This window comes from Choloepus didactylus, chromosome 23 (genome assembly GCF_015220235.1).
Source record: "Choloepus didactylus isolate mChoDid1 chromosome 23, mChoDid1.pri, whole genome shotgun sequence".
Classification (NCBI taxonomy): Eukaryota; Metazoa; Chordata; class Mammalia; order Pilosa; family Megalonychidae; genus Choloepus; species Choloepus didactylus.
The window spans coordinates 2453245-2597423 of record NC_051329.1 but is presented as its reverse complement, the minus strand read 5'-3'; the positions used below and the strand labels follow the sequence as shown (position 1 = coordinate 2597423).

The 144179-nt window shown below is 45.7% G+C and overlaps 1 protein-coding gene across 1 annotated transcript; it reads left to right on the top strand.

Moving 5' to 3' along the window:
* The first annotated feature begins 59279 nt into the window (after window positions 1–59279).
* On the top strand, window positions 59280–142791 carry PIWIL1 (piwi like RNA-mediated gene silencing 1). Its single transcript, XM_037817071.1, has 22 exons — window positions 59280–59297; window positions 71249–71330; window positions 117157–117241; window positions 117592–117703; window positions 119290–119415; window positions 119909–120123; window positions 120493–120614; window positions 121673–121753; window positions 122417–122614; window positions 123040–123151; window positions 126782–126908; window positions 127001–127118; window positions 127850–127964; window positions 129151–129338; window positions 129724–129796; window positions 132988–133188; window positions 133305–133408; window positions 135582–135652; window positions 135812–135965; window positions 139449–139574; window positions 141606–141753; window positions 141901–142791. The coding sequence occupies exons 3-22, from the start codon at window positions 117164–117166 to the stop codon at window positions 142015–142017; spliced, it is 2586 nt and encodes an 861-aa protein (XP_037672999.1). The 5' UTR covers window positions 59280–59297; window positions 71249–71330; window positions 117157–117163; the 3' UTR covers window positions 142018–142791.
* Window positions 142792–144179: the final 1388 nt, after the last annotated feature.

Sequence of the window (144179 nt, the reverse complement as noted above, 5' to 3'; positions counted from 1 at the left end):
TTTCCCTCTATGGTTTTTTCTTACTCACCTTATCTGTTGAAATGGTTCTCAAACCTACAAGCCCCTACAAACAATAACAATAATCCAGTTTAATGAATCCTAGCATGAAGAAAAAGGAACTGGTATATCACTGACACTTAAGAATGAGCCTGTAAGATGGTTTCCATGCTGTTTGCAGACCAGCATCACTGGAGAGATTTTTAAATGTGTCCCCCCCAACCCCCCAACACCCACGGCCTCACCCGGTTCCTGTGCACACACGAGGGAGTGAAGGAGGCCGTGGCCTGAGGGGTGCTGATCGGCTGACTGTAAAGTGGGGTGCGTGGCTCGGACCCTCCACGTGGATCCTAGGTCATCCCAGCATCCTTCAATGGGGAAGAGGGGGATGTGACCCCAGAAAGCTCAGCGGGACGCACTGCGACAAGGGCCTGCCCCGTCTTGCTGGCCGTGCGGACGGCAGGAGGGGGCCACTGTCCCAGGAATTCCGCCAGATAACAGGTTCCCTCCTGGAGCCGCGGAGAGGAGCCCCCCTGCCCCGGCCCCTGGGCTGGGCCTCTGAGCTCAGGAACAGTCGTGTGGCTTTGAGCCGCTGGATTGTGGTCCTGTGTGATGGCAGCCGTTGGAAGGTTATACGCGGCCAATGCCTGTCCCCCGTAGCAGTTAAATCTGAAGCTGTGGGGGTGAGGCCCCAGGTGGTGCTGACCCTCAGCCACAGAGCTCAGCTCTCAGGGGCTCCGGGAGGCAGGGCAGGGGCAGGGGCCGAGCGTGCTGCAGGCCCTTGTTTAATATTTACCGAACACATTGTTCCAGTTTGCTAAAGCTGCTGAAATGCAATGTACCAGAAATGGTTGCCTCTTTCAACAGGGATTTATTAGGTTGCAGATTTACAGTTCTAAGGCCATGGAAATGTCCAAATTAAGGCATCAGGAAGAGAAAGATGCCTTCTCAGAGAAAGGGCCTCTGGCATCCGGGGCTCCTCTGTCACGTGGGAAGGTACATGGTGACATCCGCTGGGCCTTCTCTCCTGGTTCTGCTTCAGTGGCTTTCTCCAAAAGTCTCTGGGTGTTTCTCTCTCTGGGCTTTTACTGTCTTTTATTCTCTCTACAAAGGACTCCAGTAAAGGATTAAAACCCACCTGAAATGGGCTGGGTCCAATCTCAATTGAAACCTAACCAAAAGATCCCACCCACGACACCTCTGCCCCCCAGGGATGGATTAACAGAACGTGGCCTTTTCTGGGGTACAGGCAGCTCCAACCCAGCACGCACCCACTCACTGCAGAAGCTGCCGGCTCTGTGGACGTGTCCCTGAGGGTGGGGGCACAGCCCCTGACTCCCGCCGGCTCTGGGCTCCAGCGGCCCCGTCCACCTGGCCCTGGTACCCACGGGCGAGGGCTGTGCTGTCTCCAGTTGGCCGCCTCCACCCGCAGAAACCAGCCCCTCATTTGCAAAATGACGGACGGGAATAAACTCACGCAACGCACCATCACTGACCTCTGCCCAGGGCCGGCATGGGGCAGGTGGGCGTGATGCACAAGCCACAGTCCCTGCGACGGGGGCAGTGGCCTGAAGGTTGGTGCTGAGAACTGGGGGTCACCGCATCACCCACAGGCTCAGAAATGTGCTGGGAGGAAACTAGCCCAGGGCGGATCCGGGGCTGGTGAGGGGCTGCCCTCTCGGCTCAGCTAAAAATTAGTGTTAGGCGAAGTGGACCCCAGGGCCTTTCCTTGAATGGTGATAAAACTTACTTAGGCCCAAGGGACATGGCTGACGTGTGTGTGGACAGCCTGGGTAGACCCGACCCCAGGGTTGGCTTCTAGGGGGGTCCACAGGGCCCGACGCTCCCACCCCTGCGTCTGTCCCTGAGCTTGACGCCCAGGAGGGAAGAAAAGAGCCTTTTTCCTGGTAGTCCAGAAAGTCCTGGCAGCTCATCGGCTCCAAGGGGTCCCTTGACAGCCACGGACCCTCCTTCTGTCCTGGAGCTGGTTACGGTGAGGTGGTCCCCCCTTCCGGAAAGGGGACGTGGGTGCAGTGAGACCCCTCAGCAGGGTCAACATACCCTTGGTTTCACAGGCTCATGGGATTATTCTTAAACCAGAGTGAAGCTCTAAGCCACTCTGTGACCTAAAGAGCAAATTGTAAGTGCATAATCAGGGCAAATAATTTACCTCACTTAAGCATCTCGGGAAGAGCGCCGTTAAGAGAAGCTTCTGAATTAAATTTCGGGGTCGCCAGGGACTGTCAGCCCTTCTTCCTTTGGGGGCTTCTCCTCGGCCTCCCCTTTGCTGAGTCTGAAATGCCGGTGGTGCAGGCCGGCTCCTGGCCGCCTACGGGCAGTGCCACCCACCTGCCAGTTCACCGCCTTCCCGCTCCTGGACGTGCGTTCCGCCCTGAGCAGACCCTCCAGCTGCCGGGTCGGTGATGCGGGGAAGCTTTCCACAGGGGTGTACCGGTGGCTGGTGGGAGCCATGCGTGGGCCTTCCTGTCGGCGACGACCCCGACAAGCTGGTGAAAGCGTGTAAATCACATTGTTGGTACTTCCGGAAGGGAGTCCCTTCTTTCAGGCGTGTGAAGTAAGTTAAGCTCTTGAAAGCACTGAGGACAGGGTCTGGCCCTTAGTGAATGCCCGACGCATGTTTGACAAATCTAAGTCTCACGATGCTCCCTGCTCCTCCCACTGCGGACGGGGCTTCCTGGAGGCGGAGGACCAGATGGGGTGCAGACTGCAGCCCCTGCTAGGACGCGCCTGGGGATGACATCCTGGGGGCTGGGGGAGTCAGGAGTGGGTACAGCAGGGGGTGAAGATCCCAGGCCGGATCCCAGTCTTGGCCGACCCCACGAGCAGCCCTGCAGCTAGCGTTGCCCGAGTCAGGCTGAACCAGCAGGGCCTTTCGCTCCAGCAGAGGCCAGTCGCTGGGTTCCGGGGTCCTGGGTATCCCACCTGTCAGGGAGCCGTCTCCTGGGGTGAGTGGCTCTGAGAGGCTGCGAATACCTGGAGGGACCCTGAGGGGCTCTGGGCAGTGTGCTCCCATGTCCCTCTCAATAGCCTACAGTCTTTGCCTCTTGGGCTTTTGGGAAGGAGAACAGCGGAGGATGGCAGGGTTTTGGAGGTGGGCATGTCGTGGCTGCTTGACACGGGCCTCGCTGGCGTCCACGTCTCCTCCTCCTCAGTTTGCTTTGGGCAAGTAGAAGGCAGCCGTGGGGACCGTGCATCCGTGCGCTTGGCAGGTCCATCGCGGATGGCACCAGCCCCCAGCTCCCGCCCGGCAGCTCCTTTACCCCCCAGCCCACTGGGACCGGCTCAGAGACGCACTGGAACCCAACCTGACTCAAGCAGATTCGGTGCGGGACAGGGGAAGAAGCTGAACCCCACCTCCAAGGCTGGAAGCTTCTGGAAGGCATCGGGACCCCTGAGAGGAAGGCACGATGGAGGCATACGATGGAGGGAGGGGCAGGGGGAGGAGAATGTGTGTGAGTGAGTGTATTTGTGTGTGTTCTGCGATGTGTTTCATGCCCCTGAATCCAGCTGAGCTGGAAACTAAACGACTGCTGGGCATTTCAGTCGTGTGAACCGGCAGCCAGCAGCCCTGCCCACCTCTCGTTCTCTCCCATAAACCTACTCCAGCTGTATTTTCCATCGTTGCACCAATGAGCAGCCTGACCATTGCAGAGCTTATTTCAGGACACGCTGCTACCGTGCAGATGGGGAAGCTGAGGCCCAGGGGCTCCCGTGGCTAAGTTCTTGTCCCTTGTTGCTTGTTAAATGAGGGTCTCCTGCAAGGAGAACAGCTGTTCACGCGCCTGACGGGCCTTCCTGGGAGAAGAGAGCCTCCTCCTGGCTTTTCTTTTCTCCTCATGAGGTAGGAGACGGGCAGGTGTTAGGGTCCCTCCTTCCCACGGAGAAAACCAAGGGAAAACACCAGGACTCAGGAAACTGTGCTCTCTACAAAAGGCTGGCCAAAATTCACATCCAGCTCTCCTATTAGAACAGTTTCCCAGGTTGATAGATGCAAAATGCAGTTTGTGATTCCTTCTACATGAGTACATAGGGTAAAAAGCAAAAAACTCCTCATCACATCTCGCCAAGACACCTGTCACTGCTGTGGATTCTTTTATGTCCTCACACACTGTACACTCTATAGACTTAAAAAATTGTCACATAATGTGCATGTTGTTCTGCAACTTGCTTTTTAAAAAATTAACTATACCCTGGGAATATTTTCCGTGTATGCACAAGCGACCTCATTCTTTTAAATTGATCCACGTTCCTTTCATTTGACATATATTTAGGTTGTTTTCATTATTGCCTGTCATATCGTCTTACAGGTAGTGCTACAGTAAACATCCTCATGCACAGCAGATGGCAAATCTGGAGGGTACGGTCCCTCTGAAAAGGAAGAGACGTAGGGGAGAGGCTCTTAGACTCCAGTCTCCGCATCGCCCCAGGTCAGCGCCTCCCCCCAGGCCGGTGGCCACGGAGCGTCCTCCTGGTGACACGGAGCTGTCCTCTTGCATTTTATGTCTGGGTAAACCTTGATAAACCTGACAAGCTAAGAAATTCTTCATTAGGATATTGATTGAGTGTACCCGCAATTTAGTAATGTATACCTTCATAATGTCAAGTCTTCTTTTATGCCTTTCAAGATAGTTTTGTAGTTTCCTTCATGAAAAATGTGCAAATAATAATTTTGTTTGTTTTTTTGCTACCTTTAATATTTTTTTCTTATCACATTAAGTGGACTCTCTGGAACAATGTTGACGAACATTGTTCCAGCAGGTAACCCACTCTCGCTGCTCTCTTTCCACTGCCTTTAGGTTTTACCCGATCATCTAATGTTTGTGGGTTTCTGCTATATGGTTTTTATCACGTTAAGAAGATTTTCCTCCATTACTGACTGTGGTGACTTGGAGCTGTGCACCCCAGAAAAACTTGTTCTTAAACCTCATCCATCCCTGTGGGCGTGAACCCATTGTAGGGAGAACCTGCCGGTGAGGTGACGTCAGATCAGGTGCGGCCCGGCTGACTCAGGGTGGGTCTTAATCCTGTTGCTGGAGACCTTACAGGGAGAGCCACAGAGAGGGAAAAAGCCACAAGGAGCAGCCGGAGGCCGAACGTCAACGGAGCATGGAAGGGAAGGGGGAGGCCAGGAGAGGCTGCCGTGTGCGTCACCCCGTGACGGCAAAGCCGAGGGCCACGGATCGCCGGCAGCCACCCTACAAGGCTGCAGTCTCCTGGGGGAAGCATCGCCTCGATGACCTCTTGAGTTTTGACTTCTCCTACCCTATGAGCCAATAAATTCACTTTGCTTAAGCCAACCCATTATATGGCATTTGCTTTAGCCATGAGGAAACTAAATCACAAACAAGCAAGGGACAATAGTAATATTTGTCACTTTTCCTCAGTATTTTTTGACATCTGATAATGGATCTTGGTTTCCAGCCTTTAAGCTACCGGTCCTCGTCCTCCAATAATCCGCGCGTGCTCGTACCACCCTCCCCCATCACGGTGGGCTGGCCTGGTCACCGTGGGACAGTGCGGGGCGGCCTCCAACCTCGGCAGCTTCCTCCTGGGTCCCCTGCTCTGGGGACGGCCGGCTGCTCTGCTCTCAGGACACTCAGAGCCCTCTGGAGAGGTTGGGGTGCAGGGGGCGAAGGCCTTCTGCCAACGGCCATCGTGAGGCGGCCGGTCCCTGCCGCCGTCTTGACTGCAACTTCCAAGACACCCGAGCGAGCGCCACCTCGTGAAACTGCTCCGAGTTTCCTAATCCACACAAACCGTGAGAAAATAAACGTGTTCTGTTTTAAGCTGCTGAGTTTTGGGATCATTTGTTACGCAATGGTAGATAACCAATGTACCTACTAATTACTAATTAGAAAGATGATTTAATCATTGTATATTATTCTTTAATACACTGATGGATTCTATTTTTTTTTTTTTACTTTTTATTTTGAAATAAATTTAAACTTACAGGACAGTTGCAAAAATAATACAAACCCCATACACAGAACTCCAGCACACCCCAACCCCCTTCCACCAATTCCCAGATCTACCAACTTTAATATTTTGTCTCTTTACCATTTCTTTCTTTTCCTCCCTCCCTCCCTGTCTGTCATCCATCATCTATTGCTCTGTCTTATGAACACATGAGAGCAAATTGCACACATCCTTGAACAAACACTATAATTCACATATACATTTCCTATGAACAAGAATATTCATTTATGTAATCACATTAAGTATAGTTTAGAAGTTGACATTGATATAAAGCTTACATTCTGTATTTCATTTTTAATTATTTCCCAATTGTGTCCTTTTGAGCCGTTTCTCCTCTATTCTTAGATCTCATCTGGGATCATCTATGGCATTTAATTGTCATTATGTATTTAGACTGTCTTTTTTTTCAATTGTGGAAACATATATGCAGCATAAATCTTCCCATTCCAACGGCTCCCTAGCCTTCCATTAGTGGGATTAATCACATTCACAATGTTGCAATGCTAACACTTCCCATCATCCATTACTAGAAATTTCCCCTCACCCCAAACAGAAACCCTACACTCATTTCTTATTAACTCCCCCTTGCCCCTTCCCCTACTTCTCATAACCCATACTCTATTTTTCATCTTTATGATCATGTTCTCTGATACTTTCTTTGTGTTTACTTAACCTCTTAAGTCTATAACAATCTTGTTTTTCTTTGATACCAACTTAACTTCAATAGGACACGTAGACTATGTTCCTATACTCCTCCATTCCCCCACCTTTATGTAGTTCTTGTCAAAAATTACACATTTTACATTGAGTCCGAAACCACTGATTTATCATTACACTTTATGTATTTTAGATCCTGTAGGAAGTGAATAGTGGAGTTACAAATAAAAAATACAGTAGTATTGGTGTTTACATTTACCATGTGATATTTACTGGAAATCTTTATTTCTTCATGTGGTTTCAGTCAATTGTTTAGTGTCCCTTCCTTTCAGCCTGCTCAACTCCCTTCAGCATTTCTTATAGGACTGATCTACTGGTGATGAAGACCCTCAGCTTTTGATTATCCGGGAATGTTTTTGTCTCCCCCTCATTTTTAACCTCTAGGTGTTTGTGAATTTTCCAAGTGTCTGATGGTTATTGACTTCTAATTGTATTCCATTGTGGTCAGAGAATGTGTTTTGACTAATTTCAATTTTTTGTAAATTTATTGAGCATATGGTCTATTCTGGAGAAAGTTCCGTGATGACTAGAGAAGAATGTGTATCCTGGCGATTTGGGATGTCATGTTCTGTATATGTCTGTTAAATCTAATTCATTTATCAGATTGTTTAGGTTTTCAGTTTCCTTATTGGTCTTCTGTCTGGTTGATCTATCTATAGGACAGAGTGATGTGTTGAAGTCTCCCACAATTATTGGAGGAACAGCCATTGCTTCCTTTAGTTTTGCCACTGTTTGTCACGTGTATTTTGTGTCACCATGATTGGGTGCACAAACAATTATGATTGTTATTTCTTCTTGTTGAATTGCTCCTTTAATTAGTATGTAGTGGCCTTCTTTGTCTCTCATAACATCCTTGCATTTAAAGTCTTTTATCTGAGATTAATATTGCTACTCCTGCTTTCTTTTGGCTATAGCTTGCATGAAATATTTTTTCTATCCTTTCACTTTCAATTTCTTTGTGTCTCTGTGTCTACGATGAGTCTCTTGCATGCAGCATATTGACAGTTCATATTTTTTGATCCATTCTGCCAATCTATATCTTTTAATTTGGGAGTTGAATCCATTTACATTCAACGTTATTACTGTGAAGGCATTTCTTGAATGAGCCATCCTATCCTTTGGTTTATGTTTGGCAGATATATTTTTCCCTTCTCTCTCTTACTGTTCTTTAATGAACCGATATTGAATCTCTTTAGTACTGAACCTTTCTCTATAACTCTCTCTCCTTTCTTTGTTTCTCTGTTGGTAGGGCTCCCTTTAGTATCTGAATTAGGGCAAGTCTTTTATTAGCAAAATCTCTCAGCATTTGTTTTTCTGTGAAAAATTTAAGCTCTCCCTCAAACATGAAGGAGAGTTTTGCTGGATAAAGTATTCTTGGTTGGAAATTTTTCTCTCTAAGAATTTTAAATATGTCATGCTACTGCCTTCTCACCTCCATGGTGGCTGCTGAGTAGTCACTACTTAGTCTTATGCTTTTTCTTTTGTAAGTGGTGAATTGTTTCTCTTTTGCTGCTTTCAGAACTTGCTCCTTCTCTTCTCCATTTGACAATCTGACCAGAATATGTCTCAGAGTGGGTTTATTTGTATTTATTCTATTTGGAGTTCGCTGGGCATTTATGCTTTGTTTATTTATATTGTGTAGAAGGTTTGGGAAGTTTTCCCCAACAATTCCTTTGAATACTCTTTCTAGACCTTTACCCTTCTCTTCCCCTTCTGGGACACCAATGAGTCTTATATTTGGACGTTTTATTTTATCTATCTTATCCCTGACGTCCATTTCGATTTTTTTGATTTTTCCCCATTCTTTCTTTTGTTCTTTCATTTTCCATTCTGTGGCCCTCGAGGTTGCTGACTCATTGTTCAGCTTACTCTAGTCTTGTACTGTGAGTATCCAGAATCTTTTTAATTTGGTCAACAGTTTCTTTTATCTCCATAAGATCATCTATTTTTTTGTTTACTCTTGCAATTTCTTCTTTATGCTCTTCTAGGGTCTTCTTCATGTCCTTTATATCCTGTGCCATGATCTTCTTCATGACCTTTATATCCTGTGCCATGCTCTCATTGTTTGACTTTAGTTCTTTGATTAATTGCTCCAAGTACTGTGTCTCTTCTGATTTTTTGATTTGGGTGTTTGGGTCTGGGTTATCCATATTGTCTGTTTTTCTCATATGCTTTAAAATTTTCTGTTGTTTTTGGCCTTTTGGCATTTGCTTTACTTGATCAGGTTCTTTTAGGATATGAAGGATTATTCAAACACTAATTTCTAATTTGTCAGATCTACAGCTTGGTGGCGTACACTTTCTCTAACTAACCAGCAGATGGCATCCATGAGTCACCTATTCCCCTCAAGTCAGTTTTCCCCAACTTTGTCTTTGTGGCGTGTGGGAGTCTGATTCTTGTGGGGTCCAGTTGGTGCACTAAGTTTGGGTGTGTTGTTGATGCCGTCTGCCCTGAATGTGGGGCGTGTGTCTGAGAGGTTAGGAAGGGAGGGCAGCTTTAATAATCAAACTTCCCAGGTGTTCCCAGAGATTTAAGGCTGTTGCAAGAGCCTAAACCTTCATTTCAGTCTCACCACAGATTGTCTCTGCCGCTGACCCACAAATCCTTGGTATTGGCGTAGGGTCCCTGGGATTTCCAAGTGGGTCCCTCTTCCAAGCTGTGCTCTTCCAGGGCCTCTGCTGAGGGAAGGTTGTGCTACGTCACTAGTGTGTGCCATCCCTCAAGGGAGGTTCTGGGCTGCCGGGCTGTGTAGGGGCGTTCCCAGCCTGATGAAAGGATGGCTGAATGGGGTGTGTTAATTTCCCCCTTTTCGCACAGCTCCGCCTTCCCAGCTCTGGGACAATTAGCTGTGGGTGCACGAAAGGCTATTGTCCACACCAGATACTGTGGCATGTGCCGTGGTGCTGGAAACACTTCCGTCATACTGAGTTTCTTGGCACGGCTCTGGGCTGTGGCTCCGGTGCCCGGCAGAAGCATTCACAGTGCGCCGGGAAGATGACTGCAAGGGGCGTGGTTATTTTCCCCTTTTGGCTAACCTCTGCCTTCCTCGCTCCGAGACAATTAGCAGTGGGTGCACGAAAGGCTGTCTTCCATGCCAGATATTGAGGCATTCGCACAGCTTGTTCCTGCCGCGCTTCACTATGAGATATCTGCAGCCACTTTCGTCTTTTTTTAAAAAAGTACTAGTCCACCTCCAAATGCCAACCCACGGTTTCCCCACACTGCAGCATGGCTGCCGGATATTCAGCAGACCTAACTCGTTTCAGAACACAGACTCCCGGTTTCACCAAGTGCACGGTCCCTGTGGGTTTAGCAGACCTTGTCCAGCTGGTGCTTCGCTGGAACTGGTGTTCTGGGTCACTTTCTGGGTTTTACCTAGTATTTTTCACCGAGGTGTTTTTCTTGCCCTGTCTCTTCTAGCCACCATCTTAGGTTCTCCCCTCTCCTTCACTACAAACACTTTTCTCTGGAGAGTTTGCTAGTGTTTGTGGAGTTTGGTTAAAAGCTAAGTAGACCAATGGGGAGGGCCAAGTTTGAATTCCCTTAAATTAAACATATTTATTCTGTAAGGCTCAAGTTTTTGAACTATGAGAGTAGAAAAATATGCCTCCACTTTATTTGCTTCCTGAGAAAGTTGTCTGAAGTCCCAAGCATCTAAAAATCTACGATGTGGACATAAATGCAGCCACACAGTCTGAGACTTGTAGGGAGCCCACAGACGAAGAGCTGCTTATTTTTTTCAGATTAGCAAAATATTAAGGGGCATCTTTTCTGATACATATTTTAAGGATTGGTACTTGGATATCAACAAATATCGCAGACCACTTTTCATGGGCACGGGCCTTGTTTGGTGTTATTCGTCAATTTCCACCTTTGGTAGAGGAAAACAATGCTAGGAGTTAGGGTCTGTAAGGATTTAAGCAAGGGGAGAAGAGAATGGTTTGGGACACATACTTCATTTTTAAATATCTAATTTAACCCTCACTACAAGACTAAGATGCCCACATGATTGTTTACATATTGCAAATGTGGAAATTGAGTGTTCAGCTGTCTACTTTCAGAACACAGGGTCTCTCCCTGACCACCGTCCTCCTGCCGTCGTCTGAGTTTGGGGGGCACCGAGGGTCTCCCAGAAGGAGAGTGTTCCAGTTTGCTAATGGGGCCAGTATGCAAAATACCAGTAATGGATTGGCTTTTATAAAGGGGTTTTATTTGGTTACAAATTTAAATTCTACAGCCATAAATATCCAAACCAAGGCATAAACATGAGTATACCTTCACTGGAGGATGGCCAATGGCATCTGGAAAGCCTCTCTTAGCTGGGAAGGCTCGTGGCTGGCATCTGCTTGCTCCCAGGTTGCGTTTCAAAATGGTGTTCTCCCAGGACATTTCTCTCTAAGCATCTGGAGGTGTTCTCTTAGTTTCTCCCAGGCACACTCTGGGCTAGCAAAAGTCTGCTTCCAACAGCTGTTGCCAAAATGTCTCTCTTAGCTGCTCCCACAAGATTGCATTAAAGAACATGGCATTTTGGGGACATAATACATCCAAACCGGCACGAAGGGCCTTACAGGTCAGTCTGCACGGAAGAAGGGATGGGGGTTTTCTTGAAGTTGTGTCGGTAAAGCAGGTTGCTTATGAGGGGGAAAGCTGGAGATTGAGAGGAGCTAGAGCTTCTTAACACAGGACTCCAATCCCTGCATTTTAATTGATATGGGAGGAAGGAAAATCAAGCCTAGGCTCTCCTTTAGGGAAGGTCACCGGTGCCACCTCATTTTCCAATTCCAGGAGCTCTATCGAGGCTACTGTTTTCTGTGTTATTTTCTTCCTTAGCCTACTGCAAGTTGGTGCATGAAACCACAGTGAAGTCTTTGAATTATCTGAACAACATTTTTTTCTAACTTAATATCTCCCTAAATTAAAATGAAGGCTCACAGGGGCTCCCCATCTGGATGTCCCATGGGCAGCCCAGCTCAGCCAGCCTGAATCCGAGCCCCTCTCCCTCCTGTATTCTCATCCGGGGGCCCCTCCAGCCCCCGAGCACCTGGACTAGAGCCTCAGAAGCCTTGAGTCCCCCTTTTCATTCTCCCCCATGGAAATCGCAAACCCCCATCACAGACGGGGTTAGCAGCCCCTTCATGGACACATGTGAATAATTGTGAACTGGGGCTGCCCTGCATGTGTGTCTATTTCCCCAATCAGACTGTGAGCGAGCGAGGCAGAGGGCACGGTTTGGTTCATCTTGAAATCCATAATCCCGAGCAGCGCCTGACATAAGATGCAATAAACATTTGTTGGCTTCCTGTTGTTGAATGACTTGTAGGTGCAAAATGTGTGATGCAGTTTTGGTGGATGGGCCGAAGCGGACAGAGAGGGGTAGTAGGTTCTGAAAACAGCTGTAAACTCCGTGCGGGGGTCCAGTGGAAATGAGAGTGGGTGCCGGCCCCTGCCCTCCCAGGCTTGGAGCCACCTCGCCCCCAAGAAGACGAGTAATGAGGAGTTGCCTGGATGCCCCAAGGTGTCAGCCGGGGCCTGGCGGGGCGGCCTGTGTGGGCCAGGTGGCCACGGAGGGCCTCTCTGAGAAGAGCCAGCGGAAGCAGCCTCGAGAAGATCCAGGGAAGGGCCTTCCCGAGGCAGGGAAGGGACAGGGACGGCCGGTGCCCGCAGCCCCGTGTGGGAGGGAGAGCGCCGGGAGCTGGGGGTGACCTAAACGGGCGGGTCCCGCGGGACCTGGGAGGCACTAGCAAGATCTGGGATTATATCTTGGACCCGTGAGAAAGCAGGGAAGGATTTTAAACAGCCGTTTGGGGAACAGCTTGGGAAACAGGGACACCCTTGGGGAGGCAGTTAACTCGGGTCTGGGAGACGATGGTGGCTCGGAAGAGAGTGGGGGTCGGAAAGGGCAGGGGGCAGGAGAGGTGTGGGTCTGGTACGTGTTAGGTTTAGGGGGGCGAGCAGGAAACAGAGGGACACACAGATGCTTCCTGCTCCTGAAGTCAGCAGGTGAGAGCAGACAGTGCCCTCAGGTTAAGACAAGGAGGGGAGAGAAATGTCCGTAGAGGAGGGGAGAGGGGAGACACTGACGATGCATCTGGCCTTCCAGAGGGTGCTGGGGACCAGTCTGGGGAGAGGTGAGGGGGTGAGGGCTTGGGTCGTATCAGGGACTGCGGATGAGTATGTCACCCCAAAATTCAGTGGTTTAAAACAACCACCACTTTATTATCCCTCAGTTTTGGGGGTCAGGAATTAGCTTGGTGTCACCCGGAGCCACACATGGTGCTCAGCTGGAACCATTCACTGCGGCGGTGCCACAGGGACCCCTGGGGTCTCAGGCCCAGTGGCCTTGGACATGGGCTGGCGTCCAGGATGCCCAAACCAAAGAAAAGTCATGACCTGCCTGGGACATCCCAGAACCTCACCATGTAGCCGCGTTCTGCTGGCCCAGCAAGTCACTGAAGCCAGCAGAGGTTTGCAGGAGAATCAGTGTCCCCCTGCCAAAGGGTGGAGTAGGAGGACTGGGCGGCCATCTCCACTGTCCTTGGGTTGGTGGGATTTGTCTTGTGCAGGTCCAGACGACGAAGTCCACACACCTGGCTCAGTGACGTGGTGGCCTCTAGGGTAGCTTCTTCCTGGGGCTCCCCAACAAGGTAAGGGAGCAGTGGGGGCTTACCCACCGGGAAGAGGCAGCAGTAGCTGGCTCGGGGGCTCTAACAACAGCCGTAGGGCTTAACTCAAGCACTTTGGGGAAAATTAGTCAAAAAAGCAATAGCTTTTAGCCTTACTGAAAGAACAGTTAGGGTCTTGTGATGCTTTTGTGTGAGGAATTGAGTCACCTGCATCTCCTTGGGGCAATTGTTTCCAAATGTCACTAATTCGGCTGCCACCGTCACAGTTTTGCTTTACCTGTGTGCACTTGTACCATTACTAACCCAATATTTATATCAACTCTGTCTGTAACATAAGCAGCTACTTTAGCCTTCAGGGAGTAATACCCTGGGTTTATGTGCTAATTCCATTTCACATCCCCAGGGCCCAGAATGGTGCCTGGCATACAGTAGTTGCTAAATACATGTTGAATGAATGACCACCTCCTAAAGTAAGATCATATGGCACCAAAGAGAGCTACAAGTTCCATGTTCCATTATTAGAAAGACACTGCGCAGAGCCTTAGCTCCGTAATCGGTTGTAGAGGGTATTCATCAACTCAAGGACTTTGCTGGCATTTTCCAAACGGAGGCCCCAGCGTGCACGACCCAGGCCTGAGAGTGCCCAAGTCTGTCCCTGTTTGCTCGGTGGGACACTGTTAGCCGTGGTCAGGGAGTAGAGGCTCCCCCTGGAGTTCAGTGGGGATGTGCCCGCGGCCCACCCCTCGTCCCTGGCTGAGCAGGACACCCTCTGGTTGCTAAAGAGAGCCGAGGGCCGTCAGAACGGGGATGCCCGGCGTGTGGCAACCCACTGGCCCTGTGGCTGCTGGAGGGGGATGCACGCGGTAAGCAGATTCCATGGGCGTAGTTTGCACACACCACTGATCCTCGTTATTTGCGATTCTGCATTTGGGAATTCACCTACCCACTAAAATTTATTTGTAGTCCCCAAATTAATGCTCTTGGTGTGTTCATGGTCATTTGTGGACCTGCAGAGGGGGGTGAAAAATTCAAGATGCCTAATGTGCACCCTCCAAAGTGAGATCAAACAGGCAGCCGTCTTGATTTATCGTTTCTGCTGTGATAGGTACCGCAGAGTCGTTGGCTTAGAAGTCAGGAGTGTATCAGCTCACAGCGTGGGGGCTGCAAGTTTGAAACCCAGGTGTCCACAGGCCGTGCTGTCCCGGGGTCTGCAGCGTCTGGGCTGGCTGCTAGCACCAGCCTCTGCCTCTGTCTTCTGCGGCTTCTGTGTCTGCATCCAGATTTCCTTTCCCTCTAAGGACCCCACCACAGAGGACAAAGGCCAGCCCTGATTCACTGGCCCATCCCAACGGGACCCTCGAAGATCCTATTGGCAAATGAGTCTGCACATACAGGATGGGGGTTATGGCTTGAACACGTCTTGTGGGGGGCAGTCCATCCCCAACAGTGATGCCCTGCCTTCTCGTGTCAGCTCATGCTGTCAACTCTGTGCTTTCCCTGGTCTGGGGGATGACACCTTTTTTGGGAGGGGGGCACTCCACTGTTTAGAATGGCCCCCGAGTGCACTGCTGAAGTGCTGTCCAGTGTTCCTATGTGTACAAAGGCTGTGATGGGCCTTACGGAGAAAACGCGTTAGGTGCGCGAGTCCAGGTGTGATGCGTGGCACTGTCGGCCGTGAAATCAGCGTAATGAGTCAACAGTCTATACTGAATCAGAGGTCTTCAGACAGAAACAATGTAAAACAAAGTTAGGCACCAATCGGTCAAGGGAGAATTGTGATCAGAGGCTTGCGGGAAGCTCACCCTGTATTTCCTGGGAGCGAAGGTTCAGTTTTCAGCAGCTCAGAGCCCTGGAGACCCTGTAGAACCCAACAGCTGCGAATGGTGAGCATCAGTGTGTTCAGTGCACCGCCAGCCCCCAGCGGACCGACCGCGCCGTCCACAGCCAGGACACGCAGAGGCAAACGACCAGTCACCACATGTGGCCCCCCGGCTTCCTGCCACATTTGAAGTAACATTCCCCCCCCTTCCCACAGCCTTCAGGTTCTGCAGTCTCAGGCCTGGGAGGCTGGGGTGACCTGCCTCACTGGGCCTGAGGGCTTCCTGGAAGGCTGGACTTGTGGTGCTGACCCCTGGACCGTCAGACGGGGTGAGACGGCCACCCCACCCGGAACTGCCTCCCCTCCTCACCTCCTGCTCACCTCGCCCAGGCACTTTGGCCCTTGTCATGGGTCTAGTTCAGTCTGGCCTCGACCTTTGCCCTTGCCCTTTGCCCTTTGTCTGGAATGTTCTTGCTCCAGGTTCTCATGTGGCTGCAGGACCTGCCACCCAGGACCCGGTTCAAATGTCTTCTCCTCCTAGGAGGTGACCCTGGCACCTCCATCCGGAAGCAGCCCCACTCCCAGCCCCTCCCCACCTGCTCTGCATCATCGTCATCCTAGTCGCCATCTCTACTGGGAATGCCTTTATCTGGGCCTGTGTTTATTTGCTTCTTTACTGCCTGTCTTCCTCTAGGATGCGCTCTTCGAAGATTCATTCAGTGAATGAGTGGATCAGAAAATTTTGGCTGGGATTGAGGGGGGAGAGAAGGGGACTGAGGAAGAAATAATTAAATAACCCCCAGACACACACACACAAACTTTCATTTTGTGTGCCCACACAGCACAGACACAAGTGTCACTACGTAAATTCAAGCTGGGGATGGGCCCAGGGGAGGGCGGGAACTGCACCGTGTCCATCCCGGGCTGCTCCTTGCAGTCTCCTCACTGCAGGCTCTCATTCCCCAGTGTGCCAGTTTGAAGGTATTATGTCCCCCAAACGCCATTAACTTTGATGTAACCTTGTGTGGGCAGATGTGTCAGTGTTGATTAGATTGTAATTCTTAGAGTGTTTCCATGGAGATGCACCCCACCCAACTGTGGTTGATGACTCTGATTGGATAATTTCCATGGAGGTGTTGGCCCACCCATTGGGTGGGTCTGCATTAAGTTACTGGAGCACTGTATAAGCTCAGACAGAAGGAGCGAGCTTGCTACAGCCAAGAGAGAAACTTTGAAGAAAGCACAGAAGCTACAGATGAGAGACAGTTTGAAGATGGCCGTTGAAAGCAGACTCGTGCTCTAGAGAAGCTAAGAGAGGACAAATACCCCAAGAGCAACTGAGAGTGACATTTTGAAGAGGAGCTGTGGCCTAGAGAGGAATGTCCTGGGAGAAAGCCATTTTGAAACCAGAACTTGGAGCAAACACCAGCCACGTGCCTTCCCAGCTAACAGAGGTTTTCCAGACACCATTGGCCATCCTCCAGTGAAGGTACCTGATTGCTGATGTGTTACCTTGGACACTTTATGGCCTTGAGACTGTAACTTTGTAAGCAAATAGACCCCCTTTATAAAAGCCAACCCATTTCCGGTGTTTTGCATTCCAGCAGCATTAGCAAACTAGAACACCAAGGTTCAAACTTCTCCCTGGTTTTTAGCACCATTACGTCTTCATTTCAGAGATTGGCTTTTTGAGATTATGTCCACCAACTGGACTTTTCACCACTACCCCCTCTCTTTTTTATTTACTACCTCCTGCTGGCAAGCAGATCTCTTTCTAATCCCTCCATGCCCTGCAGATTCTCCCCATTTTCTTGTGATTTCCTCCTCTCCTCCCCAAACAATGGGGGCTTGATGTCGCTACTGCATGGCTCTCAGACAAAAAGCGATTTTGCTTAGGTTTTTAAAATCCTTCCACTCCTTTAAAAATTTTTTTTTTTACACCCACAAGTTGCCCCATGTTGTTTGTCTTCTTGCTTAGCAACAAGGTAAGAGAACCGAGGTCAAGATGATGCCAGATGCAGTGGGTACAAGAAACACAGGGAAGAACCTGGCAGCTCGGAGGTGGATCCTCCAAAAGGATGTTCCAGGGACAGTTGCCCCTAGAGCCGTGGCCGGGTGAGACCTCCTCCCAGATCCTCGTCTCCACCCCCATCCCATCAAGTCCCATAAAAAAAAATCAAACCGGAAAGTAAAATCTCCCCCTGGTTTTCAAAAGCAAAACTTTAACGAATGGTCCTTGATCCACAAATGTAATTAGCATTAGAATTGGAGATGGAACGGATATTTGTCTAAAAGCATTAATCTAAAGCTTGGCCCACTTTGATTTTTTTTTTTTTTTCCCTGATCAGTGCTCTAATTCTAACAGTGCCTGTGGCAGAATCAGAAATCAGAGGGAAAGAGTAAGCGGGTCTTCATGCAGCAAGAATGCACGTCAGTGTTACATTTAGAGTATTTTCAAAATCAAGCCGGATGGAGTGACCTGAGGAAACAAGTTTGTTTTGCTTATTATACACCCAAACTTGCTACCAAGACATAAATGACCGAGGACTTTAACTGGCCTTGGCTTATCTTTATGTTTTCTTGCTTTTGCTCAGTGAGGTCCCCAGAATAAAAAAGGGCAGGATGCTAAGAACATACGCTTCAAGCAGCTACCCATTGGCAGTCAAACCATTTGCCCAGACGTTTCTTTCCCTGGAATTTTAGAAGCTGTTTGATTTTTCATGTAGAGCTTATAGGCACTTACTTTACAGCCAGAGTTGTAAAGTTCAAATGAGCATCTTTGGCATAAAAGATCCTTAATATTATTTCAATTGAAGGAACACGGAATTTAAAATTATACTCTTCTACTTACCTGCTCTGCAAAGCAGCCAACGACCCAGTTTCTTATCTCCCCAACAGGAAAACCAAAGGTTTTCTTCTCTGATTCGGAAGTTCTACTTTGTCTTGTCAATGTATTTAATGCCACTGAAGTACCCGCTTAACACAAAATTTCCCATTTTAACCGTTTTTATCTAGAGCGTACCACAATTTTTAAAAATGTCCTGCCTTGTAAACATAACCACCTGGATTCTGTAGACAAAATGCAGAGGCTTTGCCTCCATTGGAGAAGCCAGAAAGCCCCCAAATGTAGGCACTTGGTGACCCCAATACCCTCTGCTCGTCTCGGGTAAGGGACCCCTCCTGAGTGTTGAATTGTGCGAATCGGTGCAGCGTGCGCACAGCTTTGTTTCCTTCTGCGCCTTGCTGGTGTCCCCCATCATCTGCTGTCGTTGTCCCCTTCCCTCCTTTGCCCTTTCCAGGGAGGGAAATAAGCTCCGCAGAGCCAGGCAGTGCACGGGGCTGGGGTTCCTTCCTCTCTCAGTGGGGATGTGGGGCACCCCGATCTGCGGGGCCCTTCCTTCCCCTCAAGGAGGAAAACTAAAACAAACTGAGGCGCAGCCCTGGGTGGGGCCCGCGGCACAGAGCGCAGGGTGGGTGGTGCCCGGCAAGGGTGGGCCGGGGGCTTTCTCAGGGACGGCTGCAGCGGTTCCTAAATGGCGGGTGGTTTTTTTTTGTTGTTGTTTTTTAATCTTAATATGAGGAAGAATTAAAACAAAACCTTTCTTAATCTTCTGAAAGGAAAAACAAAGTTGCCTGATAAGGAACTCGTGGTGGGTGGGTTGAGAACTTTTTATTTGCTATTAGACTGTTCTTCAGGAAAGTCAGTGCTGATGAAATTTTTTATTAAAAAAAAAAAAAAGTAGACCCGGAAGCTGGCAGACCTTCTGCAAGTCCTGTTGCCCATCCTCCAATTTGGCTGCATCTGTCATATTAGTCCCCAATTCAGCCGTGAACACGAGCAAACACTGTGCCTGGCAGATGCTTACTTACTTCTCTCCCCAAACTGCTGTCCTTCCCGGGGAAGCAGGGAGACCAGTGAGGACCCGTACAGGAGAGCGTCAGGGCGCTGTGCTGGGGCGGGCAGGGGGCTCGGGCAGGTGTGCGTGTGTGAGTGCGTGTGCATGTGTGTGACTGCGGATGTGAGTGTATGTGTACACGTGTGCATGCGCGCATGTGTGTACGTGCAGGTATGCATGCCTCTCTCCCATCCCCAATCGTTTCCACTAACTCCCTTGTGAACTAACACTCTTGACTAGGCATCGGCTGGCTTTGGAGGTGCCAACACCCTTGCGAGCCCACAACGTCCTGTCACAGTGCACATCTGCAGCACAGGGCAAATGCCCTTTTTATTTTATTCGTTAGCTGGTGACTGCACAGTCCGTGGATGGGGTCTGTCCGCTATGGGGATCCTGTGTGTCTGTCTGTGGGCCGGCACAGCAGCTGGGGAATGCGATGGCAGCCACTGGACAAGAACTGAGAACGTGGCAGGTATTGGTGCCAACTCCATGTGTGTTCACGCCTATGAGACATTTTCCAGAGAAAATGTTTTAATCACACATGCTTGCTAAAGGGATGTCCAGTCACTGCCTCGCGGAGAAAGCAAACGCAGACAACTCGCGTGGGAAGCGAAGGCTGTCAAGGTTCAGAGGTGGACAGACTGACGTCCATGTGGAAAGGCAGAAGGACGTTCCCCGACGAGGGGCTGCCTGTGTTGAGTGAGGCCCCCTGGAGTTGTGCCTTCCCAACTGTGGACGTTTTGTCCAGGGAAGTGACTTTGTCGTAATCGCATGCAGAGGCGGGTGTGGGGTCTTCCGGAAGTGGGGTTCCTATAGAAGGAGTGATGGAGAACAAAGAACAGGGGCTTGCAAGGCAGGGCCTGTGAACAGACGGGCAGAGCGCACGCCCTGACCCCACCCCGCGGCCCACGTGCGCGGCCGCCCTCCCTCGCCAGCCACGTGTCCCACCGCAGACGGTGTCTCCGCATCATCCGCATCCCGCGAGACTGGTAGCCTGGGCTCAAAATGAGTTGGGTACCAAGGGAAAAGGCTCTATATTGTCAGGAAGAAATGCTTGGTAGAGCTTTGATTTTTTTTTCTCTTTCAAAAAAGCAGTAGCTACTTTCAAAGTCAGGAGAGGCCTTTTTTTTTTTTTCCAACACAAAGGAAGAAATAGCAACAGCAGGGTGTTGCCTTCCTCTTTCTGTGCCCTTTAAAAATCCAGCTTCAGGATACGCTATTAATTTTCTCCTTTTTCTTCTGGCACCATTTGAAAAATACCCAAAACGCTGCAAATCTTGGGGTGAATTATTTTTAAGCTCACTTTCTATTTTGGATGCGGGATGGGTAGAAAGGCCTTCGCCTACTGCCCCCCACATCCCCTCGGCTCCCCTCCCCGCTCCTCCCCAGGAGCACCCGGTGGCACCTGCCGGGGTCCCGCTGAGGCCCCCACCCAGCAGAGGAGAGCTGGGGGGCCTGTATCCTGGCCCTGCTGCCTCCTGCAGCCCGGGCCGCGGTGACGGGCGGCGGCTCAGAGCCCCGGCTCCCTGCACCCACCCTCGCCTGGGTGCCACCTGCGGCCACACGCTTCACCTGTGCCCCTGCCGTCTCCGCAGCTTCTCCCTTCAAAGGACTCTCTTCCCGTGGAAAATGCTTTATTGAGAAGACGCGGTCGCAGCCACACAATTATTTCAGAAACTCCGTGTTGTGTTTTAAGGGAGGGCGAAAAGTCTGCAGGGATTTCAAGATTAAGATCTAAACCCCAAAGCTTAGAAACAGGAAGGTCGGACGAACAAGAGTCCTGAGCAGGAAGACTGTCTGCGCCTGGAAATACGGTAAAGAATGAGCTGCAGTTGGACTACTCACCTCGCCGGCTGCAAATAAAGGTGACGATATCACAGCTCTGATGGAGCCGTGTGTTTCTTTGTTTTGGTGGGGGGCTGGGGGTTGTTGAATTACACCGATGACTATTCTGCAGCTTGCGGAGCCTCAGACAGCAGCGACTTTGGAATGTCTGCCAACCCCACAGCCGCCCTGCCCTCGGCTGAGGATGGTACGAAGGTGCCCCAGGTCAGCCTGGTAAGGGGGGACCCAGAAGACAGAAGCCCCGAGAGCAGATGGGAGCTCAGAGCCCAGGCGGTGAGCGGTGCAGAAGTCGAGGAAGGAAATCAGTGCAAAACATCGCACACCTGGGCACAGGGCAACGCCACGGAGGGTTTGCCAGCTGTATACAGAGGCACACACAGTGTGCTCCCCAAAAGAAAAATCAGCATCCTCAGAGCACTGTTTCCTCCTTCCTCTCAGCTCTGCATCCATTTCTACAAAAACAGTATTAAAACAACCTCTGAATGAGACCAGGCTGTTTGTGGAAGGTTCCAAGTTGGCCCTGACCGTTGCATGAGCACATGAACAAATCCATCTTCGTCAATTAGACGCCTGCTAGGCAGGCATTTGAGTTTCCAGTTTTTAAATTTCCGTCTATGCAATGGAGGATGCTAAAATGTGTGAGGCTCGGCACTTTAATAAAATTGTTTAGTCTTTCACAGAAGGGTCCCCTAGATATTTCCTGAATGTAAGTTTTCACAAAACATTGCATTGGCAGTGAAGTGGGCGATCCTTTATGACTTTTGTTGCAATGCTCATTCTCAGTTGGTGGGAAGGGAAGGTACTTTGATGAGTTTGTGGTGAGAATAGGGCAGCCCAGGGCCCCCAGCTATGTTGAACTCACTCCTGTTTGCATTTGCTGCTCCCCCTGACCTACAGATGGTCAGGAACCTCTCGGAGGGCTTCACATTTAACTCCCCTGAGGAAGATGTGGATTCTCCCCAGTGTAGCCTGGCCCCATTGGCACCACCGCGGGCCCCCGAGTGCTGATTCCTGGTCAGACGGCTGCATGCAAGGCGTGCGAGGAGAATCTGGGCCTTGGGCCTCACAAGCCATCTTGACCACACATCCCTCTCCAGGTTCCACAGGGGTCACCCGGCCCCGTGTCCGAGCACGGCAGCCCCTGATGTGCACGGTCCTGTTCCGTGGGGAGGCAGCCTCGGGGCCAGGCCCGCTCACCCGCCTCCACGGGTTCATCTCCCAGTCTTTCCCCCACATCCCCCAATCTGTCTTCTGCCCCACCAACGTTGTCATTGCACGAGCATCATTATCGTATTTCCAAGTCCACGGGTCACTTTCAATCTCATTTCTAGATTGTCAGGGATTTCACACCATGGGCCACTCCCTCTGTCTCTTCTAGAGCCTTCCTTGTACCACTCCTCCATGGTTTTCCTTCTAGACGGTTCTCATTCTCTTCCATTGGCTTCTTACTGTCCGAACATCTGAACTCTAAATCCTGGAGCCCTCCAGCCTCATCCTATTCCTTTCTCTCCCTCAGCCATGCTATTCCCGAGGGATGTTGCCCGGTCCCTGGCTCAAATCAGGCCCAGATGTTGACAAATCCAGTCATGCCTCCAGCCAGATCTCGCATCAAGCGTCTCCATCCAATGGCCTGTTTGGCCTGGACACATGGACGTCTCCAGGCATCTCAGATGGACTGGGTCCCAGTGGAATCCTAGATGTTCCCTGTTCTTCCTCGCATCACCCCTATTTTAGTAAAGGGCCTCCGAGCTGATGGTTTTCAAGACTTTCCTGAGAGCCCCTTTACACTCTACCTGCAGCCATAGCCTTGCTCTGTCGTCCTGGACACGCCGGACCCCACAACCATCACAAAGCCGCCAGCGTCTCGCTCCGAGGAGAGGAAGTGTGTGCTAGCTGACATCCTTTCTCCCGGCCTAGACTCATCTCATCCGTTCAACACACGATGGCCGGAGGGGACTTCTGTTGTAAAATTCAGACATGCTGATAGGTTTTTGAAAATCCAAAAATCACAGAGTGATATTAAATGAAAACCAAAAATTTCCCATCAGCGTTCCTCTACTTTCCATCCAAAGCCCTAGAACCACTTCCCAGACATAGACATTTTAATAACGTTGACGTTTAGTTATTTTGGCAGTTCATGCTGTTTTCTGAATAACGTATACCGATACCACTGAGGTTCCCGGTCAAGAAATAGACTGTGCTCTGACTGTCTCCACTAGAGGAAAGAGTTTAGCCTGCTTAAAACCTGCCATCTCCCCACTCTTATCCCACGTTTGTTAGTTGTGCTATTGGTTTTCATTCTTCTGTGCTGTCCTTATGACGTTAAATAATTAAAGAACATCCTGTAGCATCTATTTCTTGGTTTATCAGCTTTAGATAGTAAATCTCTCTCCACAGTAGTTAATCTGGGGCAATTCCACCCCCCACCTGCCGCATGGTATGTGGTGTCCTCACCAATCACGTCGTACCACTGCTCTTTCATGATCAAGGCTGTCACCTTTATGTTTGCTTCTGTAGCTGTTTCCCTCGCCTTATCTAGAAGGTAATTCTACAAATGGAGGGTTAATAAAGAGCATCAACAGTGTGATGCTTATGTAACGTTCTTCACTGTAGAACCAAGGCCGTGACTGAACCCACAGAGAAGGAGCTTTGAGTGGTGCCGCCTCATCGTGCCACATAGAGAAAAAAGCTCCAAGGGTCCAGTTCATATTTTCCATCTCTTGACCTTTTTGCCCTATATTCTTGGAATTTTCATGATATTATGTTCCAGATTTACTGTTTAAATTTTTACTTCAGCAATTCTTAAATTTTCTAATTCTTTCTTTTTCATAACAACATCCCCAAACGCTTTCCACTGAATCTTTCTTTCTCTAGATAGTAACTACTCATCCTCTAAGTCTCCCCTAAATATCACTTCTTCCGAACAGCCTTCCTTCATCCTCCAATCAATGTGAACCCATGGGATGTTTTTCTTTATAGATACAGATATGGAAATATATATTTCCTAGCTCTGACTACCGGAAAGGCCCAGAAAAAACAACCAAACTAATAGAAATAGAAACTTGTTTCTACCAGTTTGAATACTGAACCTAGAATTCAGATTGTTTTGTTGAAATACCATTTTTACCTACAAGGATACAAGGAACAAACAAAACAACCAACCAAACAGAACTCTCTAAGAGAAATGGTTGATGGCTGATTCCAGGTCTGGAGTGATACAGGTGCAGAATGAGCCTGGGATGTCTGCCGTATGAGAGAACAAAGAAGTTATCGAAGACTTCTCCATCTGGTAATAAAAACTCAAAAGTCAACTTGAGGAGGCTCCCACTGAACAAGAATGCGCAAATTTGAGCATCCGTAAGACCAACAACTGCAGTGGATTAAAACAATTAAAGATGCTTAAATTCACGAGTTCATAATGATGCTATGAAATAGAGTTGGTTACCTTGGAAAGATGAGCTAACTCATTATTGTGGAAGCTGGTAGCCAGAGAGAAAGAACTGTACTGCATGAGTTGTCCTACCTGTACTTTAGTGTATGAACAGTATCACTGGGTTGTCAACAATGGGTGAGGGGAACTGCCTCTTTATGAAATTATTTCTGCTAGTAAACAAAGGCCAACTGATAGAATGTCATCACTTTGCTACTCCTAATAAATTAGTTGGTCCAGGCATTGAGGATCCGTGTGTGCTAACATCACACACAAAAGAGGACGACTGATTGTTACATGTTTGGATAAACAACACACCATCTATGAAATAGTCTCATGGAATTAACAAGCTGAATCTGAATCTGATTACTTCTATATGGCCAACTGCCAATGTACAGGAAATACGAAGGACAGAGGAACGCATTAAATGAAATCACAGGGAGGGATGCTATCAGGAAAATCCCCACCATGGGAACCTAACGTGGCACACAACCCAGTTTCTTTAAGACATAAATTACATAGAAATGAAAAAAAGGATAAAGGAGGACTCCATTGATTAGGAGACTTAGAAGAGATGTAAAAATGGACAAAGCCAAATGACAGCTTAGGGATGTGTACTTGGATGAAAGAACTATGGAGGAAAGCAAGGAAGTGATAAAATCAGGGTGGCAGGGACCTGCAGAGCCCAGGGGAGGTTTGAGGCCGGGACAGTGGCTGAGTGTGGGGCAGAGCCTCCCGGAGGGACCAACAGGGTCTGATCTTGACCTGATGATGGCGTAAGGCTGTTGGTTATAATATTTCATAAGACTATACATTCTCCTTATGCAATTTTCTGCCTCTGTACTATATTTCACAATAAAAATGTCTAAAAGTACACACAAAAAAGAAAAAAAAAATCCACATAACAAGGAAACACATTCAAATCTATTCCACAAACTTTATAGCTGCACTTTAGAAAAACCCTGTGATTCCCTATTATGTATCATTAGATGATGCCCTTGAAATGTGTTTAAAAATAGATGGTTTTGGAGGTGGGGCAAGATGGCGGCATAAAGAGGAGTGGAAGCTAAGTAGTCCCCCTGGAACAACTACAAAAAAACAGAAACAACTAGTAAATAATCCAGAATAACTGCGGGGGGACAAACGAGACCATCCACTCATCATACACCAACCTGAATTGGGAGGAATGCCCGAGAACACAGCATAAAATCTGTAAGTAAAACCTGTGGATCCAAGTCACGAGACCCCCTCCCCCATAGCCCGAGCTGCAAAGCCTCCTGGTGCCAGAGAGAAGCTCTCTCCCAGCAAGCGAATACAGCTCAGCTGAGCTCCAACTGGGGTTTTAAGTAGCGAGTGTGAACTGCTCACTACAGGTATGCAGCCCCAAAAAACAGACAGAGGCTTTGGGTGACGACTGACCTTGGAGAGCCGGAGGGTCGCCTTGGACTGGGTCTGAAGGGGACTATCTGTTTCTTTTTCGGCTCAGTGGAGAAAGCCCCAGTCATTTCCAGTTTCCAGGGCTGTGACTCCGGGAAGGGTGGAGACAGCACAAGCAGAGAGCGAGACCACTGAAATGCTAATGACCTCCACCTGAGGGGTCTGTCTTCTCTAGGAGGAAAGGGGTGGGGCCCTTTCCATTCAGAACCAGACCCCAGAGCCTGGGGGAACACGGCCATACCTCCTCACACCAGTCAAGAATTATAGGCTAACAGGCGTCACCTGCTGGGCAGAAAAGCACAGGGACCCAAGGCATCAAAGGGTGGAGCAATTTTCTAAGACACACCCGCAGGGAAACCAGATACTGAATATTTCTTCCCTCTGGGACCTGAGCCTGTTCTGGTCTGGGAAAACCTGATTTGGATAACCAAGGAAACCATGCCGAGACAACAGAAAATTACAACCTACACTAAGAAAAACAAAGTTATGGCCCAGTCAAAGGAACAAACGTACACTTCAACTGAGATACAGGAATTTAAACAACTAATGCTAAATCAATTCAAAAAGTTTAGAGAAGATATTGCAAAAGAGATAGAGGCTGTAAAGGAATCACTGGGCATATATACGGCAGAAATCAAAAGTTCAAAAAAACAACTAGTAGAATCTATGGAAATGAAAGGCACAACACGAGATGAAAGACAATGGAAACATACAACAGCAGATCTCAAGAGGCAGAAGAAAACAGTCAGAAACTGGAGAACAAAACACCTGAAAGCCTACACACAAAGGAGCAGATGGAGAAAAGAATGAAAAAATACGAGCAACATCTCCGGGAATTCAAGGATGAAACAAAGTACAATAATGTATGTATCATTGGTATCCCAGAAGGAGAAGAGAAGGGAAAGGGGGCAGAAGCAATAATAGATGAAATAATTAATGAAAATTTCCCATCTCTTATGAAAGACATAAAATTACAGATCTAAGAAGCGCAGCGTACTCCAAACAGAACAGATCTGAATAGGCCTACGCCAAGACACTTAATAATCAGATTATCAAATGTCAAAGACAAAGAGAGAATCCTGAAAGCAGCAAGAGAAAAGCGATCCATTACATACAAAGGAAGCTTGATAAGACTATGTGTGGATCTCTCAGCAGAAACCATGAGGCAAGAAGGAAGTGGTGTGATATATTTAAGATACTGAAAGAGAAAAACCACCAACCAAGAATCCTATATCCAGCAAAGCTGTCCTTCAAATATGAGGGAGAGCTCAAAATATTTTCTGACAAACAGACAATGAGAGACTTTGTGAACAAGACACCTGCCCTACAGGAAATACTAAAGGGAGCACTACAGGGTGATAGAAGACAGGAGTGTGTGGTTTGGAACACAATTTTGGGAGACGGTAGCACAACAATGTAAGTACACTGAACAAAGATAACTATGAATATGGATGAGAGAGGAAGGTGGGGAGCATGTGAGACACCACAAGAAAGGAGGAAAGATAAAGACTGGGACTGTGTAACTTGGTGAAATCTAGAGTATTCAACAATTGTCATAAAATGTACAAATATGTTGTTTTACGAGGGAGAACAAGCAAATGTCAACCTTGCAAGGTGTTAAAAATGGGGAGGCATTGGGGGAGGGATGCAATCGGCATAAACTAGAGACTGTAACTAATAGAATCATTGTATCATGCTTCCTTTAATGTAACAAAGGTGATATACCAAGGTGAATGCAGATAAGAGGAGGGGATAGGGGAGGCATGTTAGACACTTGACATTGGTGGTATTGTCTGATTCTTTATTCTACTTTGATTTAAGGTTCTTTTTCCTTTTGCTGCTTCCTAGCTGTCATTTTTTTTTTCCTCTTTCTTTTGCCTCTCTATCTTCTTTGCCTCTCCCTCCTGCCTTGTGGAAGAAATGTAGATGCCCTTATATAGATAGTGGTGAAGGTGGTGAACACATAAATGTATGACCATGAAGAGAACCATCGATTATTTACTTGGGATGGAATGTATGGTGAGTGAACAAAACCATATTAAAAAAAAAAATGGGTTGATGACAAAACCTTGAGGCCAATATCCTGAGTGAAATAAGCCAGACACATAAGGACAATTATGGCAGGTTCTCACTGATAGGAATTACTTATAATATGTAAACTCATAGACGTGAAATATAAGGTACCAAGATATAGGACGAGGTTTAAGAATGGGGAGTGGTTGCTTAGTATGAGCAGAATGTTCAACTAGGATGAACTTAAATGTTTGGAAATGAACAGGAGTGTTGGTAGCAAGATGTGAGAATGAATAACAGTGCTGAATGGTGTGTGAATGAGGTGGAAAGGGGAAGCTCAGAGTCATATATGTTACCAGAAGGAAAGTGGGAGGTCAAAAGATGGGAATGTATAAAACTGAATCCTATGGTGGGCAATGTCCATGATCAACTGTACAAATACTAGAAATCGCTTCCATGAACCAGAACAAATGTATGACAATACAATTAGAAGTTAATAATAGAGGGGCATATAGGGAAGAACTATATACCTATTACAAACTATATACTACAGTTAGTAGTATTTCAACATTTTTTCATAAACAGTAATAAATGTACTGTATCAATACTATGAGTCAACAATTGAGGGGGGTTGGTTAGGGATGGGGAGGATTAGAGTTTCCTTTTCTTTTTTTCTTTTTTCATCTTTCACTTTATTTCTTGTCTGGAGTAATGAGAGTTTCCTTTTCTTTTTTTCTTTTTTCATCTTTCACTTTATTTCTTATCTGGAGTAATGAACAAAAATTAAGTGTGATGGATGCACAGCTGTATGAGGGTACCCAGGGGCAAGTGATTGTACACTTTGGATCTTTAGATAATTGTATGGTATCTGAACAATCTCAATAAAAATGAAAAAAAAAAAAAAGAAAGAAAGAAAAAAAATTTTAATAAAAAGAATATAAGTGAAATGTGGAACTGCTTCAAAATGACTGATATCAGGATAACTGGAGTCCCTGAGGGAGAGCTCTGAGAGACACAGTGTAGCAGAAAATATTTGAAGAAATAATGGCTAAAAACATTTCAGATTTGATGAAAACTATAAACCCACAGATCCAAGAAGCTCAACAAATACCAAGGACAAGAAACATGAAAACCACACCAAGGGATATCATAATCTAACTGGTCAAAATCAATGATAAAGAGAAAACCTTAAGAGCAGCCAGGGGAAAGAAAAAGACATGCACTACAGAGAAGCAAAGGATTTCTCATCAAAAACAATGTAAGTGAGAAAATAGTGGGAAAACATCTTTAAAATGCTAAAAATAGGGTGATGAAGTATATTGGTAATGGATGGTGATGGTGAGGGATGGAAGGTTATGTTGGTTTTAAGTCATTACCTTGACAGGATCTTATGCAACAGATGGTCATTAAGACTATGGAACAATAAGGAAAAAAAGTATATGATATAATTGTAAGTGGAAATAGCAGGGCATAAAAGTGAACAAACACTGTCATAACCACCAGGCAACAATAATGTGCATAGGTATAGGGTGCATTTTTTTGTTTTGTTTTGATATTGGGTTTTGGGTAATCTTTTCCTCTCACATTTGGTTTTTTTTTTGCAACATGACTGTATTGTCTTTGAAACATACAAAATACTAAAAATGATAAATGTCACTGATAATTTCTTATTAATAAGTGAGCTCTGGTTAGAAAAGATTTAGGAAATGGAAACTCTACCTGCACTGTCCACTACACTAGCCACATGTGGCTCTTTAAATTCTAATTAACTAAAATAAAATAAAATTAGTAATTCAGTTCCTAAAAAAAAAAAAAAAAAAAAAATAGATGGTTTTGCAAGTGATGATGATGAAAAGAGGAAATCTGACCTAAGTGATGTAAAATGAATAAAGCTTCAAAAGTTTGAGGTGGTTGAAAGCAGGGAGAGTTCTGAGTGTGAGTATGTGTGAGTGTGTGTGTAATCATTTTGGCTAAAGCCCACAGTAGGAGGGAGCAATTAGCTGCTGTGTTACATGTATTTCTAGTCTCAAGACTATTTATTTATTGAAGATGTTTTGTCTTGATCTGAAGTTTTATCACATGAACATATTTGATAAGCCTTGTTTCTGATGTACAGGGCAAGAGCTGTTAATATCAATAACCAATGTAAAATTCAAGCAGCTTTGTTTACTCAAGGAAGAACCTTTACTTAAATCAGTATGTAAGCAGCTTCGGGAATAGAAGTATAAATAGAAACACGATCTGTAGATGTGAATGAATAAAAGGAATAAATGATGTGAATATAAATTGGGGCATTTCCGGGACTAGTTATGGGATCTTGGGCAAGGTGTTCACCACCCTAGAAATAAAATGGGAATATATTTTGAGGGTTAAAGGAGATGATGCATTTGGAAGTGCTCGGTACCTATTGTTTTGAACATTCTCCCGTTATTCTGATGCATGTTTCTGAGCTTGCGGGCAAATAAGTTACCATCTGGAAGACAGGCTTGGTGATGAATGGTTGGTGGACTGAACCAAAACTTTGGAGATGGGGAGGGTGATGCAGACTCGAGAGGTAAAGGAGACGAGTCGTGGCGTCCAGTGAGATGGGGACGGAAGGCGGAAGGGAGCCCTTGGTGCTGAGTGACAGGAGGCCAGGTGTGCTCATGGAGGATGGTGGACGCAGCCTTGGGCTTGTGCCCGTGAGGTGCCTACAGGAGCACCTGTCCAGGGAGCACCTGGGCAACGGGCCTCGGCCCGAGAGAAGTTCTAGGCAAGTGAGGGGCTGGGAGCCCAGCGTGGGGTGGAAGCCGGGGCATGGCGGAAGGCAGGGGACTCTGCAGAGGGCAGCAGGGCAGCCACCAGGACTCAGGACAAGGGGTGACAGAGGATAATCTGGAAATGGAGGAGAGGAGGCATTTAGGGAGATGGTGCCCACAGAGGGCAGAGTCGGGTGGGGTGAGGACTGAGGGTGCACGTGGCGTTTGGTGACGGGGAGGTCGGTGGTGACCTGGAGCAGATCAGCGTCGTTGGGGAGCGGGGGAGGTGGCGCCTGGCTCGGGGGGTTGCGGAGGGAAAGGAGCGGCTCTCATGCTGCGGGAGATGTACCCCATGGGAGGGAGCCGCCCAGGGTCGGGGCACAGGGGGCCTGTCTGGTGCTGAGCCGAAGCACGCGCTAGAGTGAGAAGGGCGAGGAGAGGATAACTTAGGGGAAGGAGAGGGGTTCGGTTTTCTCCAAAGAAGAGAGGGGGTGCCACCATAGGTGTGTGCACAGCCAGAGGGCGGGAGCTGGTGCATTTGGGCTTGTTCGCCACCATCCTTGTAACGGAGAAGCACAAACAAAGAATCTGCAGGGTGGGGAATTTGTGCAAATCAGAAGCAGACACTCAGCAAAATGCAGAGACATCTTGTCTGATGAGGCCGTCTTTCCAGTGAGCTGTACGTGCTCTTCCTTAGAAATGGGGGCAGATATTATGACCACCAGACCCCCTTTCACCTCCAGATTCAGGAAAATGCCTCGTAAATGCTGTTTGGAGAAAAGAGGCTTAAAAAAAGTGGGCTGCCACCGTGGGAGCCTAATGCCCCGGGGGTGCGTGGTGCTTTATGGACGTGGCTAAACATTCCACTCCTGAAAATATGCCAACATGAAACTCAGGAAAAGGTTTTAAGAGTGTTTGTTGACAGAGCTGATTGTTAGACACTTTAATTTGGAAAATATTTTGGGGTAGGGATTTCCTTTCGGGTCCCCTAAGAGGTAATAGAGACAGATCTGGAACATCTTCCCCCGTGTTCTGGAACAAGGCCGGAACGTCATCACTAATTGGATTGTGGTTGGGTTAACAAAGAATGCGCTGCAACTCTCTCCACCCCCACCCCTCTCCCTGTCTCCATCCCTTTCTTCCTTTCCCTTTGTCTGTGTGTTTCATTCTCCCTTCTCCTCTCTCTTTGAAAAAGCATACGGCCTAACTTTATTATTCATTAAATGTTTTGCTTCATGTGTTAATGTTGCTCATAAAATGTTTTTAGGTTTCTAAAATAAGAGGGACACACATACCTCCGCCTCCACCTCGTTCCAGTTGGGTCCTGTCTGCTGTGATTTTCTGTCTTTTAACGCTGTGCATCTTTTCTGTTATGATGTCTAGAAAAGGGTCTCTGTGCTGAATCCCAGCCCGAGTTCAACTCAGCCTGCAGATTTCAGAGTTTAGCAGCTTCTAAGGAAGCATGAAAAAGACTCGGTGGTCATATGAAAAGAAGGGAGGGTGAGAAGCGAGTAAGCCGAGTAGGAGAAAGGGGCCCCCGCCCCGCAGAGAGGAGAGAGGTAGGCAGGAGAAGATGGGGCACTCAGCGGTTTCAGGGGCAGGAGGGTCTCTGGTTTTCACTCTACCCCTGGAAACGCTGTTAGGTCCAAAGCCCTGAGACGAACACCTGTTACCGCCTGAGAAAATCCAAACGGCACATGGAGGTGCTCGTAGAACTACAGTAATGAAAGAGATGTTTTTCAGTTCAGAGCACGAAAAGGAAATGTGCCACCCAGACAGTAACACCCACCTCCTCCACTGTCTCTTTAACCATAATCAGCCTCTAGGAAGAAGGCAAAACCAGGAGTCTCCAGTTTGCAAACCTCACTCGTACCAAAACTAAAGGACGGTTAGGAACTTGAGATTCTCCCAGTCTGTGCCTATGGGGTGGCCATATTTTATATTTCATTTGCACTGCATTTTCTTCTCCCTACACATCACTTTCCAAAAGATGATGTAGGGGAACGTGGGAGTGAGATCTCAAAAATCCAGGGGCTCTTCTTCACAGACAGGGAGGGTGCAAAGGAAATTTACACCATCCTCCTTGGCTTTGTCCCACCCCGGATGGTTATAAAGTTCTCAGGTCCATATTTCCAGAAGGGTCTCCACCTGGTTCTTGGTGGCTGTGGCCCCACTGTGAGTAGAGCTCTTCAGAGTGTGCGTTCGGTTAAGATGGGCTCTAGCCCAGATGTCTGGAGTCCTTGGTAAGCGAGTGAAGGTCAGATGGAGGGGGAGCCACGGGGAGCAGCAGAAGCCGAGGCCAACAGAACCCGGAGGAGGAAGGAGAGGACATCCCCCTGCGATGGAAAAGCCAAGGACCCCAAAGATGGCTGGTGGCCAGAAGGAAGCGAGCCTTCTTAAATTCCAGTTGTCAAGCTGCCCCATTGCATGGTATTTGTTTTAGCAGCCGGGAAACTGAGAGTCAGGTAAACAGATTCTTCCTCTCCCACTTGTTTCTGGCAGGAGCTGGAGCCCGAGTGCCCTGTGAAGGGCTTGGTGGTCTCGGCCTGGCTCACCAGTGAACCTCCCCGTTAACACAGGGCAGAAATGGAAGGACCCGACTGCCTGGGAGAAAAGCCCCTCCCGGCCCTCGAGGTTGGGGTGCAAAGATCAGAGCCTGCAGCCACTCAGGGGAGCTCAAGATGGGGCCCAGGGGTTAGGGGGAGCAATGAGCCACTGTTCCCAGAAAATGCATTCTGCCCTCTTTGCAGGTGACCCCTGCCAGCCAGGAGTGACGCAATAGCCTTGCTGCCTTTTTTCAATCCGCAAATGATCTACAGCTTCACCCTTTCCACGAGCTATGGCGGGCGTTGCGTTTGGAGCCGTCTCCCTAGGCTTTGGCTTGTATGAACTCCTTTCTCCCTTTTCTTGAAAAATATTTCCATTCACAGCTCCTAAATCATTTCAAAAGATCTGCCTCACGTCCTTATTAGTCAGCGGTACAGGGGACGATGGTATTAATAGTACCTTTTATGTAGTGTTGCAGTTATTTGACAGAGCAGGGTCCTGTATGGCGTCGCTGTGGCATCTCACACCATATCAACTGCCAAGACGATTTGTTCCTGGAGGTCAGGGGACTTGCCTGAAGTCACAGGAGGCAGAAATAGACACCAAATCCAGGCTGCCAGACCTCTGGTCAGCCAAGCACACTGTGAGGCTACTGCTCCATTTAAATAGGGGCATGTTCGGTTACAGATTTTAAATACCCAACGGCAACGCCTTAAACCACTAGAGCAATGGTTCTCCATGATGGGGAGGGAGGTGTCCACACCCAGGGGACATTTGGCAGTGTTGGGAGACAGTTTCGTTTCTCCAGGTTGGGGGTGTTACTGGTGCCTAGTGGGGGGCATTCAAGGATGAGGCTAAACATCTGACAATGCACAGGACTGCTCCCCATGAGAATTATGTGGCCCAAAATTTCAACTCCGCTAAGGTTGAGAAATGAAATAGGGATTTATTTTACCATATAGCAAAGAGTCCACAGATAGAAGGTTCCTTCGCTTTATCTGTATCCAGCATCTCCTCTCATTCACTTGGCTTTTCCCTCATGGTGACAAGATGACTGCTGCAGCTCCAGCCACTGTGTGCGTGTTCATGGTCAAAAAGTGGAGGAAGTGCAGAAGGCCACACTATCTGATCCATCCCTCTTTTCCCCAGCATCTCTTCATCCCCACCGCAGGAACATATTGGTCAGAAAAGTGTCACAAGTCCACCCTGCTGCAGGGAAGTTTAGGAAACTGAGTTTTTAATGTGTCAGCCTTCATGTAGGGGAAAATCAGAGAGAAGGAGGCTATGAAAAACTATTGAGTGTGCCATAGTGACTATGTCAATAGGTCTTCTAAATGACATGTCCTGTGTTTACAGTAAGTTGATCTTCTTACCATGAGCAAATATGATTTTCATAATAATTTTTAAATTGTGAAGTCACCTTGATGTAATGACACTATTACCTGCAGTAACAGTACAGGAAGGACAGCCCCTTTTCAGATCGAATCTAAGGGAGTTGGTTTGTATAGTATTTCTCTCCCAAAGTATTTCCATGAAAATGTAGAGATCAGACAGAACGGGATGATTTAAAGTATAAAGTGAAGGTCACCCCTTCCCAAGTCTCACATATGCCTTTATTTCTATGCCCCATGGGTCACTCCTCTGAACAGATTGCTTTATATCCTTCTAGAAATTTCCTATGCATATATGAGAATGCATACAATATATATGCTCTCTTCAAAAACACAAAACAGAATCATATTTCATTACATCTCATTGTGACTTGCTTTTACTTTAATAATCTATCTTCACTGTCTAACAACTTCATTTTTCTGAACATTATTCTATGGTGTGGATGTGCAGGGGCTACTTGTTATCAAGCATTAACTGGCACTGCAGATTAAAAAATCTATTTATGAACCCACTTAGAACTAAACCCAAAATGTTACAGTTAATAGAGAAAAAACAAAGTTTGAAAATGAAACCAAGCTTTATGAATAAAATAAGCTTATATTCTACTCTAACAAAATGCCAGCATTGCGTAAGTGTGATTGTGAATGAGCGCTTCGAGGAAGCAAAACTGAATCAAGTGTTGGTTGTTTTAGGCAGAAGTTTCCTGACAGAGTTATATGTTAGCAGGATATCCCATGCTCAACTTGAAGTCTGAGATTGACATCAGGGTCTTTAAAAGGAGCGTGTTTGCAACAATATTTTGGGTCTCGTGCCTCTTTCCAAGGGTTTCTCAGAATCCTTTGATATTGAAATCGTTCTCTTTGGATTTCTTATCCTTCCATCACCCTCTCCCTTCTGTCTTTTTACCTGTGAGCTATTGCACGTCCACCAGTGACTTTCTTGCAGAGACCCTCGCTATGCATCAATCTTTCACATCACTTACTCTGACTTCATGAAACCCTGCGTTTTTTGCATGTTTTTTAAATTTCACTTTGTAATTAATTTGCACGGCATTTGCATTGCATTATAGACTTGGAAACTAAGTGGACTTGATATCAAATGAATGTGACCTGGTACCACGCAGGGTGGGATGTCTCACAGGTATTCACTTTATAAGGGGTTAATTGATTAGTGAGTATTTTCCTCTTAGGATCATGTTTGCTTCCTGAACTAGTCTCTCAACTCTGGGGACTCAGTTATTCAGAAAGTAAGAACTTGGTATATTTATTTATTCCCTCAGTCCTGTACTAATGGATATCAGGATACTTAGTTATTAGAATATTTAGGATGGGATATTTGCACCAACAAATAAGTACTTTTGCATATCTCTGTAAATTCATTCAACTTTATCCAAAGGCTGCATCCTCACTGGAAATGCTAGGAAATACTTGTGTTTAAAATTTTGGTGGGTATCATCAGATTACCCTCAGACAGGCTGTACCAGGTCAGTGAGCTCCCGACTGTGTGATGGAGCATACTCCCCACACCATGACCTGCTTGGAGAGCTACCCAGCTTTGTAAGTTTTGCAAAAGTCAGAGGTTAAGAAAACGGTATTGCATTGTTTCGAACTTCTTGCATTTTAAAACTTTCAATAATTTCAAGTGGTGACTTTTGACTGGAATTCAGGAGAAAAATTAAATAATAAATTGTTTTATTTCCATAAGATCATCTATTTTTTTTATTTACTCTTGCAACTTCTTCTTTTTGCTCTTCTAGGGTCTTCTTCATGGCCTTTATATCCTGTGCCATGCTCTCATTGTTCATCTTTAGTTCTTTCATTAATTGCTCCGAGTGCTGTGTTTCCTCTGATCTTTTGATTTGGATGTTTGGGTTTGGGTTCTCCATATCGTCTGGTTTTATCATATGCTTTAAGATTTTCTGTTGTTTTTGACTTCTTGGCATTTGCTTTACTTGATAGGGTTCTTTCAGGATATGAAAAACACAAGTCTCTAATTTGTCAGATCTACAGCTTGGTGGTGTACACTGTCTCTAACTAACCAGCAGATGGCGTCCAAGAGTCACCTATTCCCCTCAAGTCAGTTCTCCCCAACTTTGTCTTTGTGGTGTGTGGGGGTCTGATTCTTGTGGGGTTCAATTGGTGCACTAAGTTTGGGTGTGTTGTTGGTACTGTCTGTCCTGAATGTGGGGCGTGTGTCTGGGTGGTTAGGGAGGCAGGGCAGCTTTAATAATCAAACCTCCCAGGTGTTCCCAGAGATTTAAGGCTATTGCTAGAGTCTAAACTTTCATTTCAGTCTCGCCACAGATCGTCTCTGCCGCTGACCCGCAAGTCCTTGGTATTGGTGTAGGGTCCCTGGGATTTCCGAGTGGGTCCCCCTTCCCAGCCGTGCTCTTCCAGGACTCTGCTGAGGGAAGGCTGTGCCACTTACAAGTGTGCACCGGCCCTCCAGGGAAGCCCTGGGCCGCCGGGCCATGCAGGGGTGCTCCCAGCCCGCTGCAAAGATGGCTGAATGGGACGTGCTACTCTCCCCCTCCTTGCACAGCTCCGCCTTCCCAGCTCCGGGACAATTAGCTGTGGGTGCACTAAAGGCCACTGTCCATGGCCGATATTGTGGTGTGTGCGTGTGTTGCGGGAAACACTCCCCGTCACACTGGGACCCTTGGTGCAGCTCTGGGCTGTGGCTCCAGCCCTGGGCAGGAGCGTCCCCAGCCCGCCAGGAAGATGGCTGCAAAGGGTGCAGTTTCTTTCTCATTTTGGCCCCCCTCTGCCCTCCTGGCTCTGAGACAATTAGCAGCGGGTGCGGAAGGGTTATCTTCCACACCGGATATTGAGGCGTTCGCAAGGCCCGCTCCTGCTGCGCTTCACTGTGCGGTTCTCGCCGCCGTATCTGCAGCCGCTTTTGGGTTTTTTTAAAAAGAACTAGTCTGTCTCCAAACGCCAACCCACAGTTTCCCCACACTGCAATGTGGCCGCCAGACTTTCAGCCGGCTCACTCACTCGTTTCCGAATGCAGACTCCCGGTTTCACCAAGTGCACGGCCCCTGTGGATTTAGCAGACCTTGTCCGGCTGGTGCATTGCTGGAACTGGTGTTCTGGGTCACTTTCTGGCTTTTATCTAGTATGTTTCACGGAGGTGTTTTTTTTGCCCTGTCTCACCTAGCCACAATCTTAGGTTCTCCAATAAATTGTTTTAAATGATAAAGCTTTACCTACCTCTGTGCCCATATACTCTGACTTTTCCCCTCTAACTGGGCTGGAATGGTCCACCCAGCTCTGTGGCCCACGCGTAGGTCCTAACTCTCTTGCCTCAGGACCCCCTCCCGCCTGTCTTGTCTCTCTCCCATGTCATCCTTCTTTCCCTTGATTCTCAATCTCTCCCACCATCGCTCAGACATGCACTATTTCTCCCACCTCCAAACAATAATAACTAAGTGACCTCCTGGGACCCCATTCTCCCAGCTGCCACCCCCTCCTCTTTCCCTTTCCAGCAAGTCTCCTACTGAGCATTGGCCACACTGTCGCTCATTTCCTGCTTTTATTCACTCTTGACCCTGTTCTAGTCAGCCTCTTTCCCTCTCCTCCCCCCGCCAAAACTGCTCTTCTCCAGGTCTTCAGTGCTCTGCACGATGCTAAATCCAGTGGTCAATTCTCAGTTTCCACTATCTTTGACCTTTCAGCAGTTTGTGGCCCAGCTCGGCACCTCCTTCTCCCTAAACGGGCCTTCCCCTGGCTCCTCGGAGCCCACACCCCCTTGCTTTTCCTCCTGCTTCATCTTCATCAGCTTCTCTTTTCCACTGCACTTGGTGAGGTGCCACGGCCCTGACTGCCGAGCCCTGGAGGACCCCCAGCTGTACCCCGTCTTCTCACTTCCACCTCCACTCACTCTCGGGTGGTCCCAGGCATCCCTGTGGCCTTCGTTCCCATCTCCCGGTTCGTGGTCCCCGGGGTGTCATCAGCCTCACCCCAGCCTGAACCCCAGACCGGTGCTCCCCCCAGGTGTGCAACAGGCACTTCAGAATGTCTTAAATCAGGCTCCTGATAGCTCCACCCCCCCCCCAAAACCTGCACCTCTTGAGGACCCCACATCCCCGTAAATGGCAGCTCCACCCTTCCAGCTGCTCAGGCTGAGTAAGTCCCAAGGAAAATTCTCACCTGTTCCTCCCATCTGTCAGCAAATCATGTCGGCAAGAGATTAGATGAACATGACAGAATGGCGACATCCTAAAATTGTAGTGCTTAATAAAGGAAATAAGAAATGTAGCAATATGTAGAACACAGTAACATTTGTATAATTTAAAAATACATGAATACAAATCAGTGGTCAGTTGCAAACATGTAGCAAATAAGAATTCACCTGAACTGCTTAGCAGCTGCCTGGGACAGGGGGCACAATGTGTGGGGAATGGGATAAAAGAGAATATATAAATAGAAATGAGAAATGGGCTTATATGACAAAAGGGGCTTTGCAAATGTAATTAGGGATCTTGAGATGGGAGATTATCCTGAATTATCTAGGGAGTCCCTAAATGTAACCACAGGTGTCTTTATAAGAGGGAGGTGGAGGGAGATATGTCTGCAGGGGAAGAAAAGGCAACATGATGTGGCCGCAAGCCAAGATCCTCGGCTGCCTCTAGAAGACGGAAGAGGCAGGGAAACAAATTCTCCCCTAGAACTTCTGGAAGGAGGGCTTCCAACGCCTGGATGCCAGCCCAGTGAAACCCATTTTGGACTTCTGGCCTATGGAACTGTAACAGAATGCGTGTGTGATCCAAGCTGCTACATTTGTGGCAATGTGTTAGCAGCAGGCCCGGGAAGCTGGGAGGGTGCTGGAGGGTGCCTCTGCTCTGGGATGACTGAGTGGGTCCCCGCAGAGGTTACCAGTAGCTGATGGAATTGAAATGACACAACCTCCAACGCGGCTGCACCCCACTGCCACCCCCAGGTCCATATCCCTTGGTCCCTTACCCAACTGCTCCCCTTGCCTTGCCCAGGCTCACCCCCTCATTCCAAGCCCCCCACTGCAGCCGAGTGATCCTCCAAAAGCCCAAGTCACCTCCTGCCCCTCCTCAGCTCTACCTTTGCTCATGGTCCCTGCGGGGTTCTCCGAGGCCCCTCGTGCTCTGGCCTCCCCTTCCTCCCAGTGTCTTCTGCTCCTCTCCTCTGTGCCCTGCACCCCAGGCCAACGTTCCAGGCTCACCCAGCCTCGGGGCCTTGGGGCTGGTGTTCCCTCAGCCCAGATGCTCTTCCCTCAGATACCAGCTGGCTCGTTCCCTTCCCTCCTTGAGCTCCCTGCTCACAGCCACCTTCCCCGTGGGGCTCCTTCTGGAATCACTCTTCACAATTCCAGCCCCAACCCCAGCTCTCCTTGGCTTCTTTCCCTGCCCCAGTGTGTCCATTACACTTACTACCATCGAACACACTGAATATGTGAATTATTCACCTCATTTAACACCTGTCCCTCCCACCCACCACTGGAAGGCCAGCTCCTTGCAGGCAGGGATTTTTGTCCTTTTTCTCGGCTGTACCTTAGTGCCTCAGTGCCCCTTGCACATAGTGGGCGCATGATCAATATCTGTTGCATGGAGACTGAACGAATAAAATTGTAATTTATAAATTGGGTCTATAAACACAGAATGGCCATGGTGATAGATTAGAAGGTTCTCTTTTTAGGATAAAAAGAAGAAAGAGATGACGCACTCACTGGACTTTTGTGAGCTCAGCACCAGGCCGTGCTGCAAAACCAAATGAAGAAGTGTCCTTATTCCTTTACGTCTTTTAATGTGTCGTCAAGTAAAGTGTTATTTAGGGAAGCTGGAAAATTCAAACACTTTGATCGTGATCCAATCATTGATTTTCCAAAGAGAACTTTGGGTGGGATTTTGACTGTGTTTGATGTACCTGATTAGAAAGCAGAGCCCGCCCCTGCCCCGACCTAAGTTTCTGTTTTAAAAGCCCGACTCTCTACGTGGCTGCTCACAGAGGGGTCTCCGCAGACTTCAGTGGCTCATCCGAGGGGCAGGTTTGGGTCACTTGGAAGGAATTTTGGAGGCACATGGATTCAACACCACTGGGTTCAAACGTGTGCTAACACCACAGCCCCTCAGACACACACACACCCCTTTACATCTCCAAAGGCAGCACGAGCCGCCCTGTTTGCAGTGCTTACTCCTGCTTGTTGGCCAAACTAACTTGAGAAGCAGCCCTTTCCAGTCTCGGGAGTCAGGGTGTTCTCTTCCATCGTGGCTTACGTGTGTTTCTCATCGGGAACTGGCGCTGCCCGTGCATAAAGGCTCCTCCCCTTTCCACACACAGGGCTGCTTCCCTCGAGCTATTTCCCGATCCTGGGTTCAGTGGCCAAGTTACCCACCGAGCGTCCCGACACGCACCCACACAGCGGGGTCCTCCCCGAGCACAGCTGAATATTCCAAGATGACCCCAATCGCTGCCCCAAGCAGGGCGGATTCTGCTCATAAATGATCACAGCAGCTGTTCTCCTTCGTGGCAGCCCGTGGCACACGGGGTCCCGATCGGTCCCCCCATGCTGGGAGGTGGAGGTCCTTCCTGTTTCCCAGGCCAGGAATCTGAGGTCAGAAGAGTGAGGCGAGTTCCTGGAGGCCCCTCCACTCTTCAGGGGGGAGACTGTGAAGTGACCGGGGCCTGCCCTGCATTCTCGCTCTGACCCACGCTCCATGGCAGTGCCCGTGGGGGCTCTTCCACCCACACTGCGTAGGCGCGTCCTCCCAGACGCTCTGTGCTGGGTTTTTGTCGTTGTCCCCATTTTATAAATCAGGGGAGGGGAAGGGGCTGGACATCCACAAGGTCACATGGCCTCAGGAGCAGAGAGGACTGAAACCAAGGCATTCTGAGTCACGTCTAAGAGCCTCAGGTGCAGCTGGGCCAGGCTGACCCCTTCCTACCCCAGGCCACAGGACACAGGGCAGCGGTCAGCGGAAGAGAACCTTCAGGACGGGCCACGGAGAATCCGGTTGCTCGCTCTCGTACATGATCAGACACCCTCATTTTGACTTCTGCCGTCCACATAAATCCCTGTCCAGGCAGTGATGCCCTCCAATTCAGACGCAGACAGGTAGATGTTCCCAAGTTATGGAATTCTTTGGAATGCTCTCATTCCACAAGAAAAATCTGCCCCACCGTCCAATCTCTAGTCACACAGAGTAATTCCTGCACAGCCAGAATTTGAGTGTATCTCTTATCTTTAAAGACAAAGCCAGCAGGGACCCTCTAGCAGGAGCCACAGCTGTTTGCTTTGAGGAGCGAGGGGAAGTGCAAGCTGGAGCCCCTGAGCTTTCCCAGCACCACCCGCGTCCATTCCAGGATTATCTTCTCACTCCCAGACGTGGATTTAGATTTGCTGCCTCTTTGAACAGCCTCACTGCCCCCTTCAAGAGAATATTGCTGAATCATCTTTTTTCAAGCACACAACCCTCCAAAATTGAATTCTGTTTTAGGGTTCCATAAGTACTAAGCAAATGATATTGATAGCAGTGATGATGAATATAGCCAACGGGATGGAACATTTATAGTCTAGCACACATCATTCTAAGTGCTTTACACAGTATTTAATTTAAATTTCAAACAACCCCTATAAGCCAATTACAATTATTCCTAGCTATGGATGAAGAAATTAAAGCCTAGAGAGCAGAAGTAACATGCACAAGGTCATACAGCTAAAATGTGATGGGACCAAGCATGTTTTATATTAATGCACAGCCGTGTTTAAAAGAAACTGGCAAAATCACCGTTTAGCAAATATTATCATAGTAATTGCTTCAGGCAAAAATCATCAATGGAGGCTAAATTTACAGGGTGAACTTTTGATGAGAAACAAGGGAGGATATTTAGTTTCAAATTTTCTCACCAATAGATACATGTTATTTAAGAAGGGAAAAGTAATAACTTCACAGCAGAGTTCCATTAGTCATTCAACCAATATTTACCACCTGCCTCAGAGTACACAAAGTTGAATAACATGTATCCTTAACCCCCAAAATTCAGAGTAGCTGTCAGTCATCTCTGCATCTCCTCTGGTGTAGAGGATGTTTGAGGTCAAGCCAACTGTGCTCACCTGTTGAAAGGAGAGGGTGGGGGTGAAGGGTGGAGACAGTTGCTGCAGGATGAGGCTGCAAGATCATTGCGCTTGGCTGCGTCTGCCCCAACTGGACACCAGTGTCGCCTGGAGAGAAACCCAGGGACGTCGCATTCAGGCCAAGCCCTTTTCTGCAAAGAACCGAGCAGGATTCCTGCCTTGAGCCGACAGTTGTCCTTCCACAGGAGGACTTATTCATCACCATGACCTCTGTACTCTCCCCTCTAAGAAATGTAAAGACTTTGATGGCAGACTGTACGTTATTTCTCCCTGTCTTAAAAACACCCTGCACAGTATATGGCAGGCTATTGAGACTTGGTGAAGGTTTTTTGAATGAGCTAATTAATCAGCTTCTGAATAACAGCTCCGGTTGTGGTAGTAATGCAATTATCAGATATCGTTTAGGATAAGGAAATGATATAGAAATCAAACTGAGTGGCCAAATAAGATTTTGGGTTCTATTATTTAGAAAGTTACGAGGCAATCTTGCATGTGACTGTAAGTACAGCTTTCCTAAATAAGATGCTAGCATATTTGGTCCAGCAGCACATGGGAAGGGTAATGCCTCATGTCAAAGCTGAATTCATCCCAGAATTCTCTAAAATGATCAAAGAAGTAAAGAGTAGAAAACTATAAAGGAATAGAAAGTCTTAAAAAAGTATAGATTTGCAAAATAAGCAAATTAACATTCTAAGGTGAAAAGCATAGTGTTTAAAATAAAAGTCTCACTGGATGGAAGGAGGACACAGCAGACCCAGATGAAGAAAGAATCACTGAAGTGGAAGATAAAGCTGAGGACGTCACCCACAATGCACCACACAGACGTAAAGGTGTGGAGGATGTACAAGAGACTTCAAATCATCGCCCCTGATGTTTACATCTGGATTAGGGCTATGGTCAGATGTGAATTTCCCTTCAGTTCTTGTGGTCCAGTCACACTAGTGTCCTGCCTGCCCTTTGGCTCCTGCTAAGCTCTTTGCAGCCTCAGGGGGTTCCATGAGCTGGTTGTGCTGCCTGCACTCCCCTGTCCTCCTAGGAACGTTTTCGTTTTCCAACTGCCAGTTTCCAACTGTCAGCTCCTTCATTCAACAAACATCCACTGTGTTTCCTCTGGCCCAGGGCTGGGGGTGCGTGACAGTTCCCACAGGCAAAGCTCCTAATCTCATGGGCTTACATTCAAGGTTTTAGGGGGTGGGAAACATGATAAACAGGACTTAAATTAAGAAAGAGATTTTAATTTGTGGAGAGTGCTATGAAGCAAATAAAACAGGACCTTGCAGGGAGGCCCCTTGGCTGTCCCATCCAAAGTGCCCCCCCAACATGCCAGCCAATGTTTTATTCCTACTGGGAGCCGGGATGCCCTGCCCAGTTGTGGCTTTATTCCCAGCTCTGGGAACACAGAATTTGTTGAATGAAAGAAGTCTCAAGTGAATAAATCAATGTCAGTAGATCTCAGATGCAAACGCTGGCCTCACCTGGCATCTCTTTACTGAACCCCTTCCCACCTCCCTGCCCCACCAATCACCATTGCCAGTGCTGGGCTGCCAAATGTTTAACAACCAGCTCTCTAAGGGAAAACAAAACCAAACGTGCAAGAAATTCGACCCATAATGTTTGCCAGTTTCCCTGGTGTCAGCACTCCCACCACGGCCGATTTCAAGCTGCCCGTGTGATGCCTGGAAAGGCTGTTCTGCAGCCGCCGTGGCAGGTGCACTGGACGCACACAGAGAAGCAAGACTCGACTCACCCGAGAGCAGAGGAGGTGGTGAAACGAGGCAAACTAGTTAGGAAGTGATACATTGCAAGTATTTATTACCTTTGTTTTTAATAGGACTTATTGAATTGTAAATATATTCTGTTTAACTTGTAATCATGGCTATGTTTAGTAGCCGGCCCACAACATTCCTGAAAATGTCGCAGCCATCTCTCACAGGCTGGCAGGAACTGGCTCCAGCGCAGCTAATGCTGAGAATAGCCAGAAGTTACTGTGGGACGTTAACTCCCACGTGCCTCGGAAGTTCCTCCGCTGTTGGCACATGAAGGCCAAAGACCAAAAGACACGTTTGAGTACCGAGGAGGGCGTGTGACTCGATCGCACCTATGGAACGCGACTGGCAGCCCTCGTTCTGTGAGCTGGGACCACGGCCTCACGGGGTGGCATCAGCGGGCTGGGCACTCGGGAACCCCAGCTCATTTGCTAATTCAGCTAATAGGGATGCAAACTGATCTAAACGGAGGCCCGGGAAGGGACTCTTCCATCTTCCTCTGGGGGGATGAGTGAGAAAGACGACTTGGGGATTATAATTGCTTAATATGGGCTGTGATGTAAAAATCGAATCCCTTCTCCTCTTCAGCTGTAAAGTTCTACAGACAGAGAAATTATGCTTCATGCCAGTACGTTGAAGGTAAAAAGAAAATTCTGTTCTCCCTTTGGGAGAAGAGAAAGGACATCTCTTTAGAGCTGTCAGAATTCACAGGCCGTAATAAATTATTCCCTTTCATTACTGATCTATTAAGCAGGCTGCTTTCTATAATGGCAGAAGATTTCTGTTTAATTTTCATAGTTTTAGACCACTGTGATTCCTGATCTGAAATCAACTTGAGTTATCGGAAGAAGGGAGTGCATTTAACGTCACTCAATGGGGTCTGTCTTCACTAAATCTTCCAGGTGCAAGATTTCAGCCTCCGTGTAACATGCGTGTGCTGGGCTGGGAACAAAACAGCGGCCCGACTCTTGGGACACACTTCTCAGGCGTGCACAGCCCAAGACTGTGGGTATCAGAAATGACCCTGCATTCCTCAAAAAGTTACAGGTCTTCAAGTGCCTGGCAGGCAAATCAGCTATAAAATGCTATAAAATACTAAAAGTGGGTCTTGAAAAGCCAAGACAAAGAATCATAGGACTCAAAGAATTCTCTACCACGTATTATCTCTGGAATTAGACTTTTTATTTTTTTTTTTTAATGGCAAACAATTTGATCAAAACATCCAAATCACTGATATAGCTAGAATTTGGGAGAATTTGGGATGTTTCAGAAAACTTTCAATTATATATATAATTAGATGAACAATATTTGTACCAGGGAAAAAGAAAAACAGCTGTACTCGGTTGCCTTTTTGCATATCCCCCTGCTAGGAAATGGTCTTAAATTGAGCTACAGGTTGTGTTCCTTTCAGTCACAGATTTAGAAATTCTACGTGTGTTTACCATTCTCTACTGTGGGTTGATGAGACACACTTCTCAGCCCCCAGTGAGGTTTCAAAATATTCTGAAAAATACCTGGCTACCAAAGGTGCAATGAAATATGAGATGCTCATGTCAGATTCTGGGAAAGTGCTGAGTAGCAGAAGGATCCATCCCACCCGGAAAACTCAGGCTGGGCCTTGCCGATGAGCTGGCTCTGGAGCTGAGCCTTCACGGGTTTTATGGAATTTATCTGAAATGGAAATTATGAATAAACACAGTGGATTTTAATCTTTAATAATGAGATATATCTATATCTTTAGATAATCTTTAATCTTTATATAATGAGATATATCTCCGTCTTGTTGAGCACAGACATTGAACAATTAGGTGCCACCTTATCTTAGGTAATACAAATTTCTAGATTATCTTCCAGGAGCTCATTTTGTAATCGGACCCCTAGATTTGCAGAAACAGGAAGGGAGTGAACTGAATGTGTGATTCTATCCAAGGGAATGAAGTTGGGATTTGGAGCATGTTCGTCACACCTAGCATCTCTCCACATGAATGTCTTCCTCCCCGGAGAGAGCTGGGTCGTCGTTGAGTTCCTTCCTGGCATCTTTGTGGGGTTCTGCTGTGGGAGTATATTTATACCTGGTGTATTTCATGGCCAGGGCCACCATGAACACGACACCGTCCTTCTCCATGGACAGAGGGACTTCGCCTTCTCACCACTGGGGCGCTGGCTCCAAGTGGGCCCCACGGATAAGCCCTGAGGGTCAGGCCCAGAGCCTGGCAGTTGGATAAAGACAAGTGCCTCAAGGAAAATAAAATGTGGGTAAAGGGCTAGAGCAGAGTGTCAGCACGGGCAGGCGGGGTGAGGAGGAGACTTCAGCTGGGGGTGTCCCCATGACCCGGAGGAGCCTGTGGGTTGGGGGGAGGCAGGAACCAGCCTGGTGGGGGGACACAGGAGGCCTGTGAAGCGACCGAGGGGCCAGCAGGGTCTCACAGGCCCAGGTAGGGGTGCATTTTCTTCTAAGAGAATCAGGAGCCCCTGAGGGTTCTAAGTGGAGAATGGTGTGATCTAATTTTAGAAAGACCCTGCTGGCTGCAGAGGCGAGAGGGCCGGGAGGACAAGAGGGGAAGCAAGAAAATCCTGAGACTGTCCTCCAGGCGAGAGAGACGTGGCCTGGGCTTGGGGGCGTGAGTAGAAGTGGGCATCTTCCGTGCGTGGTTAAGGTTGAAACAGCGGGTCTTGCAGATGGACTGAAAATGGGGGAGCACGAGTTGGCGTCAGGAATGACCCTGCATTCCTCAAAAAGTTACACGTGAAACCACCATGTGACCTGCAGTCCCACCCCTGGGTATATGGAGGTCTCCAGCAGATACCTGGACACCAGTGTTCCCAGTGGCATTACCCACAATTGCCCAGAGTGGAAGCAACCGAACATCCATCAGCAGATAAATGGATGAACAAAGTGGGGTGTCTGCATACAATGGGATATCATTCTGCCATAGGAAGGGGTGACATTCTGACAGATGCTACAACATGATGAACCTTGAAAACATGTGGACTGAAAGACACCAGACCCAAAAGGACAAATATTGCATGATTCCTCTTATAAGGAATACCTAGAAGGAGCAAATTCTTAGGGACAGAAAGTAGACTAGAGGTCACCAGTGGATGCGGGGAGGGAGAATGGGGAGACATTGCTTAATGGGACCGAGTGTTTATGTTGGGTGATGAAAAAATTTGGAAATAGTGTGATGGTTGCATTACTATGAGGCTAATTAATGCCACTGAATCCGTACACTTAAAATGGTGAAAACAGCACATCTTTAAAACATACATTTTACCACAATTAAAAGGAGCAAACGAGAATGCTGCCCAGGTTTTGGCATGTATAATCGGGGGTGGACTTGGCCTTGAGCCTGGCTGTGGAAGACCCGGAGGAGAGCAAGCAGGTGGGGCATGGAGGAAACCACCTCCTGCCCCGTCCCCTGGGCCAGGGGTGCGCCATGTCCCCCGGGGTCAGCCCATGGCCAGCCTCCGAACGAGGCACCAGGAAACCCAACACCGAGCATCAAGGTAAAACACAAAAAACTTCCTGCCGAGGTATCCGGTCCATTTCCGAGGAGATGGGGTTTGCTTGGCCAGCTCCGGTCCTCCGCAGCGGACACCCACCTGGCGCTCACCTGGCCGTCCCTCCCGCGAGGACACCTGGGTGTCTGCACGTGGAGGGCTGGCTCCCTCTGCAGATGGTGGGGAACACATGGGGGGAGCTGCATTCAAAAAACCCACTGATCCAGAAAATCATTATAGGCAGGATTTTCAATTTTGACACGGGGGGGAAATTAAAGGGGAAAAAAGGAGCAGAAACAAAAATAACAAGGCCATTAATCTTTCATTAAGTTAAAGGGATGAAAAGGAATCACTTAGAGTCTCATTCCCCCTTGGGCCACAGGAGCAGTGCCCCCTGCCAACTTCAAAGGCGCGAGGAGAAGTTGGTTAATACTGTTGGCACAGCGTCAGGCTGTGGTTTACTTTTGCTTAAGTATGATCTTTCTGTTTTTCCCTTTGAACAAAGAAAGCGCGCGTCGGGCGCCCACGGACGGAGGCCTCGACGTGAAAGGGGCCTTTGCTGGGTGCGCCCGCCCCGGCACACACACGACCCCCGCCGAGGGGGCGGGGAGAAGGGGGTCATTGTGCTCGGTCATTCCCGCTCCCCACCCTGGGCAGACGGGCTGAGGCCCTGCCTCGGTGGCGTTTGGTGTCTGGGCCCGGCTGGGCCTCCGGAAAGATGCTTTCTGCAAGGTGGCGAGAAGCCCGGGCCGCCCTCCTGGCTGGAAGTGGGGTGCGGGTGGGGAAATAGTTTCACGCTTCAGGAGTCTGTGTGTGTTTTCCAGGCAGCACTGTTTGGGCTGAAATCAAGAGCTAACTGGTGGAGGGTGGCACGGTTTTGTGGTTAGGGCCTGCTCCCTGGTTGGCCGTCCTGCCCGGTGGGTGACACAGGACGCTGGGCAGCGGGAGAGGAAAGGGCCATGCTTGGGAGGGCGTGATGATGTGTGAGGGAGGCCCGGAGCCAGATAGGTAGATGGATATAGCTAAAGACACAGCCATAGCCATACACCTAGCCATAGACCCAGACCCAGACCCAGGCCTATGCCCAGCCACAGTCATAGCCATAGATGTAGAAAGATACAGACTTTCTTTTCAAAGTAGGCCACTGGTGGACAGGTCAGTTGCTTCCTAAAGGCAGGGAACATTGGCGAGGCTGGTAGGCCCATTCAGAAGGCACTGGGCATTCAAGGATCTTAGCAATAAGCAATGCCCATACTGCAAGTAAAAATAGAGATTATTTGTAAGCAGTTTTCTTAACTTTCAATTAATTTCCCAGTTTGGTAAATGGAAGCAGTTCCCAACCCAAACCATATGTAAAAGGAGTCACTAAAATACCTAATTCTCTACTGTCAGACACCATAAATTGACAATTACATATGGTATCGTATATATATATATATATATATATATATATATGTATGGTATTTAAATATATAGCATTCAAGTCTACATCCTCATCTGTATGTCAGAATAGGCTAGGTTAGTTTCGGTCATAACTCCAAATTTACAGTGGCTTTGAAACCAGGCTTATTTTGTGTGCAGACCCCTCTCCGTCAGATCCCCCCGTGCTGCTCTGTGTTGCCCTCGGTGGGGATTTGGGGTAACGGAGCAACCGAAGCATCGTGGGTCTCTGTGGTGGATGAAAAGGAAGCGTGGTGGTTACTGAATGATCCAGCCTGGAAACAAAGTGACACTCAACGGTCTGAGCTGGACACAGGTCCCACCCAGCAGCCAGGGGTCAGGAAGCGCAGTGGGACAGAGAGTTGAGCAGAAGGCCTGGTTAACCTTGGTACTCAAATACGATCAATTTGTTGACCGTTCCCAAAGGTATTCAAACGTATTGTCCAGCCTGGACCTCCCCCTGAGCTCCAGACTCACATATTCAGCTGCCTTCTTAACATCCTCACTTGGACATCTCATGAACATCCCAATTTTAACACATCCAAACCCAAATCACTGCCCTTTCCCCTCAAACCTACTCCTTCCACAGTATTTCCCAGTTCAGCCGATTGCTCTAGTTGGTTTCTGGGACCAAAATTCTTAGAGTCATCTTTAATTGTCTCTTTCTTTCAAAACCTACATCCAAATGACCAGCAAAACCTACAGGCTCTCTCTTAAAACTGTCCGGGATCTGACCCTGCGGTGCCCCCATCCTGGCCCGAGCCACCGTCATCTCTTGCCTGGAATATTGTCCCACCTCCCTGTTTCAGTCCTTGCAGATGTTCTGGCTAGATCTCAACATGGCAATCAGGGCTTTTAAAAGATGAGTCACCTCCAGTCACTCTCCTGCTCAAACCCTCCCCAGGCTCCAGGGACACACAGAGTAAAGGGAAACGGTGACGTGGCCTTCAGTCCTCCACGCTCTCATCTCCCCTTGCCTTCCTGACCTCTCCTCCCGCCTCGTTCCCCGTCACCCACTCCCCCGCAGCCACGCTGGCCACCTGCTGCCCATCAGACCCTCCAGGCACTTGCCCATTCAGAGGGTCTGCACGTCCTAGTCCCCCTGCCTGGGGCCGTGCACCCTCAGCTCTCTGCTTTCTTCGTCTCTTGCCTCCTTCAGGTGGTCAGCAAACCTTTGATGAATGAATGAATGAATGTTTGTATCCACTGGTAGTTGAAACCTGGGCCATACAAGTTATAATTTCAAGAATAAGGAACATAAATAGTAAATGTTTTGAGAAGCAATAAGTATTTTCTAAATCCCCTTGTAGGTAGAGAAGTGATTACATCACACGAGAGGAGACTTAGATGAGAGGAGACTCATGAGCTAGATGCAGAGAATGGGACCTGGGGCAGCTCATGGCAAAAGCTGCTAGTTGCTCCCCCGCCCCAGTCATCCCTGGGTTTTACTTGGATACATGGCCACCCAGAAGAGACTCAATTTACCAGCTTTCCCCGCAGCTAGGTGTGGCCAAATGGCTAAATTCAGTCCATTGGAAGTGAACAGAAGTGATACAGGCTATTTCCAAGTCACAAATTTAAAAAGAAAGCCAGTGACCCTGAGCTTTGGCTGAGAGATGGCAGGAGCTGGTGCAGCCACTTTGGGCCCAGAGACAAAGTCACTAAGGAAGGCAGAGCCTCCTGACCACCGTAGATGGCTTCTCTGGACTGTCTGTGCAGAGGAAAATAATCTTTCATCTGGTTTCTTGTTTAAGCCTATCTTGGGGTCTCTCTTTTTTTTTTTTAATAAAACTATACCTTAATGAAGAGAGGGTTAGGGCTAGCCTTTGATAATATTTGATATTACTGGTTGAGTAAAGAATGGAGTGACCAAGGAGGGGGGTAGTTGGATATGAGAGGGAAAATTGACAGTTAAATAATTAAAACAATTTTTCTGAGAATATTTGGAGCACACCTATTTTTGGAGCAGTGGACACAAAAGTTGAGAAGAGGCAATTCCTTGGAGTTTTTTGAAAGATAGCCAACAAAGTTTTAGTGCAAGCTTTCCTTGAGCTAATTTTCTTGACTGACCTACAGTTTTGTATGAGAAAGGCCTTTGGAAGGAAGAAAAAAGGAAATGTATCTCTTTACCCTGTGGATTTATTTATTTACAAATGTCCTCAGTCATTCCATAGCACATTATTAAATTGAGGTGTTTTCCTTCTTAAAAAATTCTCCTAAAAATTGACTTAAAAATCTGGTCCAGTAATTATATGCTTTAATATTATCCTGTTATTCTTGTTTCAGTTGAAGCTGTCTCCTTGGAGACATCCTTACCCTTGAAAGGCAGTTTTCAAACATCCTTGGCTGGAAAAGGCTGTAGGCTATAGAATCGGCATCGCGTTCTAGCAGAGCAGGCACGTGCAAGCGGCTCGAACATTACGGAATCAAAGGAAAATGACTCAATATTTCAAACCAAATCATGTAGCGTATGTTTCTGCTCCATTACAATAGGGCAAGTCAGATCTATTCTTACCAAGCTGTTATCTTGGATGTAGGACACTCCAAATGCTTAAAGCGTCTTCTATTTTATTACATGTACAAAGAAGTGCTTTAATACAGCTACTTTCGGTGACTCGGAAGTCACCTCTCAACCTTCTTTACTGACTAAAACCACTGTAACCTGGCAAGTTCTGCCATTACTGAAGAATTTATCTCATCAGTGTTTCCCACGGGTGAGTGGGCAACATAAATTATCTGTAGTTCAAAGGAAACTGTTCCTTTAACCAAACTGTTTCTTAACCAAAATAGTCCACCTATCTTATGTTAGAACCATATTCTTAGGATATTTAATACCTGTGAAATATTTTATTTGGTCAAAAATTAAGATTACAAGGTAAGTATTAGCTCTAAAATTGAAGTGTAAGTGCTTTATAATTATAAATGGGTCTAATTTTTCCTTTGTTTTTTTCCCCCGTTTTTAAGCTTTGAATGAATTAAATTGATTAATGGACTAAGAAAGTAAATTTTCTGGGATGTAATTTTTTTTAGCAATTCATCAGTGACCATACCATAATGCAGTTTCATTATCATCTCCATAAAAACAAATTTAAAATGCAGAGCTGAACCAAACACTCTTGCAAATCTAAGATCACATTTATAAGTCACATGGACACATTTATGCCCAAACTCTGAAGATATTTCAGTGCATAAAAGAATGTACAACAGCTGGCAGTGGGCTGGTGCCATAACATGGTGTGGGGTCTTGAGCTCATCATAGCCATCCAATAGATGCTTATCGAGAATCTACAACACGCTAGCCATAAAACTAGTCTTCGTGAAATTAACCGTCTAATGTGAGATGCAGACAAATAAACAGGCAGTTAAGGTGCTACATTAAATTCTATTATTGGGGAAAATACCTTAGGGTCCTGTCCGTTTGTCAGGACTGCGATGACAAACACCACAGCCAGTGAATTGAGAGTCGTCACTGAAAGTTTGGCCTCAACCACAGGAATTTATTGGCTCCCAGTTGGGGAGGCTGGACATTCAGACTCGAGGTGTCGGCAAGTCTGCAGTGGTCCGGTGATGGCTTCCCAGCATCCTCTGTCCCATGCTGCTCTGTCCCTTTCTGTCCCCTCCTCTGAGTCCCACTTCTGTCCCAATTTCCTCTGCTCCACGGCCTTCTGCCATACTGGGTGAAGGCCCACTCATGCTCAGTGTGGCTTCACCCTGCATAATATCATCCTCAAAGACCTGTTTCCAGATGAGCTCCTGTCCACGGGGCTGGAATTTAGGACTTGATTCAGTCTCAGTAGGCCCCATGGGAGCATCTACAAGGCCACCTTGATTTGGGAAGATTTACTGAGGAAATGACATGGAAATTGATGCCTGAAGGATAAATATGAATTACCCAGGCAAAAAAAAAAACTAAAGTTACGTTGACTGCTCCAGGCAGAAGTAACACCACGCATGAAAGCTGGGAAGGAAAGGAGAAAGCAAGTCGCAGGGACTGGAGAGCCCTCGGCGTGGCTGGGTGTAGGGGTAAGGGTGCGGCGGCTGGAGATGAGATTAGAGGGACGAGCAGAGGACAGGGTGGTGGCAAAGAGCTTCTGAAGCCCCGAGCTGGAGCAAAGGCAATGAGGACAGAGAAAGGTGGGCTGGTTGTTTGGTGTTTGGTGGTAGAACAGATAGAACGAGCTGTTCGGACAGACAGAGGGATGAAGGGCAAGAATGGAGGATGATTCACACATTTCTGGGCAGACCAAGGTGGGAGGCAATGGAGACAGAAGGCTGCAGGGAGGGGATGAGCTGCACCTTGGACTGTGGAGTTACGCTCTCTGGGGACAGTGAAGAGGAGATGTGCACTTCTCATTGGACATGGCTCTGTAGCTCAGGGAGAGCTGAGTCAAGGAGCTGAGACATCCCCAAAAGGATGGTGTCTGATGCCATGGGACTAGACAAGGTTGCTCCATTGCTTAGAAGAACCCAGAAGGACCCTTAAGCCTCCCGTTACTTAAGGGCAGGCAGAAGAAGAAATCCTCAAAGGGTGCTGGGATGGAAAGAGCGTACAATAGGACAAGATGAAAACTGGTGGAACTGTGAAACAGCCACATGTCGGTGGATGGGCGAAGAAAAAGGAGCCAGCAAAAGAAGCTAGGAATGACTATCCAGAGAGGAGAGGGAAGAAACCAAGAGTGAAAGATGCCAAGCAAAACCTACTGCACAGACCACTTAGAAAGCAATGGATGGTTCCAAAACTGAGGCTCCATCATGTAGCTTAGAACTAAGGCTGGTCCACTGGGGGCTGGGAGGGGATGACCGGGGAGAGACAGGACCACTAGGAGGGCTGGGGAGGAGGAGGATGGCTGGGGAGGGAGAGGACGGCTGGGGAGGAGGAGGATGGCTGGGGAGGGAGAGGATGGCTGGGGAGGAGGAGGATGGCTGGGGAGGGAGAGGATGGCTGGAGAGGAGGAGGATGGCTGGAGAGGAGGAGGATGGCTGGGGAGGAGGAGGATGGCTGGGGAGGAGGATGGCTGGGGAGGGAGAGGATGGCTGGGGAGGAGGAGGATGGCTGGGGAGGAGGATGGCTGGGGAGGTAGAGGATGGCTGGGGAGGAGGAGGATGGCTGGGGAGGTAGAGGATGGCTGGGGAGGAGGAGGATGGCTGGGGAGGTAGAGGATGGCTGGGGAGGAGGAGGATGACTGGGGAGGTAGAGGATGGCTGGGGAGGGAGAGGATGGCTGGGGAGGAGGAGGATGGCTGGGGAGGTAGAGGATGGCTGGGGAGGAGGAGGATGGCTGGGGAGGAGGAGGATGGCTGGGGAAGGAGAGGATGGCTGGGGAGGAGGAGGATGGCTGGGGAGGGAGAGGACGGCTGGGGAGGAGGAGGATGGCTGGGGAGGGAGAGGATGGCTGGGGAGGGAGAGGATGGCTGGGGAGGAGGAGGATGGCTGGGGAGGAGGAGGATGGCTGGGGAGGGAGAGGATGGCTGGGGAGGAGGAGGATGGCTGGGGAGGAGGAGGATGGCTGGAGAAGGAGAGGACGGCTGGGGAGGAGGAGGATGGCTGGGGAGGGAGAGGACGGCTGGGGAGGGAGAGGACGGCTGGGGAGGAGGAGGATGGCTGGGGAGGGAGAGGATGGCTGGGGAGGAGGAGGATGGCTGGGGAGGGAGAGGATGGCTGGGGAGGAGGAGGATGGCTGGAGAAGGAGAGGATGGCTGGGGAGGAGGAGGATGGCTGGGGAGGAGGAGGATGGCTGGGGAGGGAGAGGATGGCTGGGGAGGAGGAGGATGGCTGGGGAAGGAGAGGATGGCTGGGGAGGAGGAGGATGGCTGGGGAGGAGGAGGATGGCTGGGGAGGGAGAGGACGGCTGGGGAGGAGGAGGATGGCTGGGGAGGGAGAGGATGGCTGGGGAGGAGGAGGATGGCTGGGGAGGGAGAGGATGGCTGGGGAGGAGGAGGATGGCTGGGGAAGGAGAGGATGGCTGGGGAGGAGGAGGATGGCTGGGGAGGAGGAGGATGGCTGGGGAGGGAGAGGACGGCTGGGGAGGAGGAGGATGGCTGGGGAGGAGGAGGATGGCTGGGGAGGGAGAGGATGGCTGGAGAGGAGGAGGATGGCTGGGGAGGAGGAGGATGGCTGGGGAGGAGGAGGATGGCTGGGGAGGGAGAGGACGGCTGGGGAGGGAGAGGACGGCTGGGGAGGAGGAGGATGGCTGGGGAGGGAGAGGACGGCTGGGGAGGAGGAGGATGGCTGGGGAGGAGGAGGATGGCTGGGGGAGGGAGAGGACGGCTGGGGAGGAGGAGGATGGCTGGGGAGGGAGAGGATGGCTGGGGAGGAGGAGGATGGCTGGGGAGGGAGAGGATGGCTGGAGAGGAGGAGGATGGCTGGAGAGGAGGAGGATGGCTGGGGAGGAGGAGGATGGCTGGGGAGGGAGAGGATGGCTGGGGAGGAGGAGGATGGCTGGGGAAGGAGAGGATGGCTGGGGAGGAGGATGGCTGGGGAGGAGGAGGATGGCTGGGGAGGGAGAGGACGGCTGGGGAGGAGGAGGATGGCTGGGGAGGAGGAGGATGGCTGGGGAGGAGGAGGATGGCTGGGGAGGGAGAGGACGGCTGGGGAGGGAGAGGACGGCTGGGGAGGAGGAGGATGGCTGGGGAGGGAGAGGATGGCTGGGGAGGAGGAGGATGGCTGGGGAGGGAGAGGATGGCTGGGGAGGAGGAGGATGGCTGGAGAAGGAGAGGATGGCTGGGGAGGAGGAGGATGGCTGGGGAGGAGGAGGATGGCTGGGGAAGGAGAGGATGGCTGGGGAGGAGGAGGATGGCTGGGGAGGAGGAGGATGGCTGGGGAGGGAGAGGACGGCTGGGGAGGAGGAGGATGGCTGGGGAGGGAGAGGATGGCTGGGGAGGAGGAGGATGGCTGGGGAGGTAGAGGATGGCTGGGGAGGAGGAGGATGGCTGGGGAAGGAGAGGATGGCTGGGGAGGAGGAGGATGGCTGGGGAGGAGGAGGATGGCTGGGGAGGGAGAGGACGGCTGGGAGGAGGAGGATGGCTGGGGAGGAGGAGGATGGCTGGGGAGGGAGAGGATGGCTGGAGAGGAGGAGGATGGCTGGGGAGGAGGAGGATGGCTGGGGAGGAGGAGGATGGCTGGGGAGGGAGAGGACGGCTGGGGAGGGAGAGGACGGCTGGGGAGGAGGAGGATGGCTGGGGAGGGAGAGGACGGCTGGGGAGGAGGAGGATGGCTGGGGAGGAGGAGGATGGCTGGGGAGGGAGAGGATGGCTGGGGAGGAGGAGGATGGCTGGGGAGGGAGAGGATGGCTGGGGAGGAGGAGGATGGCTGGGGAGGGAGAGGATGGCTGGAGAGGAGGAGGATGGCTGGAGAGGAGGAGGATGGCTGGGGAGGAGGAGGATGGCTGGGGAGGGAGAGGATGGCTGGGGAGGAGGAGGATGGCTGGGGAAGGAGAGGATGGCTGGGGAGGAGGATGGCTGGGGAGGAGGAGGATGGCTGGGGAGGGAGAGGACGGCTGGGGAGGAGGAGGATGGCTGGGGAGGAGGAGGATGGCTGGGGAGGAGGAGGATGGCTGGGGAGGGAGAGGACGGCTGGGGAGGAAGCCAGGGTGCTGCACGTCAGTAAAGAGAGGCGAGAGAGGAAATGCAGCTCATTCAACTCCTTCACCCATTTACCGTGAAGCGGGGAGGAGACCAGGCAATGGCTGAGGGAAAACTGAATGCCAGGAAGGAATTTTTTTTTAAAGTTTTGTTTTGCTTTAAGATGGGAGGGACTCTTTTAAAGGTCCATCAACTTATATTTGCAAGTTTCCACAAGCAAAGGTATTTTAAACATACATTTAATCTCCCCTGCATTTTAGTTTATATTTCTACCTTACAGAGACACAGTGAAATTACACCTCTCAAAATGGAAATGAATCTTTTCCACTGGATCACATTAGTACGAAACTCTACCCAGGCATATCTGAGTATTGAAGACATCGACAAGTTTATGCCAGTCCCTGCGTGCTGCTATTGTTGTGTTTTTTTGTTTTTTTTTTTCATTGTATTTCGTTGGAAACCTGCTTTGTCTGCTCACTATTAGAGCCACAGAAAGCCAGCGTGGAGCTCATATTAAACCTACTCCTGCCCACCCTGTTCCTGGATATCCTTTAAGCAGCCCTGCCAAGCGGTTATTCAAACTAGAAAACCCCAACTTTCCAGGAGAAGCTCGGGCTGGCTTGGAGCCCTTCTGACTTCCAGAACATTCTCCTGTTTGGGGGTCAAAATCTGTTTCCCTTTGCTTTCTTCTGCTTGGGGGTTAAGAACTCAGATTTTTGAAGTCAAACAGTGTGGGGTCAAATCCCCACTCGGGGCACATCCCTTAATCTCAGTCACCTCGATTTCTTCTTCTCTGCGATGGGGACGATCGTCAGAACCTGTGACGTGGGGCCACACTGGGAGTGATTGCGACGGTGCAGCAGAGCGCCTGGGACCGAGCGACGCTCGGCTACGGTGACTCGCTGCTGCACTCGTCCCGTTCCACTCCCTGGGCTCATGGGGGCAGGAAGCAACATTTTCCAACCTTTCAAATATTACAAGAAGACCCTCCCAGTGACCCTGCGTTTTCTCTTCTAAATATTAAAAGTTCCTTCACAGCTTCTCAGCTGACGTTGTTTTAAATTCCTTCCCCATCTTGCTTACTTTCCCTTGGATATGGGTTTATTTATATCCCCTTAAATCCTGTTTATTTATACCCTCCCCTTAGAGTGTCATTCCCGGAACAGGCCCTCGTGCTGCGGTCTGGTATGTCCTGAGGAGAACGGACAGGCTTATCGCTTGCTTCCTTCTTTACGCCGACGTTCCACGAAGGCTGCTAGGATTCTTTTTGTTGTTGTTATGGTTACGGCACACTGTTGATGTGTGGTGCTCAGTCTGAAGGACTCTAAAATCTCTAAGCCTTTTGAATCAGTCAGGGGGGTTCTCCAGAGAGGCAGAAGTGGCAGGATATAGGAGAAATAGTATACACATCAGCTCATGTGACTGTGGGGATGGCAAGTCCAAATTCTGTAGGGCCGGCCAGAAACTGGAGACCCCAGTGAAGGTGAAGTATCCCCAGGAGAAGCCGACTGGCTGAAAAAGAAGCAGAATTTTTTTTTCCTGACTTCTGCCATCCTCAGTTCTAACTTTAAGACCGTCAGTTGATTGGATGAAGACATTCTCTCCTGGCTGAGGGCAATCTCCTCTGTTGGTTGTAGATGCAATCAGCTGTAGATGCAATTAACTGACCAATGATGTAAATGCACTTCCTCAATACCCTCACAGTAATAATCAGGCCGGTGCTTATTTGACCAAACAACTGGACACCATAACCTAGCAAAGGTGACCATGAAATTAACATCATACTTTCCTACACATGCTCCTTCTACCCATGTCTTTCCCATCCTGGAGTATAGACTCTGGAGACCAACTCACTGGAGTCAAATCCTAACTCCATCACTGACAGCTGAGTGATCCTGGGCATCTCCATGCCTGATTTCCTCATCTGTAAAATGGGATAATGAAAACTGTATCCACCTCTCAGAAGTGGTTAGAGTAAAAAGAGCTAACAATTATAAATGCTGGCAGTATGCCGGGTACAAATGTAAGCTCTGGTGATTAATTTCCTTATTTTTTTATTCCAAGTATAGGATATTACACAGTCAGTTCTGCTTTAATTTCTGCTTTGAAACTGTGAATTTGTTCCACTGTGATTGATACATTGGGAGTCTCCTTGAATATAAACAAAGTTCACATTTGCTTATGGGAGGTTTTATCTGTGGGAAACACTAAGTGAACGCAGAAAACTGCACCCATCTGCACCGGCGGGAGGGGGATATGTGAGAGGCTGACGTACACATCGGAGCACCCACCAGCTCCCTCACTCCCTGGTTTGTAATGAGCCACCCCACCCCCGTCTGCTGATACGACTTTCCTTCCCGTTTTAGGTGAGGCTGTGCCCACAACTCCTCCAGGACTCGTGAGCTTCAACCCTCCTGGGTCCACTGCCGTCAGCAAGCTCCCCCTTTCCCAAGGTAAGGCCCCCCATTTACTGTAACATGTATCTATTTCCTAACTATTTAATATGTGGAAAGCGGTGCCACTGTTTTTATTGGGTTCCTGTCTTTTTTTGTGTGTCCCTGACAACATTTTTGAGTGTCATGCACCTAACCCCATTTCCCCTAAGCCTGTGGTTCTTTTATTTAATGCAATTTTATTGAGATGTATTCACACACCATGCAGTCCATACAAAGGATAAAATCAATGGCTCGCCGTATCATTGTATAGATGTGCATTCAACACCACCATCTAGTTTAGAACATTTTTATTACTCCCCCCAAATAAAATAAGAATAAAAAAGAACACCCCAAACATCCCATGCCCCCTATTATTTATTTGTCTTTATTTTATTCCTCATCTGCTCGTACATTAGATAAAGGGAGTCAGCCATGAGGTTTTCTCAATCACATGGTCACATAATAAAAGCTGTACAATTATCAAAAAGAATCAAGGCTGCTGTATTGCAATTCAACAGATTCAGGTATTTCCTTCTAGCTATTCTAATACACTAACAACTAAAAAGGGATATTGATATAAAGCATAAGAATAACCTCCAGAATGTCCTTTCAAGTTCGTTTAAGATCACTCAGCCACTGAAACTTTGTTTTGTTTCTCTTCCCCCTTTTGGTCAAGAAAGCATTCTCAATCCCACGATGCCAGGTCAAGGCTCATCCCTGGGAGTCATGTCTCGTGTTACCAGGGAGATTTACACCCCTGGTTGTCATGTCCCACATAGGGGGGTGGGCAGTGAGTTCACCTGGAGAGTTGGCTTAGAGAGAAAGGCCACATCTGAGCAACAAAGAGGTTCCTGGGGGTGACTCTTAGGCACAGCTTTAGGCAAGCCTGTGGTTCTTATCGTGTGGTTTGAGTGAATGCAGACATGTGCCACATTATAGCACAACTGACTATAATGATCTCTGCAAAGTTTCCTCTCGCTCCATTCAGCCCACAGCTATAGACTCTCAAATTGTTTGGGGATCCTGATTATTTTATTCATAATATTTGATATTTCTACTCTTCATGTTACCTGTGAATTTGGTGAGACTGTAACACTAAATATCTATACGGTATCAAGGGGAAAGCCATATTCTGGAGGAGAGTCTTACAAAAAGAAAAACAAAAAGCAAAGTATTTTCAGTATCATAGTGAATTTTAAATACTGTTATCAATTTAATAAGCTATTTTCCGATTTAGCTTCGGGAAGGAAAACTGTTTTCCCTCATTGAAGTCTTCACTGCATAGGGTACCTTACCTAGAAATGTAGGGCGTTGGGATTTGGATGGGGCTTTGGAATCATCCAGCCCCGTCCCTTTGCGGGAGCGATGAAGTGGCTGTGGTTCCAGAATGCAGTGTCTTGCCAACACTGCCTGGCACGGCCAGGTGCTCCCTTCCTGGTTCACAGCCTTCTTCGAACCCCAGGCCAACTCCAAGACCACATGTCGTACAACTCCATCCGCTTGTAACAGCACCACGGCTCATCCAATGCAGACCTGCCGGTTACCACAAGGGTGGTTCTGTAAATCTGGCAGCCCCTCAGGACTGGTAGAGCGAGCAAAAGCTGGCAGACGCTGCTCCGTGAGGGCCCAAGAGCCCGTCCACACCTGCAGCAGCCGCCCCACGGAGAGGGCAAAACCCAAACTTACAGAATGGAAGTCTCTTTACCGTCTCTCGAGTTTCTCCCCTGCGGAGCGGAGACACAGGACTTTCGTTTGCCAGGTGGGGAAAAAATACTTCGCTGATATTGCTTACAATGATAAATATATATATATATATATGCCATCTGAAACACCTAGCTTTATCACTGTAAAGCCTAATCTTTTATTTTTTATTGGAATAATTCTGATGAATTCTATACTTGTATCATCAGGGTTACTTAACTACTATTTGTTTATTTTTGGATCCAGGTAAAGAACTTGTAAGGTTCCTCAGCATAACGTATTGAGTTATTGATGCTCTTGTTTATTGATCAGTTTAGCTAGTCATGTTTTCATCTCTGAAAGCCTGGGCTTGAATTATTCATTCATTCGTTTGTTCATTGGTTTGGAATAGGTAACACTGCCACAGGGCACGCAACTTAAAAGGTACAAAAGGCTGTACGGGAAAAATAAATCACGCTCTGTGCCCCGTTCCCCGCTCACTAGGAGAGGAAACTGCTTTTTATGAAATCAGAATCCGGTGCCCTTCCAGGGGTGGGCGCTGCGTCCCCAGTGCTGAGGGCAGGTCACAGATGGCACTGCAGGGCACACACGGGGGTCCAGGGCTCTCCAGGGGCGTGGGGGGCTGTCCGGACATCTGGTGGGTGGGGGCGGGTCGGCTGCTAATATCCTCCGATGCACAGGGCAGCCCCCGCAGCAGGGAACTGTGGGTTCATAATATCGTTAGTGCTGAGGTGGAGAATATTTTGCTTTTTTTAAAAAAACTTAAGTGATTTTGATTATTCTTCCTCAAACCACGTAGCCCGGGACTTCCTTAGAGTGTGGAGAGAGGGAAGATTTAAAGTCACTGGAGGGCAGGAGCTCAGTCTAATTTCTTCCTATCCCAGCCCCTGGCAGAGACCACGGCAGGTTCTCAGTAAATATGCGTAGAATGCATCACTGATTAAGTAATCACGGGCAGCAGATGTTTCAAATAAAATAAAATACCCCGAACTGCCCATTTGTCCTGTGGCGTAGATTAGGCTTCTAGTCAAGTCTTAGAATTCTGGAATTCTTTGGGCCCAACAAAGACAAAATAGGTTCTGGAGGGAATTTTTCATTTTGGAAATGATGGTTGCAGAGACGAGCTGCCTGCCCTGGGCCCCCGGCGCCTCACCTGTCCTCATTTACAAAGACAAGTCATTAAAATAAGCAGAACGCCTGCCTGGCTTTTAAACGGCCACTCAGCCGCCCTCCACGAAAGGCATCGCGACACGTGCACAAATGAGCGGTGTCGAGGCCGTTTCAGCTTCATCAAAGGCCTTGAAAGGGTCGCCTTCTCTGCATCTCTGCTTTCAGGAACTTTTTCAGGACTCTTATTTATTTGAAATCACAGCAGCTCACAAAGCGCTTTACAAAATGCATCGCGTGTGGCAATCCTAGGGATGACCCCTACAATTCAAGGCCGGATTGAGGTATTATTTTTAGAGAGAGAGAAAAAAATAGATCTCTTTAATCAGCTTTCAAAAAAACATAGTGAACAGTCACTTCTCTTATTTAAAAGTTTAACTTTACTTTCATCAATTTATAATCAGAGTTCCTCTGGTATGTTTGATTCCTGACAAACAAGGATAAAAGTCTGGTGCCCCCTTGCTAATGAGATGATAAAACAGCAGGGATCAAGTTTTTAATTACTGCAGGCGATGCACTGGAGAGGCGCCGACGATATTCTCTATTGCATGTCTAAGTTGTAACTTCAGGCTTATGACAGGCATGCTGAGTTCCACTGCCTTTGATGATCATTCATTTCTGTCTCCTGAGAACATACAAAAATTTCTGAGCTAGCATCCTGGGGGGCTGGCGGTTATTGGCGTAACCTAGCACAGGTTCCCCGCACCAACCATCATTGCTCTGTGAGCTTGAGTTGCTTAATGCCTGCCATTTTACCGGAAGGAAATTGGAGATTTGGAACGTGTAGGAAGGCTGCTAGCTACCCACTGTCTCTCCACCGGCATGAGCTTTCTGTTAGTCATATAATTTTTAATTAAGTGGGAGATTTCTGGTGTTTACTTTTTCATTTCTTATCAAAGTCATGCTTGAAAAAAATTTGATCTTATTTTTATACACTTTTGTAGACATGCGTTATGCTTTTCACTCTAAGCTACTAAACATATTTCTAGTGATATTCCTGCGGTTATTGCAGACAGTTGGCTATCAGGACTTCTGGCTTTCCAGGGTGCCATTGGGGTCGGGGGTGTGGCTTGTGAAGGTCACGTGCACTTACCCTGTTTGAAATGGAAACAGTGGGTCACGACATTATCTTTCATGTTCACAGACTAAACACACACACGCATGTGCATACACACACACACCTCCCTGCACACCACAGCACTCAACCATAAGGGCAGCTCCTAACCCTGACTTTAGCCATGAATCCGGAGCACAGAAGTAATTGATGAATTAGCAAATCTGGATCCAACCAGCAAACTCATCAACCAACTGACCAACCACTCAAGTAACTTCTGAATTAGTAATCGTTGAATACGCAAGTAATTTCTGAATTATGAAAGTAAAAATTGAGTGTCAGAATCACAAGAATTGACAACTTGTAGTCTACCAGGTGGTTTTATTCCTAAGATTTTGAATTGTAGACATAAAAATGCATCATCGACTGCTGCATTGGGGGAAATTATTGTTTTGTTGTTTCACCCCCCCCCCCACACACACACACGGTTAGGAGACAGAATCTAAATTTACAGTATCCATTGGGAATTTCTATTTTTAGCAAAATGACTTTTATGGCCTTTAAAGAAATCATATATGTGAAATATGAAGACCAGAAACTTGCCGTTTATTCTCTTTATGATGAAGGGAAGTTAAAAGTGTTTTAATTACATGGTTCGAATAATATGCAAAATTCCCATTGCTTGCATTTGTCAGGATGGACCAGCTGCTGTAACAAACAATCCAGAACCTCAGTGGCCGAACACAGCAGAAGTTTATCCCTGTTCATGGAGGCCCGATGGGGGTGCACCTGCCGGGCAGCTCTCCTGGGCAGCTGTCCTCAGGGGCAGCGGCAGAGTGCCCCCCAGGCTCTCCACTTCTGGCTGGCAGGAGGGGAGGGGAGAGCTCAGAAGATCCCGGGAGCTTGTCACATTCCACTGAGCAGACGTCACAAGGAGGCTGCACTTAGATGCATAGGGACCCCGCAAGAAAGAGAACTGGCTTGGGGAGCCCCTTGGGTGACTTTTCTGCATTCACTATAATAATATTTTCCCGTATCAAGTGCTTTATGGTTTCCAACACTGGTTTCGGAGTTTTCTCATTTCTCCTTTCCTCAGAATCTCGGAATCTTCTTATTTCTCTCCTTTGCTTTCTGTCAGACCACATGCCTCCCCTTTTTATGATGTCTTCCAGCCTTGGAAACTGTGTTTATAAGCAATTTATACTGCAGATAAACAGTATCAAGATCTTTAATCTGCTGCATAATGTAACTTGATATGAAATTGACCATAAAACACCAGTAATGTAAGCTGTAGATCTCATTCTCATTTTTAAGGATCCAACTGAAATAATTTAAACATTTCGGTAAAATGTGTACATGGAGAGAATAAATAACACCAGCTATCAAAGTGATTATCTTGAAATTCATTTCTGGACCTTGTACTGTCGAGGATAGATTGGTTTTAATCAGAGCATGACTAAAGTTTCATAATCTAATAACTGTGGTACAATTACACTGTACACATCCCTTTCATGGGGGTGGGCAACAGAGAACACAGGATGGGTTTTGAAGTAAAACAATGGTCTGCCATCATTGTCGAGATATATTCTTACAGATGAACATGAGGTGGATGTGTGAGTGAAGTCCCCTTTTTTAAAAATTTTCCTTCAGGAACAAATAGATCAGCACCTGTTCACTGGCCAAAGTGCTCAATGATGAGAATTTTTTTTTAAGGAAAATAATCTCTTAATCTGTTTCATTAGGGCTGGGGGAGGTGAGAGCAGATGGTCGCTGAGTAGGTTCAAAACCAGGAAGGGGTCCGTCAGCGGCCCTAGGCTGTGTTCCCACATCCCAAACCCCATCGGAGTAGACACCGACGCCTGCAGAAGGCCGCCCCGTGCCCTCTGCCTGCCACAGGCCTTATCTCAAGTCCATGCAACAAAAATGCAACGCAGGTTTATTACCCCCTCTCCTTCTTTAACTCAAAGACCTATGGAGAGAAAATGGCAGGTAGAGCCTCATCTAAACATAGATGCGACTGCATGCAAAGCATGTGCTGATGACTTTCGACAGCAGGAGCCATCTAGAACATTCCCTGCTCATCTCTGCTGCAGAGCTGTGGGCGCAGGTGATGGATCAGGCTGCTGCGTCCAGTCTCCCCGACCTCGCGGCCACACGGTCAGCCCCAGTGCCTTGCCAGCCCCTTCGTCACGGGGGCATAAGGGCCCCTGGCTCACCAGGTGACCGTGCTGGCCGTGGCTGTCAGTCCTTCCAGAGCAGATCATGAGTCACCTCCATGACCTGTATCCAAAGCATCAACGTCAACAAGCACTTTGGATCCAGTGACCAGAGAACAAGCACCATCTCCATCATCTGCAGAGTGACATTTCAACAGAAGGCAGCATCCTCATCCCCTCTCGAGAGCAAAGCAGCATCATGATGTGTAAGCATGCCGTTCCTGTAGAGAAGCCGGTGGTCCCCAAGGTCACCCCTGACCCCAGAGAGAAAAGCAAGGGACAAAACCCCTTCTCTACAGGAGGTGACATCACTTACCCGACTGAGGTCTCCTGAGCCCCGTTCCTGCCCTCACAGCCAGGTGAGGGGGAAACAGTGGGAAACCCACCCTTTCTCTGAGAATCTCAGCTCTGCGGGCAACGCGTGTCCTAAGCAGAAGTCCAGAAGCTACGGCGGCTCCCACATGAGGACACCGTGTGAAGGGTCTGCAAGGATGGGGGGCCGAGATCCCCAGGCCTGTTTCCTCTCCTCCTTTCCTGTCTTCAGTCCACAGGGGGCTCGTTTGGGGCAGAAGTGAAGTTGGGGTGGTGTTTCTCAACCCATGGGAGAGAACCACGTCCTTGGTGTTTTCACGTCTGCAGTTGCTCTCCCCATCCCCGGCCCTGAAAAGGGCATCAAGAAGCTGTGCACTAACTCATCCCCTGCAAGTGCTCCCAGCTCAGCCCCTGCAAGTGCTCCCAGCTCAGGCCCTCCAAGTGCTCCCAGCTCACCTCCAGTTCCCCAGACGCAGGCAGCGGGGGCCATGTTGAGAGCTGGGCCTGGAACCCTCACTAAGCCAGGGCGCCATCAGTTAAAAAATATTAAAAGTGGATAGATTCTCACCAAATATAAGCTACAAAATGGAATGGATCGAGTCTCTTAGTACATAAGAATTACTACAGCCAGCTACTTTATAAATTCCTTCTACAATCTCTAAGGCGGTAAGGTTAACAGGAGAGCACTTGTTTATTTATTTTACCACAAAATTGATTAAACAGGAATTCCCGACAGTGATATCTGTCTTTAGCACTCTTCTTTCAGGAGAAGACCATCTAAAGCTTTTAAAGTATATCGTCTATGGTTTTAAGAAATATCCAGCCCCACAGAGGGACATTGTTTGACTTCACTTATACGAAATACTTAGAATAAGCAAATTCATGGAGACAGAAAGCGATTACAGCAGTCCAGGGCTGGGGGTGGGGAATGGGGGGTCACCGCCTAATGGGGATGGGGTTTCTGCCTGGGGTGATGGCAGAGTTTTGGTAGTGAATGGTGGTGATGGTGGTACGGCACTGTGGGCGTAGTCGACACTCTGGATTGTACGTAGGAAAGTGGCTAAAATGGGAAAGTTTATGCAGTATATATGTTACCACAGTAAAAATTTTAAAAGGGGAAAAAAAAAGGGAAACAAAGAAATATCCACCTGATCCCCCAAATCTGATCAGAGCTGCGTTATGACTTTTGTGGGAGCTGGACATTTTTGCCTTCGTGGGCCTGTTCCTCTGTAAAAAATTTGTTTTTATGACTGTGTTATTATAAAGATTGATATAAACCAAGCTGGATTATAGTCACCTTTTTCTTCTGATTGAAAAGAAATTAAAACGTTTTCTGGGCTCCTAAAAGTATGTGGGACCTGTGCCTGCTGTACCCTTAAATTTATATTCTACTGTATTAAATGTATCACATGGTGTATGTATCACATATTACATGTAACATATATTGTAGGATCATGGATTACGTATGTATCATATACTATCTAGCCCTTAAACATCATACAATAAAAATTGATGTTGAAAGTAACCATTAAAGAAAGACCCAAGTTATTCATTATACAGATGTAATAAAGTAAATCCTTATCTGAGAATCCTTTTGTGTTTGCATACTCATTTAACATTTGGAGCTACTTTTTTGAGGTGTCTCCATCATCATTGTCTCCACCTTCAACACCACCACCATCTTCTCCATCTCCCAGGGAGGTTGGAGCTACTTTAAGAGGTGTCTCCATCATCATTGTCTCCACCATCAACACCACCACCATCTTCTCCATCTCCCAGGGAGGTTGGAGCTACTTTAAGAGGTGTCTCCGTCATCATTGTCTCCACCATCAACACCACCACCATCTTCTCCATCTCCCAGGGAGGTTGGAGCTACTTTAAGAGGTGTCTCCGTCATCATTGTCTCCACCATCAACACCACCACCATCTTCTCCATCTCCCAGGGAGGTTGGAGCTACTTTAAGAGGTGGCTCAATCATCATCGTCTCCACCATCACCACCATCATCATCTTCTCCTCTCCCTGGGAGGTTGGAGCTACTTTATGAGGTGGCTCCATCATCGACTCCACCATCACCACCATCATCATCTTCTCCATCTCCCAGGGAGGTTGGAGCTACTTTATGAGGTGGCTCCATCATCGACTCCACCATCACCACCATCATCATCTTCTCCTCTCCCTGGGAGGTTGAGAGCCTGTCCAGGACCAAGGGCAGAGACAGGGGCGCAGGCCCAGGCCCCGTGACTGCAGAGCCCATGCTCTGGACCTCTCCACCACTACACCTCCCGCATGTGCAGTCCTTATTTGAGGCGGCAAAACTGGACTTATCACTATCTTCCTTTGGTAATAGGCTGGTGAAAGTAGGTATTTAAGAGAAAATGGCTGAAAATAAAAATAAATGGGAATAGTCCATTCCTTTAGTTATGAGAATTTTCCCCCTTTACTAAAAATTTGAATCTATAATTATATGCAGAACATTTTGTAGAAACTAGTACTTTAAAAAACATCAACTTCATATGAGTTCTCTTTTTACTCTATACTGATCTTGTTAGAGTTACAGTGATATAGACATAATGTTTTTCTGCTTTTTCCACCTTAATGTCATTTTATGCAGTATCTGCGTTTACACAACAGTCTATCACATCCACTTTTCCACCATTATAAATACTCAGGGTGTAAAGACTCCGGATGTTGTGTTGGAGTGAGTGGCTGCTTGGGTTATATTTGACACAGTCGGACTCTTAGGGCAGAGCTCTTCTCACGTATTTCCTCATGAGCATGTTGATTGAGTGAAGCGTCACGGCATCTGACATATGTCACAATCTATTATGACTTGTAAAACCCAGCTCTATCAGTCAGGAGCCTGCAGCTCCGAGGAGCACAAGGCTCTATTCAAAGTGGCTCAGCAGAAGTTTGCAGAGAAAATGGCCCCAGGTGTCCTCTGGGACCCAAATCTTTTGCATGGTTCCCTTCTGCAGTCCTTCACGCGGCGGCTCAGCCTCTCAGCCTCACTGGCATCCCGGGTCCCAGGATGGCTGCCCAAGTCCCTAAGGGAGAGCAGGGTGGAGGCAGGGGTGGGTGGAGGGTCCCGGTGGTGGCGTCGACCAGAGAGGTAGCCGTGAAGTGGGCGCTGTTGGTGTATTTTGAAGGGGAAGCTGTTGGAATTGCCGATGGCTTGGAGGTGAGGTGTGAGTCTCCCCGGTTTTCATCTGGAGCGGTGGACTGGGGAAGTTGCCATTTACTGAGAGGGGCAGGGGTGGAGAGAAGCGGGTTCGGGCAGAAGACCCCGTGCTCACTGTTGGATTTGAAGGTGCAGGCAGATGGGGAAACAGCTCAGAGAGAGGTGGCCAGTTGCCCAACGTTGCCTAAGCAGTGGCCGGAAACCCAAAGCTAACCCAGGCTCAGAGGACTGTGCTCTCCGGTGCTGCCTCCCAAGTCGTTGCCATTTAGCTTCTGCCTTGCTGGCTGTCAGCCTTTACGGGATCTCATAAATAAAGTTATGACGTGCTTTCGGTGAGCAGTTCCACACTCTGAAATGCTAGAGGTGACCTGTGAGCATTTCAAGGAGAGTGCAAGTTGTGGCTACAAGAGACCAATCTTCCCTTTGGTAATTCATGAAGTTGCCACGTGACCTGGAGAGCCTGGTAATAACAGCACACACACAACACATTACTCTTAGGGGAGGACAGGGGCAGCTCTGATGATGGTTCGAGCTTAGCTGAGGCCACAGTCTGCTGAGAAAAGCTCAGCCAAAAAAGGATGAACTCAGAAGCAGAGAGCCTTCCGATACTTATCAGGAATAGCTTTCAAACTAACAGACTTGTTTCAACTTTGAAAATTAAAACACTGAATACGTGATCAAAGAGATTGGGTCTTTTCCTTTCTTGAAAAGGTTCAAGAGGCAGAAGATAATAACAGAGGAAGCTTAGACTCAATTGTCAGGGACACTTGCGTTCAAACCCAGATCATTATGGTGTGAACGTGGGATCCTGGCTTAACCACCCCCAGCCCTGAGGGCCTTCTCTAAAATGGGAGCAGGAACATCATCGTGAAAGCTTGTTATGAGGATCAAAGATGGTAGAGAGGAAAATACCAGAACCTTGGATTTGCTCAATAAACGGCAACTATGATAATTAGTAATTAATACCAAAAGAAAGGCCTAGCTCTTTTTTGCTGTTGTATCTTAGATGAACTAAAGAAACAGAAGACCCATGTGAATTTAAAAAGGAAGGAACAACCACACACACACACACACACACACACACACAGCTGAGAAGAGGCTGAGTTTGGACAGCTCTTGTTAACCACCCCAGGGAAGGTAAGGGGTGTTCTCCACGAGCCCCAACCTCACGAACCTTCCAGGGCTGGGCACCTTAGGGTGTCAGCAAGATGGGACGGGACCCACCTGGACTCCGAGGAAAGATCCTGGGTCCCTGTCCTTAGACGAGAAAGAGAAAGTCGCAGGCAATAGCTTGATCTGGCTGTGTTTACACATATCCAGGTCAATACGGAGAAAAAGGTCTGAAGACAGACACACAACACAGCCTTAGCAACCATCATCCCCTGAAGAAAAGGGGACTCCGGGCATGGCAGGGGGAGGCGAAGATGGACTTCCGCTTTTTACCCCTCGTATATTTTTTATGATTTAAACTGAACAGCGAGCATTAATCCTTATGTTACTGGTGTAATGTTTAAAAATGTTAAAAACCATTCTAAAACTTAAAATTGCAGAGTATGACAGTAAAACCACAGGACAACATGAGGGTGAAGACATGCTCTACACTGTGTGACTTAGTAATTTTCTAAAGGATATCTGTGTGTGTATTTCTACATAAATTTTATATATCCATTGTGTAGTGTGGGTGTAACTATATACACATTATCTAGGTGCATACATGTGTATATATTTGTGTTTATACAAATTATCTATGTTTTTATATACTGTTTATATGTGTATATACATTATATACAAATGTATGTGGGTATACACTGTATATGTGTATGGATAAATATGTACAGACAGACAGACATGTCTTCTTATTCGGACAAAGGCACATAAGAACCTGGTAAGGGTGGCAGTCTCCAGACAGGGGAACTGGGAAGTTACTGGGTTACTTACTAGTTTGGAGTGAAATCAAGACTTATCAGTACATACCTTTGGAATTTGCTACTTTTGGCACATATTACCTATTCAAAAGTCATTACTGTAAAAGGACAATAGAGAATCAAGCACTTGCTATTTCTCCATGGACTTGTCACTCCTAAATATGTTTAAATGTTTCCCTCTTTTACTGGTCAAAGCCACTCTCGTCAGTCTGTGTGCCTTTGTGTCTTTTCTTAGGACATCGCAGATTGATCATTTTCATATCCTTTTAGCATCACTCAGGGATAGCCAAGTAGGAAATGTGCAAAAGAGCTATGGATTGGTAAGAAACGAAACAAAACTAGTTGTTCTGATGAATGAAACGGGGCTAAAGCTGAACAACTAACATTCCAACACTCTGACATTTTTTTTTAAAGGTATTTAAAAGTGAATTTGCTTTCTGCCAACTGTGAGAAGAAAACATTGAAAAGCCATCTCCTGGCAAAGAGGAAGTGAAGGGTACGTTATTGGCAACTACAATTCCGGCTTCCCTTGCAGATGTGGTTGGTGATGTGTACGACATCAACACACGCTGCATGGTGGCTTATTTAATAAATTCAAAGAAAAATTAAATTATCTAGTTAGCAAAAGGTCTGGCTTACAGAGGCCGGCCACTTAGCCCCGGGCCAGGCAGATGAAAGCACTTGTCCCAGCCCTTGCCAGCTATCTGTACCCCCAGATATCGCACACAGCTGTACTCGGGAGGCCAGTGCTGGCTGTGTGATTCTCCCTCCTGCTATGTTACAAATGCAATTCTATTCTTTCAAGCATGCCTCGATTAAAGAGGGCACATCTGTTTTAAGTCCCCTTTTATGAAAATTATTGAGCTGCCTCGGCATGCTTATCTTTTAATTTCAAAACTCTTTGTAGCAATAACTTGAGATAATAACCAACCATATTTCTATCCCCTTTAAAAAAATAAAGGGTGGGGGGCAGAAAGAAAGAAAGAAGCCATTTTTGCCTTTGAATTCCTTTTTATAATCCCCCACTTTGGGCCCGGTTGGAAGGGGCCCCCCCGCATTTGCGTTTAAAATGGCTGTGAGTCAGGACCCAGCGGGAGACCCCAGGATCAGTCATCAAGTGCCCGGCGGGGGGCAGCTGCTCCCCACCTCCCAGCCGCAGCCAACGGCTCCATTTTCCTTTCTGAGCCGCTTTCTCCAAGCCCCACGCACTGTTTACAAAGTTTCTCCCCCTTCCCTCCCCTGAAGGGGTCCTTCCATGGACAAGAAGCTAGATCACTCTTTAGTACCCCAGGCTCCCAATCCCCAGCATTTTTGTTCTGAATGGTTCATAATAAGCCGGGCTTTATTGACCATTTCTGCTGTGAAGGTGTTGTGTCGGGCTCAGGTTGTTTGGAGACACAGTCAGCAGTTAGGCCAAGAGAGAAACCTTGAGATCCCTCCTCCCTGGTCTTTGCTGCCTCTGAGCATTTGTTAAACTGGAGATTCGTGTGGAAGTGGGAACAGAACCGGGTCAGGCACCGGGAAAGGAGTTGATTTGCACCCCGTCCACCCCCGGCCCGCCGCGCGGCTCCAGTCGATGCTGTTCAGCAAGAGGCTCGGCGAATGCCTTGGTTTCCCTCCGGTAGAGTGAGGATAACAACCTTCCTGGCAATCTTTAAAATCACCTAAAGAAAGGGATCCCTCGATGGACAAGATGTTCCTGGGTGCAACGTTTAGAGGTCAGAGATCAGGCAGGAGGACGCGTGGGGTTGTTGGTTCCTCATTGTCCCCCCACTGCGACGCCCCGCTGCCGTCGTGAGGTTACCCCGTGCCGTTCGCACCGTCAGGGCTGGGGCTCAGGCATTTCCCAGGATGACACCACGGGGCGGGATGACCGGGCACAGCTCCCACGCTAGGGAAAGCCTGTGCAGTTTGCTTTCTCTCCGACTGCACAGTGCCCGGGCCATGCCCTCCTGCCCTTACCCAGGTGAGAAAAGAAGTGAAATTTAAAATGATTCATCCTGCCTCAGTCGGCATCTCTGCTCATCGGTATTGAACGTGGCTGGTGGTGACTTGTGGCTTTCGGTCACAGCACACGCCCCGCTCACCACAGCCTCTTCAACAGGTACTTTATTTGCTATTTTAAAACAGAACGGAATTGAAACACCTTGCTTACCGTCAACAAATGTTTATGGTGCGCCACCAAGGATGCCTCCAGGCTCAGGTGCTCTGGGGGAAAGCAAATGCAGGCCGTGGTTCCTGCAATTAAGACCAAAATCTAGCTGGAGAGGGGAGGTCTACAAAAAGAAAACAATGCAAACCAAATTCAGGATGTTATTGGATAAGTGTAGAAAAAGCTGCGGGAGCATCTACCAAGATCTCAGTGAGCAGTGCTGTTCAGGACAAGCAGAGGTTCTGCTCTCCTAGAGCCCGCGCTTGCTTGGGCGAGGGTGAAAGCAGAAAATAAGCAGGTAAGCCAAGAAAAAGATGGAATTTCAGGTAGTGATGCAGGCTGTGAAGAAAGCAGAGCGGGGCGAGGAGACGGGGAGAGGGGTCTCTAGCAAGCCGGGCCAAGGAGAGGGGTGACCAGCGGAGGAAGGCTGGGGGGGAGCATCCTGGGGTGCAGTGGTGGGGGGAGAAGGACGGGGTGAGGGGGCAGGGCCTGGTCCCCTAGGGCAGAGCTCACCTGCTTCCATGAACATTTGAGTCATGTGCCGGTTTAGATGTGTTGTGTCCCCCAAAACGCCATTATCTTTGGTGCAACCTTGTGTGGGCAGATGTATCAGTGTTGATTAGATTGTAATTCTTTGTATCCATGGAGATGCACCCTACCCAACTGTGGGTGATGACTCTGATTGGATAATTTCCGTGGAGGTGTTGGCCCCACCCATTCAGGGTGGGTCTGAATTAAATCACTGGAGCACTATAAAAGCTCAGACAGAAGGAGCGAGCTTGCTACAGCCAAGACAGACACTTTGAAGAATACACAGGAGCTGAGAGAGGAGCTGCAGCTTACAGAGACATTTCAAAGACAGCCTTTGGAAGCAGATTTGCTGATGTTTTGGAGGTACTAGCCCAGAGTTTGCTCTGAGAAGCTGACACAGAGACATTCTGGAGAACACTATTTTGAAACACAACCTGGGAGCAAGCAGATGCCAGCCATGTGCCTTCCCAGCTAACAGAGGTTTTCTGGATGCCAGTGGCCTTTCTCCAGTGAAGATACCCTACTGTTGATGGACACTTTATGGCCTTAAGACTGTCACTATGTAACCAAATAAACCCCCTTTATAAAAGCCGATCCATCTCTGGTGTTTTGCAAAACGGCAGCATTAGCAACCCGGAACGAGCCACCTGGGCTCTTGATAAAATGCAGCTCCTGACCCCGAAGGTGTGTGGGGTGGGAAATTCTTCATAAAAGAGATGTGGCAGTGCTGGTAGGTGACGGCTAGAGCTCTGATTTCCAACTCCGGTGTCCCCAGCATCTCCTGGAGTGCTTTCCAAAGCCCCAGATGCTGAGGGCCTCTCCAGGTGCTCAGGGTGGAGAACACTGATTTAGGGTCTTAACCGTGGAAGCAGAGAGGGTTGCACTGTCTCTGCTGAGGGGAGTCCTGGGAAGCAGCTGCAAAAAGGAAGGAGGTTTGGAGTTCGACTTGGCGATGTCAAATGCAGAGGCAGAGGCCTTCAAAATGGATTAAAGGTATAAAACAGCTATCTCCACCTGGCACTGCACTATCTGGCTTTTGGGACCAGATAATTCTTTGTTGAGGGGCTGCCCTGTGCACTGTCTGGTGTTTTGTAGCATCCCTGGCCACTGGGTGCCAGGAGCTCCCCTTCACACCAGCGGCAACAACCACAAATGTCTCCAGAAATCGCCCAGTGTCCCCTGAGGGACGACATTGCCCCCTGCTGAGAACAGCAGACACAAATGAAGATGAAGAGCCAGGACCTGACTAATAGTCAACACACACCTGTGGTTCCTGCTTCTGGCGGGGGACGCTCTGGGGCCAGGACCCCTCTCTGGAGGCCGGCAAAGACTGCTCAGGGCAGCAGCAAAAAACAAAGGCTTTGTGAAAAGAAGAAGTCTGACATTGGGGGAAAGACAAGGCACCCACCTAGTCATCATGTGAAAAATCAGAACTCCATTAGCCTTCCTTATACACTTCTTTTTTTTTTTTTTGATCTTTACGACATAGGTATACTTTTTTTTTTAAATTCAGTTTTATTGAAATACATTCACACACCATACAATCATCCATTGTATACAATCCACTGTTCACAGTATGATAACATAGTTATGCGTTCATCACCACAATCTATCTCTGAACATTTTCCTTATATCAGAAAGAACCAGAACAAGAATATAAAATAAAAGTGAAAAAAGAACACCCAAATCATCCCCCCATCCCACCCCATTTGTCCGTTAGTTTTTATCCCCATTTTTCTACTCATCCATACCCTTATACACTTTTAAATACTTATTATTTTTATTTAAGAGAAGGAGCTACTGCCACCTGCCGCAACATGGATACATTCAACAGACATAATGTTGAAGCCAGACAGGAACGAGTGTGCAGTGTTCAGTTCCTTCTAAGTGAAGTTGGAGAACAGGCAAACCAACCTGTAATTTTAGGAGCCAGACTGGTGATTCCCCTTCTAGGGTGGGGAGCCCTGACTGGGGTGCTGGAAGTATTTGCTTCCTGTAACTCAGTGGCGCTTCATGAATGCAAACAGATAGAAAACTTCGTTGGGTTGAACACATAAGATTTGTGCGCTTGATGGATGTCATAGATATACCTAAAAGAACCCCCCCTTTTACAGACCTTCCAGCTTCTAAAGATGTCTTCATCTGACGTAGGGAATGCCTGGGTTGTTTCTGTCTGAACGATAAGATCTATATTGTGTTATTGTCAATTGCTTACAAAACTTGGTGAGAACAGCATCCAATCTGTAAGGGGCTGGACTGCCACTGTTGGGAAGAAAATGCACTCGTCCAGCTACTTGGGATATCTTGCACCATTTGTCTATATATTCAGGCCAGAAGGAGCTATCATCAAACTTCGAATTCCCTCCATGAGAGACAGTGGGCATCAAAAATAATAAGACGGAATGATGGATGAATAGAGGAAGGACAGACAGAGAGAGGTGGTGAGGCAGGGAGAACCAAATGTTACCTATGGAATCCAGGGTGTGGATTCCACCCTATAATTCTTTCCATTTTCCCAAATGTTTGAAAATTTTCACGATAAAAGTTGGGGAGGGAAATCAAGTCCTTTATCCCTTCTGTTTCTGCTGAGCTAAAACACCATGAGAGTTTTTAATAAAGCAAATTTCATTTTAAAGCTCTGTTTTATTTTTAACCAGTGTCACTCATCCTGACCTTTGTTACAGTAAGGTTATAATTTAGGAATATAATCTAAAACGAAATACCAAAATCCATTTCTGGGAATACATTTTTTTTTTTTAAGTTGAGATGATTTCTTAAGAAAAAGACTTTTCATATCTACTTTGGGTAATGTATACAATTCTTTTAAATTCAGCTGTCTGGGAGGAGTTCCCAGCATCTTTTTTCTGAAGAGTGCCCAACTAAGGAAGAAATGAACGAGAACTCTGGGAGCGTGAGGTCAGGGAGTCAGTGAAGTCACCGGCTGCCTCCGGTGGTGCATCTGGGGACTGCCGTGGATCTCGAGGGCCTGCAGAGGACAGGCCACCGCGGCCAGAGGGAGGGCAGCGGAAAGCACAGGAGGGCACGCTCCAGCCACCGCCACGTCCTCCTGCGTCCAGACATCTTTCCCCAGCGGCTCCTGGAGTGGCCTGCAGGGAGGTGGCCTGGCTCCGGCCATCAGTGTCGCCCGCCGTGATCCCGGATCCGTCACTGGGGATGCGGAGAAGGAGGGTCTGTGCGGGACCCGGCCTGAGTGAGAGGCGCCAGGGACGGCAGCACTGCGCAGCCGGGGATGTGCAAGCTAGCACCCACGTGGCCTTGCATGCCGCAGCCCCGAAGCCTTGTTCTTTTACTCCCCCAGATATTCCACCCGCTGCCCAACGTCCTTTTCATGCACCCCCTTTCCTCTTCGCTTAGCCTGGGTGGCTCTGTTGCTTAAGACCTGTGAACGGTATTGTCTGTAAGAGCTGGAGGCTGCGGTCATGTCTTCATCTATTTGTGTTCACAATGCCCGGTGGACAGTTGTTGAACTAAGGACAGAATTAAAGCACGTCCTGTCAAACAAGGTGGCTCTAAGGAAACACCGAACGGGCCAACTTCAATACCGAACACCTATCTTTAGTTTCCACCAATAGGATTAAAAAGAAAAGCCCTTTTATCGAGAAAAGGAAAGTGCACAATTAATAAAAATTCATTTTTCTGAAAAGAGGCTCTATGAGAAAAAGAGAGTATATGCCCTCACATTGCTTTTAAGACACTTGGAAATAAATCGACTCCGCAGAACCGTCAGGACCGTGGATGTGAGCAGCTGGTGCGGGGCCCCGTTCCGGCTCTGCCGGCAGATTCCCCACTAGCCTCGACCTGACTGACCCTGTGGGAAAACGCCATTGGCTCCGAGATGCCCTCATTTGTAAGGAGGTTCAGGCATCCCAAAGAATCACTCCAACAACTAAAGAACAAAACGGGAAGGACAATTCAACAGAAATCACTGAAGGGAAAGAGAACCTTGTTGCTTTCTTTCTTGTTTCTTTTTTTTAATTCTTATAATGAATAAGAAGCCGAACCAAGCAGTCACCCGGGACGTTGAGGAGACCCCATGGCCTGGTCTGCTCCGGGGCAGGACTGCAGAGGCTGTGGGCTAGGGGCAGCTCGTGGGCAGAAGAGGCTTTGTCAGGCAGCGTCTCCAGGATGCCACCCCTGCTGGGAACGTGCTGGATCCAACAGCCAAAGGTGTGTGCTGAACCTCAGGGTGCACCCCCGGGGCAAGAGCTCGTTTACGAATAGAAGCCCTTGAAGACGTACTGTCATTAAGGCGAGGCCTCGTTTGTCCGTAGGGTCTTCTAAGATCCTCTTGGGTATGGGTGAACCGAATCAGGGAGGGCCTCAGTTTCTATGGCTGGAGGCCTTTCGGAGAGAAGCCAGAAACCAACAGAAGTCAGAGAAGATGCTGGAAGTCAGCAGAAACCAGAGGAGGAGAAGACGGGGAGAGAGAGAGAAGAGAGAGAGAGTGTCATGTGATGGAGGCAGAGATGCAAGCCAGGGAACCCCAAGGATTATGGAAAATGAGCACTGGAATGCTACAAACTTTGGGAAGAAAACACAGCCTGGCTGACACCTTGACTTTGGACTTCCAGCCTCTGCAATCATGAGACAATAAAATCCTGTTGCTTGGCCGGCGAGTGTTGGCGTATGTCACAGCAGCCCTTGCAAACCAAGACGGGCTGCTCTGTTGACCTGCAGAGTGTGTTCTGCTGCATCTTTCTGGTGGTTTGAATTCATTCATCCAACCCCTATACACTTATTGAGCTCCACAGTGTACAGTGTGCCAAGTTCTGCACTAAGGGCTGAGGATAGAGCAGTGACCCAACCAAAGAAGGCTCCTGCTCGGGGAGCTGGCACGTATGCATCTGTGCATTGGATCTGTAATACCATTATTGTGATGTGAAACATGAAGCTGAGTGGGACGGAGAAGGTTGGAGGGTGTGACTGTAGGTGGGGTTAGGAAAGCCCTCTCTGGGGAGGCATCACCGATGGAGAGGACTTGGTTAGGGGTGTGTGAGAAGGAGTGATCCATGCTCCCAAATTTCCTCCTGGGAGTCCAGGCTTGTGGGATGAGGTCAGGAATTCCTTGGAGCATGTCAAATTTGAGGTACTTGGAGTCTCCAGAAAGGAGTATCAAGGAAGCAGATGGATGTTTGTGGATCTGGAGGTCCACGGAGAGGCCAGGACGAGAAGTGCAGCCTATCGGGTGCACCCCTGTGGCTGTGCCATGAGGCCATGGGCAGTGGGATGCTGGGGGCAGGTGGAGGGGACCCAGGACCACCTGGAAAAACCCCAACTCTGAGTGACCCTGACGAGGAGGAGGGTGAGAATCGGGGAGCGTGGCGGGTTTCGAGGTGTCTGGCTAATGGTGTGGAATCCCCAGGCAAGTTGAGCACGGCCTCCTCGTCGCCAGGAGAGGTGTGGTAACACCCCCTTGGGGGCTGCGGCGGGGAGCAAATGGACTGGGCCTTACGTGGTGCCAGTGGAATGCCCAGCACCTGCCCGGGGGACGAGCACATGGGCTTTATGCTTGTTCTAGGGATGGGGAAGCAGGTGCCTAGAACAGGAGAGAAGAACCCGGCTTAGCCGGCTGTCCTGGTGTGAGGGCTGCTGGCACCCTTTGCATTCTCATAGCGTCCCGATTTGGCCTCTAAATCACGCAGCCACCCCCCCACGGCACCGTGCAGGGACGTGGGCAGCACACCGGCTTTCCCTTGCCGTAAGCCTCACCTCTAGGGTGCCCCAAAGTGGGCAGAGCTGTAAGCTCAAACTGGGGGACCCACGTGGCACCCCGTTCCAGCACAGGGTTTCAAAAGTATCAAAGTCGGGGCTCCCAGAGCAAGACGTCCCTGTTATTCACGCAACCAGTAAACACGATTGCCAAGCAAAACCCATCGTCAAGGTTTTAGAACTGGATGACTCTTTGAGCCTCAAGCCTCTCACAGATATTTTCACATTTTAAATACCCTTGTAAACTAAACTCCTTTGTGAAATGCAGCTTTAAATATTCTAGCCTTGAAGAAAAAAATCCTGTCCTGGAGATTTCTTTCCACGCATATGTAAGTCATGCATTTATAGAGACGAGTTTTTATTTATAATTTATATTCCTTTGATGAATAGCTGTCTGTGGTGACAAATATTCCATGGAATCCCGGAGATCAAATCCTTATTACATGGTGTGATGTTATAGATTATATTACATGGATTGATTTAAACTACAGGTATTAAAAAGATTTATAGTTTGTGAGCTGCATAACACCAAAAAAAAAAAAAGAGCCTTTGATGTTTACAAACAAAAATACTTTATTTCATTCCTCAGGGGTGATAAATTAAAAGGTTAGGATATTAAGGTATATTAACAAGAGGATAGGGGAAAAAAGACCAGTGTGACAATATCATTTGTTTAAAAAAGATTGGTTATGTTTGTATAAATGGGTAATGTGAAGAAACTTGACCATAGAGCAAAAAACAGAGGCCTTTTCGCCCCATGGACAGCCACAAGAAAATGAACATAAGTGACCCGCTTAGAAGAACACAAATTGTGGAAAAGTGACAGCAATGTGGGTTGAATCTCCTGGGAAATTTCAAGAGCTCCAAATGATTTCATTAAAATGTATTTTTTTTGCAAATATCATGGCATGATCACAAGAAAAGAAATTATCTTCAAGAGGCTGGGTTTTTAAAAATAGTTTTATTGAGCTACAACTCACATACCATAAAATTCACCCTTTTAAAGTTGTAATTCAGTGGTTTTTAGTATATTCACACTGTCATATAACCATCACCACTATCTAACGTTAAAATATTTTCATCGCCCCCAAAGAAACTGTATGACCGTTTGCACTCACCCCTCATTCCCTTTGCCCCAGGCTAGGCGAACATTAATTTACTCTCCACCTTTAGGCATGTGCCTGGTCAGGACATGGCATGTAAATGGGATCATACAATACAGGGTACTTTCTGCCTTGCTTCTTCCACACAGTATAATGCTTTCAGAGTTCATCTTTGTTGTAGCTTCATTCATTCCTAGGCTCAATAATATTCCACAGTATGGATGGATCACATTCTGTTTATACATTCATCTGTTGGTAGAATTTTGGATTGTTTGTGATTTGGGGCCATTATGAATAATACTGATATGAACATTTGTGTCCAAGTTTTTGTGTGCACATATGGCCATGTGAGTTAAAATGCTTTCAGTTAGAAGTAGCTTAAAAAACTCAACATGGCCTAAATAAGCAAGTCATGTATTGCTTCATGAATCTGAAGCTCTGGTTTCAGGTATGGTCTGATCCAGGAACACTATCTTTGCTATTTCCTTGGTGTTTGCTCAGTTCTTAGCAGGCTCTGTCCTGGAGGACCCAAGATGCTGGTAGTTCCCTTGACTGCTTGCAGCTTCCAGTTGTGGGGTGGGAAGGAGGTCTGCTTTCCAAGTGACCCAAACTAGTTCCCAGAATTGAGTTTGAGGCCCTGGCTTTTCTTACTTTATCCTTTTCCCTTCCCTTAACAAAGAGGGCGGGGCGGTGGTGGCAGTTTTTTTTTCTGTAGAGGGTGAACACTTTAGGCTTTGGCGACCATGGGATTTCTGTTGAAATTGCTCAACTCTGTGAGAGCAGATAGAGTGAAGCAGCTATAGACAGAACATAAACAAGGGGGTCTGGCTGTGCTCTAATAAAACTGTATTTACAATCCCAGGCAGCAGGGTGCATTTGGCCCATGCCCATCCCTGCCTTAACCAACCACTGATTGGCCCAAACCCTGGCACTGTGGTGGGGTCAACACCGTTGAATCACGTGGCTAAGAAATTCAGAACATTGTTAGAAAGAGAAAAGGGGACATAAATGCTGCAAAGGCCAGGCAGGACTGGAACTGAAGCACTACAGTAACATTGTGTAGGCTTTAATATTTATAAAGTTTATTCTAAACCAAAGCCTCTGAGCAAAAAATACCACCCATGCCAGAAGTAGACACTAAACAAAAGAGTTTGGGAAGGTTCTCAAAACACATGCTTGTTTGGTCTTTTTCTTGCCTGTGTTTCCTTTTCCAGTGTCTATCTGTTTATATTCTTGCTACTTCACCTCTATTTCAACTACTGTAGTGATATATCTATATCTACATCCATATCTATATTTATATATAATGGTGTAAGTCCTTCTTTGTTATTCTTTTTCAAAACACACTTACCTATTCTATGAGGCTGTTGTAATCAGGAGAGAGAAAGCACACAACTATTTAAACAAGGGAGATTTAATATAAATAATCATTAAATTAGGGTAACAGATTAACTATAAAATGTAGGGTACCATATGATTGAGAAAGAAAGGTCATATTTGGAAGCAGGGCCCCTCCCCAGCTGGGGTTCAGGCCCTTGGAGAAGGTTCAGGGGCAGCTCACTGGCTGGCAGAGGAGATTCTGGTTTACCCAGCAAGAGCGGGTCCCTGTCTCCACGCAAGCAGGAAGCCACCCTTGGTGGCACAGGTGAGCTGCAGCCGGTGGCCAGGTCCATGGGTGTGCAGAGGGAGTGGGGTCCCCAGAAGGGAAGGAAGCCCGGAGCATGTGGAGGGGCCACAGGAAGGCAGCCCAGCTCCTGAGCGACTGCACAATCTGGGCCTGTGGCTGGGGCAGAGCCTCACCTGGGCTGGCACACCTGGGCTGGCACACCTGGGCTGACACGTGTACTCTCCTGTGTGCAGGCACAATCAGTTTTATCTGGTCCCCAAATTCATGCCATTGGAATTAAAAGAAATATTTCCATTATTTTGTAGAAATTGAATACCTTTACAATACTCAGTATTCTCATCCGTGTAGTTTTATATCCACCAGCAAAGTTTTAGAGTTTCTTCTTAGGAATTCTGCTTATTTTTTGGTCACTTCCTTTTATATCTCTTATTTCCATTTCTCCCTGCCTTAGCTGGAAGACTATCCAATGTGAGCAGTGACCTCAGTCTCTGCTGATGTGGATTCCTGTGGGAAGGCCTCCGTGTTTTTAGTGTTAGGGACGGGAGCTGACTGTGAATTTAAAGAAAATGTCTGTTATCATCTTAAGGCTTTATTTCTAGTTTGCTTTGCGTTTTATCAAATGCCTTCCCAGATTTATCAAGCTAATTGTGTGTTCAGGCTTCTTTAGCCAACTTGTGTGTTGAATTATATTAGTAAGTTTCTAAGTAAGTGAGCTCTCCTTCCGTTACCAAAACAGACATTAATTGTCCATGGTGTATGATCTTTTCAGCACAAAGCTGAAGTTGATTTTTTAATATTGTACTTAAGATTTAGAGATCTTTTACTGTAGAAGAGAATAATCTCTCATTATCTTTCTTGAATGGTTAGGTTTGGGATCAGGATTAGGCTGGCTTTGCACAACAAACCAGGAAGGAGCCTGTCTTTCTCTGTGAATAAATAAATGAGTTTTCAAGTCTTGGAGATTTGAACTCTGCACAGTCTTTCTGTCCCTCTGGCCCCTGAAAATGCAGATTCCTCACCAGTCTCTCGGCCTCTCGTCTCTGCCCCCCAAAAACTCACGGTCAGTGTTTTGATTCAGATCCCAGCCATCTGGCCCTAGACCCCACGTTCCTAAGCTCAATTCCACACTATCTCCAGGCAGCACTGCCTGAGCACAAATCCTGGCCCCATTGCTTGCTGTGTGACTAAAGGCAAGTGGCACAACCTCTCTGTGCCACGACCCCTGATCTGTAAAAGCGAATAATAGTCCCCTTACCAGGGTTGTGGGGGTGAGATGAGCCCACATGTGTACATGCCTGGCCTGGAGGAACTACTCAGGAAACCCTAAGCGCTTGCCATTGCTATTGCTGCTGTTTTCAAGGCCCGTACGAAATGCCGCTCTCCTCACGGAGCGCTGCCCGGCTGCGTCTCCAGGGGCTCCGCGCCATTGGCTGGTAGGGAAAGGGACACATTGAGACAGCGATTACAGTTTTGGTGGTGCTATTTACACCTCATAAGCCACAACTGAGACATCATTCTACCAGCCCTGAGTGCTCATGATCCCACGTGTGTGCACACACACACGTAGGCACAGTGCACATACAACTGCACACTTGTGCATCTGCACACATGCATGCCACACACATGCACACACACACCTATATTTGTAGTATACACAAATATGCTCTGCAAATGCACACCACCATACAGACACATACACATACACCCACACATGTAATACATACCTACCCACACACAGGCATGCACACACAATACACATCCACACACATACCCATGTGCACACACACTTGCACACATGCTATACATACATATACATACACATGCACACACACACATGCATGCAGGCACAGTGCACATGCACCTGCACATCTGTACACATGCATGTCACACATAAACACACAACACACATACATATGCAAACACATACACTCTGGACACCATATGCATGCACCCATGCACGTACCCACGTGTACACACATACTTGTACATATGCCATACACACATATACATATACATGTGCACACACACACACATGCACTTCTCATTAGACAAGACATGACCGACATTCCCCACTGTCCCCTCCTGCCTCGTGTCTGGAGGAGCTGAGCTGGGTGGACATACCCCATATGTACCCTCAGCCGTTGCCATGTGTGGGAAACCCTTCCCTCTTCAGGGTCCCCTGTCTCTGCCCCTGGGACGCCCTGTTGTCCTTTAGCCCTGCCACACCCTGTAACTCATCCTCCATGGAACTCTCCCTCCTCTTCTGCATGAGTGGACTTTGTCCTGGCCAGACCCTGATGACAGGCTTCGTGCATCCTATCTCCAAGCGCCTGAGAAGTGGTCCCTGCCCAGCTTCCTCTCCCCTGGAGCACAGTGGGGCAGAGGGATGAGCCGGCCTGTACTGATGAGGATCTAGTGAGGCTGGGCCCAGGGCAGGTATTGCAGATTGGCCACATTCAACATTAATTGAAGCCCCACAGGAGGGCAGCGGGGAGGGGGACAGGGGAGCAGGGGAGAGGCAGAGGGGGTGGGAGGAGGGGGCAGGGGGCCTTCATTTCACAGGGGAAGAAATTTAGAGCTTCTGGGGGTTTGGGGATTGTCCACGTTCACGCAGATACCTTCCCTGTTCTTCCTGCTTCCCTGTGTGTGCTGTTGTGGGTTGAATCATGTTCCCACAGAATGTGTGGACACCTTAACCCTCAGTGCCTGTGAATGTGCCCATGTTTAGGGTAGGGTCTTGGGGATGTGATGAAGCTCAGATGCGGTCATGCTGGAGCAGGGAGGGCCCCACATCCGGTGGCTGGTGTCCTCCTGGGAGAGAGGGAGGTGGGGACACGGGGACACGGCACATAGAGAGGGGGCAGAGGCTGGAGTGAAGCAGCCACAAGTGAAGGGACGCAGGGATGGCCGCCACCACTGGGCTGGCAGCAGCAGGAAGGAGCCCCCAGGGCCTCTGGAGGGTGCGGCCTGCCCACCCCTGGGTTTCCGACTTCCGGCCCCCCAAAACTGGGGAGGATCGACTCCTGTGGTTCAGGCATTGCAGTTGTGGGGCGTTGTCGCAGCCGCCCTGGGAGCTGAAACACCCCACAGCTCTCGCCCCTTGCAGAGGCCTCCCCCCGCTCCGAGGGGCGTCCACTCTCTCCTGAAACGTTCTCAGGTGCCCCCTTCTCAGCAAGCACCGCCTGCCTTCCCGGAGTACTGGTCAACCTCGTGCTTCCTCACGGGAGCAATCCCAGGCCTTTCTCCTCCAACTCCGGACAAGTTCCCCGAGGACAGGCCCCGTCGCGCCTCGTGCCAGTGAGCAGTGAGGATGGACGCCCAGGCCTCCCAACGGCTCATCCCGAGGGGCACCAGCAGAGCCGCGGCCGCCCGGGGACTCCCCGAGACCCGCGGGTGGGAGGCGAGGGCAGAGCCCGGGGCCGGCGGCCAAGCAATGCCACGCTGTCTGCTGGCTCCAACTGTAACCGCAGAGCCTGCCTTTGGCATGTCTCTTTCTGTCTCGTTTCGTTTACCTAGAAATTTATTTTTATTGTGTTCTACAAAAGCAGTGGCTGGAGCACATGGGGAGTAACCAACATGGCCACAGCAACAATCCATGGAAGGTTCTGGAAGGGCTGGTCTGGAGAGCCTTCGCCTGTCACCTCTCCAGGAACTCAAGACCCTACGGGTCGTCCCTGAGATGATAGTCCCGGAACCCCAAAGACTCAAGGAAGGCTGACACTCACTCGGGGTGTGGGTTGTGGGTCAGGCACTGTACATTTGGAGGATCGTTTCCTCTGCCCAATATTCCCCACAGCAAAGGAGGCTTAGAACGCTGACCAAACCACCCAGGGGCTCGGATCCGGGTAAGGAGCCAAGACGGAATGCAAACCAGGGCACCCGAATCCCGATACCCATACTCTTCTCACGTGGCTGGTGAAATGCAGGGGTGGGGGGGAGGCACGGGTGAGGGCCACCAAACAGGGGCCTGGGTCTCCCCAGCCTCCTCACCAACCAGGCACAGCTGGGTACGTTCCTAGTGCAGCCACAGAGAACTCACAGGAGCCTTAGGAAAAAAAACTACCAGGGCACCCCCTCAAATATTAAGTAACAATCATGAGGAATCAAACCATTCCAACAGCCCCGAACAAAAACAGCAGAATTATGGCAGCAAGTAAAAGCAACCTTTTGAACCGTGTTTTAAGATGCCCGTCATCTTTCTATTTTTTGAAAATGACAAAGCATAGCACAAAAATCTGGTAGTTCAGATGCTCAGCTTCATCCCAAATGGCAAGACAATATCTTCTCAAATCCAAGCCTCTCTGCAGATTAAAGGCAAGCATTTCAAAAATTATTCTGTCACTTAAGAAAACATACTTCAACAATTACTGTTTCCTTTTCCATGTAACCAAGTTCACTGTACATTACAACTTTAAAGCTTGATCTGAGGTTTAGATCAACTCTTTAATCCTGGCTGTGGCTTTGGGGACTTCCTGCTCTTTATGAGAAGGGCTCCAGGCCTGCAGCTGCTTGCAAAGGGAAAGGGGATAAATAAAAAAAAGGAAAAGCAAACGAAGAACTCCACACTGGCTGGGAGCAAAGAGACAGCAGGAGAAAGGCTAAGCTCTGGAATTTTAAACTCTGACCCAGGAAGAAATGCGTGACTTGATGACCCAAGTGTGCCTTTCTGCTCTTCATATAGCTTCAGGCCAGACGCAGGAACTTGGCAGAGACGCAGCGTTTCATCTCCTTCTCGCCCATGGTTTAACCTGGTAAGTGGCTTGAACACCAGGTGCACCTAATGTTGTTTTATGAAATGGGATCCGTTTTTGTCTGAATTTGTAATAGCGCTTTTTCCAGGTTTACCCAGCTTTTCCCGGTTACCCGTCTTCGGTATCGCCTTGGTTTTTACTCGGTACAGTGAACTGAGATGACGGAATTGGGGAGTGAAGTCCAACGAGCACGGCTGACACTGAAATCCCAAGTCGTGATTCAGAACAGAATCTCTGTGAAACACGGATTTGCACCCACGGATTTGATCGTGGCTCCGTAACTTACTAGTACGTGGTCCTGAGCAAGTTTCTTAACCTCTTCGGTGCCTCAACGTTAACGTCTGTAAAATGGTCAGAAGAATAGCTACCTGGCTTCTGCGATCACATTGTATGCGTCAATGTGCTGCTTTGTAATCAATAAGATCCAAACTTACTTCCAAATTCTATAGAGGAAAGAAAGACTTAGTCACACACTTGTAGAAAAAAAAAATGCGCTGGTTCTCTGTAAGACAAATCTATTTTAAGGACTAAGGAGACATCGATTTAAATAGAAAGGCTGAGAGAAGCAGGAAGCTCAGGTCCAACAGAGTGGACGGAAGGCTTTCCCTTTCCTTATTTCCTCTCCCATTTTTTTGTACCCTTTGCTTTCACCAGAAACGTTTGTTTCTTGCTGAAGACTTTCTACTACTTATTTAATACAACATCTGAGACACTGCTGACTCTCAATAAAAAGCCAGTCAATAGCAGAATTATGGTTGCTTATTTGTAGGTACTGACACCCTAATTCAAGCCCGGGTATATGTTCCAGATTTTTTTAAATAGGACCAGACTTTGTCAAAACGCTACTTGTTCAGCAGCACACGAAGACCTGGGTCACCCCCGATTCTCATTACCCCGATCCTGGAAAGCTGGAGGATGCCTTTTACTCGTGTGCCTTCAGCTAGAGTCAATCCAACTTTCCATCCCTTGAAACTCATTCGAAGATGAAATGTTCACACTCTCAGATGTCAGTTCCTACATATCTGAGCTAACCCCTGCCGGTAAAGTTGAATAAACCAGATGCTCCCTCAGTTCTGCTAGTACAAATGGACTTAAAATAGCAAGAGAAAAAGCTGGATTTTTCTTCCACCCTGTGCTTTCCCGATCCACAGGCTGGCCCCTTTCCCCAAGCGCCACGGGCGACGTGCGGTGACAGCTGTCTGCCCAAGCAGTTCCGGCCTCCCAGGCATCTCTTTCCTGTTTATACGCGTACATCAAATGTGCCTTTGGAAAATTCCCTGGTTTCTTTTGTCCTGTTTTCTTTGTTCTGTTTCCATGCCGGCTCCCTCCCTCCCCCGCGTTTAGAGATGACATGTGTGGGAAATGGCTTATTGCAACAACCAGGAGGATAGGAAAGTGCACCCCACTGTGAAAAAACACGGGCTGTGAGAAAGCAAACCCCCAAGCTCGCTTTCCCAGGTGGTCACTGGCCACTGCTCCTTCTGCAGGAAATATGGGCTTCTGATGGGAAATCTTTACACAAAATAGGGTATGACAAGCTTTTCTAGAGGTTTCGGCTTCCAAACTTTAACACCCGGAATATCCAGCTATTTGCTGCATCTAACCCTCTCCTGAAGACGCCGCCTTTGGGTCTCTTGGGAACCAGGCCCTTGGGTTGTGTGTCCGTAACCAGCAGAAGGTGGAGGTACCCAAGGATGGGATGGAGGGAGGAGCTCCCCCCCCAGGCCATCCCAAATGAGCACAGACTGGAAGAGAGGAAGGCCTGACATGCCCCGGAGCAGGTCCACGCCCCTGATCACACGGGCCTCCCTTCCCAACAGCAGCCTCCGCGCGCATTTCCTTTAACCACAGCACTCACTGGTGTGGGAAGAGGCCCTGAAGTCAACGTTGAACAATTCCAAACTAAAAATAATCTGCGTCTGCACAGGTGACTTTGAGAGGTGGGGTCCTTGATACATCATGAAAGTGAGGCTGATGTTCCCAGGTTTGGTTTCGAGTGGATTTCCCGCCCTGCCCCTCACCTCCACCCCTGTGGCCGGGCATTTAAACGATGTGGTGAAGAGCCTTTGATAACCCTTCTGCTGATTGTCCCAGCAAAGCTGCACCCACGTGAGGCTCAGGCCCTGGGGCTGTGGCGTCACCCCCCACCCCCAGGCAGCCTCCCCGCGTGGGTGAGCTGCCAGTCGGTGGAGAGGCGCCTCCTCCCGTCCCGGGCTCGGCTCGGGTGAAATCTGCATCCATGTCACAGGGAAGCAAGGAGAACTATGGCTCAAGTCCCGCAGCCTCTTGCTAGGCTCGGCCCCGGTGGGTGAAGTGCTGTTCTTTCGGAGGCCACAGAGATGTGATTTGGGAGGCTCCACTCCTGCCCTTGACGAGGACAACGAAGCGGAGAGCTGGGATCCGCCGGCGCTGGCACCAATAGCACCGATTGCCTGTTGACGCCAAATGGAAACCACGTGTTCCTTTTTTTTTTTTTTTAATCATTTTAAGAATAAGGTATACTCACTAAAACTCAAATGTTACAAAAATGCATAAAGAAGAAAATGAAAATGATGAATGTTGCTTCTTTTGAGAACATCTGTTCTTCCAGACCCATAGACTTGTGTGCAAATATGTATGTACACACACACAGACACACACAGACACACACGGTACAGTTCTAAGTATGTGGGATTAGGGTGAGGGGAGAGTGAGGTGAGGGTGCGAGTGAGGGGAGAATAGAAGGCAGGAAAAGACATGAAGGCAGAGGGAAGAGTATGTCCAACAGCCCAGAGGCAAGAGAGGGGTGGGCAGGGAGCCATGTCCCGTCCACCGTGGGTGGGATGTGATGGGGAAAGCCCAGGTGGGCTGGCAGGTATCAGCACCTGCCAGGAAGGAACCTGGACTCTACAGAAGGATGTCAAGGTGAGAGTGACATGAGAACATATTGGAATGACATACTATTTTCTTGGATGCAAAAATGAAAATTCATTGGAATGTCCTTTTTCCCCCAATTAATGTCTAGGTTTCCCACACCACCAGTCCCAATTAGGCTTTTCCTGGAGCTTTGGGAGTGGCTGCAGTGCGAGACCAACTCACGGCATCCTTCAAGGTGGGCTTAGTCAGGCACTGTGCTGAGCAAGTCTGCACGTACCGCGTTCTACCCCCGTAACAGTCCCATATACGATTATCATTATTCTAGTCTGCTAATGCTGCAGAATGCAAATCACCAGAGATGGATTGGCTTTTATAAAACGGGGGTTTATTTCACTACACAGTTACAGTCTTAAAGCCATAAAGTGTCCAAGGTAAGGCATCAGCAATCTGATACCTTCACTGGAGGATGGCCAATGGTGTCCGGAAAACCTCTGTTAGCTGGGAAGGCACGTGGCTGGCGTCTGCTTCAAAGTTCTGGATTCAAAATGGCTTTCTCCCAGGACGTTCCTCTCTAGCAAGCTTGATCCTCTTCAGAACGTCACTCACAGCTGCACTGAGTTCCTTCTCTTTGAGTCAGCTCATTTATATGGCTCCACTGATCAAGGTCCACCCTGAATGGGTGGGGCCAAGCCTCCATGGAAATATTCCATCAGTTATCATCTACAGTTGGGTAGGGCGCATCTCCATGCAAACAACCTAATCCAAACGTTCCAACTTAATCCTCACTATTATGTCTGCCCCACAAGATTGCATCAAAGAATATGGCTATTTCTGGGGGACATAATACATTCAAACTGGCACAATCATCTCCATTTTTATTACAGCTTTATTGAAATATAGTCCACCTATCATAAAATACACCCATTTAATGAGTTCAATTCAATGGTTTTTAGTATATTCCCAAAGTTATGCAACCCTTCCTTCAATTTTATAACATTTTCATCACCCTCAAAGGAAACCCCTTCCCTGTTAATTCCCTATTTCCCCTCACCCCCACTCCCAGCCCTAGACAACCATGAATGTATTTTATGGCTTACAGATCTGCATCTTCTGGGCATTTCCTGTAAATGGGATCAGGCAATCTGTGGTCAGTTGTGCCTGGCTTCTTTCACTCAGCGTCATTTCTCAAGGTTCATCCATGTTGTAGAATTGATCAGCATTTCATTCCTTCCCAAGGCTGAATGATATTCCATTGCATGGACAAACCACATTTTGATTATCATTCGTCGGTTGTTGGACATTTGGGTTGCTCCCACCTTTTGGCTATTAAGAATAATATTGCCATAAACATCTGTGTACAAGTTTTTGTATGGACACATGATTTCATTTTTCTTGTATATATACCTAGGAGTGGAATTGCCAGGTCATTTGGTATCTCGAAGTTTAAACTTTTGAGGAATTGTCAGACTGTTTTCCAAGGCAGCTGCACCATTTCACGTTCTTACAAGGAGATTATGAAGGTTCTGATTTCTCCACATCCTCGCCAACACTTCATATTACCTGTCCTTTTGATAATAGCCATCCTAGAGGGTGTGATATCTCATTGTGGTTTGGATTTGCATTTCCCTGATGGCTGGTGATGTTTAGCATCTTTTCTTGTGCTTATTAGACACTTGTATCTTTTCTTTGGAGAAAAATTTATATCAGATACCATGCCCATTTCTTTTTTTTAAATTCCTATTAATTATAGTCCCTAGTATACAATAGGTAGGTTTTTCCCATACACTAGTATACAATAGGTAGGTTTTGTTGTCAACTCTCTGTACCAGTGTCATACCTTAGAAGTATATCATGCAAGCACCTACCTATATTTGTGGTGCTGATCTATGGGAAACAGGCCTTTAAACAACCCCTTTCAATCCTATTCGCCTTCAATGGAACTTCGATACTTATAATCCGATTAACAGCCATCACCCCTCTCCATTCCTATACCTTTGAATTCACCATCATTACATATCTGTACATATTAGATTATCATTCCCCCTTCAATAGCTTCTATCAGTAGGTCTCCAATGTTCTACATATAAGACATTGATTTTAAATTGTTCAGGGAATTCATAGAAGTGGTAACATGCAATATTTCTCCTTTTGTTTCTGACTTATTTCACTCAACATTATTTCTTCAAGGGTCATCCATGTTGGCATGTGTTTCAGGACCTTGTTGCTTCTTACTGCTGCATAGTATTCCATCGTATGTATTTACCACAATTTGTTTATCCACTCATTTGTTGAAGGACACTTAAATTCTTTGCATCTCTTGGCAATTGTGAACAACACTGCTATGAACATCGGTGTACAGATGTCTGTTCATGTCACTGCTTTCAGATCTTCCGGGTATATACCGAGAAGTGGAATTGCCGGATCATAGGGTAATTCAATATCTAGTTGTCTGAGAAACCGCCAAACTGTCTTCCAGAGAGACTGTACCATTTTACAGTCCCACCAACAATGAATAAGACTTCCAGTTTCTCCACATCCTCTCCAGCATTTGTAGTTTCCTGTTTGTTTAGTGGCAACCATTCTTATTGGTGTGAGATGATACTTCATTGTGGTTTTGATTTGCTAGTGAAGATGAACATTTTTTTCATGTGTTTTTTTAGCCATTTGTATTTCCTCTTCAGAAAAATACCTTTTCATACTTTTTGCCAATTTTATAATTGGGCTGTTTGCACTATTGTTGAGTTGTAGAATTTCTTTATATATGCAGGATATCAGTCTCTTATCAGATACATGGTTTCCAAATATTTTCTCCCATTGTGTTGGCTGCCCCTTCACCTTACTGACAAAGTTTTTTGAGGCACAGAAGTTTTTTTTTTTTTTTTTTTAATCATTTTATTGAGATATATTCACATACCACGCAGTCATACAAAACAAATCGTACTTTCGATTGTTTACACTACCATTACATAGTTGTACATTCATCACCTAAATCAATCCCTGACACCTTCATTAGCACACACACAAAAATAACAAGAATAATAATTAGAGTGAAAAAGAGCAATTGAAGTAAAAAAGAACACTGGGTACCTTTGTCTGTTTGTTTCCTTCCCCTATTTTTCTACTCATCCATCCATAAACTAGACAAAGTGGAGTGTGGTCCTTACGGCTTTCCCAATCCCATTGTCACCCCTCATAAGCTACATTTTTATACATCTGTCTTCGAGATTCATGGGTTCTGGGTTGTAGTTTGATAGTTTCAGGTATCCACCACCAGCTACCCCAATTCTTTAGAACCTAAAAAGGGTTGTCTAAAGTGTACGTAAGAGTGCCCACCAGAGTGACCTCTCGGCTCATTTTGGAATCTCTCTGCCACTGAAGCTTATTTCATTTCCTTTCACATCCCCCTTTTGGTCAAGAAGATGTTCTCCGTCCCACGATGCCGGGTCTACATTCCTCCCCGGGAGTCATATTCCACGTTGCCAGGGAGATTCACTCCCCTGGGTGTCTGATCCCACGTAGGGGGGAGGGCAGTGATTTCACCTTTCAAGTTGGCTTAGCCAGAGAGAGAGGGCCACATCTGAGCAACAAAGAGGCATTCAGGAGACTCTTAGGCACAAATACAGGGAGGCCTAGCCTCTCCTTTGCAGCAACCGTCTTCCCAAGGGTAAAACTTATGGTAGAGGGCGCAACCCATCAAACCACCAGTCCCCTATGTCTGTGGTCATGTTAGCAACCATGGAGGTGGGGTAGGCGAATACCCCTGCATTCTCCACAGGCTCCTCAAGGGGGCACTACATCTTTTTTTTTTTTTTTTTCCTTGTTTGTCTTTTTTCTTTTTTTTTTTTTTAACTTTCCCTTCTTTTTTAAATCAACTGTATGAAAAAAAAAGTTAAAAAGAAAACAAACATACAATAAAAGAACATTTCAAAGAGACCATAACAAGGGAGTAAGAAAAAGACAACTAACCCAAGATAACTGCTTAACTTCCAACATGTTCCTACTTTACCCCAAGAAAGTTACATAATATAGCAACCTTTCTGTGAACTTGTTCCTACTATATCCATCAGAAATTAACAGACCATAGTCATTTCTGGGCATCCCCAGAACGTTAAAAAGCTTATCTGTTCTTCTTGGATTATTGTTCCCCCTTCCTTAATTACTCTCTACTGCTAGTTCCCCTACATTCTACATTATAAACCATTTGTTTTACATTTTTGAAAGTTCACATTAGTGGTAGCATATAATATTTCTCTTTTTGTGCCTGGCTTATTTCACTCAGCATTATGTCTTCAAGGTTCATCCATGTTGTCATATGTTTCACGAGATCGTTCCTTCTTACTGCCGCGTAGTATTCCATCGTGTGTATATACCACATTTTATTTATCCACTCATCTGTTGAAGGACATTTGGGTTGTTTCCATCTCTTGGCAATTGTGAATAATGCTGCTATGAACATTGGCGTGCAGATATCTGTTCGTGCCACTGCTTTCCGATCTTCCGGGTATATACCGAGAAGTGCAATCGCTGGATCGAATGGTAGCTCTATATCTAGTTTTCTAAGGAACTGCCAGACTGACTTCCAGAGTGGCTGAACCATTATACAGTCCCACCAACAGTGAATAAGAGTTCCAATTTCTCCACATCCCCTCCAGCATTTGTAGTTTCCTGTTTGTTTAATGGCAGCCATTCTAACCGGTGTTAGATGGTATCTCATTGTGGTCTTAATTTGCATCTCTCTAATAGCTAGTGAAGCTGAACATTTTTTCATGTGTTTCTTGGCCATTTGTATTTCCTCTTCAGAGAACTGTCTTTTCATATCTTTTGCCCATTTTATAATTGGGCCAACTGTACTATTGTCATTGAGTTGTAGGATTTCTTTGTATATGCAAGATATCAGTCTTTTGTCAGATACATGGTTTCCAAAAATTTTTTCCCATTGAGTTGGCTGCCTCTTTACCTTTTTGAGAAATTCCTTTGAGGTGCAGAAACTTCTAAGCTTGAGGAGTTCCCATTTATCTATTTTCTCTTTTGTTGCTTGTGCTTTGGGTGTAAAGTCTAGGAAGTGGCCGCCTAATACAAGGTCTTGAAGATGTTTTCCTACATTATCTTCTAGGAGTTTTATGGTACTTTCTTTTATATTGAGATCTTTGGTCCATTTTGAGTTAATTTTTGTGTAGGGGGTGAGGTAGGGGTCCTCTTTCATTCTTTTGGATATGGATATCCAACTCTCCCAGCCCCATTTGTTGAAAAGACCATTATGGCTCAGTTCAGTGACTTTGGGGGCCTTATCAAAGATCAGTCGGCCATAGATCTGAGGGTCTATCTCTGAATTCTCAGTTCGATTCCATTGATCTATATGTCTATCTTTGTGCCAGTACCATGCTGTTTTGGCAACTGTGGCTTTATAATAAGCTTCAAAGTCAGGGAGTGTAAGTCCTCCCACTTCGTTTTTCTTTTTTAGAGTGTCTTTAGCAATTCGAGGCATCTTCCCTTTCCAAATAAATTTGATAACTAGCTTTTCCAAGTCTGCAAAGTAGGTTGTTGGAATTTTGATTGGGATTGCATTGAATCTGTAGATGAGTTTGGGTAGAATTGACATCTTAATGACATTTAGCCTTCCTATCCATGAACATGGAATATTTTTCCATCTTTTAAGGTCCCCTTCTATTTCTTTTAGTAGAGTTATGTAGTTTTCTTTGTATAGGTCTTTTACATCTTTGGTTAAGTTGATTCCTAGGTACTTGATTTTTTTAGTTGCTATTGAAAATGGTATCTTTTTCTTGAGTGTCTCTTCAGTTTGTTCATTTCTAGCATATAGAAACATTACTGACTTATGTGCATTAATCTTGTATCCCGCTACTTTGCTAAATTTGTTTATTAGCTCTAGTAGCTGTATCGTCGATTTCTCAGGGTTTTCTCGATATAAGATCATATCATCTGCAAACAATGACAGTTTTACTTCTTCTTTTCCAATTTGGATGCCTTTTATTTCTTTGTCTTGCCGGATTGCCCTGGCTAGCACTTCCAGCACAATGTTGAATAACAGTGGTGACAGCGGGCATCCTTGTCTTGTTCCTGATCTTAGAGGGAAGGCTTTCAGTCTCTCACCATTGAGTACTATGCTGGCTGTGGGTTTTTCATATATGCTCTTTATCATGTTGAGGAAGTTTCCTTCAATTCCTACCTTTTGAAGTGTTTTTATCAAAAACGGATGTTGGATTTTGTCAAATGCTTTTTCAGCATCTATTGAGATGATCAATTGATTTTTCCGTTTCGAGTTTTTAATGTGTTGTAATACATTGATTGTTTTTCTTATGTTGAACCATCCTTGCATGCCTGGAATGAACCCCACTTCGTCATGGTGTATGATTTTTTTAATGTGTGTTTGGATTCGAATTGCAAGTATTTTGTTGAGGATTTTTGCGTCTATATTCATTAGGGAGATTGGCCGGTAGTTTTCCTTTTTTGTAGCATCTTTGCCTGGTTTTGGTATTAGATTGATGTTAGCTTCATAAAATGAGTTAGGTAGTGTTCCATTTTCTTCAATGTTTTGAAAGAGTTTGAGTAAGATTGGTGTCAGTTCTTTCTGGAAAGTTTGGTAGAATTCCCCTGTGAAGCCATCTGGCCATGGGCATTTATTTGTGGGAAGATTTTTGATGACTGATTGGATCTCTTTGCTTGTGATGGGTTGGTTGAGTTCTTCTATTTCTTCTCTGGTCAGTCTAGGTTGTTCATATGTTTCCAGGAAATTGTCCATTTCTTCTACATTGTCCAGTTTATTGCCATACAGTTGTTCATAATATCCTCTTATAATTTTTTTAATTTCTTCAGGATCTGCAGTTATGTCACCTTTTTCATTCATTATTTTGTTTATATGAGTCTTCTCTCTTTTTGATTTTGTCAGTCTAGCTAGGGGCTTGTCAATCTTGTTGATCTTCTCAAAGAACCAACTTTTGGTGATATTTATCCTCTCTATTGTTTTTTTGTTCTCTATGTCATTTATTTCTGCTTTAATCCTTGTTATTTCTTTTCTTCTACTTGGTTTAGGATTGGTTTGCTGTTCATTTTCTAGCTTCTTCAGTTGATCCATTAGTTCTTTGATTTTGGCTCTTTCTTCCTTTTTAATATATGCGTTTAGTGCTATAAATTTCCCCCTCAGCACTGCTTTTGCTGCATCCCATAAGTTTTGGTATGTTGTGTTCTCATTTTCGTTCGTCTCTATATATTTAGCAATTTCTCTTGCTATTTCTTCTTTAACCCACTGATTGTTTAGGAGTGTGTTGTTTAACCTCCAGGTATTTGTGAATTTTCTAAGTCTCTGATGGTTATTGACTTCTAATTGTATTCCATTGTGGTCAGAGAATGTGCTTTGAATAATTTCAATCTTTTTAAATTTATTGAGGCTTGTTTTATGTCCCAGCATATGATCTATTCTGGAGAAAGTTCCGTGAGCACTAGAAAAGTATGTGTATCCTGGTGATTTGGGATGTAATGTCCTGTATATGTCTGTTAAATCTAATTCATTTATCAGATTGTTTAGGTTTTCAATTTCCTTATTGGTCTTCTGTCTGGTTGATCTATCTATAGGAGAGAGTGATGTGTTGAAGTCTCCCACAATTATTGTGGAAACATCAATTGCTTCCTTTAGTTTTGCCAGTGTTTCTCTCATGTATTTTGTGGCACCTTGATTGGGTGCATAGACATTTACGATTGTTATTTCTTCTTGCTGAATTGCCCCTTTTATTAGTATGTAGTGGCCTTCTTTGTCTCTCAAAACATCCCTGCATTTGAAGTCTATTTTATCTGAGATTAATATTGCTACACCTGCTTTCTTTTGGCTGTAGCTTGCATGAAATATTTTTTTCCATCCTTTCACTTTCAGTTTCTTTGTGTCCCTGTGTCTAAGATGAGTCTCTTGTATGCAACATATTGATGGTTCATTTTTTTTGATCCATTCTGCGAATCTATATCTTTTAATTGGGGAGTTTAATCCATTTACATTCAACGTTATAACCGTGAAGGCATTTCTTGAATCGGCCATCTTATCCTTTGGTTTATGTTTGCCATATTTTTCCCTCTCTCTATTAATATCCTTTATTGTACCCATACCGAATCTCTTTAGTACTGAACCTTTCTCCAAGTCTCTCTGTCCTGTCTTTGTTTCTCTGTCTGTAGAGCTCCCTTTAGTATCTCCAGTAGGGCAGGTCTCTTGTTAGCAAATTCTCTCAGCATTTGTTTGTCTGTGAAAAATTTAAGCTCTCCCTCAAATTTGAAGGAGAGCTTTGCTGGATAAAGTATTCTTGGCTGGAAATTTTTCTCACTCAGAATTTTAAATATATCGTGCCACTGCCTTCTCGCCTCCATGGTGGCTGCTGAATAGTCACTACTTAGTCTTATGCTGTTTCCTTTGTATGTGGTGAATTGCTTTTCTCTTGCTGCTTTCAGAACTTGCTCCTTCTCTTCTGTGTTTGACAGTGTGATCAGTATATGTCTTGAAGTGGGTTTATTTGGATTTATTCTATTTGGAGTTCGCTGAGCATTTATGATTTGTGTATTTATGTTGTTTAGAAGATTTGGGAAGTTTTCCCCAACAATTTCTTTGAATACTCTTCCTAGACCTTTACCCTTTTCTTCCCCTTCTGGGACACCAATGAGTCTTATATTTGGACGTTTCATATTATCTATCATATCCCTGAGGTCCATTTCGATTTTTTCAATTTTTTCCCCATTCTTTCTTTTATGCTTTCATTTTCCATTCTGTCATCTTCCAGGTCACTGATTCATTGTTCAACTTCCTCTAGTCTTGTACTATGAGTGTCCAGAATCTTTTTAATTTGGTCAACAGTTTCTTTAATTTCCATAAGATCATCCATTTTTTTATTTAGTCTTGCAATGTCTTCTTTATGCTCTTCTAGAGTCTTCTTGATTTCCTTCATATCCCGTACTATGGTCTCATTGTTCATCTTTAGTTCTTTGAGTAGCTGCTCTAGGTGCTGTGTCTCTTCTGGTCTTTTGATTTGGGTGCTTGGGCTTGGGTTATCCATATCGTCTGGTTTTTTCATATGCTTTATAATTTTCTGTTGTTTTTGGCCTCGTGGCATTTGCTGAACTTGATAGGGTTCTTTTAGGGTTTGTAGACCTATTGAAGTCCTTATCTCTAATTTATCAGATCTACAGCTTCGTGGAGTACACTTTCTCTAACTAACCAGCAGGTGGCGTCCATGAGCCACCTGTTCTCCACAAGCCAGTTCTCCCCTGCTTAGCCTTTTTGGTGAGTGGGGGAGTGAGTCTTGTGGGGCCCAATTGGTGTACCAAGCTTGCGTGTGTAGTTGGTGTTGCCTGCCCTGTATGTGGGGCGTGTTTCTGGGCAGTCGGGGAGGGGGGGTGGCCCTAACAATCAAATCTCCCTGGTGATCCTAGAGTTTTAAAGCTGCTGCAATAGTCTAATCCTTCAGTTCAGTCCTGCCACAGTTTGTCTCTGCTACTGACCCACAAGTCCTTGGTATTGGCGTATGGCTCCTCAGACTTGCAAGTGGGCCCCTCTTCCAGGCTGTGCACCCCGGGTCCTCTGTTGAGGGATGACTGTGCTATGTCACAGGTGAGTGCCGTCCCCCCAGGGCAGTTCTGGGCTGCTGGGCTGTGTAGGGAGGCTCCAAGTCTGCTCAAATGATGGCTGAATGGGGCTTTGTTAATTCACACTGCTCCACCTTCCCAACTCTGGGACAATCAGCTGAGGTTGCAGGGAAGGCTAATGTCCACGCCCAGTTTTGTGGTGTGTGCCTGTTATTTGAAGCCCTTCCGTCACACTGGGTTGTCTGGGGCAGCTCTGGGCTATGGGGCTGGCGATGGGCAGGAGTGTTTCCTGTCCACCAGGATGGTGGCTGTGAGCGGACACCCCCGTTTTCTTGGGAAGTTGTGGTGTTTAGTGAATTTTCTCAGCCACTGAATTATTGCCTTTTGTCTCAGAGCTCTCTTAGTTCTGCTCTTGACTTGACGTGCCCAAATTGAAAGTCTTTGAAGCTTTCTGTATTGGGCTTCTTAGAGTAATTGTTTTAGAAAAAGAAAAAAGGATTAAAAAAAAAAAAAAAAAAAAGGGTCCTCCTCAGAGATCTAATGGGTTATTGAAATGCTAAGAGACAAAGCAACCAGGGCCATTAAGGAAAGGTCCACAGGGCAGAGAGATCAGCTTTTCTTCGGGATTTGCATATGCGCCTCAGGGCCTGAGCTCGGGCCTGAGCTCCGCCCTTCCCCTTTCTGTGTTCACCAGAACTCTAAAAATCCTCTGCTTTTATTTTGGAGTTTTTCGTGTTGTTTTTCTTTTTCTATGCCTGTCTCCTCTCTGCTGAGCTGGCTGCTCACAGATTCTCTGGTGTCTGGTCTCTGTCTATCTGTGGTTGGAGTTTGGATCAGTAGAATGAGTTTCCGATAAGAGCTGCCACTGCAGTTCTCCCTTCTCCTTCCCGGAGCTGACAGCCCCTCCTCCCACAGGACTGAGCCTGGCAGGGAGGGGCGCGGGTCCCCTGGCCACAAAAACTTACAGATTTCACTGATCTCAGCAGTTCGACATTTTCATGAGTGTTGTATGAAGTATGCCCAAAGACAGATTGCTCTGTGGTGTCCAGTCCACGCAGTTCCTGGCTTTCTACCTACTTTCCTGGAGGAGTAACTAAAACATACAGCTCACCAGTCTTCCATCTTGCCCCGCCTCCCCCTTAAATTATATCTTCGAGGCACAGAAGTTTTGATTTTGAGGAGTTCACATTTATCTAGTTTTTCTTTCATTGCTTGTGCTTTGGGTGTAAGGTCTAAGAAGCGACCTCCTAATACAAGGTCTTGAAGATGTTTCCCTACATTATCATCTAGGAGTTTTATGGTGCTATCTCTTATATTGAGGTCTTTGACACACTTTGAGTTAATTTTTGTATGGTGTGTGAGGTAGGGGGTCCTCTTTCATTCTTTTGGTTATGGATATCCAGTTCTCCCAGCCCCATTTGTTGAAGAGACTGTTCTGTCCCAGTTCAGTGGATTTGGGGACCTTATCAAAAATCAGTTGACCATTTCTTAATTGGGTTATTTGTCTTTTTATTATTGAGTTGCAGGATTTTTTTAAAATATATTCTAGATACAAGTACCTTATCAGAAATATGGTTTATACACAATTTTTCCCATTCTTGGAGTTGTCTTTTCACTCTCTTGATCATGTCTGTTTTGGTTTGCTAAAGCTGCCGGAATGCTATATACCAGAAATGGTTGGCTTTTACAGTGGGGATTTATTGACTTACAATTTACAGTTTTTAGGTCATGAAAATGTCCCAATTAAGGCATCAACAGGATGATACCTGGACTCTGAAGACAGGCTGCCGGCACGTGGGACACCCGTGTCACATGGGAAGGCACATGGCTGACGTCTGCTGGTCCTTTGCACCCAGGTTTCATTGTCTTCAGCTCTGGTTCCGGTGGCTTCCTCTCTGGGTCTCTCTCAGCTCCTCTGGGGCTGTTCTCTCTCGACTCTCTCCAGACTTCTCTGTGTGTCTCTCTCTCTGAGCTCTCTGGGATTTTTCTGTCTTTTATCCTCTCACAAAGGACTCCAGTAAAGGATTAAGACCACCTTGAATGGGCTGGGCCACATCTCAAATTGAAACAACCTAACCGAAAGGTTCCACCCACAACAGCTCTGCACCCACAGGGAAGGAGTAAAAAAGAACACGGCCTTTCATGGGCACATAACAGCTTCAAACCAGTGCAGTGTCCTTTGAAGCAGAAAATTTTAAAATTTCGATGTCCAATTTTTCAATTTTTTCTTTTATTCCAAACCAGCGCAGTGTCCTTTGAAGCAGAAAATTTTAAAATTTCGATGTCCAATTTTTCAATTTTTTCTTTTATTCCTTATGCCTTAGGTGTTATATCTAAGAAAACATTGCCTAATACAGGGTCACAAAGATTTATGCCTATGTTTCCTTCTAAGATTTTTAACATTTTAGCTTTTACAATTAGGTTTTTGATCCCTTTTAAAATAAGTTTTTTCTATGGTAAGGTCTAACTTCCTTCTGTTGCATGTGGCTATCCAGTTGTCCCTGCACCATTTGTTGAAAACACTATTCTCTCCCGCACTGAATTGTGTTGGTACCCTGTTTAAAGTGAAATGGCCATAAATGTAAGGATTTATTTCTGAGCTCTCGGTGTTACTTAGTTCATCTATGTCTCTGTCCATTTTCCAGGACCACTGATTACGGTTACTTTGGAATAAGTTTTGAAACCAGGGAGTGTGTGTCCTCCAACTTGATTCTTCTTTCTCAAGATTCTTTTGGCTATTCTGGGTCCTTTGAATTTCCATAGGAATTTTAGGATTATCTTGTCATTTTCTGCAAAGAATCCATCTGGGATGTTGATAGAGATTACATTGAATCTCTAGGATTACTGTCATCTCAACAATAGTAAGTCTTCCAATCCATGAACATGGAGTACCTTTCCATTTAGGTCTTCTTTAATTTTTTTCAAGAATATTTTTTGTTTTCAGAGTTCTAAGATTTTTTTTTCCATTCTTTTGTTAAATTTTTTCCTTACTACTTTATTCTTTTTGATGCTGTTATAAATAGAATTGTTCTCATATTTTCATTTTTGGCTTGTTGATTGCTACTGGGTAGAAATACATTCGATTTTTGTATACTGATCTTCTATTCTACAAATTTGCTGAACTTATTTATTAGGTCTAACTGTATTTTTAGTGTTTTCTTTAGGATTTTCTAAGTATGAGTTCATGCCACCTAGATTGTCTAGATTGTTTTTACTTCTTCCTTACCAATCTAGATGACTGTCCTATCCTTTTTTTTTTTTTTTTTTTTTGCCTAATTGTCCTGGCTAGACCTGTAGCACAATGTTGTATAGAAGAGACAAGAGCGGGCCTCCTTCTCTTATTTCTGATCTCAGGGGAAAAGCACTCAGTCTTTCACGGTTGAGTATGTGTACTGGTTTGTATATACTATGTCCCCCAGAAAAAGCCATATTCTTTGATGCAGTCTTGTGGGGCAGACATATTAGTGTTGATTAGGTTGGAACCTTTGGATTAGGATGTTTCCATGGAGATGCGACCCACCCAACTGTAGGTGATAACTCTGATTAGATAATTTCCATGGAGGTATGGCCCCGCCCATAGAGCATGGGCCTTGATTAGTTTACTGGAGCACTATATAAGACCTCAGACAGAAGGAATGAGCTGCCACTAATGCTTAGAGATGCTTGGAGTTATGGACCCTTGATGAGAGCTGCAGCTGAGAACACATTTTTAAGACAGCTGTTGAAAGCAGATGTTTGCTCTGGAGAAGCTAAGATAGGACACATGCCCCAAGAGCAACTGAGAGTGACATTTTAAAGCTGCAGCAGAGAGAGAGACATTTTGGAGAACACCATTTTGAAACACAATCTGGGAGCAAGCACATGCCAGCCACATGCCTTCCCAGCTAACAGAGGTTTCCCTGACGCCATTGGCCATCCTCCAGTGAAGTTACCTGATTGCTGATGTGTTACTTTGGACACTTTATGGCCTTAAGACTGTAACTGTGTAACCAAATAACCCCCTTTTATAAAAGCCAATCCATTTCTGGTATTTTGCAAACAGCAGCATTAGCAAACTGGAACAGTATGTTAGAAGGCGGGTTTTCTTAGATGCTCATTGTCAAATTGAGGCATTATCAAATTCCATTACCAGTTTGTTGGGTGTTTTTTATTACGTAGGCATTGTTGAATTTTGTCAAATGTTTTTTCTTTGTCTATCAAAAGGATCACACGGTTTTGTCCTTTATTCTCTTGGTAGGGTGTACTATTTTAATTGATTCCCAAACGTTAAACCAACCTTGCAGTTCTGGGATAAATCCCACTTGGTCATGGTATGCACATTTTATATATATTGCCAGATTCTGTTCTCTAGTACTTCGTTGAGGATTTTTGTGTTTATATTCATAAGAGATATTAGTCTGTAGTTTTCTTTTCTTGAGATGTCATTGTCTGGTTTTGGTACCAGGGTAATACTGGCCTTGTAGAATGATATGAGAAGTGTCCCCTTCTCTTTTTTATAAATAAGAGGTTGTGAAGAATTAATATTAATATTAATTCATCTGTAAATGTTTGATAGAATTTACCAACAAAGCCATCTGGACGTGGACTTTTCTTTGTGGGTAGTTTTTAAATTACTAACTCACTCTATTTACTTGTTAGAGGTCTGTTCCAGTTTGCCAATATTGCCGTTCTTCACAGAATGGCCAATGGCGTCAGGAACGCCTCTGTTGTCTGGGAAGGCACATGGCTGGCGTCTTCTTCCTTTGCTCCCAGGTTGTGCTTCAAAATGGCTTTCTCCAAGGATGTTTCTCTCGTAGGCATCTGGAGATATTCTCTTAGTTTCTTCCAGGAAAATTCAGAAGTAGCAAAAGTCTCCTTTCAATGGCTGTCTTCAAAATGTCTCTCTTGGCTGAAGCTGCTCCAAAATGTCACTCTTAGCTGTCCTCCAAAATGTCACTCACAGCAGCTCTTCAAAATGTCACTCTCAGTTGCTCTGAGGTCTCTCTGTCTGTGAATTCCTTTTATACAACTCCAGTGATCCAGTTAACAACCACCCTGAATGGGCAGGGTAGCACCTCCATGGAAACTATCCAATCAAATGTTTCACTCACAGTTGATTGAGTTACATCTCCATGGAAACACTCAAAGAATTCCAATCTAATCAACACTATTGTGTCTGTCCCCACAAGACTGCATCAAAGAATGTGGCTTTTTCTGGGGGACGTAATATATACAAACCAGCACAAGGTCTATTCAGATTTTCTATTTCTTCTTGAGACAGCTTCAGTAGTTTGTGTCTTTCTAAGAATTTGTCCATTTCATCTTAAGTTATCTAATATCTCCATTTTATAAAGGAATGAACTGAGGCTTATCCAGGCTAGAGAATCTTTCCCAATTTGCAAAGCTACTAATCAGTCAGTTCTGATCTGCAGAAATGTCAAACTCAGTTCTGTTTGACCCCAATATCTGAAGTTTTAAGCACATAATTATTCTCTATTTTATCTAGAAGAAAGAGTAATGATATAAAACAATATCCTACAAAGGAAAATCAAGCAAATGGATGAAAATGTCCACCATATATGTAAGCACATTATAAAACAATGATGATCAAAACAGTGTGGCACTGACACAAAACTAGATTTGCAGTTTATTAGAAGAGGATCAATAACCAGGAAGCACACACATTAAATGATTGTAGTGGTTTCTGTCGATATTAGTGGCATGTGTAGTATCCAAACTTTCTTGCTCCCCAGCAGAACCCTGACTTTGTTCAAGAGTGTTTCCTTTCCGCAGTCAGCCGTGGACCTCAGAAAACTGTGATTCCTCTCTTTATTCCAGAGTTGACCTGAAGGATCTTAGGGATATCTCCCCCTTGCCAGATATTGGGTCATAAAAGGACATTTCTGGCCAACAGAACACAAGGTGAAGTTTGTTGCTATCATCTGAGCTATTATCTCTAAGATTTCTCAGCCAGTGTTGTCTTAAGATTTCCTTCAACCATCACCTTGGAATTTTCTTTATCCAATACCCCAGGTTGAACTTCCTCTTTTTCGCTTTATTCCTTTATTTTTTTAAGACACACCATGCAGGGGCTTCCTGAGAAAACAAAGTAAATTTTTACTTCCCAGCCTATCTCCAGATGAATTTATTCCACTCCTGTACTTGATGGATGGAGGGATTTGGTAGAGAATTCTAAGTTGGAAATCGTTTTCCCTGAGGATATTGAAGATACCCTTCCCTGATTTATAGATTTTGGTGCTTATGGTAAATGGATTGATATCTGTTCTAGTTTGCTAATGCTGCCAGAATGCAAAACACTAGAAATGGATTGGCTTTTATAAAAGGGGGTTTATTTGGTTACACAGTTACAGTCTTAAGGCCATAAAGTATCCAAGGTAAGTCATCAACAATCGGGTACCTTCACTGGAGGATGGCCAATGGTGTCCAGAAAACCTCTGTTAGCTGGGAAAGCACGTGGCTGGCGTCGGCTCTAGAGTTCTGGTTTTAAAATGGCTTTCTCCCAGGACGTTCCCCTCTAGGCTGCAGTTCCTCAAAAATGTCACTCTCAGTTGCTCTTGGGGCATTTTTCCTCTCTTAGCTTCTCTGGAGCAAAAGTCTGCTTTCAATGGCCATCTTCAAACTGTCTCTCATCTGCAGCTACTCTCTCAGCTCCTGTGTATTCTTCAAAGTGTCCCTCTTGGCTGTAGCCCCTCTTCAAAATGTCACTCTCAGCTGCACTGAGTTCCTTCTGTTTGTCAGCTATTTATATGGCTCCAGTGATTTAATTTAGACCTACCCAGAACGGGTGGGCCAACACCTCCATGGAAATTATCCAATCAGAGTCATCACCCACAGTTGGGTGGTGCTCATCTCCATGGAAACATCCCAAGAATTACAATCTAGTCAACACTGATAGGTCTGCCCACACAAGATTACATCAAAGATAATGGCATTTGGGGGGACCTAATACATTCAAACTGGCACAATATCCTTCTGATTCACAGTCCTTACTATGTGCCCCATTTTCCTGCCTTGGAGAGTTTATCCCTGGTGTTACTTTAAATTTTTCATCTTACTGACCACTTGAGAGGTTAAACATCTTATCAGCCATTTTTAATGCTCCTTTTGAAATGTCTTTTAATATTCTTTTCCTGTTCTATTGGATCACAAAAGCTCTTTATATGTTATGGTAAAAACCCTTTAGCTGTCATCTTGTTGGAGATATTTGCCTCAAAATATCATTTTTTCATCTACCTTATTTATGGTGCCTTTTGCCATATAAAAGTTTTAAGATTTTAAAATATGTCCATTTTTCTTCCCTAGTTTCTGGGTTACTCATGCAAGTTACCAAGACCTCTGTAATACAAAGTTGCAACTTAGAGTGGCTCAAGTGAATGTTTGTAGTATTTATTTTTTCCCATGTAAACCTTTAAATCATGAAGAATTTAATTTTGTATAGCATGTAACCTCAAAATGCGTGATTTTCTTCTAGCTAGCATGCTAGTTGTATCAGTTTATTAAATATCCTTTTTTTTTCCCCACTGAATTGGAAAATCACCTTAGTAACATTAAATTCCCATTTATTCTGGGATCCTTTTCTTACTCCTTGTTATTCCCCACTGATCTACTTGTGTGTTCCAAAGTTAGTACCATGTTGTTTTGAATCGAGTGTTTATACTTGGTGAGAAAAGCTAGTGCGTCATCATCACTCTCTTTTTTCATGATAGTATTCTAATGCCTTCTCCTGTGCAGATATTACTATCATTTTCTAATCTCCCCAATATTAGATTGAAGTTGAATAGATGTTAATTAACATAATAATTTTAGAAGAACTGACATTTAAATTCTGTCGTCTTCCCATCCAGGAACTTTATGTGTTGTTCTGTTTGTTCAGATCTTGTTTTATACCCTTCAATTGAGAGCCCCAATTCCTTTAAACACATCAATTTTATAATAAACAAAGGGCCATGGAAATGGACATTTCTGTGAGATGGAGCACTGTGCTTCAGAGAATTTATTCTCAAAGTATTACCCCCCTCAAAAAAAAAGCTACACATAGGTTGTAGTTTGTTTATAATGCTGAAATGTTAGAATCAATATAAAAATCCAATCAAAAGGAGACAGTTTTTCAACTTATGATAAATCTACCTAAGAGCAAAAGTAATGAAAATGGCAATTTGAAAATCATATGATGTAATTATTACATGACAAAAGGAAAAGCAGGATATAAAATTGTATGCCTAAGCTACAACTGAAAGTACATAAAAATGTAGAGATCAAGTCTTTTAAGACTAGAATACACACAAATGATCAAAGCATTATTAGTTTCTTGAGATTATAGATGATCCTTTCCATTTATTTCCCAAACTTTCTATTATGTCATTATTTATTTTGACTATGTTAAAAGGCATAAAGTGTTACTAATCGAGATTAAATGGAAGATAATGTGTTTGCGTTTCGGAAGAAAAAGAACTTTGGAATGTTTTCTTTCAGAAACAAGTTGAGTAATTTTAAATACACATGGCAATAAAAATAAACTGCTAATGATGAGTTTACAAATAGAGATCTAACTTAGATAAAAATACTGCACTCTTAGCAGCTTATATGCAATACAACATGTCATTTGTTTGAGAACAGTTTTTTTCTCTTAAGTAGGTTCAATTTGTCTCTGCACTCTTATTCACACGATTGCTTTGCATCTGAAAGTACATCCTTGAAGCCCCAAGATAAACTTCAACCCAATTAAGACAGCATTATCCCATATTCTCAGTAACAAAATTTAACATAGTGAAGTTTTCCATGCGTCAACACTTATCAAATGAGTAAGGTTTTATGTTCATTAAAATAAATAAAATCAGTCACTGTAACTTCCTCTACCCGTCTCGCTGGTCTACAGATCCCCATTCCTAGTTCAATGTTTTCATTGCCATACGTTGGGAGCAGTTTCAGGCCTTTTGTGTGTATTATCTCATTTAATGTTCAGGATGATCCTATGAGGTTGGAATTCTTGGTTCTAATGGAGCAGTGGGGAGACTGGAATGTCAGAGCTGTGACTTGCTCAGGGTCATGCTTGATAAAGCTGCTGTTTAAGATTTTATTCATTCAGCAGACATTTAGCAAGCCACTATTTCGGTGAGTGCTCACCATGGTGGCATGTGGGGGGTTCTGGAGGGCTTCTGCCACCTTCCACAACCGATCAGCACCTCTTCAAGCCGCCTCACGTAAGGGCAAGTCTTCATCACAGCAGTGTGTTGGCACTAAGTAGAAACTCCAAAGGTGTCCTGGGGTCTATGCCGGATGCTTAGGCTTCCAAACGGCCCACTGGGGTCAGGCTAATACAGTCTAGCCCACAGCCAAGGCCGAGCACGAAGGATTCGGTAGCTTCTAGAACATTCTGATAATGTATGAAAAGACACGAGTGAGTTCATGTGTTCGTGTTTCTGAAACCAGGGGCCTGTGGCAACGAGATTTCCAAGGGTTAAGAACTGCTGAGCTCATATTCAAGCCAAGGCTGAAAGCCCAAGTCTGAGCTCTACTTGCCGTACTGTACATGTTGTCTCAAAGTTACACGTTTGCCTGTGATTCTCTGCTATGCTTCTGATCTATCAACACAGGAAGAAATGCTTCCCAGGTGCAGTTTTCCGGATAAACCGGTGAAGCATCGTGTCACACAGCTCAATATAGTTTATTGTGATTTTATACAAAATGAAACTGCAGATATTTGATTGTTGCTGTCTGAATTTAAAGAATTGAAGTGAAGATGGATGGAATTTCAAAGGCATCAATATATAAATAATAAAATAATAATATAGATTAGGTTGACACATCATGACCCAAATAACTTGTACCTCTGTTACTGGTCAGTTCGTGTGTTCAACAGTTTCTGAAAGAGAAATATATTTTAGACTAGTTAGAAATCCAGAGGAACTATGCTACTAAACATAGAGGGGAATGGAAATTTCCACCAACAGATTTGCTTATCTTTATGTGATTTTACTATCGTCATTTGAAACACGATGAACCTTGTTTTGAATGACATTTTTCAAAGTGCTCTTTCATGCGTGTCCTATGCATATTACAGATGCTGAAATTTGTGACAATTTCTAATAACATATAAAATAATTTGGTTATACGTGAAGGCTCAGCTTTGTCCAGAGGAGAGACCGAGGCCAGCGAATTACTGTAAGGGGGCCTGGAAGGGAGGAAAGCCACTGAGAGGAGAAGCATCCCCTGGGGGGCTTGCTCAAGTGCAGATCCCTGGGCCACCCCCAAGAGGCTATTGTACGGGCCTGGGTGGGGCCTGGGAAGGTGCATTTCTAACAAACCTTAAAAGAGGGGTGGAGGCTGCTCGCCCGGGGCCCACCCTTCAAGAAGAGTTGGTCGACTTCAACTTACTCCTTTGCTCGCTGGAGAGAAGGAGCTCAGACGGCTGCAGGGGCGTGCCCAAGGCCCATCCTTACGACCCTGGGGAGCCCAGGTTTCTGCAGACCCAGAGGCTCTTCTGCCATCCCTGCCCCTCAAAACCTGTTCAGAACCTGATGATGATTTCATACATAGGAAGCAGATGAATTCTAGCCTCACCAATGACAAATAAAACAATCTGCTTCCTCTTTCCCTTTCAGTGAATATTCCCAGAAAAGCAACTAGGCTTGCTGTTTGGGGGTACACATGTGTGTTACCAGTCTGCTCCCCTAGTTAGATCCCGTGTCTGGGGAGCAGGTAGAAAGTTTGACAATCCATTAAATGAACTCAGCAAAGCAGTTGTGACAAGATAAATATAATGGGAAGAGGGATTTTTCTTTTGAAAAGTTACATATAAAGAATTCATAGTACTTGCCTTAGTATTTTTCAGTGCCTTCATCTATCACTTTTCAAGCAAGATCCGTGTCGTGGGGTTAAAGGGGTTTTGAGATCTTTGAAGGCCAGGAGCTAGGTGCGGGGCTGTAGTTGTGTAGCTTTCTGTTTACCAAACTCGAGGAGCTGCCTGGCTGCAGAAGGTACCCTGCCCGGGGCGGCCAGGCTCACAGCCACTGCCCCACCTTCTTTTCCAGCCAGCGGTCCCCACCGCGCCTGCATGAACTCCCATGACCCTAGTGTCGCAGCACTGGAACAGACGCGGGAGTGCTGTCTCTAGGCTTTCCTTCTTCCTGTTTCCTTCCCTGGATGCTCCTGAGCACAGTCCTCGCCAGCCGTGACCATGGCTGGAAATGAGTCCACAGGTGGGTGATGTTCCAACGCCAAAGCTTTTTCTTTTATTTCACATGCGTTCCCTTAGCTATTTTTTTTTTTTTAATTAAGAAAATTTCACAGAAAATCCAAGTTACCCTTTTCTCTTTAAAAACGTTGGACCCATCCATCATTGGATAAATGGAAAAACAAATAGTGATCTGTCCATACAATGGAATATCATTCAGCCACGATAAGGAATGGATTACTGATATATATGTCTTACCGGATGGACCTCAAACACATGTTAAGTGAAAGAAACCAGACTCAAAGACCACATATGTTATGATTCTGTTAAAAGGAAACATCCAGAATGGGTAAAAATCCATAGGGACAGAAAGCAGATTGCTGGTTGCCAGGGATTGGGGGGAGGGGATGGGGCGTGAGCCTTAATAGGTACAGAGTCTCCTGCTGGGGTGATGAAAATATCTTGGAACTAGAGGTGGTGGTTGCACAACATTGTGAATATACTAAATGCCACTCAATCACTATAAAATGGTGAATTTTATGTTTTGTGCATTTCACCTCAATTAAAAATAAGCTAGAGCCAGCAAATTTGGGGCCCCCTTTCCTGGCGGGGGGGGGGGCTGGCTAGGACTGCAGGCACCTGCAGGACCCAGGCTTGTACCCGTTTGTCACAGGTCCTGCTCTCCCTCTTCTTTTGGTGACCTTCCAGTCTCAAATTCCAAGGCCAGCAGCCCAGGCCGCAGCATCAACCAGAGGACAGACAGCGTATTTTATTCATGTGTGTCATTACTGAACCAATAAGGTGCCTGGAGCAGGCTGGCCACTCAGGTTTTATTATATTACTCCACTTCTACGACCTGGCCTGGCTCTTCGCTGCCAGTGGCTGTCACTGACCCACATGTCCCCATCCTTCCTGCAGCACCAGAATACTTGCACTTCCCTCAATACCCTAGACCGTGGTGCCCCACCGGGACTTTCCCTGCAGCTCCCTGCAAATCCCACTCATCCTTCAACCCTTCAGCATCATCCCAACCCGACCCTCCCCCCAAGCACTCCGATAACTCATGACACTTTCTCACTCCAAGAGAACACTTCACCTTTTCTAGAAGCGAGCTCCCAGAAGGAGAATCTATATCTATTCATTTTTGAATTTCTGGAGTCTGACATGTAGTTGTCACACGTTACACCAATAGGGTCCTGGTGATGCTGTCAATATAGAAACTTAAAAAAAAAAAAACCCTCAGTGTTTCCTCAATTTTTCTCTGTATCTTTTTAAATTTTAGGTGAGCTTTGTGAGATGTGATGTTTGCACCATTAGAAGGGGTTTTGCTTATCTTCTGCTGTATCACAACTTCTTAGGTCTAGAGACAGTAAATGCTTTATGCATTTACACACACCCAGGGACTCGCCACTCCACGAAAATCCAAAATTTGGCCGTTTCCCACGAGTACTGTATCTTTAGCAGTTAGAAGTTTAGGCACATACACAAAGTGAACACCGGAAAAAGTGTTACTTCTACCCTCTAATGTCCATCCCTGATATTTTTCTTCCCTTTGCATGGAGGCAGTAAAGTTTATTTCTTGTTTTATTGCTCCATCTGCTGGTGATATCTTAGAAAATCTTTCTCACCGATTTCCATCCTGGAAGCCAATGATCATGTCGTATTCCAAATTATGGCTTTTATTTTTTAAAAAGCAAAAACATTTATGATGCCTTTTTTTCCCCAAACGACTCTTCCCTTTGAGCATAGCCTTTCCTCATAAATCCCATAAGTGGGAATTGTGTCAGAAACACAGATCTTGCCCTAAATTTCTCAAACACCTTTGAGCAGAAGAATCACTCAGGGTCACTTTTTAGATGTAAATTCCTTGCTCACACCCCATACCTACTGAATGAGAATTCTCCGGAAATCTGTATTTTTCAGAAGTGCCTGCAGTTGATTCTTACCATGGAACTGAGATTATACCAAAGTCTAGTCTGCTCTTTTCATCCCACGGTTGAGAGCTTGGGACTCGGCAGGTGGTCTGGGGAGGCGCTGGCCCTCTCCATCCATCCTCCTACAAAGAACGCCCTCGCGTATGAATAGAAACGTATGCTTGCTGTACAAGCACAGTTTTAAAACAAGACTCTAGAGGCAACCATATTGCACTATGCCCCACACTCTCTCTGTTCTAGTTTACTAATGCTGCTGGAATGCAAAACACCAGAAATGCACTGGCTTTTATGAAAGGGGGTTTATTTGGTTACACAGTTACAGTCTTAAGGCCATGAAGTGGCCAAGGTAACACAGCAGCAATCGGGTACCTTCACTGGAGGATGACCAATGGTGTCCAGAAAACCTCTGTTAGCTGGGAAGGCACGTGGCTGGCGTCTGCTCTGTAGTACTGGTTTCAAAATGGCTTTCTCCCAGGACGTTCCTCTCTAGGCTTCAGCTCCTCAGAGATATCACTCTTGCTTGCTCTTGGGGCATTTGTCCTCTCTTAGCTTCTCCGGATCAACAGTCTGTTTTCAAAGGCCGTCTCCAAAATGTCTCTGTAACCTGCAGTTCCTCTCTCAGCTCCTGTGGGTTCTTCAAAGTGTCCCTCTTGGCTGTAGCAAGCTCGCTCCTTCTGTCTGAGCTTATATAGTGCTCCAGTGAACTACTCAAGGCCCACGCTGAATGGGCGGGGCCACACCGCCATGGAAACATCCAATCAAAAGTCTCCAACCCAATCAACACCAATAGTTTCCTAACCACACAAGACTGCATCAAAGATAATGGCATTCTGGGGGACATAATACATTCAAACCAGCACACCCTCTTACGTAGAAACTATTGAACCGCCACTGCAGTGAAGTAGGAACATAATAATCAGCATCGGCGCCCTTTCCCAGCTTGACAAGTGACTGTGATTTTACAGTATCACCAGTTGCCTTCTTTGGGTTGGTTTTTTGCCTCAGTGAGGGAATAAGCTCCTGTTGAGGACATCTAATGCAGGGCCAGCTGCAGCGCTGCCTCACCATGATCTGCAGCTTGTGGAAATGCAGCTTATTGGATCCTACCCCAGACCTGTGGAGTCAGAATCTCCGGGGCCTGAGGCCAACTATCTGTGTTTCGACCAGCCCTTCAGGGGATTCAGATGCAAGTCAAGTTGGAGATGCAGGTAAAGCTGCCCATGAGCATGCAATCATCCGTTAACTGATTGGATAAATGTCTAGGTATACGGCCAGCTGGATTGTCCTTTATTTTATTCGAGTGCAAAATGCAAAGCTTGCTTGTACACCTGATGAGTGACTGTGGCAGCCCGTGGCCTGAGCAAAACAGGCCTGCAGATCTTGGTGCATAGCAGTCTGTGTGACCTGGACAGCTAATGTTTAACCTATTGTCTTTGTAAGCCAGTACAGAGAAAAAGGGCAAATTGACCTTAAACTGTAATTTTAATATGTGAAACAGGAAGGAGAGAGGAGTTGCGAGGCTCCTGGTCCCACAAAAGGGCAACCATGTTAACCTAGTCTACCTGCTTCCTGGCCCCCAAGTGTTAACGCTCTTGTAGTTATTTACAAAGCCCCATCCTATAATTCTTCCCTTCCTGCACAGCCCCCAAGTCTCAGTGACCTGTTCCCGCGTCTGTGCTCCCCCACCCTAATTCTAAGGGCCAGCCAAGGACCAAGTCAGCTAGTCCCAGAGGGGCGCTCAAAGCCCATCTGGTCACCCTGTCTGAGTTCCCTGGGGTGCTGTCACCCGCAGGCCTTGGAAGCAACAAAGCGAACCCTAAACCTGGCGCCAACGGCTCAGGGTCCTCCGCCCGCAGGGAGCAGGGGCGGGGCTCGCCGGGGCCCGCCCCCTTCGCCGTTCCTGGGGGAAACCGCCGCCCTGGCGGCAGCCAATCAGGACGCAGCGCGCGCTCGCCGCCTAACCGTTCAGTGCGGGCCTCACGTGGGCGTCGACGGTTGCTAGTACTGGACGCGGTGTCCATCCGCCCAGAAAAAGAGGGCCACGCCCACTCGCGCTCGGCGCTCGCGACCCCTCATCCCTGCGTGATAGAGCCCCAGGCTGAAGGCGAAGGGGCCGACGGCAGCGCGGCTCTGCGGGGCCGAGGATCTCCCAGGGGCCATCGCGGGGTCGTGTGCGGGGCGCGAAGTCCCGGCGCGGAGCGATCCCGGCGGCCCAATAACCGTTGGTGCGGCCGTTACTGTTACCGCCACAAGGGCGAGGTGCGAGGAGCGCGGTGCGGGGCTGCGGGCTGCGGGGGCGGCCGGGGACGAGGCCTGGGACCGGGGGCTGCGGGCTGCAGAGGGCGAGGCGGGGGCGCGCGCCGAGAAGCCTTGGGGCCCGGTTCTGGGAAGCAGACCTGCCCCAGAGCCTGTCCCGCGAGGCCCGTCGAGTTCGCGGCTTCCTCCGGCCCTGGACTGTGGAGCCGAGTTTGTGGCCCGGGCCCCGTCTCAGTCACGGCGGGAAAGGAGTGAATGAGAGAAAAACCGTTGTGTTTTACGGGCCCGGGGGTGAGCGAGACAACAGGGCGCGCGGGCGGAGGGGGGTCGCGTTGAGGGGTCCCGGGGCGGGGAGCAGGCCGGGAGGACCCTGGGGGTCACTGAGCGAAGCTGAAAACCGGCGCTGCGCGGTCATCACACCTGAAGTGCATTTGGTGAAATGACGGGGCATTCTCACACTGCAGTGTGCGTCGGGGTCCCCTGCAGCGCTGGTTGAATCTCACATTGCTGACCTCCCCCCACACCTTCCCACTCGGCGCTGGCAACGGGATGCCCATCATTCGCATTTCTAACAAGTTCCAGGTGCTGCTGATGCAGCCAGAGCCTGCGTTTTGAGAACTATTGCGCTGTGTAGAAAGTATTCCGTATTGGAGGTGGCAGTTCATCTTCTGACTGAAGTTTTAAAAAAATTTCATTTCATACTGTTGTTGCTGGGGGAGGGGCCATGTTTTGGGCTGCATGCTGGAGACTAAACAAGGATTTAACCTCTTAGTCTGGAGGAGCTCTGAAGTGTGCACAGAAGCGAGCCAGGGAAACCAGTTCCCATGCAGCGTGGTAGCTGCTGGAACACAGGTGGGAACGCAGCTCTGTAGAAGACGATGGGAGAGACGGCATTTGAGCTGGTCTTTAAAGGATAAACTGGGTTCTTCTAGTTTAGGAAGGAGGGGAAGGCACTTTAGGGAAAAGGCTATGTATGTAATACAAATCATGGAACTTCTCGCAGCTGGTGAGTGAAAGTAAGTAGTGTTTGCTAGAGTCTGGAGCAGGGGTTTCTGGATTTGATTCTATGCACTGTCACTGAGAGACTCGAGCACATATGCCAAATGCCTAGTATGAAACTTAAGTATACTTGTGTAGCTATTATCACAATATATATACTGTAAAATGAACAAAATAGTTCAAAGTGAGACTAAAAATTGTGTTATTCTGGCACCTCAGTGGTTTATCGTGTGTACTGTTTTGGAATTTCTGATTTAGAGATAGATTGTAGAGGATCTTATATGTTGAGTTAACATGTTTGCTTTTAGCCCTATAAAACAAATTGTGAGGTCTTTAAAATTGGAGAATGTCATTAGATTTGTCTAAGATCACCACAGAGCAAAGAATTTTAGAAGGTGTTAAAATTCAGAAATAAGATAACCTGATTCAGAGTGCTCTGAAACTGAAATGTCATATCCCGCCTCAACTAAAACCTTCAGTAGGTCTTCACACTTCAGAGTGGGTTGTTCCTTCTTGCCTGGAAGACTCCCTACCACCTCCCTTCCCATTTCTAATCCTTCTGTCCCTCAGCTTGAGTGTCAGCTGCCTTTGAGGCAGGCTTCTTCAGTATGTCTGGTTTTGCTAAGACCGTTTTGCTTGTTTTCTTCGCTGCACATTTTATAATATGTAATTACGATTTTATCTGCCTTATCCGTAAGGGTTGGCATTTGCTGCATGGGATGGACATGTTGGGTGCTTTTGACGGGGTGTTCTTGTTGGATCCTCACAAATACCCTGTGTGATTGGCTGTTATACTACAATTTACAAATGACCTGAGTTAGGGACAAGGAGGTCACAGCCATTTAAGTAAAATGTGAAGGAGCTGGTTTCTGTGCGTTAGCTCCGAGACTCAACCCTTGATAACCTCATGATGCAGGGTTCTTCCCCCATTGTTGGTGAGGGTTGAGGGGTAACCTTTTATATGACGATGCCTAGCATAGAGCCTCGCTTGCTATAGGCACTTAAAAACAGAATGTCTTTGAAGAGGTGGAGGGAATCGATGGATCAGGTGTAGGGTAATAAAGAAGTAGTTTAGAGAGAAATGACTTGGTCGTTTGCTTTTGAGACAAAGTGGATGGTGATGCCACTGATAAAGAATGGGATTATGGGAGACAAATGATGGGGCAGGAAAATATTAGCATGGGTCTGTTAGGTTTAAGCTGCTTGCAGAACTGTGGGGAGATGGGGAGGAGACAGTCAGCAGGGCCTGGGGTCATCCTAGAGTATACACTCCATGGAAAGAAAGGACCAGTTACTAGCACCGTGATTCTCCTAACAGGTTTTCCCTCCTATGTCTGTTTACTATACATAGTTGAACTGGAAAACTAAATCATGCATTAAAAAAAATTTCCCGGCCTTATTTTTACCATTTGAGCCCCACTGCATTGCTCGGTGCCCAGGCCACAGTGAGCTCTTATGTGTTGAACATTTTTCGGAACTTGGCCCAAGGAACTATCTGCAGGTACAGAAAAGTTAGGAAAATATGGAGTTGCTTGGGAGTTTGTTTTGGATTCTTAACTAGTTTCGAGGTAACTGTGGGGAAATGGTCAAATGCAGTTGTGTGCACTGAGCTGGGTCTTCACCTTTGTTCCCTCCAGAGAGAAGATGACAGGGCGTGCCAGAGCACGGGCAAGAGGAAGGGCTCGCGGTCAGGAGCTGGCGCAGCACGTGGGTGCCGCCACAGTGAGTGCCTCCCCGAGACGAAGCACGGAAAGAGCTTCAAAAAACAACCTGCTGAACCCTTACCAGTTTAGGCCCTCGAAAAGAAATTAAAACTGTGTCTTATGAAAGAGATAGGAACTGAGCAAAGAAGATAATGTTCTATTTCCTGAGTAGATAAGAAGCTTTTCAAAGTTCTCAGCTGGAATTAGTGACTCTTCTCTTGAAGAAATTTTTTAGTAAAAATATTTTATTATTAATTTAGATCGTTATTGTCGAATGCCTGAGATGTATTTAAGACTGGTTATTTCCATGATATGTGACCTTTTGACCTTGTAAAAAGAATGCTCTTCTCTATTTGCAAATAATTGCAGAGTCAGCAACCTGGTTATGTTCCGCCCAGAACTCAGCAACCGCCAGCAGAAGGGGAGTTTGGTGGCCGAGGACGGCAGAGAGGAACGCCAGGAGCAACGGCCAAATCACAAGGTGAAGGGCAGGCACAAGGCTTCGTGTGTGTGTGTGTGTGTGAGTGTGAGTGTGGGACCTGGGATACAATGAGGACACAGACCCTGGATATGGGGTCTCCAACAGCCCTTTAAGGGACAGCGGGCACCCTCCAACTGTGCCAGCCCACTACAAGGAGTGCTGGCGGACTTCTTTTCCCCCTGGAAATGAAAAGAGCACATCATAGCTAGGGGTCGTGTCAGTTCTGTACAGAGTGATTACACTTCAAATTAGATGTGATTAGACATAATTGGTGGGGTAGGCGCTTAGATATCTTTAGGACGTGCTTGGCATCTTTACTGGCTTCATCAGAAACTAGTTGGCTTTAGTGTTTGTAACTTGGCGTTATAAAGCATACTTCAACATGTGTTGGTGAGCCCCGTTTCTCAGAAATGAAAACTGAGACTAAAGTCATGGCAACTAGTAGAGTCAGAACACCACTTAGGATTCCAAAACTTCTGCTTGTTGCGGAAGTGGATCATTTGGGTGCTTGACGTCAGATTGTGAGGATTAAAGAGTGTCTGGGGTGACAAATGCAAGGCCTTATCTTGTCACATTTCACTGTGCTTATGAGGATTCTATCCGAAGAGTGCTTGCCACAGGAAATGTCACCTATCCTTTATTTTAGAAATTTATTGTGACAAGTTTAACAGATTTATTGTTAATGAGACATTGTTTAGGACTTTGATTTTTCATTCTCTAAAGGGTGTGGATACATTGAAGGGTTTTAAATAGAACAGCAGGGAGGTCTGATTTGTGTTTTGAATAAATGAGTCTGGCAGCTGCTTGGAAGGTGGGATTTGTGTAAGGTTTCCAATCTTACCCATTCTGAAATCTGTCACTTTTACAGACTGACAATCAAGCTTCAGCTAAATGTAATAATGGCAGTCTTATATATAGAAAGGGAAACAGACTTCATTTTTTATATTCAGAAAATTGCAATTTGATTTTTACATCCAGAGCTGAATTTCCTTTTTAAAAGATGAATTCAAAATTTTCGAGAAAGTTCAAATCAATGCTTTCTGACCTGTTGTGCAGGTTGGAGTCAGTATGTATAACCTGTTAGAACAGTTATTCAACCAAGGCAATGAATACTTTAAACCAGGTCTCTGGGATAAAAAGTTCACCGAGGAAGGCAAATATGAACAGTCACAATTTAGAGTCAAGAAACAGATGTTCCTGAGTTCTTGAATTTTAGTCCAGTTGTCTGGATCGTTTCAAGAAGGAGTATTTAGAGCTAAGTGTAAAGAGATGACTTCTACTTTTGTAAAGAGTTTCTGAGTTGTGTGCAAATAACCGATGGGACATAAGTGTTCAGTAGGGTGCATGTGTCTTGTAAAGGAGCCGCTGAGTTGGCCTGGGGCAGCGACAGGAGGGCTTTCTGGAGGAACCTTGAGGAAAGAAACTGTTCTTCTCTTGTGGGATGCCAGCTGCTTGAACCTCAGTAGCCTCTGGACTTTCTGTAGTAACAGCTCTGTGGAGGTCAGTGTTGTCATTCTTTATTTCATGTTTCAGGCTGCTTAGGCATGTGATTCTTTTTTTTTTTTTTTCCTTTTCTCTATTTAAAGAACTCCAGATATCTGCTGGATTTCAGGAGTTATCCTTGGCTGAGAGAGGAGGTCGTCGTAGAGATTTTCATGATCTTGGTGTAAATACAAGACAGAACCTAGACCATGTTAAAGAATCAAAAACAGGTAGGTTAATTATGAGCATGCACTTTCATGGGATTATTTTCCAATTATGCAGGACAGTAAAAGGAGGCCCTCTATTTGATATGTTTATTGGTATGGTGTGTTTGAGCAAGGATCATGCATGACTTTTTCATTTTCTTTCTCTTTTGAAATAGGTTTCAGATGCCTTTAGCTGCCCTGAAATGTTGTTTTATTAAATAGTACATAGATCACTGAGTTTTCTTTAAAGCTCTTTATGCCATAAATAGATTTGTTTGGTTTGGTTGTAAATTACTTGGTCCACAGAGGACTTATTTCTAAATGTACGCTTCTTTAGGCATTCACCCAAATAGCGTTGGAGCGTGTCCCCAAAGTCAGGTGTCTAAGGACTTGTGTCATCTGCTGTTCTTACTAGCCTTCTGTTCAGAAAACTGGCTGCATTGTTATGGGAGGGAAAGTTCCATAACAACAGAATGAAGCTGATATATTGTTCACTGAATCTGACTGACCTTGACAGGTTCTTCAGGTATTATAGTGAGGTTGAGCACCAACCATTTTCGACTGACATCCCGTCCCCAGTGGGCCTTGTATCAGTATCACATTGACTATAACCCACTGATGGAAGCCAGAAGACTCCGTTCAGCTCTTCTTTTTCAACACGAAGATTTAATTGGAAGGTGTCATGCTTTTGATGGAACGATTTTATTTTTACCTAAAAGACTCCAGCACAAGGTTGTTTCTCATGTCTGTATGAGGGCAGGGAGGGGGAGGATTTAACTTCAGGGCAGAACTGCTGCAATATGGGGTAGTTACAGGGAATGTTAGACATAGGAACCTCCTATCTGATACGACTTGTAAGAAACCCAGAGATTTCACTTCTGGCATTATTGGTTCATTCTCAAACCTACCTGAGTAACTTAATGAGTACAGAGGAATTAGGATACTACAAACACTCCTTTGTCACAGCCATTCTTTTTTTCAAATTCCTTTTAAAATTTGCCTGTACCTTTTAGTGTTGCCTTATTAAACAGGCATTGTGTGACTGGGCTTAGTTTTCTTTTAGCAATTAAAAGTTTGGTTTTCTACCCCCTCCTTCCTCAGGTTACTGAAGTGTTTAGTCAGACCCGAAATGGAGAGCACGTGAGGATAACAATCACTCTAACAAATGAACTCCCACCCACATCACCAACTTGTTTGCAGTTTTATAATATTATATTCAGGAGGTATGTTCATATTTTTCTCAACATTAAAAAAAACTGCAAACTTGCAGAAAATCTGAAAGAATTGTACAGTGAATGCCTCTCTGTCACCTAGGTTTTACGGTGGTTTAAGATTATAGGGATAATCTGAATTGTAATTATTTTAAGGTATGGTTTATTTGCTTTAAACATTATTGTGTCTTTAACTTCCCTGTTTGTGTTGATGTTAGATCTTTTAAATACTGCGTGAGTTTGTGTTAAGAACCACCACCTTGGGAGCTTATTGCTAACTGTATATTCCTTCTCCCCATTTTTCTCCCCCACAATGAGGTGCCTGCTCAGGAACAGGGGCAGGGTTCAGGCTGTGTGATTTATTTGCTCCAGCATGGGAGACATACTGCATGCTCTGTAATTGACTTTCAATGTGGATGCCGTATTTTCCAAACCCAAAATTAAAGCACGTGTGATGCAGAAAGTTTTCTTTGGGTGAGAAGCAATCTGGGATGAGGCTGAAATTGATATTTTGATGACTCTCATGAGATTAATGGGACACAATACTTGGATCTGTAACTTAACTTTACATCTGATGTGAGGACAAACATTTTGCTAAATATTTGTCTTGAATTAATATAATTGGTAGATTTTTTTTTTTTCTCTAAACAAGGGGTTGGCAAACTCTTTCTGTAAAATGCTGGACAGTAAATGCTTTGGGCTTCACCAGCCACACGGTTTTGGTCACAACCACTTAACTCTGCTGTTAGAGTAGAAAAGCAGCCAGAGACAGGATGTGAACAATGATGGCTGTGTTCTAATGCAGCTTTCTTGATGGAAACTGAAATTTGAAATGCATATAATTTACATTGCATGAAGTAATATTCTTTTATTTTTTTTCCAACTGTTTAAAAATGTAAAAACTATTCTTAGCTCATGGGACATACAGAAACAGTAGGCAACCTGGGTTTGGTCTGGCTGCAGGCCACAGCTGGTTGATTTCTGCTCTAAATATGCCATTCTGCTCGGAGTGTTAGAGATACTGACCAGTACTTGCTCCTGTTTAACTATTCTGACTTTTTGATTTCTAGGCTTCTGAAGATCATGAATTTGCAACAAATTGGACGGAATTATTATAACCCAAGTGACCCAATTGATATTCCAAATCATAGGTTTGTATGAAGTGGAAAGTTTCATATTCTCATATTCCTTAGGCTTAATCACAAACTTTGAAAATAGTGCTCTAACTTAAAGTGATATTTACTAATGTGGCTGTTAAATGGTATCCACCACACTAGGTGAATATTTAACTTCGGTTGAATGATAATGCTTTCCAGAAGATTTGGGTTAAAAAAATCCCGATACTCATCTGTTACTGGGGAAGCCTCAATAGTTGTCCAGCATTGTTTAGTTTGCTCTTAGATGATAAAATTCATCAGAAGCTCATGATGATGATTTCAGAACTCCCTGTGGGAGTTTGACTTATCAGGACTGCAGCCCAACTGGTGTAGGCTTATTATAATAATTGTGGCCCTTTCAGTTACATTGGCACCTGTTCCACATCTTAGGCCAGTGTGGACAGAGGCTTAATAAAGCTAGTCAGTATATTCATTTAAAACAGAACTTATAAAATAGCGGGTGAATTAATTGGTGAGGGTCTTAAAAAGACAGGTGTTTTATCTGGAACTACATAAAACCCAGAGATAAGTAAATTGACTCAATCAAAAACTTGAATTTTCGATCTGGTTAATAAAGGTGAAAAACACAGCTTGGTACAATCAAAATATGTTTAGATGGTCATAAAGATTGCTTCATGACTTAATTTTATCTGACAGGTTGGTGATTTGGCCCGGCTTCACTACTTCTATTCTTCAGTATGAAAACAACATCATGCTTTGCACTGATGTCAGTCATAAAGTCCTTCGAAGTGAAACTGTTTTGGATTTCATGTTCAACTTATATCATCAAACTGAAGAACACAAATTTCAAGAACAAGTTTCTAAAGAACTAATAGGTTTAATAGTTCTTACCAAGTAAGACTGCTTTTTAAAATGAAAAAAATAATCATTCTGCAAATCTGAAGATACTGTGTATTCTAGTTCCATAATGTTGATAGGAAGTTGAGTTATAAAAAGTGGAGTGGTGGGAATGGTGTGAAAATGGGGAAGGGATGTTTTCACAAGAACTGAGATTTTGAGGGAACATACTCATCTGGAAAGAACAGATATGCTTTTTATCCTCTTTAGCTTTTATTTTATGCTCTTAAGATAATTTGGTCATTCATTTCCCCATCCATCTCACATAGTCTTTAAGGAATTCTTTCCCTTCCTCTTTCCATGATAGTGTATTTTACCACGTGATTTGAAACTGTTTTTAGAGCGTATATACTGTCTGGTTTCTCTTGTAATATTACTCTCACACATCAGTCATGTATCAGTGACTCTGGATCATTCTGCAGGTATAACAATAAAACATACAGAGTCGATGACATTGACTGGGACCAGAATCCCAAGAGTACCTTTAAGAAAGCGGATGGCTCTGAAGTCAGCTTCTTAGAATACTACAGGAAGGTATGACATTAAAACTGATTTTCTTTTTAATATAAAGTATTTAGATCTTAGTAGAATTCTGAAATATCTTCAGTAGACTTTTATGACACTGTTCCACTTTTGGAACAAGTTGCTTTGAAAGTTGTATGGAAGTGTGTTTATTAGGGTAAGTACAGCATAAACAACTTGAACCCATTGTCAAATTATTAAAGCACTGCTTTTATTTGATACAGCTCACATACTGAGAATAGTTCCATCCTGATTTGGTTTTGTGCAATAGCGTGAAAGATGACACTGGAGTCTTAAGCATGCAGAGGACAAGTAGGTAGGATAAGAAATGTAAACAGTAGGATTTGGCAGCTCATCATCCAGTCCCTCTTCCTGTGCTTAGCTGTTTAACTACCTGTAAGGGGTCTTCAGTCTCCTGGATATGGGCTGACACGTTGTGAGTTATGTATTTATGAGATTCACATAGGCTTGTTTGAATCATGTAGAGTAGATCAGTTTATTCGGTGATCTTCCAACGCTAGTTTTATAAAGGTAGATCTAGCTTTTGGCACACTAATCACCAAATGGAAAGGCCATCAGAGGCAAATAGAGCAACTAGTAACTAGAATAGAATAAAATGTTTCTATAGGAATGCATGCTAACACTACTTTAATCAGAAATAAGTGAATCTGGCCCCTCAAGCCTCAGAAGGGCACATTCCATTTGACATGCATGCCCTGTTAAAAGTGCAGGAAAATTATTTCTAGAAAACTGTCAGTTAAACTCGTAAGGTTTGTTCTTGAAGTCCTACAATTTATCTCATTTTTCCTACTTTTCGTAAGATAATTCCTGTTTCCAAAAAGTTGGAAAATGCATATTGACTATATATTTGTATCTCATGTCAAAAGTATACATGTGACTCGTGACCTTGGAAATATCTTTTTGCTGGTTATTTCCTTTACCTGCTCTACTATGAAAGATCTTGCCATTGGGGAGGCAAGATCTCTGAGAAGTCGCCTTAAGGACTCACTCTGGGTAAAAGGAAATCAAGCCAAGCTTGGTGTCCTGACTGCTGTTTTCAACCTTTAACTCCTTCAGTTCTGCAGCCCTGCCTAATCTAGAGTCTTTTGAGTGTCATAGGTGATCATGAAAACTGAGTTTTTGCATTTCTTTGTGACTTATTTCCATGATCACTGCCAGGAATGGAGGAATTGGTTTATGTAAACAGCAGCTCTGAAGGTGATGTTGGCTGAAAGTTTGATTTAAACCTGAAGCACGTCATCTGAATTTCCCCCTTCTCTGATTAGTATTGACTCCCACCTGCAGCCTGGTCCTCTTGTAAGTGGCTTGTTGCACATGGATGTTCTTGAAGGTTCTGCGCCCTGGGCGACCTTGTTTGTGCCTGTGCTTCAGGTCCAGCATGGCAGAGGCATCCAGATTTCTAGCTCTGGCGCAGACATCTCTCAGCCGAACTGCCTCCTTGTTCCAACATCTGAATGTCTCAGAGATACCTCGCCTGGGGCCAGTTGTGAAGGTGGTATACCCCCAACCTGGGCCCCTCGGTTCTCTGCTCCTGGGCAGAAGGACTGTAGGTACCAGAGGAGCAGGGGCTTGGCTGTTTGTGCAGCCCCAGTGCCTCACATTTAGGGCATGCTCAGATATTTGTCAAATTAAGAATGGATGAATAATGAGTGATTCAGACATCCATGCCTCTCTCCCTTTGCTTTTGATAACCAGTTACCTTATTGTCTGAAATACCTTCATCATTTTTCTCCTAAGTGACTCTCATCTTCTGCTTGGGTCAGTCTCTGTCTCTTTTGTAATTCATTTTGCTGGTCTCTTATATTCATTTCTGCTGCTTGTCCATTTTCACACTCATACAAATCTGATGTTACTCTTCTACCACAGACAGCTAAGGGCTTCCCATTGTTCTTGTCAAGGACATTGGTCTTTAGCCAGTGAAACCCTGAATGGGGTAGCCCCTGCCTCCTTTATTCTTACCCCTCATCATAGGGCTTTCGCCACGTTGTCCCCCGTCTGCAGCACTGCATACTCAGCTCGCACTCTGGGGCTACACATTTCAGCTCACATGACTTTGCCTGAAGACTTCTGTTACCATCAGGGTTAATAGGCTTTAGGAGATAGAATTAATCAAAAGGAAGTTGGCTTGAGAAATGTGAAAGAATCCAGGCATTCTTAGGGCTTGCTAGTAGAAAATGCAGTTTTAGTAATAAGTGATGGCTTGGAATTAATGTTAATATCTAGACAACAGTTGGAGGACAGGAGAGAGAAGGGCCTTTAGACAGGTAGAGCATGGACTATGGGCTCCACAGAGGCAAGGTTTAGTAGTAATGTTAGACAGAACCAAGGGTGTGGGCCTTTTGGAGGTAGGGGAAATGTGAACAGACTTGACGGGCTTTTCCTTTAGGTCCTGAGGCATCCCAGCATTCTCGAGTCAGGAGCTCCACCATCAAGGTCTTGTGGTGGAAAAGGGTGAGGAGGGCCACTTCTGAGATGAATCCATGCGCCTTCCTTAGTGTGTGAGCCCAGGTTAACCAGAGTGTGTAAGGAGGGTGACTGCTGATGCTATTTTCCTTGTTAGGGTTCACATTGTTATGAACTAAGTCACATAGACACATGAAGCAGAGATCAGATAGGTGCATTCTACTTGAAATATTGTTTGAAATAAGTATTTTTTCTGGGTGGCTGGTAAAAGAGTTCAATGTTGGAAAAAGTCAAGGATAGGCTATGATCATGGTGTCTTAACTCACAAGGACAGGTGGGCAGGACCCAGCAGGTGCCTGTCAGTCTGTTGATGAGTGAATGAGACCAAAGAAATGGTCTTTTATTTTTTATGTTCAGTGGAGATGGGTGGTGATCCAGGAGGGATGGGAGAGAAGCTCTTGAAAACCCAGGGCCAGAAGCTGGACTGCAGTGGTTCATGAGAGGGTGGGCGTGGGTCTAGAATGGCGGCTGAGCTGGAGGCTGGAGGGAGGCCTCACCCCATCCCTGCATTGGGTTGTGAATGTCAGCCCGTTGTCTCTGGACAAGCTGTGAAACTCACATGAGACGTGATGGCGTGCAACAGGTCTCAGGGTGGGTGTTACTGCACTCTAATTGAGAGCTGGCTTCTTGACAGTGTCAGAAGTCAGTGAAACTTTTCCTAATTAAAACTGTTGTGTGTCAGGGAAACCCTTCCTCTCCTCTGTTTATACTCATAGTGAGGCTGGTCTCGGAAGTAAGTTCTCACTGCAGTATGTGCAGTTTTGGAGGGATGATGCCCATGATGAAGACTCTGAGTCACCCAGACTCCTGTTTCGAAATCAAGAGATGAAAAGTGAAACCAGCAGGACTGTAACTGAATGTCAAGACTCAGAGAGAGCCTTACCACCCTTGACTGGCTAAGGTTTTAGGGGAAAAACAATAGAGCATATGAACCAGAACTTGTTTAGGGGGATGAAAATGCATTTTAAAGACTGCTTGGAAGCTGATACCTGCCTTGATCTTGGCATCTGTTCTTATTTTTTGTAAAAAAGACAAAACATCCCCACAAAACTACTCTTAATTTACCTATATATGTATGTATATATGTATGTATTTATTGCTATTGATCTTACTAAAGGCATTTGCTATGAACAATAATACCTTTCTTCTCTTGAATAGCAATATAACCAAGAAATCACAGACTTGAAGCAGCCAGTTCTGGTCAGTCAGCCTAAGAGGAGGCGAGGTCCCGGGGGCACTCTCCCAGGGCCCGCGATGCTGATCCCTGAACTCTGCTACCTGACAGGTACCCTGGAGGTTTGTTGGCTCGGAGCACCTAGCAGGTGTTTAAGCTTACTTGTTTCTTTAACCATATACCTTTGTGTGTTTTATTTCAAGGACTAACTGATAAGATGCGTAATGATTTTAATGTGATGAAAGACTTAGCTGTCCACACTAGACTAACTCCGGAGCAGAGACAGCGGGAGGTAGGAAGACTCATCGAATACATTCACAAGTAAGTCATCGGCATCACCTGGGGCATGGCTTTAGGGCTTGGCTTGGTGTTTTAAGGGGCTTAGGGCTTCTTGACAGTGTCGGGAGTCAGTGAAACTTTTCCTAATTAAAACTGTTGTGTGTCGGGGAAACCCTTCCTCTCCTCTGTTTATACTCGTAGTGAGGCTGCTCTCGGAAGTAAGTTCTCACTGCAGTATGTGCAGTTTTGGAGGGATGATGCCATGATGAAGACTCAGAGTCGCCCAGACCCCTGTTTCGAAATCAAGAGATGGAAAGTGAAACGAGCAGGACTGTAACTGAACGTCAAGACTCAGTCCTTTTATATTTGCAGTAAAATTTGGGTGGGTTTGGTCTTCAGGTTTCTTGGAGAGGCTACCATGTGTCAGGGACTAGTGGTCAGCTTTGTATCTCTGGCCTTCCTACTTGTTCTATGAGAAAAAGATGATGGGTGGAACAGAAAAGGGGTGTTTGGGGACAAATCTATTTTCTATCTTTGTTATTTCAAAGAGTTTGTTTCTAGTAAATTAGAGGATGTCATGAAGGGAAGCTTAGATGTGATAAAAGAGTAGCAGATTGCTCTTGAGTGTTTCCCAGCAATTCCAGTAGGATCTAAATCCTGAGAGAAACATCAAAATTTATTGTAAGGTGCAGTGGATATCTGTTTGCATATGCCTATTAGTTCTTGCTTTATTTTCTTAAGTTTAGTGGTATGTAAATATGTTAAATTCACAGAGATGATAACGTTCAGAGGGAGCTCCGAGACTGGGGTTTGAGCTTTGATTCCAACTTACTGTCCTTCTCAGGAAGAATTTTGCAAGCAGAAAAGATTCACCAAGGTGGAAAAACAGTAAGGCAGTTTTTAATGTTAAGCCAAATTTGGGTCAGATTCACAATAAAGCAAGTTGGAATAACCTAGTTACCTGCCGGTATAGTTGTTCTCTCACTGTCCTCTTCTCCCTACCACCTCCACCCACAGTAAATGGGAGTCCCCCTGGCATTTCCAAAATGGGTAAACTCCAGGAAAAGCTAGTCAGAATCACTGGAGAATGTGTAGCCTGTATCCTGGCCTCCACGATAATCTGGAAGACTTAGCTAAACAGTGGCTTAATTATTTTCAATAACCCGAGTTACTTACAGTGAGGGACAGAAGATTTCTGTCTGAATGGGCTGTCATCCTTTTGACATGAAGGCGTTCCTTATATGGAAAATTCCCAGTTTATTTGTCTTTATTTTTGCCTAAATGATTTATCTGTAGGGATGTGTATTAAATACTGTGATGTCTTTTATAGTTTACCTTCAGAAAAGGACAAGCAAGAATGCTAAAAAAAAAAATTAAAAAAAAAAAAAAAAAAACTAACTTCAAGTGCCAAAAACATTAATTATTTTTGTAGAAAACGATGTCCTTCCTGCCTTATAAACGTTCTGTGAATAACCTTCTGGACATGTAACTTAATATTTTAATTGCAGTTGTTTTTATTATACCCTGTAGAGATAATAAAGTGTACCTGTCAGGGTTGTTGGGGAGGTGGGTGGGTAGGGTGTGTAAAAAGCCCCGGAGTTTTTTCTCTGATAAATAGCAGCAGGTTGATGTGCTTTGAATTTGTGTTAGTTTTTTGCCTTGCTGTCAAATGTTTTTGTGGCTTGTTTTCAGTATCTGACACCTCAGTCAAATTTGTTTAACTTTCAAAACCTTATTTTTTCTATCTTTATCATGAGGAAAATAAAAGCTAACCTTGTGAGATTCTAGAGAAGATGGGGAAAAATGCTTAAGAGAATGCCTGGCACAAGTCAGCCCTATAGCACTAGCTCTTGAGAACAATGTATTTGAAATATAGCTGATGACATCCTATGGATACATACATTTTTCTGTTTGTCCGTCTTTCTCCACTGAGAGCATCTTGTTTGTCACTGTACTGATTTAGAGTAGTACTCTTAAGGTTCAAAGTACGCCATGGTAGAGTTATTGAAGACTTTTTGGCTTTATCACTGAGAACTTACAGTGGAATTTACAGTATCTCTGAACTTTCTTCTAGTTTGATTACAATCCACAATTTGCAGATTGGTCAAAAGAAACAAGAGGTGCACCATTAATTAGTGTCAAGCCACTAGATAACTGGCTATTGATCTATACTCGAAGAAATTATGAAGCAGCCAATTCATTGATACAAAATCTTTTTAAAGTTACACCAGCCATGGGCATACAAATGAAAAAAGCAGTAATGTAAGTTTATCAAGTCATTTCTACTCTGAAAGTTTAGTCATTTGGAGGGTTGGGGGAATGAGAAAATAAAAATATTAAAAAGTAACTAGATAATCTTAAAGATTTGATATGGCTTCCTATAATGCAGCCAAGCGTAAGTGTATTTTAGTAAGTCAGACAGGGTGGGAGAAAAGATGAAGTAGGGCTGTTTGCTCGAACTTGTGCTTGAAACTAAATGATTGTCATATATATGTAAGGGGGCAACCTTTTTCCTTAATGTCTATTCTTAGTGTTTTCTATTTTATACAGAAAAGTTTTGTGTGCTATAGTCTATAGGAAATATTTTTATGCATGTTCTGTTTCTCATTAACTTTTCTGAATGTTGGATCATTTACTTTCATTTTAGGATTGAAGTGGATGATAGAACTGAAGCCTACTTAAGAGTGTTACAGCAGAAGGTTACATCTGATACCCAGATAGTAAGTAGCTGTTGCACAGGCGGTTTTCAGTGAATGAGTTGTTTTTAAAGCTCGTTTGTAAATCCTAGAACTTTGAGTTCATTTTCCAGATTTTCTAATTAGGTTCCCAAACTAACCACAAAAGATACATATTTTACTTCAGTAAGGTAGCTAAAAAGACTTCAGCTTTAGTTGTGTGCCTAGGAGCTTTATGTTGTGCACATGGAGAGGAGGGGTGGAGACAAAGCCATCTTAACGTGTTTATTCTGGCTCAAAGGCTTTAATTATTCAATGTTAATCACATCATTTGTTTTTCCCAGCTATCAAGGCTTAGTACAGAAAAATCTGGGAAAAAATGGGCACAAAAGTAAAAATCAACTTGTAGATGCTCAGCGCACATAGAATCTGTATGTGTGACTAAATAGAAATTTTCCTAGACAATGTGGTGTAAGATTGATGGAAGAGCGGAAGTCTCTGTGGGTAAACTTGCCTTGTTCCAGAACTAGAAGTTTGTCAACTTCAGCATGTGCCCAGGTTACCTGGAGGTGGGGCCACTTCCCTAGGCGGTTTCTTCCTTCTGTTTTTGAATGTTTGCGATGGTCTGTGAGACCCATCCTGAGAGATCATGCGCATGTCTTTGGGGTCCTGTTGCCCTGGGGAATGCTCGTGGCAGCATAGAGGGCTGGGAATTGGAGAAGCGGAAGCTAGGTGGGGCAGCCAGGTGTGATAGATGATTTTTATCTGTAATCTGAATTTTAGGTATTTGGGGTCAGTTGTTTTGATCTGTAACATGGTCATTAAAAATGTAAGCTGTGAAGTTAGGTCTCTGGGTTCATGTCCTGGCTCAGCATTTGTGTGATCTTGGGCAAGTGTTTCTGACTTTATTTCCTTATTTGAAGAAACTGGGTGGTCATAATAGCAATGACAGTTTCTTGTCATAGCACTCATCAGAAATTCTAAAGAGCTTGTAAAGCCTGGCACACTTTGAGAACTCAGTAAATGTTAGCTCCTGCTACTACCGATGATGGTACCAGCTCCTCAGATTCAGACGGTCCCAAACCTAACTTCATTTCTCGAGTCAGTGAATCTTTTGAGTTATCATTTAAGGGAAAGTAATCCAGTCATGTCAAACCAGAGCCTTTTTAGGCTGTCAGACACTTCCTGACTTCATTATTTCCGCCATGTTAACGTTGTCCCCTAAATGTTAGTGTGAATATAACCTGGGCCTATTTGCCGCTGGAAGGCTTAGTTCCTGTCACTCTTTGCTTTCTTTCGTACCCCCATCACCTCACTCCTCCCCCACTTTTCTAAATCTTAACAGTGTTTTTGTTTGACAGAGGTTTTGACTTAGAGATATAACTTGTTAGAAATTTCTCTATTGCCTCCTGCACCCCAAAGTTCTCTCAGGATTGATTTGGTCTTGTATTTTCTCAGCGTTCTTTAATTTGCTTCTTCATGTACATGAGAAACAATGCCTTGGTTAACACCACACACCTTCCATAATATGGCACAAGGGGTCATGGACTCAGTGGAAGTGACCTTAGGAGTTGGCAACATCTACCACATTTAGCACAGAATCTCTTTGTTTTCAGTCTCTGCCTGAGAACTTTGAATTATGACCTCTAGACTTTCTATTTCATACTGGAAGAAAATGGGAGGAGAGCAAGTTTGGGGAAATTTCCTTCAAGAAGGTGGGACCACAGCTGGTTGGCGGAATCGAAAGACTTAACTCTGGAAGAATGTCTTTCCACAGTTTGCGTAACCACTCCCTTCCCTTGCCCCTTCAGTGCCTCCTGCAGTTACTGGGTCTGGGGGAGAAGGAGGGGTCCTGCATTGTTTATACTTTGCAAATAGTCCCTTTATTAAATTGTCCTTAAATAATCCAAGTTGAATATTGCATTTATTTTGTTGGGATCCCGACTGGATCAAATCTCCAAAACAGGTATTTCAGATGTTCTTGTTCTTAGCAGACTTGAGCTTCCAGAAGTCTAATGAGTTGATTATTTGTAATTTTTGTAACCTGAAACTGTAGTGGCTGCCACATAGTGGTCCAGTAAATTCCTGCTGCTCTTTATACCTGTAGTATAGTACTGAAACAGATCTGCTAGGGGGGCATGGAATTGCAAGACAGTAGAATGAAATTAAAACTAAATGGGAAAATTACCTGTGATTATGGTGCAAGAGGAAGTAAAATGGGATGGGAAAAATGACTTGATTTGCATGTGAATAATAATTCAGATATTTAACTGATTGTGGTTATTAGGAGTCTCTCTTTGGCTGCCTTAAAAACGGATTGAAGATGTATTTCTCTGTTCTGTATTTATATAAATATTGAAATTCACACAGACATACTCTGAAGATAGCTACCAGTTGCAAGGAATTTGTTTTAAGGAATTTACCCTGCTCCCTTTAGCTCCCAAGAGGCCGTATGATAATGTGGCAGAGATAAATTTTATAAGTGATGTATCTGCATTACATTAAACCCAAGAAATGAACTGGCTTCCTCTAATCGGTTCATTTCTTTAACCCTTCATCCCACATTAAGCGCCACAGGCAGATGGCTGTCACATTGTTGTCTGGGGTAATAGAGATGCCCCACGTGGGAAGATGGTTTTGTTGGGGAATATAGAAAAAGATAATCTGGTAATGGAAGGTGGAAAATACAGTCGTGCGCCAAGGAGCTGCATTCAGCTCTGAAAGCTTAAACCTGGATGCTCAGAATTTGGGCAGGGGGTACATTTAGATTGGGCTGCCTATTTTGTTGCAAGAATTGTCCATGGACTTCCTAGGAAAGTTGACAGTTTGATCAGATCTTCAGGCCAGATGTTACAAGTTTAAAAGACATCATCCTTTGTGGATTGTGAGTTAAATGCAAACAGTGAGCATTTTAGAAAATTGAAAAAAATCCTTATGGTTGGCTTTCATTTGTCTCCTTGTCATTTTCACTAACCTGTTGCCCTGTTCTCTATCTCTAAGGTCTCAGGATTAAATGGTATTCAATTTTCAGATAATTGTTTACTTAACATGATTTCATAAAGCAGTATCTAAAAATTAATTGCCACACTAATCAGTTTTATGGCAGCAAGGAATAATAAAATAGATTGTGTTTGGCCTTTCTGTCCAAAGGTAGGGTTGGTTTCCAGTCCTCTCCCTTGAACTTAATCACCGGGTCTTATTAATTCTTGGTAATGGGGTCTTTTGGTTGTTCTTAGGTTGTGTGTCTTTTGTCCAGTAATCGGAAGGACAAATACGATGCTATAAAAAAATACTTGTGCACAGACTGCCCTACTCCGAGTCAGTGTGTGGTAGCCCGCACTTTGGGCAAACAGCAGACAGTCATGGCCATCGCCACCAAGATTGCCCTTCAGATGAACTGCAAGATGGGGGGAGAGCTGTGGAGGGTCGACATGCCTGTAAGTTTGATTTAACTGGGAGAAAACTATTTACTTGCTATTATAAGAAAAACAGATTTGCTTTTTCGATGTTGCTAGTATTCTGTTTGTCTGAAATCATGATACTTCTATTTAAGCTGAAGCTGGCGATGATAGTGGGTATTGACTGTTACCACGACACCACAGCTGGACGGAGGTCAATCGCAGGATTTGTTGCGAGCATCAATGAAGGGATGACCCGGTGAGTGAGACTTGGTAGCTGTAGATAACTGGTCACAGCTGCTCATCCCTGCGGTCATCGCTTGCACTACATAGGAGAGGATGGTAAGAGAAGATTCTAGAACAAAGGGGGAAAGATGAGGCAGGGGAGACCAGGAGAGTCTTGTGTTTTGTGGTTCTTAACGTCACGTGGTTTTTTGCCTACGTCCCTGCAGGGGATAGAAATGTAATGTGAGTCACTACGTAATTCAAAGTTCCCTAGTTACCCACACTGAAAATTAGAAAAGAAAAAGTTGAAATTAAATATTTTTTAATCCAGTATATCCAAAATGTTATGTTTTCAAACTATAATCAGAAATTTTAAACTTAGATATTTTTCTCAGTTCAAACTAGCCCCATTAGAAATGCTCCGTAGCCATTTATGGCTAGTGGAACCTTATTGGATAGCACGTGCCTGTGTATCTTCAGTGAGCAGCAATATTATCCTCTCACGGAACCCTCAGTTATAATACACACTGGGACTGAGCATGTAAGCGTAAGAGAATTAGAAATGTTACACAAAAGAAGATATAAATCAGGGACTGCTGTCTAGGGGAGGGGGTGTCTGAATTACAAGAGTTGATTCTTCATTTTTGTCCTGCCAAATTCTCAATTATAAACCCAGCAAAAAGTTAGGAAACAAATAATTATTACTGCCCTACCTTTTTGAAACTTCTCCAGTGGCCCTCATTCTGCAATCTTCAAATTGTGTGGCAACTTACTTGGGGTGTATCTCATTAAATGTGACCATCCCTAAAACCTTCTGTGTTTAGTAATCTCCATGGGCCACTGAAATGTAATCTCATGTTTCCATGTTGACTTTGTTTTGGAAAACCTTTTCAGTTTATCTCCTCAGTTGTATTTCAGCATAGTAAAACCATATCTTCAGTGCTTTTCTTTGAGCCAAGAAAATTGTCAAGAATAGAAAAGAATGAAAGTGGAGGCATATGCATGTGTTCATATTGCTAATGGGCATGTTTCAAGACCTTTTAAGTCTTAGAGGAATGAAACCTGTGATTACTGCTCTCTCAAGGGCCACAGTTGTAAGAGTGTGCTTCTGTGTGCAGTTGGATGTCAGCCTAGGCAGCATCTCTGGGTATTATGGTTTGAATTTTATTTTCTCCCCAGCAGATGGACTAAAGTACAGACTTAAAAGAAAACTTAGTTTGTGATGCCTATAAGGGATTTGCTGTGTCTTGCTACATCAGTTTAAGGTATCATAAAAGTATTTGGAAATGTTAGCAGGTATCTTTAAAGGAAATCACGGATGTTGCTGCAAAGGAGAGGGTAGGCCTCCCTATAGTTGTGCCTAAGAGCCTCCTCCGGAATGCCTCTTTGTTGCTCAGATGTGGCCCTCTCTCTCTAGCTAAGCCAACTTGAAAGGTGAAATCACTGCCCTCCCCCCTAGGTGGGATCAGACACCCAGGGGAGTGAATCTCCCTGGCAACGTGGAATATGACTCCCGGGGAGGAATGTAGACCTGGCATCGTGGGATGGAGAACATCTTCTTGACCAAAAGGAGAAATGAAAGGAAATGAAATGAGCTTCAGTGGCAGAGAGATTCCAGAACGAGCCGAGAGGTCACTCTGGTGGGCACTCTTGCGCACAATATAGACAACCCTTTTTAGGTTCTAAAGAATTGGGTAGCTGGTGGTGGATACCTGAAACTATCAAACTACAACCCAGAACCCATGAATCTGGAAGACGATTGTATAAAAATGTAGCTTATGAGGGGTGACAATGGGATTGGGAAAGCCATAAGGACCACATTCCCCTTTGTCTAGTTTATGGATGGATGAGTAGAAAAATGGGGGAAGGGAACAAATAAACAGACAAAGGCACCCAGTGTTCTTTTTTACTTTAATTGCTCTTTTTCACTTTAATTATTATTGTTATTTTTGTGTGTGTGGTAATGAAGGTGTCAGGGATTGATTTTGGTGATGAATGCACAGCTATGTAATGGTACTGTGAACAATCGAATGTATGATTTGTTTTGTATGACTGCGTGGTATGTGAATATATCTCAATAAAATGGATATAAAAAAAAGTCACGGAGGATCTTGAATTGACAAGAGCAAATTATCATAGAATAATTCAGAAAGGAAAAACATCTAGACAGTTCGAATCTCACCTTAGTCATGTTTTTCTCTGAATAGTTGGTTCTCTCGCTGTGTATTTCAAGATAGAGGACAGGAGCTAGTGGACGGCCTCAAGGTCTGCTTGCAAGGTGAGCTTTCTGTAGTCTTTTCATTCTGGTCTCTAATCTGCAGTCTTTAGGACATTATCCTGAGAGCTGTGTTATTGGAAAATGTGCCTAGAATTTGGGAGAAACACACCATTTCTGTTCTGTGTGAATTTATTTACCACTTTTCTGATTTTGTTTCAGCGGCTCTAAGGGCTTGGAATAGCTGCAACGAATACATGCCCAGTCGGATCATTGTGTACCGGGATGGTGTTGGAGATGGGCAGCTGAAGACGTTGGTTAACTATGAAGTACCGCAGTTTTTGGATTGCCTAAAATCTGTTGGTAGAGGTTACAAGTAAGCATGCAAATTGTAAAAAATTTTCTTTTCATAAAGTCACACCTTTTTATCCTTGAAGTCAGTGCAACAAGCTGAGAAGGTGAGAACCTGCCTGATCGATGCACTGGAGCTTGTGGGATTGGAAGGGGGAGGGTGGAATGTCTTTCCCTGGGGCTTTTTCCTGGTGGTGGGGAGGGCTGGGTGCCAAGGATTGGAACAGTGGAATGACACACTGAGGTACCTTGACAAATGCGGTCCCTCTGCCTTCCTCACCGGAGGCCTTGAGGGGCAAGGGGCCAGTTGTTCCATACCATGTGTAGGCGTCCGTAGATTGGGGTACCGAGCTCCATATTCCACATGGCCTCAGCCTATTTTCTCTAGACCTTGTTTTACGCTGAATGCTTGCTTAATTTTCTTGTGAACATGACTGGAGTAGTACTTGCTCAGTATGATGATTGGTAAGACTCCTAAGAAGACATGATTCTGTTTTCCTCCTTTTTGAAGATACAGACAACCAAGCATGGTGCTACCTGTACTGAAAGTGGCCGTGCTTGTTCTCCTTGAAACCTTGGTTGGGTTTGCCTTCCCTTCCTCTGTTCTTTCACAGACAGACATAACTATCAGTGCCATTTGAGCAAACTATCCATCGTGAGGTAGCCTTTTTAATAAGTTACATTGTTTAACTGTTGATGTTTCTCAGTGTCAGGTTTTAAGTAAGTGGTGATCAGGGACTTAGCTGTGGTTCTGTTAGGGGCTTGGGCACAACAGTAGAGATCTGAGGGTTAATTTTAAGGGAGGCCTGTTTGTGTATGCTTACAAATGCATATTTAAACACTGCTTATTTTTGCCTGGCCTTTACAGCTAGCATTTGGTATCATAGACTTCAGAACAGAAATAGGGGCTTTTGAAAGCCACTGCCCATGTCTGGGGCATGGTTTGATTTACATGGCCTGTGGGGTGGGCATCAAGAGACTGTTTTTGAGTTCTTGAGCTGGCCTACCTACAGGAGGAAAAGTCCAAGGTCAACGTCAGCCAAATCCGTACACACGCAGCAAGAGTTGATACTGGAAATTTCTTCATGAAATGTGATGCTACTAATTTCCCACAGTAAGTCAGGGATTTTTTAATCTTCTTGGAAGTTGTGTTCCAGGTTAAAAGGCTAAACATTTTTAATATTTTGGAAGTTAAGATTAATGTTCTTTTCTACCCCTTTAAAAATTGTTAATGCTTTAAAATTCTTTTAGAGAGAAAATGCATGTGTGAGTGCTGGTGTTAATTACACTTGCTTTTGGCTTTTGCAGTGTTGTAGGCTGCCTTTCATACTTTCTCTGCTTGAGGCTTCTCTCTGGAGAGGTCTGGCAGGAGTGGAGGAAGGTCTACATGGACGGCTTCTTTCATCATTGACTACTTTAGCACTTGGTGTTTTCTAATCCTCACTGCCTTGTCTTATCCAGAGAAAAAGAAACTCGGGAAGAGTAGGGTAATAGTTGAAGCTCATCTTTTTTCTTGGGCTGAGACGCTGGGCACTCACACGACTGGCCAGTGGAGTCTCCGTCTGTGGTTCCTGGAGTCCTGTGGGTGTGATTCCCAGCAGGAGCAGTGGAGGTGACTCTGGAGGAGGGACTCCGCCCTTGGAAGGGTGACTACCTGTAAACAGAGTCTGGTGGAGACTGGGGGCAGGGGGAGTGGTGTCCCTGCCAGCCATGGGTCTTTCCTGCCAAGCTCCTCTTTAGCTACTAGGAATGCAGTGTTGCAGAGAAGGGGAACTTGAAATGATGTGTAACAAACGAGTGCAAGTGCCTTACATAGAGCTAATGGTGAATTGTGCTGTTATTTGGTGGTCGTAGAGATCGGTGGTCAAGGGCAATAGGTCTTAAAATCAGAGTTGAGTGAATCCCAGACCTGCCTTCATCAGTGAAATGGGAAACAACTACTAACAAGTTGGCACTTCACACACTACCCAAAAAGCACTCAATTAATGGTGGGTAATTCTTCTAGAAAAAAGCTCGAAGTTGTGTATAAAAGTAAAATAATGTCTGAGAATTCTTCCTCACATAAACAAAGCTTAGTTATCATACCATAATATTTGCTTTTTAATTGGAATACTGATTTTAACTTTTATGAAGATGCATCATAACTTAGTGGATTTAGCATGTTTAATATAAAAAGAAAAATTCAGACCATGTTTGTGACTTGTCTGTGTCCACCTTTGCTCAGTTGTTTCTTGTGATGTTTCAGGATTACATTTCCCACCTTATATCTTTTTGTTCCTGGGACGGATGCTTTCCAGCAAGTCGCCATCACAGTTTATGTACTTGGAAAGTAATCTCTCTAAGTGGTGATGTCTCTGAAACTGAGGGCCCTGAGGCTTTTCTGCTTTTTTTTTTGCTGTGATGTGTTAGATCCAGAGTTGGCTCAGCTGGGCGGAGCAGCAGTAGGTCTACACGGGTGGACAGTAACATTCCAAAAGCATCCCCCTTTAAAGAAAATCACTTTTCTGTCCTAGATTTGGCTATCCACTACCATGAAGGAGCTCAGTTGGGTTTGTTATTGAACAGAAGTTCCCAATTTGGGGCCTTTTTGACCCTTTGGCCAGTGTACTGTGAACTAGCTGCCCTATTTATTTTTCACTGAAAAACACATCAGCAGAATTACTGAACAAACATGAATAGGGCTCGCATCGCATGGAAAGTGCTCTGCTCCCAATGTGTGAGATAAGCAGCGTTAATGCTCCTGAGGAGCTGGTGCTGCCGTCGGAAAAGGGCACATGAGAAACTGAGGCAATAGTGATGGCTGTGTCTCTGGAGGACTCATGTCACCTCTTCTAACTGCTTGATGTGCTCTGATACGTTTCTTCTTTATGACTTGAAACAAACCTTTATGGGAGAAAAGGGTGTGGAAGATATTCAAGCAGGCTTGATAACAGCCAATGAAAGGACTGAACGCAGAAGATGAAAAGGCATTTTATAGACCGTGGATTTAATTTAAGGTAGACCTGAAAGTTCACATTGGGGGAGAGTATCCTGGTTCAGAAGTTTACTCTCAAAGTGGGGAAGCCGATCACAGAATTGAGTTGGGAGTAAAAGGATAAAAAAAGAGGGAGAGTTGTGGTGTTGGATTCAGTGGGCGGTGGGCTGAGGGGTGGTGAAGCCATTCCTGGGCTGTCTCCTGCTCCTTATCAAACGCTAACTTTTAAAACTGGTAGGTTAGACATTGAGACTGCCCACACTAACTTCCTGAAGGGTTGGTTCCCACTTGGTAGAGCACGCCCCCTGAAGAGCAGTGTGCCAGAGGGGAGCCCGAAGGCGCCCTGGGCCCAGCCTTCAGTCCAATTGTTGGTCCCTGAAGCTGGCGCTTCCTCCACATCTCGTGTACTCGATGTGCTCCAGTAGGCGTGTGTGTTCTTTTTAAGCAGAGTATATCAATGTTTGAATAATTCAATGTCTGAATGCCTGAAAATGTGACTGACTAAATGTAGTTGCATTCATCGTCATCTTTAAGCCCAAGACTAACAGTAATTGTGGTGAAGAAACGAGTGAACGCCAGATTTTTTGCTCAGTCTGGAGGAAGACTTCAAAATCCACTTCCCGGAACGGTTATTGATGTTGAGGTCACCAGGCCAGAATGGTAAGTTCTGTGTGAGTAGACGGGGACTTGTGTTCCATGTATATTTTAGCACATTTGCTTTTTAGTTCTTACACATTTCTTCTTAAAAATACTAAATTCTTCAGTTAATATGATCTAACATTATTATTAAAGCTCATGGTTTCTTAGCTTAGTGCCTGAAACTGGGAATATAAGTTTCTCTCTGTGCAGTTTTTCCCTTGGGGGAAAAGGGTTTTTGCCTGTGGTAGTAATTGTATATGCAGAGGTTAAGCGCTGCTGTGTAGGTTGCTTTTGCCTTTTTTTATATCTGTCACCTCATCCACAGATTCTGATTTTCTAATCAAAACATTGAGCCCTGTGATGCAGTTGTCCAAAGGTTTGAAGTTTCATCTGAAACACAGGTGCAGAGAAGCCTGGCTTCTGAGTTAGCCGTAACAATGAGCCATGCTCTGTGGTGAGAGGAGGCGGCCACTGGCGAGAACCAGGCGCACTGCCGGGTGTCAGCATGGTGGCCTCAGCACACAGGGGTTCCCCTGTGAAATCAGGAAACTCGGTTCATTTTTACTCAGTAAGTTCCTCAAAGCCCTTCTGGAGAGGGGGAGGGAGGGGAGCGTAGAGTGTCAGGGTTCTGTGTTTCCTTCTGTGCACATGTTTTGGAACCTTTTTGGAAGAAGGTGGCTTTAATTAGGATGAAGTGCTGGCTTAGGTGCAGAGTCTGTATACGGAACGCTGTTTTCTTGTGTGAGCCCATGTGTTAATAGAATACAGACTTCAGTTCTCTTTATTCATCTCTTGAAGGGATGTGGATAGAAACCTTTATTGTGAGATGCATTGTTTTTGACTTCTGACTTGGGCAGATGTCATCCATGGCCTTAGTTCAGATTACAACCTAAGGGGGAAAATCGGCTTTGGAAGACAAAACGACATAAACATATTAACACAGCAAATTCACCCCCTGTAGGATTCTCTTTAACTGTTCAGAATGACCTCATGGTACTTTGTATCACGATTACTACTCTGGTAACCACCACTCAGATGTAGAGTTGACCTACAGGCATAGCAGACTTTAAATCAAGTGGGTAAAATTCACAATGAATTATGAAGCATGGAAAATTTAGAGGGATGTTATTTAAAATTTAACATTCAGACACTTGGAGAAGTCCACTTCTGATGAATACTGGAATCATTTTTAATGACCAATTCTTTGAATGTAAATGCTTCAATTGGGAACTAAGGGTTTTGATTCTACCTCTGTTGTGATTTTTCTGCTCCTTTGGGCAAGTTAAACATTTCTGTACCTCTTACTCTTCAAAAAACTGTAGGGTCTGTTCTGATCATTCTGATTTTATAATCTTAGTTTTGATGGATATAAGAAATTGCAGAGTTTATTTTCTTAGATCTTTATTGGGTAAAATTAGGACATCTCTGGATTGATGTTTCATTGATACCTGGAAAATGAACAAATCTAATGATGTATGCCTTCATACTTGGTTCTTGCTTTGCCATTTTGGTCTTACACTAGTTCTGTGTGTATTCTTTCACGTTCTTTACTTCCTCTTGAAGATGTGCTTTAAATCCTTAATAAATACAGTTAGATAAGTAGATCTTTGTTAGATAACAATGGGAACCACAAGATGGGAAAAGATTCTGTGGTGAAATCCTATTTGGGGAATAACAGTCCCTAAAACTAGACCTTATTCGATCCCCAGCCCCCGAGTGCTGCTTTTGTGAGCCCCCTTTTCTTCTCAGTGTGGTATCTCTCAGGAAGGTGGAGGTGGAAAGACAGAACTATTGTTGTGTTACACACAGCAGTTACAGCTACAGCAGGTGTTTGTGGCATCAATGAAGAATAGCTAAGATCTAAAAATACTAGTATTTTCAACATCTTTCTATTCATGAATAACAAGTTCCTGAACTTCAAGGCAGCACATCACGTCTTGAAGGGATTAGTTTGTATAGATGTACAAGATCTTTGCACTTTGAGAAATTTGAATCATCTTAATTTTAGCTTTCAAAAAGAGAAGCCTTACGTGTGTTGTTTTGCAATTCCAGGTATGATTTTTTTATCGTGAGCCAGGCAGTGAGAAGTGGTAGTGTTTCTCCCACACATTATAATGTCATCTATGACAGCAGTGGCCTGAAACCTGACCACATCCAGCGGCTAACTTACAAGCTATGCCATGTATATTATAACTGGCCAGTAAGTATTTTCATCTATTGGTGTTTAGTGAGATTCACTTTTCCAAATGGAATTATCTTTTAAGAAGATTTTGGTTAATAAGGAGATTTACAGTTTAGAGACACTAGATCTAGAGTAATAGATCCTTTTTCTTTCCTTCCCCTAAAGGGTGTCATCCGCGTTCCTGCGCCTTGCCAGTATGCCCACAAACTGGCATTCCTTGTGGGCCAGAGTATTCACAGAGAACCAAACCTGTCACTCTCAAATCGCCTTTACTACCTCTAACCGACAGAAGACGACAAGATGTAGCTGCTTATTTCTTTTGAAATTATAACTTTGGGAATTTTTTAAAGCTTTTTGTTTTTTTTAACTGTTACCTTTCTAGATGAAACTTGGGAAGCAAATTAAGAGATCTGGAGTCTATTCCTAACATTGTTATTAACTGACTTATTTTATAGATAAAACTAAGATTTTATATTTTACCTTGTTTGCTTCTCATAAGTGTGTAGTAAGGATATTTTCTGTTGGTTTTGATAAACTGTGGATAAAGTACTTTGTATTATAAACCGGCACTCACACTATTTGGAAATAGTGTTGGCTGTTTATTTGAAAGTACTTTCGGGAGTGAGCAAGTTCTACTTGGAAGCCTAGATTAGCCTTATTTTTTGAAATATTTATTTTGAATTTAAAGGAGAGAGAAGACGTATAGGTAGGAACCTCACTGCAATCATTAGTAGCATTTTATTTGGATATCTGATGGCTCTTACATCTTAAAGATAAAAGCCACTATTAATAAGTTCCCTATACAAGGTATAGGAAAGATGTCAGACTGTATGGGAACATAAGCTTCTTTCCTTAAACATTTTTTTTTTTTGTGGCTAGGTGGTATGAAGGTAAAAAAAGATAGTTGAAAAGTTTTACATTTCTGTTCAAAGAAACATTTTAAGACTGTTGAGGCAAGTAGTCAAGACCTATATTAATACTATTTTATTTTGTTTAGCATCATCTCCCCTTTCTCTGCCCTCATTCTATTCCTTATAAAATAAAATTGAAGCAACTGCTACCGTATTTCAATAACTGTGTAGTTTTGTTCTTACTGAAAACAGGTGTTTTCTTTCCATTTAATATGTTTTTAAAAACTACTAGAGAATACACTCAGTCAAAAGGACATAACTCCATTTAGAAAGGCAAATTCTTCTCACTTGTGAATTTTAACGTCAGAATACACTTCTGTTAGGAAATGCTGCGCCTGCCGCACAGTGAGCATCCACAGCTGCTAAGGAAATGCAGACTAGGAAGCCTGTATCGTTTACATGTATGTGCTTACAGGGTTTGCAGGAACTTTTGCAAAAAGCAGTCTTGAAGTTAATGAATTTTATGTTAGAACATCTTTAGACGTTGCAGATGATTGTCAAGGATGTAAACATTCATGCGTGCACATGGGCCACCGGAGCTGCGGTCAGTAGAGGGGCTTGTCTCAACCGTTGCTGTACGTGGCCTCATGGTACAAGTGCCTCTTGGATTGAGCTTTAATGTGCTGTGAATGAAAACCATTTTATTTTGCTTTTAGTTGCTGAGCTAGTAACTGTTGTTAACATTGTTCTGGGCTATAAGCCTAGGTTCCTTAACCTACTTGATTCTTTTAAAATTATCTCACTCATCCTTAACTCAACCTTGGTTTGCTTTGTAATAATACAAAGTCCCACACCAGGCCTGAGAATCAGAATATCCAGGGGGGAAGCCAGGTGGTCTATTAAACACATTCTAGGGGATTTATCAGGGAATTTTGGCAAAGACTAGTTAGAAGGTATCTAGGGTCTAGTTAATCGAATGATTCTGGGAAATCTGTTTCGTTTGGTTCTGCTTTCTTCTGCCTTGGTTTCAGTGAGAAAGGCTTCCTTTTAATAATGTGACTGAATTGGCCAGTGCAAAGTCTGGTCTTAGGTCTCGGCTTCTTCCCAGTGAAAAGAACACGCCTTCCAAGGTGGGTGCCCTGCTCTGCTGGGTTGGGCCTGGGTCCCACGAGGCCTGCCTTGGAGTCATTGGGTAAGATCAGCACCATCTGGGGAGTCAGAATGGTCCCTCAAAGAGAAATTTGAGTGCTACGGTTAAGATGGAATTGACAGAAACACAGTGGGTGTCCACTCTGCTTGTTAAAGGTTAATTGGGTTTTGGAGGAAAGTGGCCATTGCACTTCTGTCTGGAGAGGCAAGATGTACCCCGAGCATACGTAAGGGAATTCATGGCAGCGCTCTCAGAAGAGCACAGGCCTTGACTGAACCCCAGGGTTCTTCCTTGTAACCAGAAACAGGCACAGCACCAGCTGCCTCCTTGCCATCACCAAGTGGGTGTCTACTCCAGAGTTTCTCAGACCCTTTGGTCTCAACTCCCTTACTCTCTTAAATTACTGAAGACCCCCAAAGAGCTTTTGTTTATGTGGCTTGTCT

What these genes read in the sequence shown, in the direction of transcription:
- PIWIL1 (XM_037817071.1), top strand. Translation starts at nt 117,164, where the DNA reads ATGACAGGGCGTGCCAGAGCACGGGCAAGAGGAAGGGCTCGCGGTCAG. An exon ending in CTCATCGAATACATTCACAA is followed by an intron (nt 127,119 to 127,849) that starts GTAAGTCATCGG and finishes TTAAATTCACAG; the next exon opens with AGATGATAACGTTCAGAGGG. An exon ending in TCTGTTGGTAGAGGTTACAA is followed by an intron (nt 135,966 to 139,448) that starts GTAAGCATGCAA and finishes GTCATCTTTAAG; the next exon opens with CCCAAGACTAACAGTAATTG.